Source organism: Rhamphochromis longiceps, linkage group LG7 (genome assembly GCF_057381845.1).
Source record: "Rhamphochromis longiceps isolate RC_006_pf linkage group LG7, R_longiceps_female_GT1.1, whole genome shotgun sequence".
In the NCBI taxonomy this organism is placed as follows: Eukaryota; Metazoa; Chordata; class Actinopteri; order Cichliformes; family Cichlidae; genus Rhamphochromis; species Rhamphochromis longiceps.
Window position 1 is genome coordinate 66,395,139 of NC_140563.1, and position 144,179 is coordinate 66,539,317.

Below are 144,179 nucleotides of genomic sequence, written 5' to 3' on the forward strand. Positions count from 1 at the left end.
TAGTGTGAGCATGTAGGTTGTTGCTTGTGGTTTCCATCCCTTTAGATAGGTGAATTTGTGTTGTAGGCTTTTTTTTTGTTTATTGACATAGCAGGGTTGCCGTGTCTTTGTAATTTGATAAGAATAAAGTTAATAACTGAACTAATTCTGCATTTTTTTTGCTTTGACACACAGTATTGTAATATCTATATAAAGCCCTTTTAAAGAGGCTGCTTTAGATATGTGATGTTTGTCTCTATAAATAAAGATGCTTGACTTGTTGTTCTAATGACAAAAGTGTCACTTTAAGATGGCTTAAGTTTTTTTCTGGCAACATGACATGTTAACATATCAAAAAAAGAAAAATGTCAAAGCATTTAGAAAGCACACTTATCTCAGTGCTTCTGACTATAAAAAGTTCAGCGGTTAGTGAATATTTTTTTAACTTCTGCTTTTTGGTGAACCCAGAGAATTCTTAAAAGAAGTGGCTAACTGCTACTGCAAAACAATGGGAATGATGAAAGGTCATATGGAGGCAGTAAACACCAGTGACAAATTAACACACTGTATGGGGTTATGTTAAAATGCCACATTAGCACTCACTGGAGTCATGCTTCCAACCAGCTACTGTGAAATTCTGGCACAAAAACCACCCAGTAAACCACCGCTAAGTTGCTTTTTTTTTTTTTTTTTTTTTGCAGAGCAGCAAGTGTAAAGTGTATCAAAAAAAGAGGCGAAATAATGTTTTTTAAAAATAGCTCTGTAGAACTCAGCAATAAAAGGCCCTGCAGAGGTGGATGATAATCTGTTTGCTACTATGAAAAACTTCTTTGTTCGTTCACATTTTTCATCTAATCATCAGTATAAAAACAGTGACCAGTGCGATGCTTAAAAGATTGATAGAAGGATTCACATGGAGGCTAGAAAATCTCAGAAAGCATGAATCAGAATTAATAGGAAGATGAGCTGCTCTTTGACATGTTTACAGTCCAGTGCTTTTCTGTTGTATGACTAATCTGACTTTTTAGCGGTTTTTTTTCTACACTTGACAGAGCATTGTATGTAAATTTTAAGTGTTAGACTTCTTCCCCTGTTCATCAAAAGCAGAAGGACTCTTTAAAGGCTTCTTTCACTTCTTTAAACTTTGTCCTTTAAGAGCCAGAGGGCAGTCTCTATCAGAAATGAGCTGAAGCACAAACAACCAATAGCAGCTTTTCACTTACAAAAACTTTGAGGGTAGTTAGCGTTACCGCTTGCCACAAGCTTGTCATGGCACTTTTGGTTGTTATATCCACTAGTTATTTTCACGAACATTACAATTGCAGTTCATTGAATGACCTCAAGTGAATAATGACACAAAGACACGTGTAGAGGGGAAAGTTCCTTTGATTTTTTTCTTTAGAAAAGCAGAGGAAAATAAGCAGTTTTGTTGAAGAAGCTTAGAAAGAGAAAAGCAGTTGATCCCCCGAGCCAAGTTACAGAGACCCAGCCAGACAAACCCATCGATAAGCCCCTCCCCCCCAAAAGACAAGAATCAATAAAAAACATGGAGACACATGATAGAAAAAAAAAACAAATGAGAAAAGGATTGCAAAAGTGAAGCATCACTCCTATGAAGTCTACACGCCTAAAGCAATATTACACTACATGCAGCTACAAAAGGTTAGAGCTCAAATCCCCAACTAACTGCTGAATAACTCTGTCCTGAACTCGACATGGACACAAGGCAGGCAGTGATTTGTGATCAGAAATGTAGCAAAATTATATCAGACATACAGACATCAACTGGCCTGCTGGTTAGCTCCCCTAAGAATACAGACACCAAAAGATGCAGGAAGGAGTAAATTATTTTTCATGTGTTCACCAAAGTACGGTGCACATCTTCATCTTTAGTCTTTATAATGATAACTTTGGTCATCTCCCTGCAGCAGGATAATGGAGGCTAAAGTGTCGGGAGCACTACGTTATCTAGGTGTCTACATTCCTGTCACTTACAAGCCAATCAGCTGACCGTTGTGAGAATCTAATTTTGTCCTAATGTTTGTTTTTAAAGGGCTGAAGTGATGGAAGTGGCCCTGGGTGTCATTACAGTTAAGGTTTGTGTGGCTGTGGTTGAAGCTCCTAACGAGCCTTTGACCAAACAATTCCAGTTGTTTGATTGTCAGGAGCAGCAGTGCAGTGAGGCAGATTTGAAACAATATGTTGTTCTCCTATTTACAACAAAAGGTGCTAGACTGCATAATTATAATTATTCAAGAGAAATAATTTCAGCTCTATAAATGTTCATAGTCTAGATTGCACTGTTTTTAGGTTGTGAGTAGCAACATTCGCAGTCAGCTGGGAGGTGGTGGCATCATTAATGGCAGAGTGTTTTCCTTAATATAGTGCTGACATGGTCAGTACATATTAATCAGAATTAATCAGGAATTAAAAAGCTACAGCCCGATTATTTGTTAAAATGGTTACAATCATCAAAAGGACTCAACTCACCAATGTGTACGTCAACAACAGTGGTGTCCTTTTTGCTTTCCTCCTTAGGTTTAGGGTTTAGAGCTGATAATGACTTAGACTTCAGAGGGCTAAAGCAAATACTTTTTAAAAATTCAAAGTGTTTGGTTTTTATAAACTAGATAATTAATATAGTCTGATAGCACAGCGAAGGCATCGAGGTTTTAAGACCTCCGAGCACTGAATATTGCACAAATACAATATTTATCAGGACTAAAATTCCAAATTTGCAATAATAATTTTTCTCCTCTACAAACATGTAAATAGTCTTTTGGTGAATAAACCAAAACCTTTACTTGAGACAAGTTGATGCATTAAAATTTTAAGACTTTGAATTGATTCTGAATTTTATTTTTTACCTATATGTCCGTCTCAGAACACCGTACCATTTATCCTTTTCATCCAGAGCTAATGAAAAGTAAATGGTCTCAGTTTTAATCTCCTATCAAAGTCAAACCATATTCATCCTTAGTTTAGAATATCTGTCGGTTTATTTTCTGCACATCACTGTTTCATATTAACACTTAACTCTGGGAGACATTAACATTGTTTTTACAGGCTGTTCTAATATCAAATGAAAATAGGCGCATGAAGTGACTTTAGAAAGTACTATACTTGTTCAATTTGGTTTATAAAGGACTTGATCTTTGGTTGTTTCAATTCCCTATTGTAATTATTACTACTCATTTATTTATTTGATGTCTGCTAATTTCCACATTTTTGGAGTTTCGAGATCATGGGTTTTATCTTCCAGTTAAATTTGAAAATGTGTTTTTAATGTTCAGGAAATTTGATCTGGAAGTAGGACGTGGAGTTGGGGGAGAGGAATTTATTGACTTGTAATAATAATTTTGTGTGATGTTAGAAGAACCACTCATACTAGGATCTACTTCTAATCACTACAACAGAGATATTGTCACCAGCATATATCTTCCATCAGTTTTGGAAGATAAAGTGGACATGTGCTATTTGTCCATCTTTATATACAGTCAGCGGTTGCATCTGTAGTCAGTGTGCCTGCCCAGCACCAAACAGCAGACCAGTTTAAGAGCATTAAAGTGGCCCAGAAATTGAATTTAATGCCACTTAAATGGAACTACACTTGAGCATTTTTCTCTTCACCAGCCTAACACACTGCTTAGAAAGAGTTCACAGGAATACACAACAGGATGAGTTCATATTTGCCTCCAACTGCTAAGTTTACGCATGACTGACTGAAAAGTCACCCAACTGCAAACCTAAGGCTTGGTATAAACCCTCAACACCCACACAAACCAACACTCTCCTTTGAACTTTAAATCGGAAATATTAAAAATAACACAGAAGAATTAGCAAAACAAAATGAAATCCAAATATAAAATCAAAAACCTTCACAGTCCAGCTTTAAAATAAGATGTGTCACACTGTTTGTCTGTCCATTCTTACAAATGAACTGTTCGGCAGTATTCAGATTTGATGCAATAAATACAACAGTTGAAAAATAAAGGTTTATAAATAAATGTTTACATTGGCTAACACAGTACTTCTCCAAACCTTTGATTTATTATACCTCATAGCAGATGCTCACCGTGGCACCTTTCCTTTACTCATATAGTGTATTTACATGACTATTTACCAAGTGCTCTTGGGTGTGTGATGTTACCCTAAGCAAAGCAGTGATTATTCTCAAATTCACCTGACTTTGTCTCAGAAAAATCAAATAAAAAAGGAACATGGTGAAGCACAGACTTGGTAAAAACAAGAACGTGTCAGTCATAATAATACCATGAGTAATATAGAGAGTCACATGACAGATGGACTCATACTGTATGCAAAACTGTAAGCTGAACATACATAACAGGATGACTGACAAGTCCTGTGCACACACACGCACACATGCACACACACTCACAACAGCAGGATGTAGACTGCTGATACCATGCCTGTAAACATACTATAGTGCACTGGCCACCCTGGGTTATCATTCAGCACAGTTTTTATTCAGAGAAATGCCAGCTAGCACTTTAACTGGGGGGAAAATACCACATGAAGTTGCCCCAACATATTCATATTTGCACTGATGCTGAAAGTGATGCTTGAAGTGAAACGTTTCCCCTGAAGTGATTACGAGACAGGTAGAAAGGTCACAAAACTGTTGTAAACATTGTTTACCCTGCAGATCATGGTATATAGACAGTATCTGCAAACTTAACTATCACCGTAAAGCATGTTTTATTCAGAGAGAGAGGTGTTACGGCCCATATTGACCGATGGCAGTATGGGTGTAGTTCCTGGATTAAACAGAATGGTAGAAGAGTAATCTGGAGTTTACTGCATTTACTGTTTACAGGTTAGCATGTGTGGTGCTAAACAACAGGTACTGTGGAGAAAATACGAATCTAGCATTTGGATGCAAACTTGACTTGGCTTGATATGACCATTAGCTTGTGATGGCTAATGTTTGCCTGTTTTATATTCAAGGTATTTGCTGTATGAATGACAGTTGTAGTTTTTCCAAGCAGAACTGTTTAATTTGGCAGCATCTCACTTAAGAATACTGATAGTTTAAAAACTGCTTCCTCGTTTCTTAAAGTTCAAGGTAACAAGGTCACTCACCCACAGCACTCTGAGTTCACAGCACCACAGCTGCATGTCTGGGGGTATTTAAGGACAGTTTGAGTAAGCACATGTCTCTAAACACTTCTCAAAGTTCCAGCTCCTGTTTGATACCATGGTCTGTTTGGCTCTGTTACACACAGAGAGTCGGTGTAATGGCTTTATAATGATTTAGTATTTCAAAATTGTCCAGCCAGTTTCTCCACATTGTAACACAGTACAGCAGAAATCTGAAGGTGCATTTAGGCTGAAGGCAAAGCAGTTGGTGGGAATTTGACTGAATTTGCACAAACAGCTAAAATACTTGGGATTTTTTGTTTTTTCATTAAAGAGAAAGAGTCTCACATGTGCTTTCAGTCTGAACACACCTTCAGTTACGTTTTGTTTTTTCACTTCGACACTTCTCCATTTAAAAAGAAAAATGAAATCCAGGTAATTATAGAACATTTACTGGCAAATCATTCCCAGGAATTTGTGCCGCAATAAAAACAAACAAACAACAACAACAAACCAGAACATGTCCTGCTTTTTGAAAATATTGGATACATTGTAAAAAAAAAAAAACAGGATAGTTTCTGTTATTTAAAGGTATTTGTGAAAAAAGTGAAAAAAGAAGCGTTTGATGCAATAAAATCTGAATTCTGTGTCTTCTTGGTCGGTCTGTGCTAATCTTTGGGACTGTTTTGAACTTTATATTGAGTTTACGTGGCATATTGCACAGCCTGTAGGTGTTTAAAATGTTACAGAACAATGAGGTTTTGCAGTTGCGTCGCAATATGGCTGTCAACGTAATAATCCACTGGACAACTTGCTGTGCTAATAACTGGGCTTCATGCTGGAATTTACCAAGTGAACCAAACAGATGTGCTCATAATAAAGTGATGGTTTGCCAACCAGCTACTACGGTTTGTTTGCTAACAAGTTGACAATATCTAGTCTCTCAAAAAGATCGCCATGTTTCGTGTCGGACTCGTGAAGAGGTCCAATTTGGCTGCCAGGGGTTTTTTGTTACATCCACTGAAAGCCCTCCTTATGTCATGTGTATAGCTGTGTGCCTGCATTAGCTAAATCCTCTGTATGTGTGTTATTAGCATTAGCATGCACAAATGCCACACAGACACGCAGGTATGTGTTTGAGAGCCAAAATGCCCCTTGAGGCATTCAGACACGTATAAGTATGTGTCAAGCCTTTATATGAATGTTGTAAACTAACACCATTTCCCATCATGCATCAGCAAAGCTTCACCAATGGTTTCACCAAATATGGCTGAGGAAACATGCTGTAGCGTCGCATCGCATTCAACCGACAACGTTTTGTCTCCAGTTTCATGTCCCTTTAAACAATACCTCTTTATAGAAACATACCATATAATATTAAACAGGCATTTCAACTCCTTATAAAAATTGGTGCGGCCACAATAGAAATTGTACATTGATTTCATCCTTTTAGAAAGACTTGTTTTTTTTTTTTAGAAAAGAAAAGACACTTGTTGAGGTTCCTGGGACTGACTGTGAGAGCAGTAAGGTGAATAACTGACCAAGAGCCTTTCAGCAAGGAACACGACACAAAGACACAGACGGTCAGTGTAAAGGCCAGTCTGTAGCTGTACGCTTCTCTCCAATAATGTGTTTGTCCCTTCTGTCCCTGAAGGTAGAATAATAATAACAATAATTATAATTAAAAAAAGAAATCATACTAACACTACGACTAAAACAGATCTGATAAAAGGAGTGTGTGTATTGGCTACATGAAACCATTCACTGAAAATAAAACCCTTTGGACTCAGTTCCAGAGGGAGCGTTGGAGGAGAGGCCAGGCGATACTCAACAGTCGAGAAGTCGATCTCTTGTGGGTGGTGCTGTATTTAATGTGTGTGACTGAGTGGGTGATTTACCCAGGAAGATGAAAATCTTTCTGGTTTCCTAAACTGAATTCCCCTGCTTATCTCTCCTGCTCAGAGTCTCTCAGAGTCTCTCTCCCCTCAGGTGGTCCTCTTCTCTACCTTCATTAATCCTCCTTCGTTCATTCATCCATCTATTTGCTGCCCCATCAATCTTTCCTTGAGCACCTCCTTATCTATAACATCTTCTTCTCATCCTGGCTGTCTGCTCTTCTCCATGGCAGTATTTAAATAAAAAGCTCAGGTGATGAGTCTAAGGCTCCTCTTCCCCAGTGGAAACAGCCAAGCGCATGGCCACAGACAGGTGGTCGGTGAGGCCGGCCAGCTGGGTGACGAAGCTGAACTCCTCGATTTCCTGCAGGATGAAGAGTAGAAGAGAGCATCGTCAGATCACGAAGGCGTCACAAAGCTCGCAGTTAATTCTGCAGCAACTTTCAACGTTAGGGCGGGTTTGGTTTTTGTTTTCAGAAAGTAAAAGACGTTTCAAATAAAGTCACGTGCATTAATTTTGGCATTGCTGGTTTTCTGTTAAAAACTTTTCAGTTTAGGAGTGATAGTTAGGAGTGTTGGGAATCAGTGTCTTACAGCCTTGTTTTAGATAAGAGGAAGCACCACTGCACATGACATCTTCGGGCAGCCTACAATATTACCAAAACCAACATCCTCCAGTATAAAGCAAGCATTAGTGTAATCACTGAAATGCTGAAATCTTTAGTTAGATGTTAAAAGAGAAATTACTTTAACACAAGCTAATGAGGCAGCTCTCTGCTGCTGCTTTTCAATTTGCTATCGGAACATTTGCTCCCCTCTGAAGCGGTTTATTCATTAACCATAATCTCAATAACTGAGAGTCCAAAATAGCCCACATTTTTATGTATACATTTTACAGAAAGAGGCCATCTAGATTCATCATAGCTGCTTGGTGCTTTTTGAATATGAGGTGCTCCCTCTCCTGAAAAAAAAAATCAGCTTTATGAATGGTGACATTGTCATGTTGGAGCAGGAAGGGCCTTCCTGCCTCATGCTGTCACTAAATGTCACTGGAACTCTGGGGACTTGTCCAAAACCATGATAAACAACCCTGACCAAAAGTATGTGGACTGTAATGTCAATAGAAGGTACTTTCCACAGACAACGACTGCTAACGTAGCTGCAAGTACTACTAAAACCTTTGTCATGACAATCAATGAGAGTTCATTTAATAATGTTGATATGTTTTATCAATAGTGCCGTTTTAAGAGAGATGTGACAATTTATGAATTTTTTTTTAATAGTACTTCGAACAATCTAATTGACAGGAAACTTACATTTCAAAATGAAACATTCTTTTAGTATGGATTTGTATGTTAGTTTACATTTTTATGGCAAAAACCCCAAAACATTTTACAAAATATATCAAATTCTTTTTTCTTTTTTTGGTGTAAGAGATAAACAGAGAGAATTTTGAGGTGGTCCATATTCCTAATATTACTTCTAGTATTTTCCCCAATTAAATAAAAATGCTTGGACTTTTGCAACACATTCCTCTGAAGGCTACTTCTTCAAAATGACCTTTTGATCATGCTCTAAAGGCACATTACTCATATACAATGGAGAAGCTGATTTCTGGAAGATTTTATTAATAACAACACATGAAAGGGGAAAAAAGTATTTTTCTTGGCTGCTGACTATGTTTCCTGATTTAAGAAGTGGTTAAAAATATATATCAACATCTCCACAAATAAACCCTCCCTCTATACAAAATCCATTCACTGAAACTAGTTATAAGCAATATTTAATATGTAAATTGGGTCATACTTTGATATATCGACTCATTTAAAACTTAATTGTCTTCATTAAGGTAATCCACTAATCTCCTTCTGCTAGTTGTGTCTCCACTAAATAATTATTGCAGGACAATTTAAACCTAAGAGCGGAAACATTTTTATCCAAGTATGTTCTTCAAAAAATAACTTAAAGTAACATGAAGAGATAAAGAGAAACAACACAAGATTAAGGTAAACATGTAAATAAATGAGACCCTTCAAGTGACGGGAGGTTAGCGACATGCTTGATCAGCTCCACTTAAGGGAAATGATGCTACAGTAACTGTACTTTGACAGAAGGTGGCGTCAGGCGGCTGCCTTCAGAGAGCCAATAGAAAGAGTCAGACAGAGAGATGGGAAGAAAGGAGAGAGGTGTAAATAGTATGATTTGGTTTTCCAATCCTCTCCAGTCCCTCACACAGACAGTCCTGCCCTCATTCCTTTTCTTCCCTACTTTTTTGTTGTTGTTTTTGCTGTGTTTCATTGTTCACCTCTCCAGATTTTAGTCAAACATTCTCCCGTGGTGTGACATAATTTCAGCCTGCTTCACACGGCTCGGGAAAATGAGGTTTTTAGCTTTGTTGCTAGGAAATTAATCAGAGGAGAATTAAACATATCACCTCCCCGCTGACAAGAAAATGCCACAATTCTGTGCCCCCTGTTAGCAAACTCTTTTGTGTTGGTGTTTTAAGCATGTAATATTTAGAGATGCGTTCACACATCCAACACAGTAGGAACACCGATTTAAAACACGTGCTGCCTTTTTTCATAATAAACCCTTTTGACATGCCAGTGAAACTGAATGAACGCTGCATTACCTAAGGAAGGTTTCGCTTTTGTCCACTTAATGGAAGGGTTGCTCTTAGTGTTATTAATCACACGTCCTTCTCGTGCTGTGATAAATCTGAATGTCTGCTGTGAAAAACGTGCACTGTGTACTGAGTCTGTGTACCGTGTAAGACGTCACATTGTTATTCTCAGCTCCTTGTATAATCAAAACTTTATTGATTCCTGCAGGGAAAAAGTGTTGCTCAAGATTATGGAAGTTGTAAAATTATATTAGAAATACAATACTTTGAGGATACAAAAAGCACCAGGGGTACACAGTCCCTACGATATCTGCATGTTCAAATGGTGATCTGTGAAGGGTACCATTTCTTTTCCCTTTATTTCTTTTCCATGTAACGCTCAATGTGACGACACTGAAATCTGGGAACACCTTTGTAGTTCTGTATTGGTAAATTGAGTAAAAGTGAAAGACTGGCCTGTGTGTGTGTGTGTGTGTGTGTGTGCAGAAAGCTAACATGTTTGCAAGCTAAAGAACACAATCAGAAAGGACTTCCACTGGCGACCTCTCCAGGAGACCCCACCTCTTGTCTCATGACTGCTGCGATACACCCCCACCTCCTGTGACTCCACCTTGGATAAGCGCTTAAGAAAATCGTAGAATGAATGGAATTGGTTTCCCTAGCGCAGCGTTCCCAAACCTTTTCTGCGCCACAGACCAATTTAATGTCAGACAATATTTTCACGGACCAGCATTTAAGGTGTTGCTGATCAATACAACAAACTAAAATGATACGACCAAGACAGAAACTGTGGTGTTTTGTAAATATGATAATAAACGCGAATTCACTGTATAATTGTGTAACTTTATTAGCAGCGTCCTCCTGAAATGCGCCAACAACACTGAGAGTAACATCGTCCTCTCTGTCCCTTAATGCTCTCTGGTCGCTATGGTAATGCGTAAATATTTCTTTCAAAATAAGACACAACTACAACACGGGAAAAGGCCCAGGGAAACCGAGTTAATTATAAAAACCCTGAAAACCATAAATGTCAAACTCAAGCCTCAACTCTGGCAGCCCGGTACCAAACAACTCACGGAGCGGTACCAGTCCATGGCCTGGGGTTGGGGACCGCTGCCCTAGACAGCAGCGTGAAAGGTTTTGGGTAGCTGGTTAACATTAGCATGTAGCTGATTAGCTTAAAACAAAGTATTGGCTACAGTAGGTTAGCACTGCTTAGATAGCTAACATCAGTTAGCTCAAAGCAGTGCTGAATGGTAGAGCACCCAAATGAGCTGTTGGATTTTGAATATAGGAAAGGATGACGTCACTTCATGTCAGTGTTAGCTGCGGGGTTTACGTCTGTGAGCCCGAACTGTCTGAAAGCGCTTGTACACACGTGATTCAAAGGAATTTCTTGTAGTCTTATCCATATGACATAAATAAATGGGCAGTTGTGAGCGCAAAAGTTCACATTTCAGAAACTCACTAATTGACAACACTTTGCGTTGACACCATCGCTGAACAATGATTTGCCGTCTCTAGTCTGCAGTTATGGAAGTCTGGACTTCCATAAAGACTCATAAAACAAATGAAAGGCAGAAAATTAAAATCATATATTTATCTGCTTGTAATATGTTGTTATTACTGTGAATTTGTGGTTGAAGTAATCCCTTCAGAATACAATAAAAATGGCATGTTTTTAATAACGTTTCAATTATGACTTGACCGCTAGCACGACCTCATTTAAATAATGCTTTCAATATAAAATTTAAACTGATTATGGTCAATGGAGCGAATTAGAGGACCTCTTAAAAGCACTTAGATGTCCGGTCAAAAGTTTACACTCATCATGGGAATACACTTCTTAGTATAATATTGGACTTAATTCTATGAACTGTTGTTTTTCTGAGGCTGACTGAGTAAACAGCATATATCTTTAAGATTAAAAATAAAGAAATACTTTGAGGCTTTGTAAATTACTAAGCATATTGCAAGCTAATTAGTTCAAACACAAATAAAAGGACAGGTGATTAAGAGGTGTTGCCAGTTTTCTAAGGTCTAAAAAAGTCTCAAATTGACAATAAAAATATGAGACTGAGTCTTGAGAGCGTCATCCAGCAAGACAACAAAACCGTACCAGTTTCCAGTCCTGTTGGAGGCCCTCGTCGCTGTAAAGGATGTAGTCAATACGGCGTCCGTTGCCCTTCAGCGGGATTTTCCTTCCCTTCTGACTGCTGGCGGGACACTGGCTCTTACTGGGAGGAAACACCAGGTACTCCTTCCTTCCCTCTTCGTTCTCCATAAGTCTGAAAACAACACACAACATACTGAAGTTTAGATGCTGTGTTGTATCCAAATGCATATAGTTAATTGGAATTCTGTCAGGACCACTATAACCAAAAAGATTATTATTTCAGTCTACAGTCATTTATATTTTGGGATATTGGCTCTGTTCTCCAACCTCTATAGACTTCTGTGTGCATACGTGGAAAGTGAAGAGAGTATTAACAAGACTCCAGAGCAGGCACTGAAGATAAATATGTCAGACACTGAATGATAACGAGCAGTTGGGGTGGAGATGGTTTGCAGTGTATCAGCTGAGCAACGGTCAAGTGTGGGTTTGCACTCCCATCATCTAAATTTGCTGAGATTAGGGCTTATCTTGACTTCGTGGCCTGCCTGGTGATGTCATGACGATGCTTCATTGAAAATTTCCAAAGAAATTATAGTAATTACAGCAAATTGCAAACATGAGCACTGGGTCAATGGTAATTTCAGAGCTTTAAATCTCAGATATGTTTTGGTACACATATATTATGGGTACACTCGTAAGATTTGGGAGCAGAAGTTAGACCGCTGTGATTTATGATCGTCATGCGAATAAAAGGAGAGGTAATTTGATTTTTCAGGGGATGAGACTCACTTTTGTAAACTTTCCGGTGAACTGACATCTTCATCATAAAGGCCACTGGGATCCAGCAGAGTACCTGTTTAAAGACACATTACAATGCATTAAAGTGGAGACGTGCACAAGTAAATTCAGCCTGCATTTCTCTCCTTCCCTCCCCCTCGTTCTCCCTCAGCCTTGTAGTATCAGTCCATGGCTCAGTCTTTTAGCTAGCATCATCACATATTTTTATAATGGACTACTTAGCACATCCATTCATTCACACTGATGTGTTTACATTAGCAAATAGGATGCAGAAAATGACTTCTCTTGTAACTGTTTACAATTTGACTATGGGACAGCTGAGCAGTCTGTCCAGTCGTCCAGTTTAGCTGCAGAGTTTTTAAAGAATATAGAATAAAGAATATAAATATTATATAATATAATATAATATAATATTAAAGAATATAGCTCGTGTGGATGAAAATGCTGTGTAAGCGTCCCTTGATGGAGGTGCCTAATAGAGAAAAAAGGTAATTCTCACAGCCAGAATTACAAACATTTTCATGTTTGATTTTTACACACACACACACACACACACACACACACACACACACACACACACACACACACACACACACACACACACACACACACCACTTAGAACAAAAGTCCTCATATGACCGCCAAGAGATTGAATGCTGCTTATTTTTGACTGCGAGGCCTTTCTGTCTTTTTGGTTAGTTTGAGGCATTAAATAATGTGGCTTAGACACGGAGGCTACTTAGATACTTAGATTTAGGGAAAAATAAAATACAAACTTCCACAAGATTAAAACATTTTAAAAGGCAAACATCTAATATCTCCACTATTCTTGGTTTCCATGATAAAGTCCTTGACTACAGTTAACACACCAGCAGAGTGCTTCTGCTTGTGCTTATGGTCCAGGTCAGGTGTTAAATCCTATCAGACTAACCTGGTGAAAACTGTCAGTAAAAGAGTGCCCAGTGCATTGTAATAGAACACCTACATGTCCTGATTAAGCATCATTATGTAAGCAGGGAGTGAGAAAAGGTTCAGGTGGTTCATTTCCATGTTTACTTTAGGCGAGAATGAAAAATGATTTATGCAAAAATATTTTTTTGGAAGGCAGCGCAGAACTTGCACTTTCTACCCTGATACTGAAGGTATGCAGGTATGGAGTGATACAAGTTAGCATGACCCACAGGTACATACACTGATGGAGGTCGGGTTTAGAAGAAAAAAAGAGGAAAAATAGGATTACCTTTTACTTGCTGGCTGAGCTTTTTTTTCCTTCTCTGAATTCATGAAGCGTCTCTTTCATGAAATGTGTCAGCAGGAGATTATCAGTGTGCATGATGCTTTTATAAAGTGCACAATGCTCATATGACTCTGCAGGGTTTGCAGAGTCCAAGTTGGAGGGCAACAAAAGCTCTTAATGGAAGGTTAAAATGACACAATGAATTTAGATGTTTGTCTCAAATCATTAGACTAGAAAAAGTTGTCTATCTCTCAGCGTTTGGAGTGGTACTTAAATACTTTTTTCTACTCTGAGAACTCAAAGTGCTTTCTTACTACATTTTTCTATGACTAAGCAGGTTTAACCTAACAACCACACACTCATACTCTGATGGATGAGTTAAAGCACCAATCTTAAAACGACTAGACAGTCTGCTCTTGCTCCTGAGCTGCAGCCTTTGTTCATCTAATTTACCAATTTCAAATGTTATCAGATAATGGGAACCAGCTCAGAAGGTACCTGATAGGCAATTTGGTGGTTTGACCCCTGACTGCTACAGTCTGCGTGCCTAAATATCCTTGGACAAGATACTGAACCCCAAGTTGCTCTTCTAGATAGAAAAGATCCAGGTTTAGAAAAAAGTACTGGTATGACTGGGTGTGAATAAAGCTGAAGAAAGTGCTTTGAGTGTTTAAGTAAAGAGGAAATGTGCTATCTAAGAACCAGTCCATTTACCATTCACTGAACAAAAGTTATCACTTCTGTATACATCATCAGCTGGCGCCAATTTCATGTTCATAAAATAATATCCTATTGTAGCTTTAGAAGAAGAATAGTCTCCCTTTATAATCATATCTTTGGTGGAGGGCACTGTGGTTTGTCCCAGTCTTAAACTTTTAATGACAATTTTGTACTTTAATACACAGGACCAAAAATGTACGAGCTACAGGAGTGTCCATTAATAGATTTTATATAAATTTATTTTTGTTCACCAAGTCATTAAAACCCATTGGTGATGACCCTAACCCAAGAACAAAATATATTATAGTATATATAGTATATATACTAGTATAGTATATATATTAGTATATATATTATATATAGTTAGGGATGTGTACCGATTACAATGACTGAACAATTTTCAAAACACTTTAATGGCATAAAATTCAGGTGAGGCTCATCGCTCATGATTTGTTAGTGGATTAATGTACTTCTGCTTGTGCTTCTCTTGTGCTTTTCTAGTCTTACTGACCTCTTAAAGGTTTATCTACCTGTGACCAATGAATTGACGTTCATCCACCTGACAGGCGTGTCTCTGGGCACTGGGAGGACATTGGCGCAGCTGAAAATAAACAACCAGACTTCTTGCTGTTTGGTAAATCTCTGTTTTTCATTGTTTTGCCTTTGTAGACTGAAACTTGTGAGCATGAATCGAATTATTTCAATTAGCTTAAATAAAGATGAAAACAGCAAAACACCAGTATCTGATTAAAATCTGGCTCGTGAAAAATATTCATATACAACTGCACCAATGATTCATCTCCACTCTGTGTATTTCATTTGCAGTGACATACTGCAGAAACCATTTCTGCTCACGCTTTATTGATGTAGTTTACACTGCACAGTCCTCCCCCTCACTATGTCAAATAACATCTAGCTTCCAGTATAGCTATTCTAAAGGGTCAGAAACCCTCTCCGCCTTTATAATCCTCAGACTACAATCTACTGTCATAAACCAGTGGAATAAAACAGCAAGAGAGAGAGAAGCACTCAGAGATGCTTTTGAGAATGAGGACTCAAGGCCGTGGGCTGGATAATGCGTTTAAAATGCTCCGCATGACGAGCGCAGCACTCTGAAGTTACTCCAGTCAATTCATGAGTGTTGGGAGCTCTTATGAAGAGTAGGCGTCTGATGCGCGGACAGTGTTTTTCACAATTCTAAGAGCAGGTTTTAGATCAGTGAAAATAAAGATGGCGGGGTGTCCGGTGGGCATACTCCGCTACACTGCTGCCGTTTTTAGCCAACCCATTCTCACTCGGTCAGAACCAGTAGGTGTCGCCCACTGGGTACGCTGTTAGCAGCTCGACAGAGTCGGTGGGAGTCCCTCAAGGTCAGAAATAACTAGAGATGGTACGATACCACTTTTTTATGTCCGATACCGATATCATAAATTTGGATATCTGCCGATACCGATATGAATCCGATATAGTGTTTTTTAATCAACAAAACTGTTTTTTTAAATATCTTGCTGCATTTTGTAGAAGTTCATACTCAAGTTTAAAACAACAACTACACTAAAGCTATTCTGTTATACCTGTATGCAAAAAAAAAATATTTCATAGTTCAGCAATACTGATCAATCTAATAAACTCAAACCTACACCATCCTCCCTATTCTGGTATTTTAAAGAGTACTTAGCGTAAATATTAAGCAACCTAACTAATAGGGTTCCAACTCCCAGCAACAACAAAAATAAAAAAATAAAAAATAGGGAACCACCCCTCACGCTCCACCTCATGATGCTTAATCGATGTAATCAACCTTAATTTGATGCAGTGTGAAAAAAAATGCACAGAAATCAATTATTTTTCAAGAAATATTAAATAGATTCAACATCTTTCTTCAACAAAATTGCAGACTGCACAGATGGTACCTTCCCAAAGGAAAAAGTACTATAGCTTACTAGGGTATATATATTAGACTTAATAGTTACTATATACAGTAATGGACTTCTATTCCTTTTACATCAAATTAAAACTTTGGGTGTAAGATTTGGATAATTATTTATTAAAAGCTAGACATTTTAAAACTATGTCTTTGTGCCCCCTTTTCAATGTTCATGCCCTATCGGCCCCCCTGGCTAAACTTTGCTAGATCCACCCCTGCACAGTTACCAGCGTCAGCTGTAGAAAAAGATCCTCGAGTAGAAAGTAATATTAAATAAATTCTAACAACAGCTGATCAAGCTTAAACGTGCTGCTGTTGTTCAGCCGCTGGTTTCCTCTTTCTGGTGCAAAGTGGGCCAAAAACAAACAAGAGAGACGGACTCGCGACAGAAAAGCCGATCAGCCGATCATTAAGCTGTTTCATGATTGAAGTAGCAGCAAGAGGAGGCAGTCGCTTAACGCAGGAATGCTTTACAAACATTCAGAGATGGACTTACACACTTGCTTTACTTCTCTCGGGATAACTTTGTCGGAGATGAAATGCCGGGTTGCTAGCGAAGCTCCAAATGCTATCCAGACCACCGACAGGTCCCGCATGCCACAGCCGCTCTATCACGTGATGCATACTGCTCCGACGTGCTAACGTTCTGAGGTGAGTTACGGCGTGTTGCAAGTTTTGTGAGGTGCTTTCGTGATATTTAATGGATCGGATTACATTTTTTATTTTTCTCCGATATCCGATCCAGTAATTTAGGTCAGTATCGGACCGATACCGATACGTAATATCGGATTGGTCCATCTCTAGAAATAACCACAGAGAGACTTCAAGAAAAAAAGTGCTGCTGATGTCATCAGTACCATGGGACACCATGGTAACCAAGGATGCTGAGCACGGCCACTGTGTGGAGTCGGGTTGTTCGCCCTGTACTGGTGCAGAATTTGTCCAGGAGCTCCAACTCCCCATAAGAAATGCCAAAGCTAATGCAACCAAACCTGGCCAAGTCAAACAAAACTTCCACATCTTTTGCTAATCAACTTAACTCAGACAGCTGAAGGAAAGACATGAAGGAGAAGTCAGAAAGAGAGGACTGTGGTACTATATATGTATATCTGACAACACTTACACAACGAGGCTGTTGATGTGGATCCTTGAGATAGACAAGAAAACACATCGTATGTACTAAGGCTACTCCGGGCTGTATAAACATTGACTAAAAAATAATTTCACTGCCAAGGCTGGAGTTAAAAACGGGAGGGTGCAGGCAGTCTCAACAGTAAAATGAAACATAATCTTGCTAACCCTTCTGTCAACTCACATTTTCTTTTCCTGCTACAGAGATGATCCGCTTTAACTCTTGCTTTTATTATCATCATTCAAGTCAAATAAATTCATGAGACTATACTATACAGTGGTTTGGCAATACAGTCAACATCAAACTGAGCACATAGCCAATGCAAACAGAGTTAGATTACAGCCTTCGCTTCACTTTGGTTACTTTAATATAGCTCATAGCAGATTTTAACAAAACAGCATGAGATTGTTTGCCTGAGGCATTAAAAAGTCGCTGAAAGTTCAAAACAAATCAGTGTATTAGTGAGTTGTGACATTAGAGGCAAGCAGAACTGATAACTGAACAACTCTAAATCTTAAGACTTTCACTGCGTAGTAAGATTAAGGTTAAGGAAACAAGGAAAGGAGACCTTTCCTGCCTTTCTACTGGGTGTTTGACATAATGAAAGTCTGCATTTAAGCTAACCGTATGGCAACACCAATGGTAAGGTCAAAAACATGAGTTAAATGAATCTGCTTTTGTCTTTTGCGTTAGGCTCACCCCCACCTGGTGACCCAGATAGACTTAGATTTCATGGTATTTTTGACCATTTGGCACATCCAAATGGAAATGCTTCTAAATACTACAGGGCCAAATTCCATGCATGTGGCTAAAACACCAACAAACCTTAACCCTAACCTTAAATTAGTTTCCAGACACCTGTCAAATGTAGGATTTTGTTACTCCTCCTCTTGGAAATCAACAGTAAATGGCACCCCTGAAAGGGAAAAACACACTAATGTGTTAAAATATAAAAGGAAGGAGTTCCTGAGCAGGAGCACGTGTTGGGTTGGGAGTGAGAACGTGTTGCTTCAGCTTGCTTGGGAAAGTACAGATATGCACCAGCTTCCCTGTTTTGAGTGGTTAACATGACCTCAGTTTTCTGGTCTCATAAATCCTGAAACCACCAATAAGCTGTGAAGGGAACAAAATAAATATTCTTTCACACCAGCTCTGGCCACAGCTCCAAAAATACATCGAAGACCACAGTGAGTGTACTTGCTGGCTTTGGCGGTTGTTTAATCTGCCCTCTAACATGAACTAAAACGCATCATGAAAAGAGACGTGACATTTATGAGTGGGGGAGATTTTTCTTTTTTTGCTGAAACTTCAGTCATGTGAACATATTGCCATGGCTTTTTATGCCAAGTTGGTCTCATGCTTTTCCTTCTTTTCCACAAGATTTAAAAGAAGTATGAAATCCCGCCGTTTGCCACCAGAAGAGTCAGGAAATTACTGCACACTCTGTCAGTACAACATCTGACAATATCTGGCAGCTTCAGCTCTCTAGCTGTGATTTTTGGCTCACTATTGTATCCATTCAGGTCTAATCTTCTTTGGATAAGCTTTATGAAATGGGATAATCTTCCTTCCCTTTCTTTCACTGATTCATTGATCAGTTTTTTCTTTCCCCTCCAACCTCCCTATGTCTAATAACAGCGAAACAGGCAGTGCCAATCTGTTTCCCCGGCTTGCAATGGAAAATATGCCTGTCCAAATAAATAAGCCCTTCTCTAAACAAGCCCTTTCACTCGGTCCTGCCCACACTGTCCCTGAAATACCGCTGGCCTAAAAAAACGCTCCATATCCAGACCAAAACCCTCCAGTCTTCTGCGTCACTAATGCCCATGTATCAGCCTGCTGTACTGGGTGCATTCTGACTTAGCCAGCCTGAGCCAGATTAATGCCTGCTGCACTCTGCAGGCACCGCGTGGATCCTTGGTGCACGCAGCAACACCTGCATTTTACAGTCAGACTGTAACCGAAGCCGGTGGTGTACATATTACTACAGTGCGTATGGAGCGACCGTAGAGGAAGATGTGCGTGGGCAGGTGTTGGGTTGTGTGTTGTTACCCAGAGCCCATGGTTTGTCCTCCCCTGGCCCCAGGCGACATGGGTCCTTGTATTGAGTAAAAAGTGCGTGCTGCTGCTCCAGCTTGTCCTCTGGAAAAATACAAGTGTGCACACATACACAGTGGAAGGTTATACACACAGTCAGGAAAGTCAGTTTTACTCCAAACACGGCAGAAAAGTCACACATTACTGATTCTTCTTTAGGAGGTCATAGTTGCTAAGCTGCTAGCATGCTGTGCAGGGCAAAACACGAGTTAAGTATAATAAAATAAATCAGTTTCATTATTATTTATTCATTCATTCATTTCATTTCACTTAAGTCCCCTTTTAACCTCCACAGCTCTACACTTTTCTTTTTCCCTCTTCATTCTCTTTACAGACCTTTTCCCCTCCCTGAGCCTGCTTGTGTGGACTCTTTCAGTTAAAAAGGGAGTTCTTCCTCCCCACCGTTGCCAAGGACTTGACCTTTAGTGCTTTCTATTTCTGATACCAACTGCAGCTGGTTTAATTATCATGGTAAATGGTAAATGGCCTGCATTTGTATAGCGCTTTTACTCAGTCCCTAAAGACCCCAAAGCGCTTTACACTACATTCACTAATTCAGTCATTCACACACACATTCACACACTGGCAATGGCAAGTTACATCATGCTTGTGTTTGTGAGATAGCTCTTTTGTATGAATGCTTTTTATTATTGTCGTCTTGCATTTATCTAATTTAATGCAAAAATTAAATGTGGTGAATAGTTAGTCTTATATAGTTATTAATTAGCTACTAAAAATCTTTTATTTTTCATACCTTTTCTCCCACTCTATCCGTCTTTTTAATCCACTGCGTTGCTTTTTATTGCTAAGTCTGCTTTACAACACAAACACTTTTTCGCACTGGGATTTAAGGGATAAAGAGACAGCAATGCTTCTTTCTGTCTTTTATGTTGGTGCTGTTGATGGTGGTTATATAAATAACACCAGTGCAGAGCTCTGGTTAAAGCTGTGGGTATACAGGAGGCCTTCAGGTACAGTACTGAGCTGCTATTCAGTCTTACTTAGAAGCATTCAGAGCTTAATTCACATTTTAGTTTTGCATGTACAATTGCAGTGTGAAGTACAAAGATCTGTGAGCTGAGCCATGAGCTTTACTGACACACTGTCATAGAGGTTCACTGTTTCAAGGCTGTTTTGATTAATTATAACAAGCATCGTGGTCACATTCAATGCCTCATTATGGAAAGCTTTCAAAGAAGAATTTAACAATATGACTAATAAGAACAATCAACTTATTAAAATGTTCATTGTCTATTTGACAGCAGGAGCCTATCGTGTTAGTACATTAGTCAGTTAAACAATGGTTTTCTTTTGGAATTAAAAATTGCAGCTTTGTTCTTTACACACTATTATTACAAAGCAAAGAACCAAAGCTGCAGTTTTGGGTAATTAGTCGAACCTCAGATTGTTTATAACTGAATCATAAGATCAAATGCATTTTAAAACACAAAGTGAATGATTTTCAGAATTTTCCAAGTGCTAAATGGGAGACTCGATGTTAACAGCAAGTTAGAGAACACGTTGACATTTTGAGAAATGACCTATTTCCAGATCTACATCAGTGCATATCCAAAATTCAACCCCACTGTACAGCTTTTCTCCAGTTCAGCATGCAATCAAATTTTGAGGTGGGTGGAGAACATCCCAACTACCCCTGTGTTGATCCTGGCACTATCAATTTAGACATACCTGAAGAGCAGTTGTCAAAGTTGAGGTCTCCCAGGATGACGTCGAAGGCCACCAGGTCTTCCAGCACCTTCTCTCCTTCCAGTGGTATGGATGATGACTGGCGAAACTCAGCCCCCCACTGAAGCAACCGGTCCAGCTGCTCACACCGTACTGATGCATCACCTGAGATAATGCAGTGAAATGAGTAGCAGATTATTACTGAAAATCACTAAAATATACAGAAATGGGTGTAATCACAGCATAATCTCACAGATTAATTCAGCATTAGTACTGTGGGTTAGAACCTGAATGTGAACATTTGCATCGTGTAGATTACAACGTAATATGACACCAAAGAATGAGCTACAAATTGGTAAGCTAATGAAGTTGTAAAAGGTTATCTTAAACCTATAAGTTAATTTGGGGGCTGGCCCCTCTGGTGATTGCCTTCCACTATTTACATTGCTTCAGCCTGCCTGCAGTTTCTTCTGCCTCTGCAAGCCGCTCTGTAACCCACCGCCACCCCAGCTCTTTCATTTCATGTTGTTTCTGACTTGATCTGTGCTCTGTGAGAAGGTCTTGCTTTTGCCATCTGTCACCCACTGTCTAATACTGTAACTACGGAGCGATTATTACAATCCTGCTTAAAAAAAGGCAGCCTAACCCTTTAAGTAACTTCTGGTGCTGTTTTGCTTTGGCAGCATTTGTGTCTGTCCGCTGCTGCCAGTACATCTGATAAATTGGCGTTAGTTATGGATCGGAGGGAGGAGGTGAATAGAAGGAGGCGGTGGGTGAAAGCATGCGATAGAAATATCAGCTGAATAGTGGAGAGTGCGAGAAACAAAGAGGTGTCAAGATATTGGTGGGTGAGTAGGTGGCTTTGGCTTTGATTACTCTCAGCTCAAGTACATGTGAAATGCTATTTCTTTTCTTTTTGTGTGACTGCATCTCTTAGAGATGGATGGATCTGGGAGGGGGGACGTGGGGGAGCGTTTGCCTGTGTATGTGCATGAAAACGAAATGTTTCTTCAGATCAAAATAATATAATGATTTGTATGCTTTTATCAGAAAAAAAGGAACAATCAGGTAAACAGTCTCACTCTGAATACATACACAGAGAAATTAGCAGGAACTAGTGGATGTCCACCTGCAAACAATCATCAGGTTTAAGGTGATGCAACAAACAAATCCTTTGATGTGTAGACAAAGTTTAACCTTTTAAAATCCACCAGGCGACTCAAAAAGAGTAATGTTTGAGTTTGGCTAATGTTAAGAAATGTGCTTATTTAGCATGCGTCTAAAACCAAACCAAACTTATCCCTCTCATAACAAGATGGGTCAGTGCAGACCTGGTGCATATAGAGATGTTTCACCCAGGTGAGTAATGCAGCCATTTATGCTGGATGCACCACCCTCCTTAGTTTCCAGGCACCGTCAGAGCTTTAAACTGTGGTCTTTGTGAAGTTTACAAGCAGGAAGTAATGATGTTAAATACCAGCGGGGAATCTGGAACTTCAACTGAGCTGTACCTCAGGATAGTTCAGAGTAATTGAATCTCTGTTAATTTGCAAAGAGATTAGTTTTGTTCTGAGTTAGGAAACTAACAACACAACTATATTTGAGCCTCTCAAAGGGGTTTTATCTTAGGCAGGTGGTCCAGGTCTCTGTAGCCACCTCAGTTCCAGCTACTCATTTCATACATTTTTATTGATTCTTTACAGAAATATGGTTGAAATAGATATTTTTGTTTAAAGGTAAAAAATATAAATGTTAGGGGTAAATGAAAAAGATATCATTATTATCAGTTTTACACAATCCATATGCTCTATGTTGCTGTGCACTGTGCAAAGATATATTCTTTGTCCAGTACAATCAGTGTTTTACCAAAAATATTAATGCTGAGATCAAATTACCTTTATCCTTTAAATGGAAACACAGGACTAAAACAGGACAGAGATGTCCAAGTAAAAATTGAGTACATGTATATGCATCTCGACCGCTTGTGACACCGGCTGTGATGCAGCAATATTAGAGCAGACAACAAATCAGTGAATTGAGGTCTCAACAGTTTGGCTGCTGGCTGCAATTCTTCTTTCAACAACAGCCTAAATGAGGCTCTATACAACATTAAATCTTATTTTTTCTGGGTGTGAGTGAAGTAGCAACAGCAATAGAAAACTGGTGCCTTTTGTGGTAGTCACTTTAGTTCATAAAGTTCATAAAGTGATTATATATATGTCCCTCACAGCAAGAAGGTTTGGGTTACTTAGTACTTTGGGTATTCTGGTTTCATCTCATAGTCCAAGCACATGCATGTTGAGGTAACCGTGTTTGTTCGCTCTGTAACAGATTGGTAACGTGTCCATTGGCTTTTGGCCTAGGACCTCCATCCTCACCACGCTGGCAACAAGTCAAAGAGGAACAAAAATAAGAGCACATTGAACTGAACTGCACCGAAATGGAAGAAAGCCAAGAGATGAGGTAGCCACTGCATTACTGAGTTCAGTATATACTGTATATCTATATGCTGATAGTCCCGCTGCATCATGAATTGAGCACTCAGCCTGGAAAGATTTCTCATATAGTTCTCAGAGAATCAGGTCTCTGCACTCCTCCCCTGTTTCTTCCTCTCTGTTCTCCCTGACTTACCCCACCAGCCCAGCCCCCTTAACCTCCAAAGGCTTTGTGTTTGATGTATCTTTAGAAACAGCCCTGCCACTGCTATATTTAGGTCTGAGAGAAGCGTAGGAGAAGCCCAGAATAGCAGGCGAAAAGAGGTGGGGAGGGTATGTCTTTGGTAAAAAATGAGGGTGACATCGACCAGGGGCTTTAAATAGGGCTGTGACGCCTTAAACAGCTTGAGGCAGTCACCATGGGAACAGCAGGAGGAGGCATGCTCGGGTTGTGATGTGCTCATTTATCTAAGTATCTGGACAGAGAAGTGTGCACACACACACACACACACACACACGCACACGCACACACACACACAAAACTGTCTTTGCAGGTCTTCTAGAGAAAGACAATCACATTGGGACCTGACATGTTTTCCATCCTGCTTAAGAAACAACCCTTCAAAAAAGGCATCTTGGGATCCTTACTAATACACTCATGTGTGCATGTGCAGAGACAGAAATGACAAAAGACAGAAGGAGAGAGTTGTAGAACATATAACCCTACCTTCTATGGCGTGGAGATGCGTACATGTGACGTATCCCACCACCCTCTGCTCTTGGTGTGAGGTGCCCACGTGAACCTGTTGGGGAGGGGGAGACAAACATGTCACTCCACCGTGTTCAAACAGGCAGCATCAAAGCCCATTTAACGAGTGTGTTTGTATATGAGAAACAAGCCAGGTAACAACCGCAGCAATTAGATCATACAAGGCAAGGTGCAACTTTATTGATCCCTGTGGGAAAACGGAGTCATTACGCTGTAATTCAATCACTGCACTTAGGGTGTGCAACATGACGGCAGTGGGGCAGAGAGCCCATGAAAACCTAAAGAAGGCATCATTGTGTAATGTCATCATGAAATATTGGTGCATTTCATGGATATAACAGAAATGTGAGATAATAATTCATGATTATAAGATCTGCAAGCCTAATAAAACAGTATGTAACAGTTGCATAATGGAATAATGATGAAAGAACCGCAGTTATGATCATATCTCTCTTATTTGGCATGTAGTGCACCACTGCCGTTTCAATCATTCAGAAAAGAAGAAGAACGACTGCCTCTTGCCAGCGAGGCAGTCACCTAATCTAACGTCAAGGCAATTTTTCAGAAACTATATGATGTGACATTTCTCAAAAAATGTTGGCATTATAATGTTTTTAATACAGCTTCTCCACTTGGATGATTAAAAACAAGAATAAAAATAAACATCTGGTAGCCAGTGACCCACAGAGTTAGGGTTAGAGTTGGGTGATACATAATAACCTCAAGAGTATATATATATATATATACTCCTATATATATGGATCTACTTTTGATACTTTTGAAACACATTTTGTAGTTTCTGAAAATGCATATTTAGCAAACCCAGCCCTAACCTTACTAACCCTAAACACATGTCTGGTTCCCTAGTGGATGTTAAAAGGTTAGCTGATAATCAATGGTGCTAATGATTAGTGCTTGAGCACACCCTTCTGGTTATTCATGGTCATATCAGACAGTTTATAAGAGAAAGACATGACGCTCACATAAACCTCAGCAGAGGTCTATGGACCAGTTCTGTAATGGAAAAGATTGTTGCTGTTCCATCTGGACTCAAAGAGCCAAAGATGCTGTTGCTCTGATATCTGACACAGTTTCCCCTGTGTGGTGTTTGAAGCAAGTAGATGTTATTCATTTTATTTCCAGTTATGTAGGCGATCCATTACATTACATAACCCAAAATGGCTTTTTCATAGTTGTTTTTCAGATGAGCCAGAAGCTGCATTGAGGTTGGCACGCCACACTGAGTCATTAATGAAGCTGTACAAATTGTTACATAAAAGAAACAAATTTGTATGTTCAATAAGAAGCTCTGCAATCATTCATCTGCCTGCTTTGCTGTGTGTTTAGTCTTCTAGTCTGTTCTTTACATCACTTCCTCTTTTCCACGCTGTCAAACTCAATACTGACATCATTACTCAAGTCCAATCATTTTCTTGCCTGTGTTCTGTGAGCCAATCAGCCTCTGCTCAGTATGCTTTAATGTGAGCGCTCTCTTCTCATTCTGCCTTTCAGACTCTAATTCTCTCCCCATCTCTGCCTCATCCTGGTCACTGGAGTCCCATTCAAGCCTCCACCTTCATCATCATCACCAACATCAGCACCTAGACTCGGGGGGTCCTGTCCTTATTCCTCTCACTGCTGGGATAGGAATTAGACTCCATTGTGCTATGATGGTTCTTTAAAGTTTTACCTCCTAACAGCTTATCAGCTGAATTCTGCATCCCAATAAATCATTTTCCAAATTACCTCTCCTTATTCAATAACGAACATCTGTAGTAATATGTAACCAGCAGTTTAACTAATAAGCTAACTTTGCTTTACTTGACAACCATCCCGATGTTTGTAAAAGGATTTCATTTGAAAAAAAATCATCATTCCTTTCATAAAGCTTAGCGAGTAATTTTATTGCCTAAACTTACACAAAGAGTGAATGAAAATTAAATTTAAAAGTGGTCCCACACCTGTGGACTTCATGATGGATGAGCAGAGGATGGAGGATATAACAGTTTAGAGCCAGGACTTGTTGCTTATGAGTGCGAAGAAAATTATACGTATATGTAGCATATAAAAACTCATATTATAATTGTGTACGTGACTAAAAACTAACTGGACTGCAAAGTGAGCCTGTTTTAAAGCGCTCCTCTTTCCGTGCAGAGGTTATGCTCTGATAGCTGATCTAATTGCAGGCTTCTGCAGTTGGAGCTTTACCATGTATTTCTCTGCAGTTGACTGATGTAGCTAAAAAAAAGCTGAGACTCGATGAGCATTGCTTGAAACCTGCCGTCTACTGTGAGTCTTGTTGGCTCGACTACATCCGGATCCACTATTTATCTCTTGTGTTCAGTTTCAGACTTAGAGTGGTGCAAACATGAGTGGGTCGGATAATAAATATACTGTAGGTTCAACTGACGCAGCGTTTTGTCTCAGTATACGTCAGAAAAACCTACGAAAAGAAATATGCTTTTAAGGAACCGTGGAGCCTTACGTCCTAAATTGAATCTAAAGTTTTGATTCATTTAGCAGCCAAACAACATGTGGCATTCGGTCTACAATGGAAATGAATCATTGTTTGGAAAGTTCTTTACAACACTATTGCAGATGCTGCCACAAATGTGTTGCACTTGTTGGATGCTTTGTTTTCACCCTTCTGTTCAGTTCATCTTAGAATACAATTTAAGCCTGAAGACTGTGTGGCTATCTACCATAACCTTCTCCAGTCATTTGCTCCCTTTTTGTTAACGTTTTGATATCCCTATAGACTGCTACATCCCACAGTACAGTGTTTCCTAGTAGTGGACCATAGTTGCAGTTAGTGTAGTTACTGTCTTTAACTTCCATTGCTGCAGGAAGACTGTAAGTTCAACTCTTGCATATTCCCTGAAAAAGGCCTGTTTTCTATTACATCTTAATGTCTTTTCACTTATTGGTGACCTTTGGTTTATAATTGCACTTCCATTTTCTGCAGTAAGTGCACACTCCTGTGGTTTTTCTATCTTCCACAGATATTTTAAGAGGTTTTGCTTAAACACTCCTGTCTAGACGCACTGTTATGATCAACCACTAATACCCAATTCTTCTTGTGCGTGCGGATGAAATACAAGCTCATCATTTGGAGGGTTGGCAATGTTCCACTGTAAGCTTTTCATGTAAGCTTCTAAGACTAATATGAATATGTCTTGAAGTGTGGTGTGGTATAAGATATGGCATGGCATACATGTTACAGATTTAGCATGATAACCATTGGCATCCTTATTTTTGGAGGCAGAAGTGAACATGTCAGAACAAATGGAGTCAGCTAATGTTAGAAATGGCCTGTATTTGTATAGCGCTTTACTAGTCCCTAAGGACCCCAAAGCGCTTTACACATCCAGTCACCCACCCATTCACACACACATTCACACACTGGTGATGGCAAGCTACATTGAAAGAAAAGCTGGATCCATAAAGTGCATGGGTGCACACACTGCTAATCACTGAAGTATATACTTATTTGCCACTCTGTACCACAAAGCTGGCAGATTATTCATTTTAAAATGTTTTACTGACAGGAAAAAGTGTCATGGTCCTGGGCCATGGTGGCCCAGTATTCTTAGTTTTCATGTATTTGTGTATTGTTCCTTATTTAGGCCATGCTTCCTGGGTTTCTCTGTTACGTTGTTCCTTATGTGTTTTCCCCTTGTGACTCTTACCCCCGGGCTGCCCCTCTGTGTATCTGTGAGCCCTCGTCTCTCCTTGTGTTTTATTCCATGTTTTCCCCAGCCTGTTATGTCTGTGTTCTCCCTGTGCTCTCTCTCCTCCTGTCTGAACCTCTGTGTACTTCCTGTTTTACTTTGACAGTCTCCCGTCAGTGTTGCATTTACTCCTGCCGTGTCTTGTTATGATTATCAGTGTCACCTGTGTTCCCCGTGTGTTCCCACTTCCCTCGTTAACCCTCTGTGTATTTATGTCTGCGTCTCCCTCAGTTCGGTGTCGCGTTCTCCCTCATCCATGGCCGTGCGTTTCTCTGTGTGTTACGTTATAGTTTCCGGGTTTAATTTGCATGGTTCTGCTCTCCAGCAATAAAGCTGTGAATTTTGAGTTCATTCCTGCCTCTGTGAGTTTGCGATTGGGTCCTCATCCAGCCTGCACACAGCCGAATCATGACAAAAAGTGGCTCAAATTAGCAAACATACGTTATTGGCTCCACCATTTTATCCAGTAAGTCTTAAAACAATTCTGAGAGGCATTTTAAATTCTGAATGCTCTATAAAACTCAACAACTACAGCAGTTCAGACCCCAACTCTAATTATGATCCTAATGGTAACCTTAGGCAATTAGAAAATGCAACGTCTACCTTTGAGGAACACCTGTTGATCAAAAGAGGAAGGAGAGAACCGAGGCTATAAATACACAACGGCTAATTGAGGGAATGTGGAACAGGTGGGTAAACAAACAGATGCAAGCATTTAAAAGATAACAAGATAAAGGAAGCAAAACTAAATGGAAGGCACTGATAGCTGGAAGGATATAGGGAACACTGCAGGGTCAAATGAAACTTAAGAACTGAGACAACCGGAAAGTAACCGACCCACAATAATTCAACAACAACTCAAAACACCATGAATACAATTGAACTAAAAATAAATGCAAAATTCAAAACCCAGGGCCCCAACAGGAGAATCTGCAAACTCCACCTGGAATGTCCTCAGGCTAGGCTAACCCCTAACCCAGGACCTTCTTGCTGTCAGGCGATAGTAACCTCGGCAACACTGTATCACAAACTTTATCTTGATGCATTATCTAAATATTAGGAAATTAGGAAATAAGCAACAAACTTGGTGCTATTCTATATTTGAAAAGGTTTTTGCCCTCCCCCACCGCAGCAACAGCAGTCCTGACATTGTGCAGTATTATGAATGGTCTGTCATGTCCCAGGAGGGTAAAAGATTTATTATCAGAAGGAAAAACACATCAGCTATTGATCACTGTAAACAAATGAGAAGATGGAGACACCAGACGTCTTCACTTTTACAGAAAATAATATTTTTTGTCACTATTACAAGTTTCCGTACGGTGTTACAGGCACAGAGTCTAACATTTTCCACTTGGGTTGGGGTTACGTTAGAGCATTTTCATCAAAATAATCAAGCACAACTACGAGTGAGCGATATTCTGTTCAAGAGGTAGGCTTATTCGATCAATGTGAAGCCTAAAACAGTGCTGAGGATATTATTTTTTCAGCATGTGCTTCATACATATTTTACTACTTCTTACATCAATTTCTCCATTCCTGAAGCATGAGACAGGGAGCAGAGCAGCAATAACAAAAGCCCACTTGAGATTTAATAAGACACCTTTAACATCAGTGTTGAAGGAGTCCTCCAGCAGCACAGAAACGAGGCACGGAGCGAGGTGGACGCTGGCAGCTCTGAAGAGTTGGTGGGTGGATGCAGACTGATGAGGAGGAGGATGAATAAAGGGTTGCAGAGAAGGAGGATGGTGATTGTGAGGTGGTTAGTTTGAAGTGGGAATGAATATGGGTGGAGTAGATCTATAACAAGGCAAACACCCCTGCTAGAGACCAGATAAGAGGTAGTCCAAGGCTGGAGTGGAACATAAATCGTTCTCCAGCCTCAGAATTATATTTATAGCACTGCTTGTTAGTATACAACTTAGATTAAACAGCCATACACAATGTAGTTATTTTTATTACTATTTATAGATATAAACTAACATGACAGTTGTCACATAACAGTGAATCAGCATGCTGTCAGTTCTGTTAATAACAGCTTCTACTTTGGCCCTTCTAAAAGCTCACTGTCTGGCTCAGTTTTCATTGGAATAATCCAGAGAAATGATACTTTCACCACTCAGTTATTTGTGTACTTATTTCCTTTTGAACTTGGTATCCTGTCACTGCGCCTGCATTGGACGTCTGTTTTGCTTCCAAGCAGTCCAGCAGGGTTTGGGAGTGTGCTGGGTTCCTTCAGGTGACCCAGTCCATGTGACCTTAAATAAGGTTGTATGATCTGGTAAATGCAGGTTATCAAAACTACAAAGAAGTGATGACTGTCAAGCTTCCAGCTTGTTGCTAATGAACCTTTTCTGCCTTTTTGATCACATGTTGTGTTCGTGTATTTTGAGCTATTCTAATGTTGACCCTTCACCTTTTGAGTTCGATGTCGTCGTCGGTGACGACCCCAGCACTAACTGTAATCGGCTGGGCCACAGTTATCAATAGGCTATCAGAAAATGTCATTTCTGCTGTTAGTAAAGTTTCACTGTGTGACTGCAACAATTTTAGCAACTTTCAGTTTTTATACAATGAATGCCTGTCCACAGTATAATCATTAAAACATAAATACAGTGTTTATACATCAGAACTCATCATAAAAGGTTGTACAGATAAAAACAGGAACTATAAAGGAACAAAGTAAGATAAATGTCTCTCTCTAGTATGACTTAAACACCCCGTTAGATGCTTCTGATATTTTTACTCCTGGACTCAAAAACAAAACTGCTACATGACCTTTCCTTCAACTAAGATGTGTGTTGTTTATATGAAATCATCCTGTAATCCGGAAAGAAAAAAAGATTTTCCCCTGTGCCAAATAAACAGCGTTAGAGCACCCAACCAAGGAGCGACAGACTAGAATGGATATGAACAGCCAATAAAGTGATGGCTGTTTTGGCTCGGTATCCGTGCAGAGCCAATAATAAGACATTCTAAAAGCCACAATAAAGCATTAGGCTGATTAGCCCGACTTTAATACCAAACTCAAAGCTCACGTTGTAGGCTGAAATACAGTAAATACACTTCACAGCAAGGGCCATAGATTTCCCTGTGAATATTCGAGGGACTAATTGAATTACTCTTAATGGAATGAGTGTTTTGAGGGAGAGTTAGAGAAACAGAAAAGACTGGTCCAAGTTTACAAAATGCACTATCTGATGGTACATTAACTTTTCTAATAATGTTGCATAAGCTGTGCATCAGTGAACATTTGGGAGGTTGTATTGGTTTTCTAAGGACTACCAGCTGATCCAGGAATGCACCTGAAATCCAATTTGCAAATTTTTCCTCTTTTTGCTAATTTAGTGATCTTCAGTTAAAGGCGATAGTTCAACAGCTTTAGGTTTTTCTTGACATTTAATTTGGATGATTGATATCCCTCATATTAGTCTGCTAACATAACTCGCTTTAGTCCAGCTGAGGTTAATGTAAACTTAACGTACAGTCATGTGACAAATTAAGCAAGCTCCTACTACTTTCATAACAATTAAATCAGTAATTAGCAGCCAGATGCTGCTAATTACTCGCGCAAGTGTGCAAGTATGAGCACCTCAATCAATCAATCAATCTTTATTTGTAAAGCACTTTTCATACAAAAAACAATGTAGCACAAAGTGCTTTACATAGTTAAAAACAGCCCACCCCACCCTCCAACTCACTCCCCACACTCTGTATGAGAGCAGATGTTTTGGCAGTTTGCTGATTGAGTGCGTTCAGGTGTTTGTTAATGCCAAGAAGGAAAGACAGCCACAATCTTAATGAAGACACTGCTAGAAAGGAAAGGTTGCCAGGAGAAAGCCTGTTCTCTCTACAAAGGACATGGCAGTGCGGTTTAGGTTTTCAAAGTTGCGTCTGAACAAATCACAGAACTTCTGGAATAAAGTTTTTCGGACCGATGAAACCAACTGGGTCACATCAGCATATCTACTACAGAATGTGTGAAAAAGAAAAGAATCAAAGTGTTGCAAAGGCCCGCTCAAAGCCAAGATCGCAGTCTGATGACTGAGTATTAAATACTGTGGTAGGACCTTAAGAGAGCTGTGCATAAACCCTTGCACACAAACCTCAATGGAGTGAAGAAATGCTGCAAAGGAGAGTGGGTCCAAATTCCTCCACAACAATGTGAGAAACTGATAGAGTCATACAGGAAGCCATTACTTCAAGTTATTATTGTTAAAAGTGCTTCTACAAGCTACTGATTAATGGGATGGACGGGATATACCACATCCGGGCTTGTAATACACATCTGCCACTGACATTTTACTCAGTGTGCCCTAACAGGTTGCTATAAAAATAACAGTTCTGTTGTTACTAATGTGTTACTAATGCAATTACATGATTAAAAAAAACCTCCTTTTTATTAATTAACACAATTACTTGCTTTGCAGGTTTTACCTATCCTCACATCTGTCAGAAATTCAAAAAAACCTTTTTTTTTAAATAGAAAAAAGATTTAATATCTGATTGCTGATATCTTAATACCACATTATTGCTCTCAAAACTGCCTTAAAAGTAAGTGTGTGTATGTGAGGGGAGGTCTTATTATTGCCCATGAAATCAAGCTTTCATGTCAGTAGAAGCTCATTTGGGATCTTGTTAATTTGTAAAAACTGGGCAGTTTCATTAATGGAACATTTCTCAATTTTCCAAAATAAATTACCTTTAAATTTAGAAAATGAGAAAAGGATTCTAGATACTCAGAAAAATGTTTTAGCAATCACCAAGCCACCAGCGACCTCAGAGTATTCTTCTGCTGAAAGCTTTTTTAGATGCTTCTAAGCAGGAGAACAGTCTATAAACAGGAGGTGTAAATAAACTGAACCCAAAGCACACCCCCATATAAGTCTGCTATGAACCTGAATTATAGCTCCAAAAATCACACAACAGAGCTACAGAGCATCAACTTGTTCTGTATGTAAATTCTCCAAAAGATGAAATTGGAGCAGACGTAATGACCACAGCACATCTGTAATGTTCAACTCAGACAGTAGCTTAAATATGTTAATATGCTATATAATCCTGCCAGCTTTGACATTTTAAACTCAGTTTTTAATGCAGAATATCTCCAAAAAGCAGTCAATGAATTGTGATATTTATTTTAATATTATATTATAACAACCAGTGCAGCAACTGCATGTATATAGTGGTTCTATAAACGAAAGGCAAAAATCCGCAAATGACCACTTCTAAATGGTAAATGGCCTGTATTTGTATAGCGCTTTACTAGTCCCAAAGGACCCCAAAGCGCTTTACACATCCAGTCATCCACACATTCACACACACATTCACACACTGGTGATGGCAAGCTACTTCTAAGGTTCATTAATCATGTTTCTAATCTGCACACATACTTCAAGTTCTTTTAATGGAGCCCATAACTTCTTAAGAAGCACATAAAAGCAGAACTTACTATATTTGCACTTTTTTTTTTTGCCATAGCAGGGTTGTTCACAAATGAGAACTTCATTAGCAACTGAACAACAATATATTTTTAGCAGTTATTTCACATTTTGAATCACTTGAGTTTCCTATTATGACATTATTGCCTTCATTAACAAATGAAAATAAAAGCAATTTAGTGAAAAAAGGACCTGTGATTTTCCATGCAAATAAAAAAAAAGAAATGATCTTGTTCTGCTGTAGCATACATCCACGTCTTACCACAGACCCAAAGGTACCTGCTATAATAAACAAATAAATGTTAATAACTGCAATCTAATCAGCTTAATCCACCGTATTAACATTTGTAAAAGTGAGACTAATTATTTTTGCTACTATTACATTTTTGTTGCTCGAATGAATTTTACCACCGGGATCAATAAACTTTTAATCCAGACAGCTCTTTCTTTCTTTTGTGTCACCTGCCTCACTCTGTCCTCCTTTCTTTTATTTGTGTCTCCTTCTGTCTTCCACTCTGCTCTATCTCAGTGCCACACTGTGTATTAATATTTCAGGGGCTTATGTATGCTTGAATAGGTGTGTGCACACCCTGAAACTGACAGGAGACCTTAGGGGAGTCTAGTGTATGTGTGCACACTCGTGCATATAAGAAAGAGTGGACTTTTAACATGTTTCCACAGACCTCAGATGATGCCAGCACAAACTGGAGTCTCTGCAGAGATGCAGGAAAACCTTGAGTAGAAGCAATTTTTTTTGCCCCCCCCGGTGCGCTGTGTGAATAAAAATAACATGTAATGAAATTAACTGCGTTTCTTTTAAAATTAAAAAACAAATGAGTCAGAACATGCAGGATATGAGATGCTAAAACTTCCCAGGACTTCCCCTCATTACAGAGCATTGAGACGAAACAGAGCGGAAATTGAAACGAGCTGCGAGAGACGATTTCACACTGGGAGCCAACCGAACCAGGCTCGTCTCATTATGAAGGCTCTGAGGCTGCTGTATCTAATTGTCCTAACTTTAAAATCAGATGAGGAGCCCACATTTCATCTTGCATTACTCGCATGAGTTTGATCGCTTCACTCAAAGACAACAACAAAGAAAGCAGAAAGCTGTGGTCTTCTTCCATTTGCCTTACCAGATGAACCAAAACATGCACATTGTTTCATATCAGGGTCTTTTAATTACAAGTCTGGATGCTTGATGCTCTTTTTAGGAAATATTGTGTGTTTTGTTACTGTTTCAATTTGTGCAACATATTAAAACCAATCAGTCATACATAAACCTTGAAATCAAACAATATAAAAAAATATGTGATCCATTTGGACTTTGCTATGTCATGCACTACCTGGGTGTACAACCTTTCCACAATGCAATAATGCCTACAGTGCAGTGTTGCCTTTACTCATGCATGATAGTATCAAGTGACAAGTTGACCGTTAGACACAACAGACCCTTTGATCTGAGGTATTTTATAGCTATAGAAGAATTATAAAAAAAGAAAGTCTAATAACATATAACAACTTTTATAACACAATACTTTTTTTTTCCCTTTAGCTGGTATCTGGGAATTTATAGTCAGTATATTCCTTTGTAGTTAAATGTGCATATGATTAAGAACATCATGCTTCATGCTTGAAGTTCCAGTTAAACTCCCCCACTGTCTCTTGTGTGTTTTCACATGTACCCATTTCTGAATCAAGCAAAAAAGACAAGGTTTTAGGCAGCTGAGATAAGACCAGGTGAAGACTAAAGTCATCCTGAATGTCTTACTCATATCTCAAAGGAGAAGAGTCACAAATCAATTGAGAGTCAAGCTGTGAGTTTATCAATATCAGCTTAAGCTAATTCAGCAGTCAGATTAGTCTTTACAAGTCTACATCACGTCTTGAATTGAGATGTGATGTTGAGGAGTTCAGACAGAGAGAAGTCAGGTAATGATAGCTATCTGGAGTTAAGATCAAACCAATTCTTGATTGAAACTGCTAATCAAGAGACTTGGGTGTGTTATTTCTTAAATGGCTAATAAATAAAACACCCACAGGTAAAGTGATGTCTTGAGACAGTTAAAGTCAAGTCTCAAACATTTAAGTCAAGTTCAAGCCAACTTTCAATTCAGCTATGACAAATAAGAGTCAAACCAGACGTTAAGAGAGTTTAGGTCAAGTTACAAACAAATTTCTATCACATAACGTCTTGTCTGAAGTCAGGTGACTTCACTGTGCTGCTAAGTACAAGGTTTTATTGAATCTGGGCAGGTTTCAGTCCTGCTTCCAGTTAATTGTCATAGTTCCTGTAGACTGGACTGCCATTTATACAAAACACAAAACCCTTTATTACATGCACTTTGTGTGTCTCATATTCATACCTATTCATATTTATTTATCACTGATTAATCAAACATCAAATTTTAGATTGTGGAAGTAAGCTGGAGTACCCAAACAACCTCTCGCAGTCACAGGAAGAACATGGAGACTGCATGTAGAAAGGCCCCAGCTGAGCTAAGATTACAACCAAGCTTCGAGGTGCTAAGACATTAGCACCTGCATAAATCAAGATATACCGACTTCAGTTCTTACAAACTAGAACATTCAGGTCAAGTTTAAAAACACTGAGCGAGTCCATTTCGGGCTCTGAGTTCATCAAAACAGATCCATTCTTGCTCTCATGGAGAAATCTACATTCAGATTCTTGGAAACTGAAATCACGGGTCTTAAAAGTGGAACACTTGCAGCTGAGCACTGCATTTAAATGATCTCCCATCAATTATGTTAATCTCAAAAATCATCAGCAAGTTTGTCAAATTGGCTCAAGTCTAAGGCTGTGCAATCTAACTAATCTGCTAACTATTGGACAAGTCTATCAATTACAAGCCCACCGTTAAAGAAATGTGTGAATAAAATAAATACAAGCTATATTTTGTGAATCTCGGTCAATTAACACAGGGGCATTGATTGAAATACGAATAATACAAATGTCTGGCAAAAATGAGATGAGCTGAGACCTCTGTCACCTTCTGTTTGGCATGTAGAGATGGGATGAAATCCCTTTGACCTGGATAGGAAATCAGTTTATGTCAGTGAATTGGTTGACCTTCATAGTGACGAGGTTTCCTTTTGGTCATTACAGATCAGGGATGGATTTGAGGAATTCTCCCATTGATCTTCATTCTATTCAATCCAGATTTGAGCAGGTTCCTATTTTAAAGCCTAATCCGTAGTAATGCATTCAGACTGCGTATCTGCACACTCACAAACACACACACACTCACAAACACACACGCAGACACATGACTTTTCAACCATGCACTTAGCAGCTTGAAATAATTGTAAGAGGGGATAAATGTTGAGACTGAAAAGCTTTAATTATGGAGCCAGCCCTGGCTCTCTCTTTAGGGAAACATTTTTAATTAATATTCTATCTCTTCCTCTCTTCCTCTCTCCCTGCCTTTCTCTTCCGAGTGCGTCACTTCTCCACAAGGGATAATTCAGATTTATGTTGCTGACCTGCCGCGGTTTTCCAGGTAAGTATCCATTGGGAAATAACGAGAATAAGTGTGTTCTTCGAGGTACATTTGTCTGAGTCTAAATTTATACAAGAAATAATTGATAATTAATAATCGATGTAATTGAAATGAACGCGTCTGGAAACAATAGCAGATGATGGCTGGGGATAGATTACTGATATAATGGCCTCATTTTGTACGGTGCAAAAAACCCCTCATAAATCACGGGCTTGACAGTTTCACCCCAAGTCAATGGAATTGAAATGATAATATGACCCAGTCACTGTAATATGTTGGCAGAAAAATGAGACCAACCTGATTGCCAGACCAAAATGCCAAAACTAATTATGCAAAATCATGAATAATGTTAACTCCGAATTAAAAATTTCCACCTCCTCCACATCTATGAATGTTATGAAAATGCTAGGCTATGGTAGGCATTAGTGGTAATGTCGTCTACCTTTAACATCTCTACACGTTTAAATGTAGGTATGCCTGTTACCTGTTACCTACAACGCGAGTCTCGCCACTGGCGATATGAGCGCCTACAAAGCGGCCTCATGCGGCGCGCGGTGAGAGATGCCAAACGCCGGTACCGGGAACGTGTGGAGTCCCGCTTCCACCAGGGCGACACACGGAGTATGTGGCACGGACTACGCACCATTACGGACTACAAAGCCAGGGACACTGCGCCGATCAACGCCGACTCTGCATTCACCAACGAGCTGAATCGGTTCTACGCCCGTTTCGAGGTTAGCCAGGCGGCTAATGCTATCTACCGCCTGACTACCGAGGACAGTGACGTCATCAGCGAGAGACCAGTGACCAGCATCGTGGAGCATGACGTCCGAGCGGCACTGAGGAGAGTGAACACAAGGAAAGCGGCGGGGCCAGACGGCATCACCGGCCGTCTGCTGCGCTGCTGTGCTGACCAGCTAGCAGGTGTGTTCACTTACATCTTCAACGAGTCCCTGGCGAAGTCTGTGGTCCCCACATCAAAAGATCCACCATCATCCCTGTGCCCAAGAACAGCAAACCCTCATCCCTGAACGATTACCGGCCAGTTGCACTGACCTCGGTAGTAATGAAGGTGTTTGAGAGGCTGCTGAAGAACATCATCTCCTCCTCCATCCCAGACACCACAGATCCGCTGCAGTTCGCCTACAGATCCAACAGATCCACAGAGGATGCCATCGCCCACGTCCTACACACCACTCTCAGCCACGTGGACAAGAAACAGAGTAACTATGTGCGAATGCTGCTTGTTGATTACAGTTCAGCGTTTAACACAATAGTGCCCTGCAGACTGTTCACAAAGCTGAGGGATCTGGGACTTAACAGCCGTCTGTGTGCATGGGTGTTGGACTTCCTCACTGGCAGAACTCAGGTGGTGAGGGTGGGCAGGTGCTTCTCCAACAGCATCACCATCAACACAGGAGCACCTCAGGGATGTGTCCTCTCGCCACTGCTCTACTCCCTCTACACTTCAGACTGTGTGGCCACCCATGGCTCCAACACCATTGTGAAGTTTGCTGACGACACAGTGGTGTTGGGTGCCATCTCCAACAACGATGAGGGGGCCTACATGGATGAAGTGAAGAATCTGGCATCGTGGTGCCAGGACAACCACCTCCAGCTGAACGTCAGCAAGACCAAGGAGCTGGTGGTGGACTTCAGAAGGAGTCAGCACAGAGACTACAAGCCCATTATCATCAATGGAGCTCCAGTGGAGAGGGTGCAGTCCTTCAAGTATCTTGGTGTCCACATCTCCTCAGACCTGACATGGGCTGCCCACATTCAGGTCCAGACCAAAAAGGCTAGGCAGCGCCTGTATCACCTACGACAACTGAGGAAGTTCAGGGTCTCTCCAAAGATCCTCAGGATTTTCTATACAGGCGCTGTGGAGAGCATCCTCACACAGAACATGACATCGTGGTTTGGGAACAGCTGTGTGAAGGACCAAAAAGCTCTCCAGAGAGTGATCCGTACAGCAGAACGCTGCTGCAGGATTGCTCTCCCCCCGCTTCAGGACACCTACACCAGGAGATGCCGGACTAGAGCAGCGCAGATACTGAAGGACCCGTCCCATCCTGGCAACAAACTGTTCCAACTTCTGCAATCTGGTAGAAGGTTCCGCATCTTCCGGGCAAGGACAGAGAGACTCAAGAGGAGCTTCTATCCCCAAGCCATCCGTGCCCTAAACACACACACCCGCCCTCTCACATCATCTATAATTGACTGAGACAGGACTCTCTTCCAGACACTAAACCAAGGCACAATGTACATTTCAATTCCTTTAATTTTAAATATGTTTATATTGTCTATCCTGTAAAATAGTCAGATGTCTATTCATATTAATGTACAGAATTCACCTGCTTGCTGCTACTACTGCACATTCACCCAGTGTATGTATATATATATATATATATATATATATATATATATATATATATATATATATATATATATATATATATATATATATATATATATATATATATATATATATATATATATATAAGGTTCTTCCTCTACACCCCCCCCCCCCCCAATTTTTGCACATGTCGAGGAGCGTGTCAGGCTACATTTCACTGTGTGTTATACTTGTATAACTATGCATGTGACAAATAATAAAGAACCTTGAACCTTGAACCTTAAAATCTAAGTTAAGAGAATTTAGATTTAGTAATTAGTCTGAAGTGTGATGGCATGCTTTGTAAATATATTATTGAATTAAGCTTACTGACGCTGAGAAATTACATTAATTCCACTTTTGATTCTAAAATAATTTGAATAAACTGTTTAATCAGCTACTGCTTTTAAAATTTTTATGCAAAGAGTTGGTGTTTTTACAGTATTTTCACAAACATAGTATGAGAAAGCTCCTGCAAACCAATTATTCGCAATACTTTCTTATTTATCAGCTTTACTAAAAATAAAACCATTAAAAATATTTAAAACATATTATTTAACCTGTAACAACTTGCATGCAGAACAAAAACGATATCAGGTTGCTTAAAAGTCAATGTTTGAAACAATCAAAAGGACTTTAACCTCCTAAGACCCAAACTCTTTCATGCATTTTTAATTTCTCTTTGCTATTTGAGCTGATTGGGACCTGATGAATGTAAAAACAAAGAATTACAATTAAGATTAAGATTAAGATTTTTTTTAATTTTTAATTGATTTGATTTGATACTGTACTTTTGTTTCTGAGAAAAATTAGATCCACATATGAGGACATTTGTTTTAAATTTGGTAGGACAGTGGCAGAATAACATCCCCTTAAGTGGATATCAAGCATTTGTAGAGCAAAATTTAGTATTTTGGTCTAGGCAACCCAAAATGTGATGTCCACATAGGTCCTAGGAGGTTAAAGTAAACACAGTATTTAGCAGCTGAATGTCTTATATTGAGGGTTATTTATATAGTCTTTCTATTGCACTGTCTTGTGTCTGTATCGTTCTGTTCTGTCTGGTGTTGCGTTGTCTTTGTTTTGTTTTGTTGCAGATTTTGCACATTACACTTTCGTTGATAGTCTGTTATGTGTAGCACCATGGTCTTGGAGGAAGATTGTCTCATTTCACTGTGTACTGTACGACTGCACATGGTAGAATAACAATAAAACCATTTGACTTGGCAAGGATGAGCTGACTGGAAGGTTTCACATGTTCAGACATATAGAAGACAGAAAAACTGATGTGCTTATCTGGCAGCCAGTGACATGATGAAAAATAAAGACTGCCCGGCTGCAAGCAAAGTAGCTCTAGGAAATGCAACACCTATAAATGAAAAATAGGGAAACCCGAGCTCTGGATATTAGTGATGGGATTTCCGGCTACTTTTAGAGAACCGGCTCTTTCGGCTCTGAACCGGCTCTTCAGGTTGTTTTGTTGCTTTAATTAATTTATTATTAACAATAATATAAAATTAAGCACAAAAGGAATTACTAATGTAAAAAAAGTGGTTTTATTTATATATGTTTATATATAAATATATGCGGTGGCCCCTAGAGACAAAGCACGTCCAAACTCCAAAACACATCTAGCATGAACTGAACTTCCAAAACAGAGCTACCTAGATCACTTAAATTACACAATTGACAGCATGTGTGTATTGTTTGTGTATTTATACACAATCACTCATATATATTCAAATAATTTACAAAAAACATTCATTTACCTGTTACTACCACACACCAAATCCGGTCGTTGGTGCTTCCTGGCTTGTGTAGCCACTAGGTAACAAAAGCTCAACACTGCGCCTGCATCCTGGAGCACTTCTGTTGTGTTTTGTACGTGTTTTGGAGTTTTTACGTGCTTTGTCTCTAGGGGTCACCGTAAATATACTTTTATTTATTCACTCCACATAAAATGTAATAAATAAATCATATAATACAAACACCAACTATTAACATTTCAACTTTTAACTATTTAAATTTTCAGCTTTTTCCTTTTACAAATTTAAAGTGAAAAGAACACAAAACACTGCAAACCACAACACAATTAAATATAAATTAAAATATGAAAACTAAAAGAAGATGCACATTCTCTGTCATATGGGCCTGCATGAATAAACTTTCTGAATCCTTTATCATCTGCAACTGAAAATAGTTGTGGATGATTACTATACCTTTCTAATGTGGCGTTGTTGTCCCTGGCTCTCTTTCTCTCTCTCTCCCGCTTTGTTCCTGTGCTACTGCGACTGCAACTACCGCCCCTCCCCCCTCTGCCCAGCGCAAAGGACAAGGCTCACGTGCGGAGTGAAGCGGAAAAAAGTGCGAGAGAGAGGGTGAGAGAAGGAAAAAATGGCTCCCAATAAGGATTCGGCTCGCGTCGTTCACGTCAAAGAGCCGGCTCTAAGAGCCGTTTCGTTCGCAACCGACACATCACTACTGGATATTTATGGTAGATGGTGTTACTGCACTGCCCACAATGTTTTGACTGACAGAAAATGTGAGGAAAATAAAGTGTAGAAGCCAAAGAATAACAAGAGTTTAGTATCAAGCCTCACAAAATGCAAAAAGCAGAGATGCTAAGAATCACCTGTTTAAGAAAGACTTCAGACTTAGCATCCTGCTTTTTGTTGGATATGAAAGAAACACGATAATGTGTTTGGAGAAACGCAGTGTGAACATCAGGTAGATCAAATGATGTGCGCCTAATGAGATGCGTCCCAGCTGGCGGCGAAATGAGCTGCAGTGTTGAGTAGTAATGAATGAGAATGGCCAAAGGTTCGTGGAGGGGAAGCGAAGGTTGCCAACAAGATTCTGCCTTGGAAAGCTGCCAAGATGTCTGGAGGAAGGAGAAGCGCGAGGATTAAACAGCAGGCATATCAAAGCCTGCAGCAGCCTGAGAGACAGACAGGCTGCGAGGATGGGAAACAGCAAAATGTGATTTGGTTACCCAAACTGATCGTAATAACAAGTCCTAATTAGTATGTATTCTGATATAGCTGATGATAGGAGAGGTTTTAACTGGCAACATATTCTTTATCTTAATATCTACATTTTACAGTTGGAGAGGAAACAAGAAGCATCTGACTGATGGTGCTAACAACAATTACCAGGTGTAAAAAACATCTGTGAAACAGAAATGAACGAGCCTTTAAAAATGGAAAGCATCAGCAGTCCACAAGGAAGTGAGTGGACGGCCAAAGAAAGATCAAGGCGGGCGTTCACCTGTGACACACCCACTAATTATGACCATGAAATCCAGAAAAAGAAATAGGTGGACTTTGATTTGAGGTTATTCAACCCAGTGTTAGAGAAAAATGTTGATCCACTGCACAAATATGATCGAGTTTCCCAACAGAGGCTCTGAAATGGTGACGGTCAGTTTGTTTTTGTCCTGTTTTTTACTGATTAAAAAAGTATGGAAGAATACGTTTTTTGTTATATTTTAATAATTTTTTCATGCTTTTCATTTCATTCTTTGGTTGCAGTAGTTTAAATAGCCTATGTTTTGGTTTATTTTATAATTCAGTGAAAATGGTTTCCATCCATTACTCATACATCTGGGGACATATGCTTTCTAGATGCAAAAATACTGCATGCATCTATGGTCATGAATTTTAAAAGTCCCACGTGACCTCGTGAAAGTTAGAGCATTCACAACATTTTCAGACACTTGACCTTTGACCTTGAGATCAAGATAACTAAGATTCAAACTCATCTGAGACTTTTAGTAGATGCACCAATTTGAAACTCCTACGTTGCTTCGTTCTCAAGTTCTCACATTTACAAACTTGGATGTTCCCAAACCCCGAGCAAAAAATGAGCAAGAATATTTCTCATAGATTCAACTGTCCAAAGTTAAAGCCTGAATTCACTGGGTAAATAAAACAATAAAAAGGGTTCTCAGGTAAGGGATGTTTCCTGGTGTCTTGGGCCAATTATGAATTCACCAGGTACTCAGCAAATGTCTTTACTTTTATTCTTTTTTATTCAATATAGAAAGAGGTTACTACAAACTGTGATTGCTGTTTAAAAGTCGCATTTTGCTATTGGAGGGTGAAGCAGGGGGTGTATCACAACAATATCCATAAAACTAATCAATAATAATTAAAAAAACAAAATCCAAGGTAATTTCCCTCCATCGATGGGCTGCTTTTAGTGCAGCAGATATTTTTAGATTGTCTATTTTTTGGTACTTCAGACACGGCACAGTTCCTTAAGTGAATCCATGGGATTTACTTAAAGGGAACATTGTTGTTTATTATTGTTTGTTTTTTGTCAGCTGGGAGCGTTAGCAGCTTGCTGCCAGTACAACGCCTGCCAGCTGGCTAACAGCCAGCTTGTCATGAGACCTGGAGTGACCTCCTGTGCACTGAGGTGGTGAGACAGGAATGTGAAGGCAGCTTGTAAGCTGCAGCGACAGTCAGCAGGCAGCAGGACTAACAGGATGCGACTGTCAGTATGCAAGCTGTGACAGCATGTGTCTTTATTAGATCTTGTGGATGTAAGTGCATAGGTGGACATAAACAAATACATCCAGGTAGCATCGGGCCACATAAAGCAGACCCGGGAACTGGATCAGATCCAGATTCCTGATAGTTACAGTATGAGGCTGATTAATGAATTCACATACTCACAACACACATCATCACAAACATGCACACAAAAAATGGCACATATGCACCTGACTGTTGTACTGCATTATCTCTCCCAACATTCTGTGTGTTTGGTTATGATACAGAATAAAAAAAGACTACAGTCCAAGAAAAATTCATAACGCCAAAACAAAGGAAGAAGGACATCAGCAGCTACTATAGCAACCCGATCGCTCATCATGTGCTCGCATTAGTGCATTAGTAACCATGTCATAAACCCATACAACTTCTGCTCTTGCATGCCTACATTAAGAGAACACATAGTCATGTAATGTCTTATTACCTGCTGCCTAATGGACTCTCCAACTTTGCACTTATGGAGTAGATGAAAGGAGTCGACAGAATCATGGGCGCTCTGTTGGGAGGTGAAACAACTCCCCATAAATAATGTGCAATGCAATAAAGTGCACTAGAGAAACAAATATTAGCAAAGGCAATGTCCCACTGCAATACAGCCCATTCAGCGCAGTGCTGACCTGTATCCCGAGCCACCGAGCAGACACCCCAACAGGCAGCTGAGCAAATCAACTGCACTCGTTCTGATCATAAACAGCTGTGCCAGATATGAAGGCATTTTGCAGGCTTCCATTTGCAGCAGTGTGTTTTTTTTCCAGCTTTTTTATAAATGACTTGAGTAAAGATATTAAAGCAAAACTATGCCTTTATGCTGATGATGAAGTCATTCTAACACATACATCCTCTATAGTAATGGAGGGAAAGAACTTTGAATCCTAAATGCTCCGCTGAGTTTAAACCACAGGGCAAGCTACAGAGCTGAAAAATGAATCTTTGCAGAAGTGGCAAAAATCCCATCTGAGGGTGGCTCCAAAAGACCTTCAAGTGAGTACCAAACATGTCCAGATTTACAGCATCAGGAAGCTTGTTTGCAGCCTGGGAAAGATACAAGTTTGGCCTCTCTTGCATAGTTTTGCCCCTCATAAAAACTCTGAGTGGGGTGATTTTTTTTTAAACTGAGTTGGAGATGTGGCAGTTTGATTGACAGGTGTGCCATCACAGGAGTTGATCTCAGTGGAACTTTCTGGTAAAATAAAGTAATGGAATAAATTTCTTTTTGATGTGAGATTATTATTATTATTTTTTTTTTATCACAAGTCATCCTCAAAAACTTGTCCTTGTGTTTTGACATATAGATTTTTCACAGTGGAAAATTAAAACAGCCATTTTCTATGTTATACATTCAAATGCAGGTTAATTGGAAACACATTATGCATGTTAACTGAAAATGAGCATAATAATTGCAGTCCGAACGGAATATATAATTGTAGAGTGTATTGTTGTTCTTTCTCACATTTTGGCAATAAGTAATCTCAGCAGATGAGACTTACAGGCTTTGCTGATAGCAAATCCATTATCAGGTCAAAACTAATGATATCAGCCAATAAAAAAAAAAAAAAAATAGAAGAACAAAGGTTGTATGTTTTCTTTGCTTGCTAGGATGCGGGTTTTAGCATTTGGCCAATTTTCTATTTAGAATTTTTTATATTATCCATATCTGTTTATTACATTTTATAATTGTTTGCAATCAATACATTTTTGCTCTTTATGTTCTTGATTTCCTACTGAGTCAACTGTTTTTGATTTCATATTAAACGCCCCTTAAAAACCTATGTAAAACTATGTAAAACTATGCAAAATCAGAATCTGGAAAGACTCAGTAATTGCAAAATAATTCATACAATTATACAAGTGCAGCCCACAGTGATTGGTAATTGTATTAAATTACCAACACGTGAAAAGTGTGATTTGGCGGTGTTTAAAAAAATCGAGTTACATTTGTAAACAATGCTTTCTCTCGTTAATTACCAAAGCCATATCATTATGCTTATCGTTATCATATCTTCACTGAAAAACAAACATTATGATAATTCTTCAACAAACATTAATAAAAAAGAAAACAAAATCTCGAAAGCATTTTTTTGTCGACACTACAGTGATCGTTGAGGAAAGGCTGTGAGTGATCACTAATTACTGCGGTGCATTCACTCATCACCGTGACAGATGTGTGATGTGTGAATGAGTGTGGGTGTAAGCAAATGCATTTAGCAAGTGCTTTAATTTGTGTTTTCTACCTCAGTGCAGCATTGTTGCAAATTTGTAGAAAACGTGTGTGAGTTGCATCACACATGGGTTATGCAAAGTTTGTTACACCTGGAAGAATAACAGAAGCATTTAAAAAATGTTCCCCATACAATCGCTACGGTTCCACAATACTGAGATCTATAATTAATGTACGCAGCTGACAGGTCATTTTAGATCTGATTCTCTGGCCTTCTTTCACACTCTCTTTCACAAATGTATAATAAGTTAATTTAGTTTAAATGGACTTAATGGGCAGATTCAATTACTGCCATGCCAAAGTCCCAGAGCAGCATCAGTGATGACAGGATTACAGCTGAAGTAGCGCCAAGCAGTTGTCAGAGCGGAGACACGTCTTTGCTGCGAGAAATATTAGGTCCGCAAGTGAATTTCAGTTCAGATGCAAAAGAAATGCTATGTGGGTGGGAAAATGATTCCAGGAAAAGAGGTGGAGAGATTCTAAGACTCCCAATCAGAGAAAAAGAGGATTGCTGCGGCACCGTTCAGGATAAAAATATGTATGAAGTTTATTCTTGGAGGAGTTCAGCAAGCAAAATAGACCCTGATGGAGACTTGGAGTTGATTCACTTTGGCCTATTTTGCTTGCCGAATTGCTCCAAGAATAAACATGTTACATGATTTTATCCTCAGCAATCCTCTTTTTTTTTTAAATATTGAGCTTGTGTTTGCTATACTGATGGTGGATAAGCCAGTTCTGATGAACTCCCAATAATACCTTATTAGAATCAAAGACTAATTTGTAAGATAGTGACAACAAAATGGTCAGCTGGTAGGTTCTGCTTTTATCCTGATGCATTTAGCCAACTAAAAGAACTCTAAAATGCTGCTGATAATAACACCTAAAACCAAATGCTCTGCCTCCTGGAAGGAGTCTAAATGTCCTCAAAGGGAAGTGAAAAGCATTTCAAGAAAGGTCAAATACATGAAATATTAGAGGATCTCTTGAAGAGTAGACCATCCTCTCAGAAACCAAACCAGTGGTCACGACTCTGAAGCTGAAAGTCTGCTACTTCACACAGCTCAGCAGACCGACTAAAGAGAAACCTGTGCCTCATAACAGTAACAACAAAGCAGAAAAAGAGAGAGATAATGAAGTCAAACCTTGGCAAACAGCGCCCCCTTGGCCGCCAGTGCATCTTCCCCTCTGCCATTGGGGTAGCACTCGTATCGTGCATCCAGGATTGGGTAGCGGCTTGCCAGCATGAGCCCACTGTTCAGGAATTTGAACCTGGAGCAGCAGCCTTTCCAGCCATACCGCCCAACATCGCTCAGGATGTAGGGAAAATAGCGATGCAGCTGGCGCCGTAGTCTAGTAGTCGATCCATGGTCAAATACCTCCTGTAGAGCCAGGAAATCCAAGTTGGCAGGGAAAAAGGCAGAGATGTCATGGTCGAATGTTTCATCTCCGTGGCGGCGTTTTCGACCTGGGCGCTTGAATATTGATGTGCGTGGGACATGAGAGAGAGTATTGTTGGAGGATATCCCTATCCCGCCATCACTTCCATGGTAACGAGCAAGGGACTCACGAGAAGCAGTCATGCTGCCCGTGTCTGCCCCTCCGTGCTCTCCAGGCCGGTGGTTCCCTGTCTCCGCCTCCTCTTCCTGGGGGTCCGGCTCTGGAGCACTGATGCTAATTTGAACCCCTGAGGTGTGAAGCGGACAGTCTGTTGCGGGTTTTGGCTGGGTCCCATCCCCATGCATGGGACAGTCATGATGACCAGGAGCACTCTGAGCTACTGTGGAATGCACGGGGCAGTCTGGAGCCTCCCCTGAGGTGTGAATGGGACAGTCTGAGCTGCTTTTAGTCTCCCCTTGGTGGAGAGGGCATTCTGCTGTAGTGTCTGCCCCATCAGGGTGCACAGGGCATTCAGCAGAGCCCTGGTCATTCACAGAAGGGTGAACGGGGCAGTCAGTGGCACCTGAGGGGTGAATCGGGCACTCGGTGGCAGGTTCAGTTTCGGTGTCGGCTGGGCCATTGGTTGTGTGTGTTTGGTCTGGACGTTGGTCCAACGATGAGGTACGGCGGAAACCTGTGGCAAGGCTGCTGAAGGACGCCGCACTGATAAACATAACAGAAATAATATGAACATAGAGGCATTTACTGCAGATAAGTGCAGAGGGAAGTTTGGATTGATCTCTCCATACCTGATAGAAGTGTTGGTAGGTGAGTCAATGTAGATTTTAATCTGAGGTCGGCTGGCACCATTGCGGATCCTCTTCCCTACCTCCCGTGCTCTCCGGTGGGTGTCTGACAGGTTGTTAAACCTTGCTAGGGAGTCAGGCAGAAGGCAAACATTGGCACTGCAGAAACAGAAGCTTCTGCCCTGTGGCCTCCATTCCCCAATTCCAGCACCTGCTTGACCTTGTTCAGCCTGGTGTTTGTCTGGCCTAGACAAGACAGAAAAAAAACAACCTTTAAATGCAAATATAATACCAGAAGAAAAATAGGGCAATAGGAGCAAAAGCATTTTTTTAAAAGAAGCAAGGAAATTTTTCCCAGATTTCTTTTTTTCAAAAGATATACTTAGAGAACCATTTTATTCTACCTTCATCTTGAGCCTACACTCATTGAGAGAAATATCATACTGGTCATCTAACTCTGAGCAATATTAAAGAAATCCAGATACTTCAAACACAGGGTCTTATAGCCATAAGGAAGCTAATCAAATGCAAATACTTTTTAAAGTAGAATCTCTCAAAGCAATTAGCTGCTGAGCAGTTTTGAGATTTCTGCTTATTAACCTTAGTATATCAGTAATGTAGTCTAAAGAAATGGATTACATTTCTGTCACTTAAAGAGATGTGTCTACATAGACATATGCAGTTAGGACCATTTGTATTTGGGTATTAAAACAGTTTTTTAAATTTTGTATCTGTGCACAAGCACAGTGAATTTAATAAATAAATAATAAAATAAATAATTTCAGAACCTGAACCATTTACTTTAGTTTTTTCTTCAGTTACTGTAAAGCTTCTCTGTTGAGTTCTGATCAGTTGGCTGACTTGTCATTCAAGAATATCCAATTTATTTGCCTTGAGAAACTCTTGGGTTTGTTTTGCTGTGAGGCAACATCTGATGAGTTTCGCAGCAGATAGCTGAACCTGCGCAAAGTATAGAGCTGTCTACACTTCAGACTTTGCTAAAATAAACAGTAGTGATTCTGTTCCACTTGTAGGCAGAGGCAAAGCTACAAAAATCGTCTACTGTCTAAAAACCTATGGTGTATGCCACTTAAACACCGCCTGAAGTTTTGAAATCATACACCATCTGAACTGAGCTGTAGTAGTTGACTCCATGATACTAAGTTTTATTCTAACATGATCAACATTTTAAAAGTGATCTATTCAACCCAGACCAGGTAGTTTTGGTGCCTAAAGCACAGCTGGAGTCATTAGTTTGTGAAGACCTGAACACAGATGCTAAAAGCAAACTAACTGAGCTGCAAACACAACTTTTATTAGGTTGATGTGATGTCCAGACATGTAAAGATCCACAAGGAAAGAAACAGCAGGAAAGGAGCAGACAAGAACAGAGAAGCAACAGAGACACTAAGAGAAAGACTGAGTGGAAACAGTAAGGGTAACTGGGAGGGTGGAAACCAAAGGGTAATGAGACACAGCTGAAGGAAGTCTAGACAATGGAACAAAGCGAGACAGTGTACCACACAGAGACAATTAACTGCCAAATTAAAGCAATGAAACTGAAACAAGGACACAAATGAACCTTAACTCTAATCTTGAATGTTCATGTAAGACAAAAGTGCCACAGTGCACATACAGTGGGGCAAAAAAGTATTTAGTCAGCCACCGATTGTGCAAGTTCCCCCACCTAAAATGATGACAGAGGTCAGTAATTTGCACCAGAGGTACACTTCAACTGTGAGAGACAGAATGTGAAAAAAAAATCCATGAATCCACATGGTAGGATTTGTAAAGAATTTATTCGTAAATCAGGGTGGAAAATAAGTATTTGGTCAATAACAAAAATACAACTCAATACTTTGTAACATAACCTTTGTTGGCAATAACAGAGGTCAAACGTTTACTATAGGTCTTTACCAGGTTTGCACACACAGTAGCTGGTATGTTGGCCCATTCCTCCATGCAGATCTTCTCGAGAGCAGTGATGTTTTGGGGCTGTCGCCGAGCAACACAGACTTTCAACTCCCGCCACAGATTTTCTATGGGGTTGAGGTCTGGAGACTGGCTAGGCTACTCCAGGACTTTCAAATGCTTCTTACGGAGCCACTCCTTTGTTGCCCGGGCGGTGTGTTTTGGATCATTGTCATGTTGGAAGACCCAGCCTCGTTTCATCTTCAAAGTTCTCACTGATGGAAGGAGGTTTTGGCTCAAAATCTCACGATACATGGCCCCATTCATTCTGTCCTTAACACGGATCAGTCGTCCTGTCCCCTCGGCAGAAAAACAGCCCCATAGCATGATGTTTCCACCCCCATGCTTCACAGTAGGTATGGTGTTCTTGGGATGCAACTCAGTATTCTTCTTCCTCCAAACACGACGAGTTGAGTTTATACCAAAAAGTTCTACTTTGGTTTCATCTGACCACATGACATTCTCCCAATCCTCTGCTGTATCATCCATGTGCTCTCTGGCAAACTTCAGACGGGCCTGGACATGCACTGGCTTCAGCAGCGGAACACGTCTGGCACTGCGGGATTTGATTCCCTGCCGTTGTAGTGTGTTACTGATGGTGACCTTTGTTACTTTGGTCCCAGCTCTCTGCAGGTCATTCACCAGGTCCCCCCGTGTGGTTCTGGGATCTTTGCTCACCGTTCTCATGATCATTTTGACCCAACGGGATGAGATCTTGCGTGGAGCCCCAGATCGAGGGAGATTATCAGTGGTCTTGTATGTCTTCCATTTTCTGATGATTGCTCCCACAGTTGATTTTTTCACACCAAGCTGCTTGCCTATTGTAGATTCACTCTTCCCAGTCTGGTGCAGGTCTACAATACTTTTCCTGGTGTCCTTCGAGAGCTCTTTGGTCTTGGCCATGGCGGAGTTTGGAGTCTGACTGTTTGAGGCTGTGGACAGGTGTCTTTTATACAGATGATGAGTTCCAACAGGTGCCATTCATACAGGTAACGAGTGGGGGACAGAAAAGCTTCTTACAGAAGACGTTACAGGTCTGTGAGAGCCAGAGATTTTCCTTGTTTGAGGTGACCAAATACTTATTTTCCACCCTGATTTACGAATAAATTCTTTACAAATCCTACCATGTGCATTCATGGATTTTTTTTTCACATTCTGTCTCTCACAGTTGAAGTGTACCTCTGGTGCAAATTACTGACCTCTGTCATCATTTTAAGTGGGGGAACTTGCACAATCGGTGGCTGACTAAATACTTTTTTGCCCCACTGTAAGCTCCATAAACACAATCAGTAACTTAAAATAACAAGAACTGAAGGCTCATAATCAACAATGTTGGCTACGAGTAAAACTAAGAAAACCTAAAACAACCAAACAGACCAGAAACAGATAAAAAAAAATTGGATTCACATCTTCTTCTTAAACGGTCCTTTGTTGTCAGTTTTTCAGCAGGTGTTTGTGGGGGTGTGATGAGTAGAATTATACTCATGTGCTTTTCAGCTTTTAAAAATCTTTTCTATTTGGAATTTATTTTTCCCCAATTCTCCAAAGGTCTCACCAACATCAGAGTGTGAAAGATGTTAACTTAAAATTAACATCTGCCCTTCCTGGGGGGAAAACTCATCAAATAATAGGAAATTAAGACAAAAAGTTTAGTTACTGTACATATTTCCTCACATTGTGCCAAACTGTTTATTTGTTAATTGGTAGAATAAACTTTTAGTATTCTTGATCATATCTAACTCTGTTAAGGTAGAAAAATAGTGCATCTAAGTTGGATTTAAGTAGATTCTTTTTTGTTGTTGTATTTTGAAACCCTTTGCTGGTGAGATGGGGTTATAATAATACTACTACACTACCAGTCCAAAGTTTGGACACATCTGGCCACCCAAACTTGGTGCTGTATACTTTGATGCAATGAAATGTTGAATTGTAGAGCCTTGTCTTTGATGAGTGTTATGAAAATACTGTTGAGACAAACTTGTTTTCATGCAGAAATCTTTCAGGAGTTGTCAGTAGCATGAAATACAAATACATTTATTATGTGAGATGTTTTTGCAGCATATCAAGAATAACAAAGCTATACGTAAATTCAGTAAGTTCTTAGGATGTCGTGTTATCCAATTTTCTTTTTACCATCTTTCAGATAAGAACACAGTTAATTCTGTACTATCACCAAGCAGCTGGGCTGTCCTTGAGACTCTGTGGAGAAAAATAAACTGGATCAAACAGTTATGTCAGTGTACCCCACAAGGTGCAACCGGGCCTTACAACCTTTAGCCCTTCTCATAATAATAGTGCGATTTTAATTATAGAGGGTTTAGGAATAAAAACAGACATGCACACATCATAGCAGCCTGTCTGTTTTTTGTTTTTGTTTTTATCTGTTTTACTCTCAAATGATTATTATGTGATGTACACATACTATGTATTACATTTTCTATTTTCACTCTACCATTTCTACTCTACCCCCTCTTTATGCTTCTGGCCCTGAACTCTACTGCCATCGGTGCTTTTTACCTTTTTAAAGACGTTATCCATGAATATACAATAAACTGTTACTAGGTGACTGTTGAAACAATACTTAAAATACTAGAAACTCACATTTTACATTTGCCATCTCTAAACTGCTAATTATAGGAAGATCGTGCTGCTGTCCCACAGCAAACAGAGCTAAATACTGTATTTCCCATTTTGTGGTTATGGCGGGTTGCCACTTGGGTGGGTGTTTGGATAACGAAACACCCACTGAGAGCTGATGGAGTCTTGCAGCTGGAAAGCAGACCCACGAGCAAACTATTTACACAAGATAATGACTTCATTTTCTCCTTCTTGAAATAGCCAACCCCTGTGAACAACTGGCTCCATAGATGAAAAATGAAGCATGACTCTACAACTGCTCGGCCCATTTTTCACGTTACATTGATCCAGGGCCTCATTTTCATTCACAGTTTAGTTGAAAGCCAGTCTAAAATGTGTAAACCGGTATAAAGTGCGTTCATCCGGTCATCTTTAAACTGAACCACTGCAAGGACAAAGAAAGGCCTACATGGTTGGCTGTAGGTCTGCCCTCCTCACCTGTAGAAACCTTAAGCAGGAAAAGATTGTGTTACCTTAAAACAGTTAGGTCACTCTACATAATACTGTCTAAAGTAAAAGACACTACATCCTTACAAAATCAGATATTATGTACAGTGCTGTGAAAAAGCATTTTTGCAGTTTTGTCACACTTACATGTTTCAGATTAAACAAATAAAATATAAAACAGAAGTAAATAAAAAAGGCGTTTTTTAAATGATGCTATGATTTATTAATGGAAAAAAACTACCCAGCCTACCTGGACCTTGGCAGCGAGAACTAGTATTAAGCATTTGTAATAAGTTCAAACAAGTCTTTCATATCTCTGTGGACCTGTTTAAGGTCATGCCAAAGCATCTCAATTTGGCCAGGCCACTATGAAACCTTCACTCTTGGAGTAGTTTTGCTAGGCCGGCCACTCCGTCACCACTATTCCAATTATTTTTTTTACATAGGGCTAGGTAAGGTTGGATAGCGTTTTTTTAATAAATGAAATCATCTAAAATCTGTACTATGTACTTGTTTGGGTAACTTTGTCTATTAGGATGTGATTAATGATCTGAAACCTTTAAATGTTTAAATCAAGTTTGGTAAAAATACTTTTTCAGAGCCCTGTAAATTCACAGAAACAGCAGCAGTGATAAATAATATAGCCATGTTGGCACTAACCTGCAGTAGGTGTACAGGTAGGGCTGGCGGATTGCCTGCAGGGGAGCCCAGATGATGAAGCCCAGCAGAGCAAAGGGCAAGGAGGCGAGGAGGAGGAGCAGGTAAAGGGGTGCGGAGATCAGCACACATAACGTGAGGAAGGAGCAGGGGTCCTGGGAGCGCTGTCGCTTCTCCAGCGAGGTGGCCACACAGGACGCCAGGAGCCGGTCCAGGAACCAGTAGCAGGGAAACACCAGGCTCCACGACAAGCCATCCAAGAAGTGCAGACAGGCACTGGAATACGGGGTGATGTGGAGGACCATCTCTTTCCTTCTTTCTCTCTCTTTCTGTCTGTCACTTTCTCCTCACCTTGCACGTCCACGCCCACATACACTATAATCAATCACAAAATCTCTTCCACTAATTACATAAGCAGAAATAAATGAAAAAAGATCAGACTCAAATGTAGACCCTCCCCCATTCCTTGGAGAAAGGAACACTACATGGTTTGGATGATTTCTATCTTCACAGGAAAGCTTATCTCAGTCTTGCTGCCCCTCCCTCAGTAATTACACCCTCCACAGGAGGGGTCAAGGAGCGCAGTCTCGAGGTAGGCAGTTGTCATGATGAAAGCTATTCCCTTGATGACGGATCTATGATTGCGAGGACTCAAACCACCTCTGCAGGGGGTATCTACTCAACATCAGCATTTCCTCCAAACCTGAAGAAAGAAGCACATCGACAGAGGAAAGGCGGGAGAGAAGGAAAAAGAAGCAGGGGATCAGTAATTGACTTTATTCCACTGGGAGTGAAACTCATACATGTCAGAATGACTGTAATTGCATAATAACAGCACATCCCCACCGAGGCTTGTAAGCTACAGGCAAAATTATTTACTGTAGTTTGTCTCGTCTTACAAGAAGAAAGAATAATGTATGACAGCGAGTACGACATACTCCTGACAACAACACATTATGGGATGTATTTTTTTAAGCTATTTCAGAAGACAAGCAGTTGATCAGACTGTGGTCATACTACTGGGGTGTGGGTGGGTTGGAGATGAATAGTGGGCAGGCTAAAACAGGTTAAATGGCGGCAGCTGCACGAGATAGTCAGTTGGATGTGCAGAAGGAGCAATCGGCTGATGTGGGTTGGCACTAAAATCAGCTGATTTGCATGGATGGCAGCTAAACTTGACTTTGTAGCCTGCTTACACTTATGTTGCATCTACACTGGAAGTGATTTGTTTATCGGACATCACTTTGAAGCTACCGGCAGGTCGCTTACAGACATTCCAGTAACCTAGAAAACAACTTTATGTATTTACTACCACGCCATGAGCCAATCAATGGCATTTGTCATTCTCACTGGTAGCTGTTTCAGTCACTCGCCTGCAAGTTTAATAAAGTCTGGCCCACTTTCATTGTCAGCAGTGCTGCAGTAACAGGTCCACTTAAAAGTGTTGTGTTTGATTCTGAAAAGATAACACATTTATATTCCTCATGGAAAAGTAAGTATATACAAAAAAAGGAGAAAAGGTGACTTGCATTTGAATATTTCTCAGAACATAAATATTATATAAACTAAAGAGTTGAAAGATACGATGATATTAACGACTACAAAGCTCCTGAAGCTGAAACAAAGAGATTTCTTAGTGCACGAGCACACACAAATCCACTACCACAGAAATTTTTGGCCCGCAGTGTTTAAATAATTTAAAGTCTATGTTTAAATAGGAGAAGGGCTGTGGAAACAGCTCATCGTGGAATCAGTAATTGTTGTTACAAAAGGGTATCACAAAGGAAAGGACATTAACCACGTCGTTCTTCCAGCCCGCAGATGACTTAACCAGAAATTCCAACCCTAAATGCTTTTTAACCAACTTTAATATCAGCATAGGCAACAGAGGGAAGAGAATTGATCCCACCGACATGAATAAGTAATGACTAGATTAATTCATTCATGTCAACAGGCGAGTTTAGGAAGACAAAGAGAGTGCTGACCTTGGCGTAACATCATATGCCCAGCAGAGAAGGGCAGTGGAACAACCCATGCTTTTGAATGAACCTTGTCTCATTTGCTGTGCAACAAGACAACTATAAACTTGCTGTAACCGTGGAGAAATGCTGCGTGCATATTATACTCACAATCCATATTAAAGCAGAAAGTAGGTAAAGCAATTCTGACAAAGCTCACCAAATGAATGAAACTTTTCATTCTGTATTTGGACTGTATAATCACACCTCCACAGGTCCAAAGACAGCACAGGCTGTCACGTATTCATCTTTCTTTTTGTCAAGGGTCTGCTTTTTTAAATCTATTTAGGATAGAAGACTTTCCAGCAAAACATGTCTGTGGGAGCTGTTTGTCACCACTGTCTACTATTTTCTCCCCAAATGAAGCTCTTTTGTCAGACAGGCTCATTCTCTGAATAGGACATCTCTCCCAGAATTACCACCTCTTCCATCCTTGTAATCTTCTTGTGTAGGGTCGAAACCTTTGTATACTGTAATGATTCGTATTATGACAGAGGAGCTGCCTGTGCTACTACTTGCTGACTTCCTGCTGCGATGGTTGACCTGAAAAGATATAAAGAGATGACCTGCTGACTCACCAGTGGGCATAAGGGGCATATGACGGCAGTGTTTTACTGACTGTCTTTAAGTCTAACATGTGGAAGTCCACACTTCAATTCTCACTGGACATATGGAGAAAAGAGGTAGCACTTTTTGGGATTAAACTTTGCAGCACTTTAAAAAAAAAAAACTTTGGTCGGCCTTAAAACTGTGAGCTAACCTGTCCATAGGCTGAATGGCACCGGTGAGGCAGACAGGTGTACTGAGAAAGGCGACTTTAGCCATTATTTGCTAGGCCTCACCAAGTCACTGAACAGGACCCATCTTCCTTGGTTTTGTTTTTGATGAAATTATGTGATAAATAATGTGACCTTCAGTGCTATAGAGCATATTTTTAGTATTTTTGTATTGTGCACTCAAAAACCAGTGGGTGACATCCCTGTGGCATCTTGTATGTCTGGTTAAGTATGGTTTAAAGGGAGTTTATATGATTATATTTTGAAATAACAAGCATAATAAAAAACATTTATTATGCTCCAAATACTATATTTCCATATCTATTTTTAGTTCACTTTCTCAAAAAAGCAAGCAGACAGAAGATAGCACCCTCACCCCTTTTCATCCATCCATCTACCCATTTATTACTTATCCATCTATCATCCACTGACCCATCCTTCATTTATCCATTTTCTAGCCATTGATCCAACCATCCATGGACTGGTAAATGGTAAATGTTTCTTATAATGAGAAATGATTCTTATATAGAGCTTTTCTACTCTCGTGGAGTACTCAAAGCCGCATTCACCCATACACACAAGCACTGTTGTCTATACTTTGCAGTGCTTTCTAACTAACATTCATACACATTTATACTCCGATGGATGCATCAGAGAGCAAGTGGGGGTTAGTATCTTGCCCAAGGATATTTGGCATGCAGACTGGAGAGCCAGGGATTGAACCACCAACCTTCTGATCAGCAGCTGAGCTCCTCTACCTGAGCTACAGCCACCTAATCTCATCCATCATTTATCCATTGATCCATCCATCATGTATCCATCTCCATCCATCCTTTCATCCATCCATCCATCCATCCATCCATCCATCATCATTCATCTATCAGTCATCCACTGATCCATCCATCATGTATCCATCTCCATCCATCATCATCCATCCATTGATCCATCCATCCTTCATTTATCATTCTCTAGCCATTGATCCATTCATCATCCATCCATGTCTCTGTCCATTTATCCATACACCCATTCATCCATCCATCCATCCATCCATGACCTCATCGACTCATTGAAGAGGTATGATTTTAGTCAACCAAACTTTTTAAACCTTGCAGTGTTACAGCACACATTACAACACTGTTTATTGTATTTTTAAGATATACGACAGAAGGTAATTATTTCATTGTTCTCAAATATCGATGAAACTCTGATATGCATTTAGAATAAGCAAAAGCAAGAGCAAGCAGAGAGTGAATAAACAAAAAGGAAGCAAACAGAGAGCTTACCCCCTGCACAAAAACTCTAATCCAGACAAATTCACTCATTGCACTGACTCCATGCCGCCTGGCATTTAAGCCGCAATTTGCAGCCACTGCTCATTAAAATGTGCTATTTCTGGCTGCTCGTTTTAGGTTTCAGGAAGAAAAAAAATACATGGATAATTCAAAACTCACTCATGCAAGAAAATCCTCTCACTACTTTCTGCTAGACTTGCTCGTGTTCAAATTCAGATTCATCAGCCTCTCACTGGCATAAGCAAGTCAATATTAGCAGGTTTAAGTATCATAACTCAACTCCAAACAATTCAATATTAACAGCTGCATAATAAAACTCAAGCAGCACAGCTAGGACGAGAGGTGCAAGTACGACAATCACACAGAGAAAGTTACAGTCTACAGCAGTTTATATGGAGAGATGCTGGTGTGCCAATACAACGAACACAGAAATCATAACATTCAAAAACTCCATCAGTAAATTATGATGATAGTGCTGTGTAATGATGATTAGAACAGGTATTTTCTGGCTTTAAGTTTGTATCATAATTATACCTCACACAGATAAAGACAATGTGATTTTATGTAAAAAATGGTTTTATTATCACCTGTGGGGAGATTAATGCTCTTTCGATTGGATCCAACAGAGCACAGGATCTTAAAAAAAAAGGAAGAGAAAATTAGCAAATGCCAGCTAAAAACGCTCATTCATTTCAAAGAAGGACGTTTTTGTACCGCATGTTTTCATTTGTTTGTTTCTAATTTTCACATTTTCTTTTCCTGCTGCAAATTGACCTTGATGGTTGCTTGATGGTGATTAAAGCTCACAGAGTAGAAAATGATATATTATAGGCACATCTTCTTAGTGTATGCGTGTCTATACGTCTGCATGTACCCTCTCTCCTCAAACACTGTCACACATACAGCGATTATCAACATTTACTTTTTTTCCCCTCAAAAACATTTATTATAAATCTCAGTCATTTTGATTTCCCTTCATATTATACTTATTTCATTCCCTGTAAATGCAATTTTAAATTCTCTGGTTGCAATTTTTTTCCTACGTCACTTAATGAGCACCCAAAATTTGAACCGGCAACACAACTTTATTCAATGAATTATATAATGACTTGAAAAAGCGCTGGAAGTCTGGCAAAAGCTCCCATAAGGTGGGCTTGAGATTGATAAGTAAAGACTTAACTGAACACCATAAGAATTAGTTTTTGTCCATAACTAAAGTATCCACACTGGCCCGATTACATCATCCTATCATCAACCTTTAACTCTGCTGAAGTCTTTACCCATTGTATTCATCTTTTTTGCTGCTTTAAGCGTTAAAATCCTCGATCCCATGGCCTTTAAAAGCTTCCACTTTCCTCAGCTTCTGTGGGGAGTTTACCTTTTGAAAGCTGCATCAACGACCACACCCAGAAAAACAAACCTCAGTCAGAGCTGATAGATCAACGAGCACAAACCGTCACATTTGGCCTTATCAGGGGAAGCTCAGCGGTGCATAATTTATAGCCAAATACGTCGCCTTGCAGGAAGAGACAGAAATACAGCGACGGAAAAAGAACAGTGACAACGTCAGCAGACACACACATGTTGGAAACACACACACGTTAAGGTACAGGCACACAATATTTTTAAAAAAGGTATACAAGTCAGCTTGTACTGCAGATAATTCCTTTGTTAGGGGAGCTGATGTCTGCTAATTAGCACTTCTGTTTGTTTCTAAAATCCTACTGCCGCCGAGATTTCACCAGAGGATCAATGTCGACTAATGAGGACAAATATTATATCTGTATTTTTATCTCTCGCACAGGAAAGCTTGAATTTACACAACCCCCCTTGTGTTTAATGACACTGCTCAACTATCACTTAAATAAAATCTAGAAAATCGTTTTTTGCTCCATAACAGGCTGCAGAGGCAGGTGGCACAGGTCAGGTGGCCAAGCAGCTGAATCATTTTAACTGATCAGCGTTGCACGGATGGTTTAGTGCTGTGGGCCAGAACAACATGAAATAAACCAGGGATCAGTAATAAAGCCTTCAGTTCAGCTTTGTTTTAGAGGTGCTTCAAGTAAGAAGCTGTCTGTGAGGTGCAAACCAGGGAGAGCAGAAAGAGATACAAGCCGGTGATGGCAGATCATTTCCTGTTCCTCTTCAGACTCTGAATTTTAAACTGTGCTTGAAGGAACAGAAACAGCACTCAAATCATAACTTGTGTTTATATTTTCACCATACGGCTGCCTTTCACAGACCTGTACATGAGTTTCATGATACAGGCTCTGAAATTATGAACTTGTGGCTTTTTTCTTCATTAGTAGGTGAACTGGTAAAATTGCATTTTCAACCACTATTTGGTTGGTTTCAGTAACTGTCTGGTACCATTATCTCCACAGATTATTATTTTTGCAACGTTAACTAAGTGGAGATTATTAGCGTCAGCCTGCATTCACTAAAATGCGTTTAAATTAAGATTTCTTGTTTCTCTTTAAGTATTTGGCAGTTTCAATCAGTGAGGCGAAAGTCTAGCATTATAAACTGATGGAGACTGGGAGATGTGGAAAATCTAACATGACAGGGAGTGCAGGAGTTTTCTATAGAAGAGCTGCTTCGTTATCAAATAAAATCTATTTATAAAAAGTACAAAAACCAATAAATACTGTTAAAAGTCGAGCAATCTGCATGTTAATAAACACCACTTTGTTCGTGCTGCTATTTTTTGTGCTTATTCTGTTTGCAGCGTGAGTCAAACTCAGGAATTTGATCCACAGCCAGGTGTAACCAGCAAACAAACAGCTTCTGCACAGTTGTTTTTTTTTTTTTAGACGTTATAATAGACACGTTAACATCAATAAACATGCTGCACTTTAAAAAGCTAATTCCCCATTTGGCTAGGTTACCAAAATATTTTAGTTTGATGATGTTGTTTGTAAAAATCAATCAATCATCAGTTTTGCGCTGTGGAGTTGCTCCGCTATTAAACATGTCACTGTGGCAGCGATTTGCTTTCTGTCATTCACTGTGGGGTTTATATGAGGTACACATACGCTGTTATGATGGCAGCTGAATTTGTGGGTCAGAGAACCAAAACAAGCACTAAAAAAGTCTAACAAACAGATGTTCATTACTGTTGACGTCTTTTGTGTTAAATTAACCTGCGTTTTAATATAAAAATGTGCCTTAATGCACCTTTAAAATCTGCCTGTAAAAAAACAAGGGAAGGTACATCTTGACCCTGACCGCAATATCCAGCTGAAAACTGTCGTAGCAAACACACAACAGTTATGGTTATTTTCATAACCATAACCATTTAAAATGACTTTATTAATTTCTGTGCCAAAGGATAAACTATGTGACCTCCATTATTTTTTTTTAGTAAAGTGGCTTTTTAAACTATTTAGCGCCTCCTGCCATTAATGAATCATCGGCAATGCCCTGTTTTACATTAGAGAGATGAAAACTTGCAGCAAGAGTGCAATTTCAACACAAACGCGCTGAGTGGTGCTTTAATCAGAGAGCAGTGTGGGAGTTTATCCCTTAATGAGACAAAAACAATGACACTTCAAAATTACCTTCACTCGTTTACATACTTAATCATCAGTGCCATTAAAATAAGGCAAAATACCATTTATGACGCAATGTGGGGGATACTTGGAACAGGAAAAGCGACACTGTATAATAATGTAGCTTTGGAGTACAGCTCAAGCTAACAATTTCTCCAGTAACACGCTCAAACAATCACCTAATAGGATGCGCACCTCGCTGTACTGTGAGCTCATTAGGACGCTCTGATTGACAGCCAGGATGTCAGTGATAAATGAATATGTCAGCTTGGGACCTGCAGTTTGCTAAAGTTCACTCAGAGAGCTTCATTTCAGAGAATTCCCCCCTCAGCCCCGATCAATATCGTCTGTCTGGATAAACAGGAGAAAAACTGTGTGCGAGCGCCAGCAGTCTGCGTGGACAATATGGAAGGTCATTAATGTCGTGTTCACTCGTGATTGTTCGAACTCATCAGCAGTATGTGCGCGTGACGTGTCGGTGAGGCACAGAACACATGCATTGTTTGAGTGAATACTGATGTGTCGGATGATTACGAACTGGAGTACTGAATCACAGGTTCGGGGATTCAAGGAAATATGAGCAACCAAACAACCAAAATGAGACCCATAAGAGACACAACTGTTGAAAATCAACAGGAACATTGGCAACAGGGATTCAAATCGCCAAAATAAGCCAGCAGTTCCAACACAGAATAAATAAATAAATAAAGCAAGTAAATATTTGTAAAGGAGGTAAATAACAGATGAAAACGTGTAAAACCCCAATTAAATGACTTAAAAATCTACATGATCACAAGAAAGTGACAATAACAATTATTTGTAGTCATTTCTGCAGTGTTCGGACTGGAATACCAAATATAGTCCCACCTTAGTTTGGAGATTATATCCTTTGAAATTTAGGAACAATTCAAGATTCACTTCCCAATCCACTTTTATATACTGTAGCACCAATTCATTACAAAAGTCTTGTCATTTATCTTTATATTACAAGGTGATGAGAGAAAATCTTCAGCAATAAGATGACCCACAAAGCAACCACATTACCCGCCTTCACAACATTAACCCTGGGTGATGAAAAGTGATGCTTGCATTTCCAGGTGACCCTCAGTGATGAGTTGAGAGTAAAATGCACCTCGCTTTATCCTGTGCATGCCGGAGACATGACCAACCTTGATAGAACCTTGTCAGCATTTGACATCCAGGGTGAAGAAGATGCCACTTACTGCTATGGACAGTATAGATGAATGGGGCTGCTGTTTAGACTAAAGACTTTGATCCCAGGTTGTAAGACCAGTCTACCCTGTAGCTATAATTCTCCCTTGTGAAACATAGTATGACCAAGATTTAAATGAAACTTAGTATGAACCAAAATGAGTGACTGAGACCACTAGCTCAGCAGCAAAGTGTTTACATATTTAAAGTCAGAGAGCCACTTTCTCAAACTTCTATAGGAAATCATTTTGGAACCATAGCTGTTGCCCTTGGTGGCCATTAAATTGGATTAATTAGGTTTAACAGACTTTTCAGACCCAGAAACTACGTGCAACTTTTATTCTATCTATGATTACTGCAAAGACACAAAAAGGAGACACAAAATATTGACAAATGGGTACAATATGACCTATATTTTACCCAAAGTGACCTAAATTGACACATGAAGCATCAAAAACAGATGTAAAACACACAATCTGAACAATATGGAACGTGAGCAGCAAAAAGAAAGAAGACAAATGATAACAAACGAATAAAATGAGAAAAAAATGTGATGAAAAGATGTAAAACAGTCCAAAGTTTTGTCCTCAAACCCACTGTAATGACCTAAAATATTAAATCAAACCAAAATCTGAACGAACTGAAGCAAAACCTCTGAAAAACAAACCGTTTATGACACACACAGGTACAAACAGACATCATTGGTCTGTGTGCTGTGCTGGTCTTACAATCAGGACTGTTGTTTTACACGTCTGTGCTCATTTGAGACGGTTATTTTCTAATCCACCCGTGATTGTTGGGCAGCACGGTGTGGTGCAGCAGCTGAATGGAGCCTATCAGTGATAAATGCCCTTTTGATATTTAGGAGAAAGAACAGAGCTCTGAGTGACACACAAGGACAACACACACACACACACACACACACACACATCCACTACACAAACAGCTCAGGGGCCTGTGGTGAAGAAATAGTGATAGGAGCAATAAAGCCATCTGGCAGAAACTAAAATAGTGTTGGAGTGCACATCAGAGCGATTACACCCTTCGTGCATCTACGCATCTTTTAATTTTCCTCGCTGTCACTCGTTTGTCTCATCTTTGTCTTCTGTGCTCATTTCCTGCTTCTGGTTCTCACACACAGCAGCTTGTGCAGGACCAGCTCTCGATCCAGCGAGTGCCACACGAACGCAGACACACAGGAGCATGCAAAGGCCAGTGACGTCGCTCTGCTCACAGCATGCTCCAGGGAGTGCTGTTGTCATGGTGACCTAGTCACATGCACTTAGTAACTGTACTACTGTGGCTGCCTGTCACTGTACAGGGAGCACAGATATGACACAGCTTCCACTCTCACATACATGCTGAAGCCTCTTATATAATGCAGGGGGGTTGGTGTGTCAGTTTATTTGCTCATGTTTCATGGCCCATCAGGCGCTATAATAGATGCAAGTAATACCCAAGTCACACGTTTTGCCCTGGATGATTGTTTTCCAATCAATTAAGAACTGCGTCTTCATGTTTCCATCAACAGCAAAGCAATCTAGGCTGAAATCGGGCCTTTGGGAAGAGTTGGGCAGAACAACAACTCCCACGAGCGCCCTGACTTTTCTTCTGGACTCGATAAACCGTCAAATTATTTATAATCAGTGGGAGGAGAGCCTGCAGCTGATAACCTCAATAATTCAGAGTATAGCTGATCTCAGGAACTTCACATGTGTGCCTTTGTGTGACACATATATGTACAGAACAGTGAGAAAAGCTTTTACTTCTTGAAGTTAAGTGTTTTCAAAATAAGGGTGTGAATATAAGATTGCAATACTATGAATGTGGGACTGGTGTTGGACTTATGTTTGGACATAGTTTGGGGAAGGATTTTACAGTACTTTAAAGCTAACTTTTACCTTCTTTCTGGCAAATTTAGAACCATTTTAAAGTAGTTTGGGGTGATTTACACTGTTTTTGCCAAGTTTGGTTTTTTAAATTTGCACAGTTTGGGATTTTGCTTTCAGACAGGCTTTCAGAATGGACTTAAGTGGTTTCCAGAGTGTAGAATCAATTGGCAAAATTTCAGAATGCTTTCAGGCTGATTTTGAACGGGTGTTAATGTGGTTTGGGACTTGATTTCAGACTGGATTTCAACTGTTTTGATTGGGTTTCGGACTTGATTTGCAAAACTTTTAGGCCGGATTTGGTTTCAGAATGGATTTAATTGATTGTCCCATCACTATTAGACTGGCTTTGGACATAAAATGTGGGCATTTCAGAAAGTTTGACTTGTTTAAGAATTACTGCACTTGATTTTGGAGAACATTTTGCACTTTTAGACTTTAGATAAAATTAAAACTGATATTAGATCAGTGGATTGATCTGAGACCTGTATTGAACCTGAACTTGCAGACTTGCCACAGTATTTTCATGGCTTTTGACTTCCTTGTTGTTTAATGTAAATCTCAGCCTGATTTCATGATCTTCAGATCAGGTCACTGTGGGAACCAGACCACCCTTGTTCGCTAGTGGCTGATGACAGTTTTTAATGACTGTGGTTTGGACCACTGGATTTTTCGCTACCCCAGAATGAAGTCAGACGTCTCGTTGGTACTGCATGATTATGCAGTTTCATTTAAACAGCGTCCCATCACTGTTTTTCATAGTTTCACTCTTTTTCTAAAAATGTTTTCAACAATGCTTTGAGACACAGAAAAGGTGAAAAGAAAAGATCAAAGAGAGAAAGAAAAAGAACAAGAAAAGGAACCAAAAATCTGTGAAGACAAAATGCCAAGATTCCTCAGTTTATCTTGTAGCCTAACTGCCAGGTGCTATCACTATCACTATCAATAACTTAATGAATAAATAAAACAGAGGCATTCTGGTCCATCTGTGTCAGTTCCATGCCATCCATTTCACATCAGAAAATTCACAGTGACACTAAAGCTCGCGTCCACCCACTGATGCTGCGTAAGGATCACATGTACGTCTGGTCCAGTATTGCACTTTGTCCCTTGACTGCCTGTTACACAGATATTAGTGATGAGAGTTAAAGGTTTCATTTTCCCACTTTCTGTCTTGTCAAATTGAAAACAAATCCTGCACTTCAGAAATCTATGATTATCTTAAGCTATCAAGAGATCACTCCCTCCTCTTCTCATTCCGTTGTTGCGTCTCTTTTTTCAGTGCGATTGTGCTGCTGTAACATGGTTAGTTGGAGACATATAATACCATCACTGTGAGGTACACTAGAATCAGCAGGGTAATTTGATCAGGGCCCGCTGCCACCTGCTCTTGAGCAACATTTCAGCTCTCATGATAGCAAATGAACTGGGCAAGGCTGGCTCAGATCAGGAGGTTTGTTTTTTGATTTGTAATTTTGAACATTCAGCTTCTGGCATTGGAAACGCTGCAAACATGAGATATGAGGAGGACAGAAACTGTTCAGATTCATACAAAAGCTTCTGAAAGCACCACTGCAGGCAGCCAACGGTCCACGCTTTCAACAACAGCTTGGACCAAAAATGAAAGCAAACAGAATATTCATTGTGATGGATGACAATTGCATAAAAAAGTCTGCTTTTGGAAACACTCAGCAGTAACATAAACATATATCATTTGGAGTAAATGGGTTGGAACATCACCACGATGGTCCTTCAGCAGAGTGACACTATAGCTTTTATTTTAACCCGTGACCTTTTGTTTCATGTCGCCCTCTCCTTCATGTCTGGCTCTCCCACATTTACCGTCTCTCTTTGCAGTAGATGATCTCATAAATCGCTGTGCAGAGCAGCGCACACTCACCTCTGGACTTTTACATAACACAAAGCCGGCTGCTATTAGAGCCTCTCTGCCATTAACCTGCTTTTGATTTAGGGCCCACGTCAGTGTGTCATCAACTGTGTATGATGGCAACTGTGATTTGTAAGCACAGCATAGTACTATGCAGTGAAGTGCAGTGATATTTTTACTTGCTACAAACTGCATCCACATTGTAAAATTTGTTTTCAATGCTAAAGTTTAAAAATGCATTTTTATGAGGATTATAGAAATGGCAAAAATGTTTAATGTTAATCCCATGTTAACATTTTATGACTGTCACACTCATCGAAACTCTTTTAATGTCTTAAGCGCTGCCAAAACGAATGAGCAAACAACAAAAATGTACAGAAGGATGAAAGTTTGTAGAGCGATCATTATTCTGACTGACATCTAACACATACAGTGTAGGTAAGGTCAAATCCAGTCAGCCACAACAATGATTAACACAAACGTTTTGCTATAACTTCACTGATCAGTTTCTGTGGTTTTGCAGGAATTTCCATTCCTCACAGCTCGTGTACTGACAGAGTTGTTGGTCTGCCCTTTATTGAGGCATTCAGAGAATTATTGGCCCACTTTTTAATGTCCCAGTTGCCAGTGTCCATCTCTGTGCATGGCGAAAAGTTTATTTTCATTTCAGCCTCTTTTAAATTAGTTCTACTACGTCATACGCTTGACCTGATCAGGCTGCAGGGTTCCTGAACTGCAGCATCATAAACTAGCAGGTTTATTATATAAAGGTGTGCTCACATGTCATGCATTTCCATTCACACCTTTTGTATGTGGGCTTTGTTATGTAGATCACAAATCTGACTGGGGTTTGTCTTTGTTTCACCAGCTAAATGTAAAACAGGGCTGCTATCCACCAAAAAGCAGGTAAAGTGCACCTGAAACAGTTTTAACTGACATTACCAAGAACAGGAGAATCATATAGTTATAAAATCGCAATTAAATACATACAATAAATAAAATACTGACTACAATTTACTCTTCTGAACCATAATCAATTTGCCAATGATGTAATGTGCTGAAAAAATATAACCAAGTAGTCATTGGTGTCTGGCTAACTGCCGCTATCTCAGGCCTTAGCTTAAGCTAGTTTCTCTGCATATTTCCAGATTTATTATCTTTAAAGTTTTCATGACTGAAAAACTAGAAACAACTTTGTTGACGTTTTGTAAACAAATAAAAGGAGAATTAATTTGCATGAGAGATAAAAAATAGTGCTAAAAGATCGCTAGCTAAGCTTAGCAGCAAATCTTCTGGAAATATATGTGTTCATCCTTATTTAAGTTAAAATCCTTAACCCTCATAATGTCCTCCCGATTTCCATACACCTGTTGTCCTCAGGGGTCAAAAATGACCCGAGGACAATACAAGGATTAATTTAAATTGATTAAAACAATTATTTACACTGATACTTGACACGTTACCTTTAATAAATATTAATAATATAAGTTAAAAAGAAACTAATATATATTTGTTATATATGTTATATATATATATATATACGAGGTCAAATACTGTAGACAATGTTCTTGGGAGCTATTTTGAACAGTTCATTTTAAAGCATCTTTTAGATGCTCCTGAAATGTAATAATCATGCATGCATGTAAATATAAACACACGGTGTTTGACCAGTTTGCAGCAAGTGAAGTAAGCTAATGTTTCCTTCGGCGAAAGGAAGAAATATGCTAGTACTATCAGCCTTCTTTCCTTGCAGGTTAACATCCACTTGCCTGTGCACAATGTATTGTTTAAATGCCAGACACAGTCAATATACAGTCATTCACTTTCTAAATCAGTTTTAAGAAGCACTGCATCATCTATTTCTACCTAGCTTTTTATGTCTTCCGTCAGAGAGAGAAGGTGCGGTGGAGCGCCACCGTCTGCATAACTAGCTGGTATTTCTGGTGATGACCAATGTTCCCTCTAATTTTTCATGTGTCTGCGCGAACACACAAACTCCCTGAGCGGACACTTGGACCACTGTGAGCAACATCAGACGTGTGCACTGTGGTCACGCCAGCATCGAATCCATCCAAGTTACATGGTTAATTAAAATAAGCAAATTACAGCATTTACATTTGTGTTAGACTACTTTTAATTAAGTGCTTTAGCCCACTTACAATGAAAATTTTAAAAAGTCTTGTTCATGACCTGTGTAGTACGTTAACACTATTGGAAGTAATTGAACTCCAATTTTGAAAACACAGCTTTCTTTATATATATGTGTGTATATATATATATGTGTATATATATATATATATATATATATATATATATATATATATATATATATATATATATATATATATATATATATATATATATATATGTGTGTGTGTATATATAAAGAAAGCTGTGACCAATGTTGGGCAATTAATTATATAGTTACTTCTTCAAAAAAGTAACTGAGTTATGCAAACAACAAAATTTTTTGCAGCTGTTTACCTAAAAATACAGCAAAGGCGTTTTTTAAAATAAACATTTCAAACTATTTACAGAACAATCAGCTGTTCTGCATCAAATTTGATGCCACACAAATTATTTGTGCCACTCCAAAAAGTAATTACAAACTACACAAGACAACACACTAACTTTAGACTCCAAACACGCTAAACGTCGCATCTCAAAACACCGGCGTCACTACTAAAACCTCCCCCCTATTCTAAACAACTAAATGGCATGTTGCCATATCATTGGTCGACATGGTACATTTTTCCACCAATAGGAAAGGGTTTTTTGGTTTTGTCTTTTCTCACAGGCGGAGAGTGCTTTCCTTATAAAATGCCATGTTTACCGTTTCTTCCCGCAGTAAATATAAACAACGATAGTATTCAGGAAGAAAACGAACAAACATATATTTTTATCATAACTCTGGTTTTACGTGGTCTATCAACGCAATTTAAAAACTGGTATAAAGTCCCCACTTTTTCCGTCAATTGTTCCGTCTGTCCTGCTCACATCTCCAATGGTTGTACGCGTTGTCATTAACGTGGCTTCACTCCACATGAGCCACGCCGCTTTGCTAGCTAAAACACCGGTGTCGGCACATAAGGACCCTGTCATAGCCTGTCAACGACGTTGATTAGCTCGGTATATACGAAAGTGAATCGCATCCTTGGCTGGAGCAGCCAGTCACCGGTCACTTACTGACTCACACTGTAAAACAGAATCGATTGTTAACGTATTTATTTTAATTTCAATTCACGTTAGATTTTATTTTTGTGCGCAACGCAGATTTTCTGTGCGCAGAGAGCATGCCAGCAGTGCGCGATTGAGCACGCAAGCAGCTTAGAGGGAACATTGGTGCTGACTACAGAGGGCAGCAATGTTAATGTGTTTAGTAGTTATGTACATCCCCAAATATAACCTTAACACATGAATGAATAAATCAAAAGCTTTATGGTCCTCACACGCTGCTCACTCATTATAAAACAGAATTTTGCACTTCAGACTTCAGTTCATGTGAGATCTTAGATACAATCCATGTAAAAGAGGCTCCAGTTCTCACACAGATAATTTTCATGCGCTTTTTTGTTTTTATTTCCCCCAACTGTATCTTTTAGGGTGTGCTCGCTCTCTAATCCAGGGCAGCCAGTTTGTAGTGGATCAATACCTCAGTCTGATGGAGGTCAGTGTAGCAGTCTACTCAGTATAACAGGAGATAAGGCAGCAATCCACACTGCAAAAACTCCCTTACTAAAAACATCCGAAAATACTATGTTAATAATATGTATATGTGTTACCTTCAAATAAAAAAACAAACAAAACAATGCTATGCTAGTAAATAAAAAACCATCCATAATCACAGCTGAACCAGGGCCAAAAACTGCAGTTCCTCTAATGGCCAATTGAGGCTGGTTCCACAAGCGTGTCATTCCCCATAGACTCCATGGTAAAATAAGTTTTGTAGCATTAAAAAGCATGTTTGATGCCTGCTGCAAAAAAAAATCTTTACAGGTAATTTTTAAATTCAGAACTATCATACAGTGATAGAGCCAGAGCCATCACCTCTGCTAAATGAAGTCACTGAAATGGACCTCTCGACTATGTTTGCTTTATTGTTGCTTTTTAGAGCATTTTAAAACCAAGGAACTGATCGTGGACTTCAGGAAGACCAGGAAACACTTGACCCCTGTTTCAATCCAGGGGGTCAGTGTTGACATTGTGGAGGACTATAAATACCTTGGAGTACACATTGACAATAAACTGGACTGGGCTAAAAACACCACAGCACTTTACAGGAAGGGCCAGAGTCGTCTCTATTTTTTGAGGCGACTGAGGTCCTTCAACATCTGCCAGAAAATGCTGAGGATTTTCTATGAGTCTGTTGTGGCCAGTGCGATCCTCTATGCTGTTGCATGCTGGGGGAGCAGGCTGAGGGTCGCAGATGCCAACAGACTTAATAAACTGATCCGTAAGGCCAGCAATGTTGTGGGGATGGAGCTGGACTCCCTCAAGGGGGTGTCGGAGAGGCGGATGCTGTCCAAGATAAAGACAATGTTGGATAACACCTCCCACCCACTCCATGACATGTTGGTCAGTCACAGGAGCTCGTTCAGTGAGAGACTGAGATTACCGAAAAGCACCACTGAACGACACAGGAAATCATTCCTGCCTGTGGCCATCTCCCTGTACAACGCATCCACTTAACACACTGTTTGCTGCTACAACTACACATGTTTCTTTTCCAAATATTTATTTATAAGTGACTTATGTATGTATGTATGTATATATATGTATATATTGTACTATTCTTAGTTAGCGTATTGTCTGTCTTGTCTTAATGTTGGTTTAAAATGGAGCACTGTAACAAAAAATAATTTCCCCCAGGGATCAATAAAGTATTCTGATTCTGATTCTGATTTAATGGAATTATGTGACAAACAGGCGAGCGGTTCATGCTTTACTTCTGAACCAGTGACTTGCTTATATTTTATAAGCAGGTCTGTTTTTGATGCAGATTCTTAGCCAGGCTTTCTAGTATTAGCTAATTACTCTCATCCCACAATCTCATCCTAACAAAGTAATTTTTACCTCAAAAAAACTAACCAAAATACTCACACTGAAGTCCACTGAGCCCAGAAACCAATGGGTGATGTCACCATCTTTCAGGAAAAAGAAAAAATATGTATAGAAATGAATGATACCAGCAGACGAACAGCTCCAGCCACACTCATATTTTTTAAATCTTACTCACCCTTTCTCTGCATTCACTCATCTCCTCCCTTCTCTGTTTCCTTCCACCCACATCACAGCAAACAGCATAGACTCTTTCACATAATGCTATCGCAGACATGGAGGCAGACACACAAGAGCTTTCATGTTCGGTACATTAAGTCATCAATACTTAACCGGGACACTGAGAAGCATATTAAACACTCACATGTGCATCCAATACAAACACACACTGTGCTTTCCCCTTTGGCCCTGCTGCAGATAAAGCAGCACAGCTTACTCAGCTGTGTGCTGATCCACCATCAACACACAATCATGTAAAAAGAGTTTCACTCCCTTTAAACCACCAAAGTACATCTAATGTTAGGACTGCTGCACTCTCTCCCGAACACGTTGTGGTGTTTCTGATGATCTAAGACTTTAATTATGTTTGGGTTCCTGCCCAAAGCAGCCTGTGGTCATCTCCCCACCTCGCTCCCAGTAGCAAGGTCATATTTTCTGATTCCTCTCAAAAACCCAGTAGAGAAGATCAGCTTTGCCACGCTTTAGAAACACTGTGGGAAACTCACACAGAAAAGCACGGTCCTAACTTCTACGACAGGTTGCTGAAAACATTCACACGGACACTCAAAGCTGAAAATAAGTTTCAGCCTGGCCTTGGCTGCGCTTTGAGGGGAAATGTATGTTTGCTTAAGCCGAGCAGCTAGAAAAATGACTGTCTTTGAACTCAAATTAGAACGGCAGACAGCTTCGAATGGAACAAAAAGAGAAGAAGGGGAAATGTGCTAGCAGCCCAAAGGAGCTGATGTGTATTAGCAGGAATTCACAGTCAGTTTCCACAAGCAGATCAGATTACTGGCTCCGAAAACAGTTTAGTGTCTGTGCTTTAGTCAGTCGGTCAGTCACACTACATCCATTGTAATTTGGCGGACTCTCCTCCTAATGGACATGTGTGAAGGACATGCAAGCAAGCCAGTCACTTATAACGAGTGAAAATGAAACTGTGTGCTCTCGCACACACTGAACGCACAACATTTTTAGCGAGACAAAACCTGCCAGAAGACAAAGGGTGTGTGTACACAGACACGTTTTTTTCCCCCAGCTGAAAACACTGGACGCTCTTTTGTAAATGCCCAGCTGGGAGTGTTTGAGAGCGCTTCGAAAGCACAGCATTTTTTTTTTTCTTCAGCTGTGATGCTTTGGTTGCTATGATACAGAATATTCATGGGAAAAATGTATTGCAAGCTCAGTGGTTTTCAAACTGTGGGGTGCGCTCTACTGGTGGGACACAGACAACCAGTGGAAAAGTATGACGTGAAATCAGTGGGAATGATTGTGATTTTTAACATTAGTTGTTATTCTTAACTTAACTGGTACATCAACAGTAAACAAAATGTTTTTTCAAGCAATAAATTTCATATCGGTTTTGGTTGTTTGGGCGATTTCATTTGGTAAAGACACAAATGCTTGGATAGCAGCCGAATTAAACTCAGCTCTGTTGTTTTTCAGCACTTGGTTGGTCTTCCATTTGGTATCCTCTTACACTGTAATTGGATGGCTGGGTAAACAGCAGCCACACTGTTGGCATTCGTGGTAAAATTGTGGCGCTGCTACTGAAAATGACTAAAAAAATAACAGCGATGCTTTGGTCTACAAACCCACAACCTCTTTTGAAGGTGCCGGCTATACATGAGGCTAACATGCAATGGTGTGCCTGCAGTGATATACCACCAAAACCCTGGTTGGTGTGGGGTTTTTATACATGTGAACATCTGCTTACAGAATAATAGATGATCTATTTTTGCAAAAGAGAAATAAAACAAAAGTTAAGCTGTCTTTTTGTAACCGCAGGGCCACATGTGCATACACAGTAAAGGCAACGACATTGGTCGTCTTCCGATTCTCATCTATATATGTTCTCCCAGCTCTGCAAGCTGTTCTCGTTTACGTGCCCCTCCCTCCCCTTTCTAATTCTTTAACTTCTTCACTTCTATTTAGTACATGGGGATCCGCCAGGCCGGGAACCGCCACCAGTCCCCTTCGAGGCCTTCCCCAAACCGCAGCTCAATTCATGTCCCAGCTATTCACCTATCTACTAAAATGCTGTCAAACATAAAATGAGGACGTGGGCCCAGCGAGTAAACAGTCTATTAAACCCTCTTCGCCACTAAGAAACAAAAGAGCGCAGAGCAAGATTTAGACAAATCTGAAGAAAAGTAACATGAAAATTATTGGTTTGCTGAGATAAAAAGCAAGTAGCATGAATTCTGATTGAAATGAAACCATTAGAGAGAAGATAAGAAAGGAATCAGAATAATAAAAACTCTGTTAAAAAAGCCTCAGCAGACATTTAAGTAACAGCAGCATATAATGACCTTTTTTCCATTTTACTTTGTTGCTTTTTTTACTTTTATTGATATGCCAACTTTTCTATCTGGATACAAAGGCTGCTCTTCGTTACTTCTCATTTGTGTTAATTATGTTTCTCTTTTCAAGCCATCCCACGCCTTTGTGGTTTTTCTGAATCTCCATGTGTGGCCTTTTCCTGACAGTCTGTGATCTTCTGCAGTTACTTGACTCGATTCACTTTTCAACAAAAGCACAGTTAGCACAGCTGCCTCAGAAAATGGGTTTGAATTCCCTCCAGGCGTATGGGGGATGTGCGGTGTGAGGTTCTCTGCATGTCTTTGTGGGTTTTATTCATATCCCAAAAAACATGCATGTATTAAGAAATATTCCTGCCTTTGCCACTGAGCTAGAACTTGAGGACGGGAACCATGTTGTAGCCTCCCTGCATGCTGATACTGCCTGTACTGGGCTTGTGCATAACTTCTGCCCAAGTCATGTTACATCATATTCTGTTTTTGTGTTTGCATCCTCGTGGAGAGCAGTGCAAAGGCATCGGCTGCAACTCTGGGTCTGAATAATCTCCCTGGTGATTTTTTCTTCTTCTCCTCAACTTTCAGGGTGAGCTTGGTGAGAACCACTAACCCGTTACAAATAAACCTGAGGTGGGTAGATGCTCTCATCCAGTCTAACTGTATAGACGCTCAGGGGGAGGACGTTGGAAAGGAAGAAGAGGCGGCGAATGCTGAAAAATGACACAAGGAAATGACCGCAGCTGGCTGTCACCATCATTAAGTGCGATGAATGTTGCTATGGAAACAGCCCAAAGTTCAGGCCCGGGCAAACACAGGTGAGCGTCTGTGTGAGGGAGAAAGAGTAAGTGACTCCAAATGAGATGACCTTTTGAATTTTCATCTTGTGCTGAACATTTGAAGAAGCTTTTTTCTTAATGAACAAAAACTGAGACTCCAATACTTTTTCTTTGAAAGCCGAGTAGATGCACTATGCTAATAACATGAAGGGTGGATCCTGTGGTGGCACGCTTATGAAGAAGGCAACCCAAATTAAGGTTAAACATGATTTTTTTTATTCACTTGGGTTTTTTTGTCAAGTATTACAATTTGTTTCAAGATCTCAAACGTGACAAATATGCAAAAAAAAACCAAACAAAAAAAAAACAACTAGGAAATCTGGAAGGTGATGAATATTTGTTCACAGCACTAAACATAAAGTACTTTGAATACATGATAAGCATAATAGAAAGATGACATTCATTGCACTTTGTGTTCCACTGGCATTGTTTTTACCATGCACCGTGGTTTTATGTTCAGTATTCTGTCAGCTTTATTTACACAGCACACATTCATAACAATTGTAATCTCAATGTACTTTCTAATGCACTTTAAGGGACTATATGATAGACAGAAACTTAGCAATCCAATAATCCGGTTCCCTGTGCTTGCATGGATGCTCTGGCTTCCTCCCACAGTCCAAAGGCAAGCATGTGAGGTTAAGAGGTGCTTCTAAATTAGCTGTAGGTGTGAATGTGTCATGGTCTACGGTGGGTGGCTGGAGTTTCCATTAGGCTCCTGAACTGACCTGGGATCCGCCCCTGGGCAGGGCCAACTCCAGCTCCTGCACACCTGGAGCCTATTGCAGGCTATCAAGCCAGAGGGATTTAAACCACACATCGATGTTCACTCACTGCCAGTTCGTCATCAACCCATGTTGGTAACAGGTCTTGTGTTTCAAGTTCTCGCTGTGATTCATCTTACTAACTAAGACTCTTTTGTGCTACAGTCGCTGTACCCACCCTGGCTCACTCCACCTCCGGACTCGGAATACCTAGTGATCATTTTGGAAATCCCTCTGTGCCTCACCTGCCTGCCCTCCTGCCATCACACTCCATCTGGAGCCCCGGATCTCAGGTCAGCCTTTCCACGCCACTCAGCCTCCCCTGGATCTTCATCATCCCCCTCTCAAACACTCCAGGTCCCTAACTGCAAAGTAAGAATTGCTGCTCTTATACTGGCCACTTCTGAGCTGCCTTCACTACCTGCCTAACTTCTATATCCTCTCCCCTCAGTGTGACTGTTCCCCACTCAGCTCCGTTCCACTTCTCAGGCCTCGTTCCCTCGCCCTAGCCACGTTCCCCTGGGCACGCCACACCAAGGCTCCACGTCTCGTCATTTTCTGTCTTTGCCACGTTTCCCTTTTTTTTTGTTCCCCTTGCACTTAACCGTAATAAACTATTAAATCATCTACCGTCTCCGCTCTGGGTTCCTGCACCTGGGTCCTATTCAGTACCGGCCATCCGTCGCCGTGACAGAATGTGAGTGTAAACGTTTCCCTGTCTCTACGTGTTAACGCTGTGATGGACCTGTGACCTGGATAAGTACATACTACACAAAGAAAGCACAGTTCTTTTACAAATGTTAAAATAAGTTACTCTTCTAACACAGACACAGTAAAAAATGCAGTTTTGATTTCGAGTGTGTGACTCCACACTGTACCAATGCTGCTCAGGCACTAAAGCTGTTTAATTTTTTGTGCTTACTTTATTTCCAATACAAATTTCCCTGTTGCTCTCATAAAGTGATCTTAAGTTATGAATCTTGTGGTGCTTTGTGGTGCTTGCCTTCAAAGGAAATGTTAAAGGGGACCTATTGCCGATATTTTCTGTCATGTATGTGTGGCAGCACTGTGAGCACCGGTCAGTATTCTGTGTTTCACAGCTGGAACTCTGGGTGAGAGTTTCTTAGTAATTCAAAGCTTTATTGCTTTATTTATTTGTAGAGGTGATATCAGATGTAGGCTATGAGAGCACTGCACCATGGGAATAATCTGTGAGTCAGTTTTTAACAGAAAGCTGTGATTCATTAAATCATCAGTACATTTAAAATTCATCGTATCCTAAAGCACACACGTAGTACTATTACTTGTTCTGCCTGGGTCATTGTATAATGATTGAAAGCTTGATTTAATTATGAGTGACAGATTACTATTTGGCTTCAGGTCAGGATGGAGCTCTCACTATTAATCACTGGAGGCTTTGCAATATGATCCTCTTTATGTTCGGAGGCGAAGGTAGAAAATGTAAAATGTCAACTAGAGAAAATAAAATCATTTAAATATCGTGTGTTTCTGTGTGAGTGTATGAAATGACCATTTTTGAGATCCCAGCACTTAACAGCATTTAGTTTTTGAACTGTGGCTCTTTCAGGCTTGTGCTTTAGAGAAGATGGATGTGTTACTGTGGCCTAACATGTGTTTTGGTTTTGCTGACTTGAGTTCAATGGTTTGGATAGAAGGCTGAAATTGTCAGAGTTTATGTAACATATAATCCTCTTGGTTCTGCTGGTGATTTACTGGTAGGTGCCCTGTATTTTTCCTGGTCCCGCATGATTGTTTACATATGTGTGATATTAGGTACTGTCTTAGAGCAAGGCTGGGAGATGGAGCTCAGTAGCTCTAGCAGCTTCTGCTGGTTTGTAACATAAATATTTTGAGTTTTCATGGTCTTCTGCCCCAAATTTGCCCTTGACTATTTAACCAGTAAAACCAATCCAGCAGCTATATTTTTATTTTAAATCCTAGTGAGGTTCAGTATTGGCCTGATGTTTTATAGCACCACAATGTTGGACAAATATAGTTTAATTTGGAAGCAATTAATCAGTGGAAAAAGCTATTTAAGGGACACATTCAGTTCATTTCTAGTTCATTATTTTTATTTTATACCCTGCTAGAGTAGCTTTGCATGATATATAGTTAAACAAAATGATATATTTCTCTTGCTGAAGCTTGTTGCAGCCCCTCAGTTCATAAACAGTTTGAAGCAAGCTCCCTTCCCTCTCCCTTTAAGAAAGCTGTTTCTCCATTGGAAGCCCGTCGTAAACAAACCAACCGTTTGAAGCTTGAGCTTATGACTCATAACCCTGTACTTACACAAAGAACTTCTGGTTACATTCAGCCCTTATTATCTGCCAACTCCAGACAAAATAATTGGGAATTTAATTTGATTCCACTGTTTGTTGATGACAATAACCTCTATCTTTCAGCAGACAACATAAACCTCTCCTTTCTTACAAACCGTTTAAAAAAGTGACCGTCTGCTAATTTGCACCCAGTCCTCCTTTGGTCCTTTGTCATGCTATTCAACACTAACCTTTCTTTTGAGAAATATACAAACAATGCTGCACACTCCCGCTACAACCATGTAAGGATATTTGAAAGGACATCATCAATGTTGAGTTTCAGCAACATTCAGACAATCGATCATGGTTTAATTTCCTCTTGGTTATATTATTGAAAAGTCTTTTAAACAGGTATCAGTTAGTCAACTAATATACTTTGGATGATTAAAAATCCAACAGAAAGGCTTTTTATGGGACTAGTATAATAACGTTTTTTTTTAAGGCTGGAGCTGCTAACGCCAGACGGTGTGCTGGGACAGCCCCAACAACCTGCAGCTTCTTTGTCAACATCTTCACCCCCATCTAACATAAATAAATATTTAAAAGTAGCTTTAAAAGACTTATTTACCCTTACAGAGCTTATTTTTCTTATAACTTTCTTATAATTATTATTATGAAATGCTAAAACTCCCATCCAAGTTTTACAACCATCTGGCATGAACTTTCTATTGAACCCTGGTTCCTTTAAGTTCTTAATGCCTGAGGAAAGTGTAAAGTTTAAGTTCACAGCGACCTCTCCAGCATCAGCCACTTGCAGGTTGAGGACAGCAGGTCTAGCTCCCGTCCGTCTCTGCTCCTTCCGCTACAGAATCTGCTTGCAGCAACTAAATTGGTGCTGCCAGATGCACTGGATGGTCTTTAATGCTGCATTTAGAATCTACTCAGCCAAACTAACTCTTAGAATTTACCACATGGAAGGCTGAAAATAGAAGGAGAATTAGGAGGAAGTTGAAAATCAGGTTACCATGCAGCACAGAGCCACAGCCCACCCAACCTCAGTGTCATCTTTAACCTCAGGTCCTTGCTAATTACCGTACATGGCTGCCTCTCTTCCTCTCCCCACCCCACCCCTTCTGACATCACACTCACACACACACTCATCGAGGTCAGAATGTGGCCTGTAGTCCCTGCAGGTAATGAGAGGCTGTTGTGCGTAGCTGCCTCACATGCACTTGTTTGTTTGAGCTGGTTCCCTCTGTTATCAGCATGTGGTCGCTTTTTCATGAATCGCTAAAGCCACATGCTTTGACTCCACCCAAAGCACCTCTTTCCAACCTCACACAAGAAGTAGATTAAGGCCTTTAGGCACAGTGGGGCACCTCTTGGGCAGACAGAGCGGCAGCACAGCCACAGCTGCAGCTAACATGATTGCTTGTGTTTAAGAATACATAAAGCACTATCAACACAGCTAAACGTCTGAATGATGTGGGTGTGATTTTATCAGTTAACCGCTTGGATGACTGACAGCACACACTCACGTGGTTTCCAAATATAAACCTCAGACTAAAAGATTAACTGAACCAAACCCAAATCCGGCTCTGTGCTACCTCTCAGCAGAGGTAACCAGCGGTGGAAACATAATCTCTCCGTGTTCACCCAGTCTGTTCACAGTGACCTGCCAACAGCAGCAGGCAGGCAACCAACCCCCTCCTCAGCGCAAAACACACACTCACTAGTCACTGCACAGCTGTCCACTCTAAATGTTGCTTTAGAGAGATGCAAATATTCCAACCAAATGAGTGTAATCCAGAGTAAATGCTGTCCAGCCAATCTCATTCAGATGGATTACAAAGAGGAACCATTCCCTTTCCTCAATCTTTCACCTAAAAAACTCCGCTTGACCACGCTGATGCTATTTATAACCTTTTGGGAAGTTCAGTTCAGAGTGCCAAATGTCACTTACCAAAGCCTGGGTAAAGGCTGACTATAATTAAACATAAAAATTAATATAATGCAAGAAGCTCTTTATAACCATCTGTGTGACTTTCAAATAATAGTTCTGTTTTTTTGTTTCCCTGCTGAGTCAACAGACACGCAGGCTTTTCTGCATTAGCTTTGAGTTTTTGTTGTTATGATGCTCAGCACTTTCAGATTGTGATCTGCATTCATACAGAAAACATCCACATCACATGTTTCTGGACCTGGACCTGCAAACCACGACCTCCTCCTGACCCAAAAGTACCCTCACATGGTCTCTGGTGTCAGCGTAAAAGGTTTATGCATTTGTATTTGTAGCCCAGTTCCCTAAATACTGGCTCATTGGTACAGATCTCTGTGTGGAAGAACAGGTGGTAGCTGTCAGAGGCAGGCAGCATGCATATTTAAACATTTTAAAACAGATAAAGGAAACAGTATGAGTTGGCAACCCGGTGGCAACCTCTGGTCACTATAGGGAAAAGTATGCTACTAGAGTTGTTGGCTGCTGCTCAGAGAATTCAGGTGCAAATAGGATACTGCAACAAACCCTCAATGCTGCAGCACTGAATAATAGTTCAGAATCAACTGCCAGCAACCACCAGGTAAGGGTCCCTGTAGCTCAGGAAGTAGAGCAAGCCATCTACTAATTGGACAGTTGGGGGTTTGCTCCCTGGCTGCTCAAGTCTGCAGGCAAGTTACTGAGCCCCAACTTGCTCTCTGATGCATCCATCAACATGTAAATGTTAGATAGAAAGCACTTAGGTAGAAAAAGCATAGCATCGGTGATCGAGGCATGTTGCATAAAGCTTTGTGTGCTAAGTTGGAATAGAAAAGTGCAATATAAGAACCAGCTCATTTACTTATCAACTATTGGTGAAATACCCTTTTTCCCTGGTGAACGATGGTTACTCTGGGGTCACTCAACACCCTACATGAACTTGTGACCTGGGGCTTAATAAAATAGCTCAACCACTCTAGGGTTAAAGTATGGACAAATATCAGGACTGGTCCCTGATTGGTCATTTTTTATTTGTAATATATGTTGTATTCAGCTTAATTTTTTTAAATAGCATTGTCTTGTAAGCCTGTTCACAACAACAAGATAATTTCAAATCTATCTCGTTTGAAACTGATGTGTCCCCGGAGGACATCTGGACTAAGTAGCAGACAATAGATGAATGTTTCCATTCATGTAAATAGGAAACTATAGTAATTTATAGGGACCGATGTTCAACAAAAAGTAATCCATGCACATCCTCCTCATGTTGTGAGGAAGGTGCAGAGCTGAAAACCATGGGAGATGCCCAGATTCCAGATTCCCATCCTGATGTGACACCAAAGAAGAGTTATGTCTGTGGGTGAAATTGAACCAATGTCTATTTCAAATTCAAATTTTATTTGTCACACACACAACCATACACAGTATGACACAAGGTGAAATGCTTGTAGCTGTCCAATGTCCAACCATTAAATGTCAGTGTTTTTACAGTATTTACAATTTACAGGTTATTACAAAATTGACAGATTTAACTTAGAAATTTACAGTAAAAATGTGCAAATAGCAGAAAGAGATTATAAATTATAGGAAGTGTGCATGAAGAAAAACCAGAGTGCGTGTGGTGATGTGATGTGTGTGGGAGAGTCCAGTCCTACACCTGGTTCAGGGCCCAAATAGCCTGGGGGAAGAAGCTCCTCCTCATTCTCTCTGTTTTGGCCTTAAGGGAGCGGAAGCGCTTCCCAGACCTCAACAGTGAGAAGAGTCGATTGTTGGGATGGGAGAGGTCCATCATAATCTTCCTAGCTTTGGTCTTGCACCGCTTGGTGTAGATGGACAGCAGGTCAGGGAGCTCTGATTGAATGATGCGTTCTCCTGAGCGCACCACTCTTTGCAGATCTCGTCTGTCCTGCTTGGTGCTGTTCCCAAACCAGGTGCAGATGTTTTATGTATTTGCATGCTAAACAAATGTGTGAACCACTACACTACTACATTACATCTTTTAATTTGTCAATAAAGACAAATCAAATCCCCTTCTTTAAGTAATACGTGAATAAAATATGAAATATAAATGGTAACACGACGAGTAATAATGTTTTTACAGTCCCTAAAATGTGCAACAACCTGTGAGACACTCAGTCACTGCTGTGGTGGATTTTACTTCTGTACAGTCAGCCCCACTGATCTGTCTTGTATTTTAATCCTGCCTCTGTTTTTTTATCAGCAAATGTTGGAAATCTTTCATAACCAGTGAACGAGAATGACGGTTGATTTACGGCTCAAACATTTTCTGTGACAATATGATCAAACCTTTTGGATATCTTCCAAAGAGCTTTCCATTCTCAGCAATCCATCAAAGAGTCGTCATGTTTCAATCAAAACATTCAGAGAAGTGTGGTGTAAAATAATGCTGAAGATACACAGGAGCAACAGGAAGAAAATTAAAAGGTAACAAGGTAACAAGGAAGGAGGGATGTTACTACAACCAGTAGTTGTAGTAACATCCCTCCTTTCCTCTCTGCTCCTCAATTACATTTCAGCTTAGGACAACAGAACGATTTATAATACAGGCTGAGGAGAAGCGAGAGCAGTGTGTGTGTGTGTGTGTGTGTGTTTGTGTGTTACTATTTATGACGCACAAGATGATTTATATAATCTCCTTTGTGTGTCACAGAGCACAAGTGAGGTTAATGTGTATCTGAGCTCCGAGTGTGTGCTAAGTCATCGTCCCTGCAGCCCATCTTGGGTCTGTTCTTTCTCTTTCGCTCTTCTGCGACCCTTCATGTTACCCCAAATTCTCACTGACAGTATTTCCACCTGACCTCCAAATCTGCTGTGATGATGGCCTTTTAAAATGCTTGGTAGTGTAATGCAAGTAATGCGAATATTCACATGACCTGTTTAGTGTGATGAGCTGTGTTGCAGCTACCGCCCACCGTCAAGCTGGACGTCTGTTGACCTCTGTCATGTTTATTTTCTCAAACAAGAGGGAAAGATAAGAGAGCCACAAACCAGTGATGACCTGAGCGAGATGATTCGGGTATGATGGTTCTGTGCCAGCAGCTTGAGTCACTGAAAGTATGATTTTTATACTGCAGCATGCGAAGCACCCACCGGTGATATGCATTCTAGAGTAATCAGAGCTTTTCAGTGGATATTTAAAAAATCTAGTATGTCTTTGATTTTGGGATGCTTAAAAATATTTGATTTGTCTTGGCCTGCCTGATGTACTTTAGAGTGGCTAAATCCCAGAAAACACCACAAAATGAATGTTTCTAAAAAATCTGGTTGGTGTTAAAGCTTGGAGTCTCTTTCCAGTCATTTTAATGTCTTAACCTTCTGAGGTCTAAGTAAAGGTCATCAAAATTTAACTCTTTTGGGGAAAAAAAGGTAAGTTTGGGGTTGTTGCCTGTGATGACTCAGTCAGGCCTGAGGCAAACCATGAAGGAGCAAGGTTAGGGTTCAATTTTGATTTGGCCTCATGCTAAATAGCCAAGCTTTAAAAAGCTAACGATGTTACATTTTATATGCAGTCCCATCATTTTGTCAGTAAGGGTTTTCTAAACATGTTAACCACACACGTTACATGATCACCAATGGTGTGGTGTTTCTTTAAGAGGCTAAATCCCTGCAATTGCAAGAAGTGAGGGGAGTCTCCTGATTCTCCACGATCTGCCACCATCCTGAATTCCATCCATCCATGCATCCATCCATCCATCCGTCCATCCATCCATCTTCTTCTGCTTGTCCAATACAGAGATGTCACTAGGTAAGAGGCAGGGTGCAACCTGGTCAGGATGCCAGTCTTGATAGGCAATCATTCATATTCACATTCACACATAAGGTCAATTTAGAATCACCAGTTAACCTAACATGCATGTATTTGGACTGTTGGAGGATGCTAGAGTGCCTGGAGTGAACCCACGCAGGCACACAGAACCTGCAAATTCTGCACAAAAAGGCACAGCCGGCTGATGCACTGACACCCAGGACCTTCCTGCAGTCAGGCAACACTGCTGTTCGCCACGCTCTGTGCCACTCAACATCTGTATAGATCACAGTGTTTTTAAAAAACAACACTGAGCAATTACAGAAGATGAAAGTAGCAAAGGAGTGTGCTGAACAAGTGCCACCTGACAGACTCAATTCGTTTTTCTTGAATCTCCAAGCTCTCTAACAGTGACATTTTAATTTCTTAACCGCCCACTATCCAGATGGATATTGTAAAGCCAAAGCTTATTATCATATATTATTGCATAAACAGTAGATCCTGAAATAAAGTAACTTGCTGAGTGGGGATTTTCTACGAAGAGAATGTCGTGTCTTTGTAATAGAGATGCTTTCCTGTTTCAGATTCCTGCTACAATGGACTGAAGGCTTTGCTTCAAAGCTTGCATGCGACCATGAATTTTCTGAGACACCAAATTTAAACTATCACGAGAACAGGGCTTCAAGCCGGGTTCCTTTTAGCATTATCCTTTTCCTTTTTGGACAGTGCATAACCAAAAGCAGTAGAGTTTAGCAGACATCCCACCCGTGCTGGCATGCTGGCATACAAACCTGCCAGCATGGATGTAGGGAAGGAGATAGACAGATGGAGGATACAGAGAAGACGGGAGGATGGCAGACATACAAGAGGCCACATGAAGGCAGGATGAAAACATGGAGCCCGATCAGTCTGGGCAGAAATGAAAGAGAAGAGAGTTGAGAGGGTGGAGGAAAGATTGGTGAGTGAACGTTCATACATGGTCTGGCCTCTAATCAGCTTTGCAGGGTCTAATTACTGCAGTAATCATACAGTTTACCTATACTATAAAATAGTGCCTGTTAAACATAGCCTACATCTTCTGGTTCAGGCTCCCTGACCCTCAAATCTATCTAAGTAAAGCCTTAAGGTTTAGGCTGAATTTTGAAGCTTTCACCTGAAAAAAAAAAAACCCACAAACTGTAACAAATATTTGGTAGAACTTTGAAATACCGCAAACCTCCTCGTTGCATTCAACAGGTCAGAGTGAGTTTTGACAAACTCCAGCAAAAGTTGTATTTTTCTTCTGTATAAGGATTAAAGAGTAAATATTTGCCTCATAAAGCTTTGGAACAGTTTAAATAACACTGACTAACATCACCAAATATAGCTTTACAAAATTGGATACAAGAAATATGAAGCACAACAAATTCCCACATCAATTTTAATTATAGTACCATGGGTCAGGGGCACATGTTTTTTGATCCATTACAATACAAAGATAAGACATAATCCAGTATCACTAATGCATTTTCCAGTGTTTCCCATCCATTTAGATTTAGATCACTGGCTGCTGCAGATTCTGCTTGGAGTCACTAAAACAGCGAATCTGCAGAGCAGGAGACAGAGTACCATCGCTAGCTGCAGTCCTGGACCATCAGGTATGGATGTGTCCAACTGTGGACGAGGCTGAGGAAGCAGCTAATTGATATGGAGGACCACTACAACAGCAACCCGGCCTGCAAGCCAGCTGGTAGGGAAAATAGGAGAGGGACATAAGCAACTGAACTTTCACAAGAAGAGCGAGAAGATTGTCACTAATAAATAAATGTCAGAGGGTGTCGTTCTAACACATGAAGAAGAAGGTGCCGCAGATAAATACAAATAAGATGATTCGACCAAGACAAAAATATGAATTCACTGTGTAATTGTGTAACTTTATTAGCAGCGTCCAAATGAAATGCGCCAACAATATTGAGAGTAACATCCTCCTCCCTGCCCCTTAATGCCCTCTTGTCGCTATGGTAACGGAGAAATATTTCTTTCAAAATAAGACATAAAACTACAACACGGGAAAAGACCCAGGGAAACCAAGTTAACGATAAAAACCCTGAAAATCCTGAAATAAGACATCATTGTTGGGGGAATATCATTGTGAAAACCCTTCAGAGAAGTTTAATATGCCAAGACTTGAACTCAGTATTCTGAATTGTTCACTCAGTTGCACAGTAACAAAGGTCGGTGCCAATCTCTTCATCTAACTTTCAGACAGAAAACAAAAAGGGGAAAACGTTCCTCAAGCTTGACACAGTTTCGCAATCACATTTACCCAGCAGACTTACTATTTATGTCCTGCTATGAATAATGAATTATTTTAACTGCATTATCTGGATGTTGTGCAGGTTCAAAAAGATTCAAGTAAAATTCAGCTGCTTTGTTGTTGTGAGAAAAAAACAGGCCATAGGACTAACGGAAGTAAACAGTGGCTGTAGAGTAGCTTTGTTTGGAACTTGTCCTGACCACATAGACCTCATGTTATATAGGTTAAACAGCTTTTTTAGCACTCCTGCATAGCATCACACTGACCAGATGTGGTCTTTAAGTAGGCCAAGCTAACAAAACATTAGAGGATCAGGGTGACAATCCTGTGAAATAGCTAATCCCACAGGCTTTCAATGAGGGGCTTCCCGTCTGATCTGCTGCAGCGCACAGGCACCACATCACCAATCCATGTGTGCGGTATATTGGCAGGCGGTGAAAAATGGTCCTCTGAGATTCTGCAACCTGAAAACCTGGCAGGGGTTTTTTAATCGTGCTCACCATAAGGTGCAAGTCTGCTGAAAAATATGTGGTACCCAGTCACACCTGCCTTCAGACACTCACACACTCGAAACTTCTGCGCCTATATATAAATAAGAGGCTCTCAGCTTGGATGTTCAAGCTAAAAGACTGCCAGTAAAACATATCTCCATTCTCCTCTGTCCCGTTCAGAAATAAAAGCGCTCGCAGTCCTTTTGTCAGAGTCATGTGTGTCTTTGTGCATCTGTGTGTGTGTTCGATTGCTGTGCTAAAGGCGCAACAATAGATAATGCTTTTAGCGCAACCTAGAATACCATAGGTTAGCTGAACAGAGCAGTGGAAAAGCTACAACGAAAGTGGCAAAAATATGTTGATTCTAAACTTATTCCAAAAAACAAAAATACCCTGAATCCTAATTAAGAATGTCTTTCTTAATTATGTGCTGCAGCCCACTCAGGCACAGGGAGAGCATGCAAGCACCACACATAAAGGCCCAGTGGATCTGAACCCAGCCACTTCCTACTGTGCAGCAACGCTAACCACTGCATCCAAAACGCTCTCTCTTATTTAGACAAATTATGATTCATTGCTGTGTTTAATAAACACACAAAAGCTAAATGAAGAAACCTGCTATACTGCAAAAACAGCAGTCTCCAATGGAGCTGCTAATGTAAAGACGTTGATCCTCTCACCTTATTTTTGCACCTTATGATCAAATCATCAACATATATTGTATTTTAAAATACAATATACTGTGCTACCAGTGCCAGTAAGGTCTGCTGTAATAAAGAGTGAGCCATGGCAGCCACGTTTCACACCACGATTCCATCCTCATGGTTTGAAATTAAGAGCATAAGCCCACAGGTATCACACGTCCTACAAGGATCTCAGTGGCTAATTCAAAAGACAGCAGGCCTCCACTTGACTGTCAACAACAAGCCTCTAATCTCTGCTGCAGACCACTCACTGCTGCACACGGACAGATAAAGATTCCAGTTTTAAAATGAGATTTGGAAAGCGAAGGAAAGTGTACAAGCTACAGTCGAGGCTTCCTTTGTGTGTTTACTTTGGCTGCTTGCTGGATCTGCCACCAGTGGCTGTGGGGATACGCTGTATTCAGGCTCATATGAGAGTAGCAGGTAGAGGCAGGGGAACCGACAGACGTATGAGAACTGTGAAGTCTCAGCCCAACACATTAAAAACAAAAAGGAAGGACGTCTAAAAATCACGTTTACATCTCAATTTTGATTATAATTGTGCAGGGCGCATTCAGCTCATGGAGACGTAATGTGCAGCATCTTTTGACCTGGCAAGATGAAAAAATTGGACTTGCGTGGAAAAAAAAGCAATTGCATCATCGCTAAAAATAAAGCAGCAAATCTGGCAGCCCAAAATGACCTGAATGAAAAACTCTAAAGCAAAAGCTAGTCGGGATAAATCTAGTATGGGAACAGATTAATGAGCAATGGAAGGAGGATGGAGATGTTCGACTTTTACCTCTTGTGCCACTGCAAGGTTTAATTTTAGTACATTTTTACTCTGAGCAAGAGAGAAACACTTGGCAGCACTTTATAAAATGTTGCACGTTTTAAATAAATAGAATTTCAATGTGTTCTATTTGAAATTACAATGTAATTATTTTTACATTAAAAATAGTTAAAGGTAGATAAAGTAGAATAAGGAGGTAACAAGTCAGGTTATTACAGTACGTACAATGTGTACTTGTGTAGTGTTTAAATTCTGAAAGGTTGCTGCTTCAAAACTTTTTGCACGTTTGGGCTCAAGTGAAGCTTTCGAACGTGTAACAAGCTGCTGCTGGTTCAGAGATACACTCACAAGGCATCTCTTCTTGATTCCCCCATAAAGATGACATTTGATACCCTTAATGATGAGTTTATATATTAATAAAAACGTGGTTTGGCGAGCACTAGAGCAGTTTCTGGATCGGCAGAGACCCCCTCTCTAACTTCTGATGCAAAGCCAGTGATTTTGCTCTATAAGCAGACCTGAAGCCATCCAGTTTAGAAAAGAGCTTCATGGGTTACTTCACAGAGTAAAGAGTGAACAGAGCCTTGACAACCAGCTGCAGCAGATGATCAGCTCAAGTCTTAGCTTCTGTAATGACAAACATCCATCTTAGTCATGTTTTTCACCAAGATGACCTCTGACCTCCTTGAGGCAATTTAGAGCAGGTGGATTGTTCCATTCACTGTGAGAACCAAATATTATGCCACCATCTATTAACGAGTATTTATGATCTCTCTGTACCTGCCTGCAGGGAGAGAAACTGGATCCTGCACTATCAGGTATCTCTGAACTCCCATGACAGACCCCCGCACCTCCCTCTGCTATTGACCAGCCGGGTCCGCTCAATCACCTGCTTTGCCTGTCAGGAACAGATAGCCCAGACTGATGGACACCCAGGGCCATGACTAGTTGAACTACTTCCCTTCACATTTTCTGCCAGTAACAGAAAGGCCACTGGAAGAGGGGGGAGTCCTAGTTAGCTTTTTCGGGGGATTTTTGAACACGCAGCAAATTGGGCCATCAAACTGAGCGCAGATCACGCCTCCGGCCTCGTTCTGAGATGTTAATCATCAAAGCTCTCAGCATCCACTGAATTTAATAAAGACATCAGGACATTTGTTTGAAAGATTACACATCTAAAACCACAATTAGAAAAGAATAACAATAACAATAACAGGCACTCACCAAAGAGGGTTATGACTCACAGTTTTCATTTCTAAATATCAAACAGAAGGTGATGATTTAAGCAATCAAACTGGCAAACGTGGAGATGTTGTGCAAGCCAGACTGAAGATGTTAGTCTCGAGATTGTGTTTAAAGATGCAGGCATATTGTGAAGACTTCTGCTGCGCTGGCAACCACGGGCCCCATTAAATGTGTGACAGAACTGAAAGCAGACATGGTGTTTTGACTAAAGGCACAGGATTACTCTAATTCTGAGATAACCGGGGAACTACAAAAAGAGGCGGGCTATGAGAACAGATCTAAATGCAAAGAGATGCAAAGAGAGGGCTTAAACTGCTTTCTGTGTACCTATATTTACATCCACATGAATGCAGAAGCATACATTATACAGCACTCTCATATTGTCAGAAAATTCAAAGAACATTTTCCAGACTTACCTGGCTATGTAGGTCATTTCCCCCCTAACCCTAATAACTGCAGCAAGAACTGTAATCAAGTGTTTGCAATAATTGGAAATGAATCTTTCATGTGCTGTGGAGGATTTTTGTCCTAGTCTTCTTTGCACGAAAAGCCACATTGGAGAGTTTTCTACCATGGATGGTGCCTTTAAGGTCATGCCAAAGCATCTCAATCTGATTTGAGTCCAGACTTTGACTTGGCCACTCCAAATGTAAAACATATACTTAAAAAAATGACAAAAAAAGGGCAAAAAAAAGCAGGAAGGCGGAAAAAATGCTTTTTCACAGCACTGCATGTAGAACCTCAAACATGTGCAGGTCTACAGGAAGAAGAGCAAAAACAACAATCTGTACAGTTAGAAGAAACTGTACAGATTAAACACAGAGTGCGCAATATAAAGCATCACTGCTGGAGTCAGTGTAGAAATGTGTATGTGTGTGTGCATCTAGCTATAGCACAACATCATGCTGAGTCAATGTTTGAATGTGACTTCCGGCAAAGTACTTTTGAGTAAGACTAAAAAAACGAATCCTAAAGTCTGGACGCAAAGAGAAAAGGCATCTGTTTCAGTTAACAGACCTATAAGTATCACCACGCCATCATCACGATACAGGAGGATCTAACCACATCCATCCTTAACGTAGACCTCGACAGGTCTCCACTTAAAATCAGCAGTTTACCTGAACATGCCACAGCCAGCCAGGACATTCATACCTGGGATCTGCTCCCTGTCAGCACAGCTAGCTGTTAAGAAGCTTTACTTGTTGCATTGATATAAAGTTAACAAATGCAACATTTAGGCGCCCTGTTTTACGACTATATATTCCTATTTTAAGCCTTTAAGAACAATGAAGAGGCTTTAAAATTGCCTGAGGCCAACAAATGTTAGAAAAGAACAAGAAATAAAATTGTTCCTAAGAATCTATACTTCTTGTGGGTATTCCTAAAGGAAAGACAAGGCTGTAGATGTCTGAGAGGGATCGTTGAAGATCATTGATGCTTTTTTTCCCAGGAAATTGATTGCTTCTTTTTTTCTGAAGCAGGTTAGGTCTGCAGCATAAGTTACCATGGTGATGTGCCCTGGTAAGAAGTGAACAACATTTGTAAGCATGAAAACCCAGGGTTAAACCTGCCTCATAGCACAGGCAGTACAGTAGAGTGACAGAAAAACAGATGGATGAATAAACAGCTACTGTAACCAAATGATTTTCTCACACAGCATCTGTTTCTTTACATTTCATTTTTCCAGCAGCTGCAAAGCACAAGTCCTGATACCCAGCAGTCATAAAGATTTGGGACACAGCACATCCTCACATCTGTGATGCAAGCAGTGTTTAAAATACATTTTAATGGGCTATATTTCTGTAAACATGAGGTCTTGGTGATTCCTGTGACACCACATGTGTTTATTGAAAGGGAGTGATGCAGTGTGGCAAGTCCTTAAAGGGATCTTTCCAAATTTGGATAAAAAGATGATGTCACAGTGGCGTGATCAGGGTCATTATCTTGATTTAGGAAGTAAAAATAAGCACCCCTCAGCTTCTGAACTTTCAAATTGGGCCCTTTTTAAAAATGATCTTAAAGCTTTAATGAGGAGATACAGAAAACGGGCAAATTAGATGGAAAATGAGTCCTAATGGGGAAAAAAAGGTTTCAGACTTTGATGTCTTCTACAGGGCTGCTGTCACATTGGATGGTGTTTATGCTGCAAGGAGAGCAAAATCAAAAAGACAGTAGAGCTGACTGCCGGTTGCTTTACTTTGGATGTGCATATGTGTGGAGGCTCCACTCCCTTTCACCACATCAGCAATGCCAATAAAAAACTGAGAGGAGAGGAGAAGAGTGGAAAGACCAAGCTATAGAAAAAAGATGCGAGAGACGAGGATGAAAGGAAATATGATGAGATAAGGCAAGACTAGAATAAATGTCGAGCGGGAGAAAAAGAGAAGAGGTGGCAAGAAAAGTTGCAGGACAGCAAAGGAAGAGAAGAAATGGAGAGAAAAAGAAACAATGTGGGGGTAAGCTAAGAAAAGAGGAGAAGGAAAGAAGGGCAGGGAGGAAAGTAAAATAACAGGAGAGAACCAAAAGGGGGAGATTAGAGCCAAATGGGGGTACAAGAGGGCATGATATTGATTTAACAAAAAGAAGGAAACAAAAGATAAAAGTAGGCGATAAAGCAATACTGCAGAGGAAGTGAAAGATTAAGAAAAAAGAAGGAAGGTGGGAAAGAGAAGAGGAAAGGAAACAACATGAGATAAATGAAAGAAACACATGTGAGACAAAAAAAGGAGAGGAGAAAGTGAAGGAAGGAAAGGAGAGAACAAAAAGGGTGTAGGCAAGGACAAGTAAGGCAAAAGAAGTAAATGAAGGAGGAAACAAAAGACACTAAGAGATGATAAAACAGTGAGAGATGAAAGGAAGAAATGAATAGGAAAGGATGTAGTGGAAAAGAGTGGGAAGAAAAAAGAAAGACCAGATTACAAGAAAGAGGGAGAAGGGGAGGCGCAAAAAGGGGAGGACAGAGGACGTACAAGAAAAGGATAAGATGGATGAGGAAGGAGGAAAGGAGAGGTAAAAAAGAAATAAAAAGAAGATAAGAGAGACCTGATGAGGAAGAGGAAATTAAATGTCTGACAACTTAAGACATCACAGATGGAAAAGACAAGACGAAGAAATATTAAAAGAGGGAGGGAAAAAATCCATGATGAGAAGAGTGTTGGAGAAAAGAAGAGGAAAGGAGGACGAAACAAAAGACTGAAGATAAAACAAGCTATCAGACTGATGAGGGCATAAAGAGGAAAAAAGAAAGAAGGAGAAGGAAGAAGCAGGGGCAGGAAACTGAGGGAAGGAGGTGAAAAAGAAGAACCCATAAAAGGAAATGAGGAGAGGAGAGGAGACCGGTCAGGCCACACCTAAACATATACTCTGGAATGAAAAGACACACACACACACACACACACACACACACACACACACACACACACACACACACACACACACACACACACACACACACACACCTCACTAACAGAGAGTCTGGTGCACTTTCTGCCACACTGTGATGCTGTATCAGCTATCAGAAGACACAGCAGCAGGCCTGCCCACTAAAATACCAGTCCTCCCAGTAAGATGCCTGCTGGTGTAAACCACTCAAACCACAAAGCCACTGCATCAGGCGGCAGCTTTATGAAAAAGCACAGTCAGCCAGTGAAGTGAACACCACGTTTAAGTCCAGCTGAAAACATCAGAGTTACTGTTCCTGTCGTGTAGCTCACTGAAACAGCGAGTACGAGGGGGAGACTTTCCATTCACTTGCACCCCATCTCATCCCAGACATCCAGGCAAGGAAAACAATGTGCATGTGTGAGAGAGCCACACATGCACACACACACACGCACAAACGCACACGGAGAGAGTGAGACAGAGAACGAGAGCATGTCTGACCATTGGTTCATGCAAATGTGAGTCAAATGTTTTACCCCGGGCAGGCACACAGACTAAGATTTAGGCGCGGCTGGAACACACACACACACACACACACACACACACACACACACACACACACACACACACACACACACACACACACACACACGTGCTGCTGTTACAAAAGGATCACTCGCGATTTACCAACATCTCTACCCCGGTATAAAAGTATTAGTCCCTGCTACTACTGCTGCTGCTGCTGAGGAAAGAGCCGACTTACTTGTTGGAAATCGCTCCCACATGGGCTTCTCCTCCTTCTCTGTCTTCCTGCACTGAGCGCTAATGAACGCTCTTCAAGGCGGTGAAATCCAGCGTCCCCGGACCAGCTGCTGGCCGCGGAACAACCGACCTAGAGCCGAGCGAGCGAACGAGCGAGCGGGCGGGCGTCTGGCTGCCTGACTGAGCGGCCGGGAGAGTTGTCTTTTCAGCACCACACCACTTTGAACAGCTCCCGCTGACGTCACTGCCTGGTTACGACGCCACGCCCACTTCCCTAGCGACTGAAAGACAGAGAGAGAGAGAGAGAGAGAGAGAGAGAGAGAGAGAGTGGGTATAGGTGTTTGATTTATTGATCAATTAACATCTATTAAAGTACAGTGAAGTTGGGTTTTGGGTTACTCCAAAAAATGTATTTTTAAAATAGAGACTTTACCTTATAAAGTAAGGTAAAGTTGTTTTATTGTTTGTTTTATTACAGGAGCAAATCACAGTCAAGGTGACGTTGGACAGTTTCTGAAGTAAAATCTATGTGAGAATTCTGCAATAGCAAAGATGGGGTACAACCGCAATATTCAGATATGTTTATATCATATTTTGGCATAAAGTCAGCAATTTTTGAAAGATTTCATTTGTTGAATTTATGCATGTGTATTTTTGCATATGTAGTCTGCACTGGTAAAAGGACTTTGTGCCTCAAACCTGATTACTGCCAGACATGCTGAGTACAAGAAATCACTTAAATACAACCTGTCGACTAAGTGAAGCAAAAAAAATCTCAAAAAGCAACAGCTCATGCCACGATCTAAGGAAATACCTGAAAAGTCAATGACATCTATCTGGAAAGGGGTACAACACTATTTCTAAGGCTTTAGGAGTTCAAAAGCCTTAAATAGGAGCCGTTATCCACAAATGGAGAAAGCTTGGAACAGTGGTGAATCTTTCCAGTCTACCAACATTCCTCAAAAAGCACACAGACGACTAATCCAGGAGGTCTCAAAAGAAGCCAGTGTCATATTTAGGAATGTAACAAAAATGAGAACCCAAATGCAGAACAACACTGGAGAGCAGACGGGCTTAAAAACTGTATGACACAACAAGGAGCACAAAGGTAAACTAAGGCCACTTATACACACAATAATGAGTGAGTGAGAAGGACAACTAAAAGAAAGAATGCATCACTAAACAGAAACTAGGTGGCAAAACTAATAAACTCAAATACAGGATTACTAAAAATAATAACCCCAAGATAAAAATAAACCCTGGAAACTTTGAGTTCATGATTCAACAATTAGTCAGAGACGGGGCTAAAATAGCATTAATGGGAGAGTTCAGGGAGAAAACCATTGCTGACAAAAATAACTCCGTGTCTCGTCTCACGTTTTCACAAAACATCTTCGTAATCCACAACTCTTTTGAGAAGATATTTTTTTTGGATGTCAAGACAAAGGTTGCACTTTTTGGAAGGTCTGATTCCTTCCACCGTAAAACTAACACAACATTTCATTACGAGAACATCAGACCAGCAGTCAAATATGATGGTGGTAGTGTGATGGTCTGGGGCTGCGTTGCTGCTTCAGGACTGGGATGATTGGCCTCAATTGGTGGAACCATTAATTTTGTTTAGGAGAATGTATGGACATCAGCTCAAGCCCTGGTGCTTAAACACACTTGGGTTATGCATCAAGAAAATGACCAGAGACACACCAGTAAGTCCATCTCTGAGTCTAAACCGATTGTCGTTCTTGCAAGTAGAGTATAGCTCGACCAGTTATTAGGATCAGGGAGCGCACAGGTAGGTGTGGATAATTTTTTTCCCCTAATAAATGAAATATCAATTTGAAATGCATTATTGTATCTTTGTGTAATATTAAAAGACTGTTACTCTGAGTAAAGATGCCTTTCTTAGCATGAAATCATGGCTGGAGGCAGTACATGCACGTCTACAGCTCTGGATTGGTTGTATCCAAAGCACAAACCTGTGCTTCAGAGACATGATTTGGACATGCAGCCTTAAAATTATATATTTATAACACAAGTCAAAAAGACTGCTTGACATCTCTCACATTTATGCATTTGGCCCTCTGTAAGTACACCGCATAGACACTTTGCATCGCCACAGGGTTTCAACTTCACTGGCACTTTAAAACATCAAGAAAGTTTGTGGAAAAGACAAAAATTGATCCAAAATCTGATGCAAATACATGCTCGAGCAAGCTGAAAACACACTTTTCCACAGTTTTTGGAAAACACTGGCATTTGTGCAAGAAATGCAGAGCTGAACATTCCCAAATTTTTGGTCTTCTAACGCAGCACACCACAGGCTTCATACACCTGCAGTAATTTATTATCACTCTAAGTCTATCAGCACTGACAGTTGGCACATTAAAGTTTCTCCAGATGTTCCAGATGAGGTTCAAATGTAGCCGACCGAGTGAACACCAGTGAGCAACACAACTGTTTGCATTTGGTCACAGGAAACCTTCATCCCAGTCTCAAGACAGTCTTTGTTCACTGACCTCTGTATTCTTCCTTTCTTTGGTTTTACTAAAAACCAAGCAATTACTTTTAAACACAGACATAAATTTTTTATTCTTGATTAACAGGGTCATATATACAGGGAGTGCAGAATTATTAGGCAAGTTGTATTTTTGAGGAATAATTTTATTATTGAACAACAACCATGTTCTCAATGAACCCAAAAAACTCATTAATATCAAAGCTGAATGTTCTTGGAAGTAGTTTTTAGTTTGTTTTTAGTTTTAGCTATTTTAGGGGGATATCTGTGTGTGCAGGTGACTATTACTGTGCATAATTATTAGGCAACTTAACAAAAAACAAATATATACCCATTTCAATCATTTATTTTTACCAGTGAAACCAATATAACATCTCCACATTCACAAATATACATTTCTGACATTCAAAAACAAAACAAAAACAAATCAGCGACCAATATAGCCACCTTTCTTTGCAAGGACACTCAAAAGCCTGCCATCCATGGATTCTGTCAGTGTTTTGATCTGTTCACCATCAACATTGCGTGCAGCAGCAACCACAGCCTCCCAGACACTGTTCAGAGAGGTGTACTGTTTTCCCTCCTTGTAAATCTCACATTTGATGATGGACCACAGGTTCTCAATGGGGTTCAGATCAGGTGAACAAGGAGGCCATGTCATTAGTTTTTCTTCTTTTATACCCTTTCTTGCCAGCCACGCTGTGGAGTACTTGGACGCGTGTGATGGAGCATTGTCCTGCATGGAAATCATGTTTTTCTTGAAGGATGCAGACTTCTTCCTGTACCACTGCTTGAAGAAGGTGTCTTGCAGAAACTGGCAGTAGGACTGGGAGTTGAGCTTGACTCCATCCTCAACCCGAAAAGGCCCCACAAGCTCATCTTTGATGATACCAGCCCAAACCAGTACTCCACCTCCACCTTGCTGGCGTCTGAGTGGGACTGGAGCTCTCTGCCCTTTACCAATCCAGCCACGGGCCCATCCATCTGGCCCATCAAGACTCACTCTCATTTCATCAGTCCATAAAACCTTAGAAAAATCAGTCTTGAGATATTTCTTGGCCCAGTCTTGACGTTTCAGCTTGTGTGTCTTGTTCAGTGGTGGTCGTCTTTCAGCCTTTCTTACCTTGGCCATGTCTCTGAGTATTGCACACCTTGTGCTTTTGGGCACTCCAGTGATGTTGCAGCTCTGAAATATGGCCAAACTGGTGGCAAGTGGCATCTTGGCAGCTGCACGCTTGACTTTTCTCAGTTCATGGGCAGTTATTTTGTGCCTTGGTTTTTCCACACGCTTCTTGCGACCCTGTTGACTATTTTGAATGAAACGCTTGATTGGTCGATGATCACGCTTCAGAAGCTTTGCAATTTTGAGACTGCTGCATCCCTCTGCAAGATATCTCACTATTTTTGACTTTTCTGAGCCTGTCAAGTCCTTCTTTTGACCCATTTTGCCAAAGGAAAGGACGTTGCCTAATAATTATGCACACCTGATATAGGGTGTTGATGTCATTAGACCACACCCCTTCTCATTACAGAGATGCACATCACCTAATATGCTTAATTGGTAGTAGGCTTTCGAGCCTATACAGCTTGGAGTGAGACAACATGCATGAAGAGGATGATGTGGACAAAATACTCATTTGCCTAATAATTCTGCACTCCCTGTATGTGAGTAGTGTTACCACATTTATACTTCATTAATGACAAATTCACTGTTTATAAATACACTATTTCACCAAGAACAAGCAAGTTATTTAGGAACTGTTCATCATCATCATCCAAGAGCTACTTACAGAAGCATATTACATGAGATATTTCACATCAAAATGCAAAACTTTATCAAATATTCTGGGTTTTTTTTTTTTATATTAAATGGTATTTTCCTATTTTAGTCAGATACATGTACAGAAACAAAATCCTCACCATGAGCTTATACATTAAATAAAAACACAGATATCAAAAATGGAGAAGCATTTCTCAGACAGAATCGTGCACTTCTGTAAAAATATCTTTGTGGAGATAGTTCACGTTTATCTGTTAGAAAAACAGCAGCAATGAGAACTGACTAATCAAAAAAAAAAAAAACACTCAAAACTTTCATAGAAAGTGCCTGATGGTGGGGTTTTTGTACTACAACATCAATTATGTGTTGTCTTTCATTTTGTTGTTGTTCTTCTTTGATTCACTGAACTGAATTCTGTTTTTCTCATCTCGTTCATTTTATGCCAAAAAAAGAAACCTACGAAACAAGCTGTGAGATGCAGGTGAGGATAACAGGGAAGGAGGGAAAAGCCCAAAAACAGATCTTTGTGTTGTGTTGTTTTCCACTCCAGTGGCTGTAGGAATGAGTGTGTGAGCCTCCTACACACTGTCAGGTTTATCCCCAAATGAGATGCAGTTGCCGCCGGTAAAATCACTGGCCATCAGACAGCGTTAGATACTCCCACAGGTGCCTTCATTTCCCCTTACTGAAAGTTGTCACATGTTTAAAATGTCATGAATGACATTTTTTAAGGACAGAAAGACAGCATCAGGGGAAAACAAAACAAAACAAAGACATTAGTTGTTTAAAACCCTCTAGATTTCTGGACTTCCTTTTCTCAAGGCCAGACTAACTGCTATAGATAACAAATGTTAGCTTCCAGGTTTAACACATAAAAATACAACAAAAAAAATTCAGCAGTTTTATTGTGTGCCAGGGAAAGGCTGAGTGTAGAGTCGCTGCTACTCCAATAAAAAGAGCCAGCTGAGGTGGTTCGGCATTTATTAAGGAAGCGTCCTGCAAGCTACTGAGGTAATGTGTTTCTGGTACGTCCACCTCAGAGCAGACATCCTTAGAGAGATTGAGGCTCTTGGCTGCCTTCAGCATTCCCACAGAAGAGCTGGGGAGAAGGAGGTATAGTAACGGTTGGACTGATACCTCACAGCCTTTGCTCAGATGAGGAGCCGGGGTGGATGGATAAATGGAATTTTATTGTGCTGATATGTTTTATATGAATCTTAAAAAAACAGTTTGACCCCTCTTTGTGGAAAAGTGCATTATGAATAAAGATTTGAACAAAGAGCTGACCCAAATTCTTTTGACACATTTGTTGACACCATGATCAGGACAGATCAGTTTTGAAAGAAGGCCACTGACTCCTTTCATTCACTTTGATTTTATATACTGTAGCTTACCACTTACTGTACTGGAAACATGATAAAAAATGACCATATCTACTTTGTTTTCATGCTTACATCATTGCAAATTGGCACTGGAGCCAGTGACTGGTGAAGTCACTGAGTCATTTAACCTGGGAATGAACAATGACTGTACCCTTTCCCACTACTGAGGCAAAAGCCTAGCGATGTTAGCATGTGCTGGTGGCCTTTTTTTGTTGAGTATCAAAGGGGCTTAAGAGACCCTCCACAACAGCAAGCGTACCTGCACAGGGAGTAAAGCGGCGTATAGGCCATATTGGAATTGGGCCTGAGTGTGTTGTGGTACTCGGCTCTTTGAGTGTCCTCAGTCCACCACCAGGCTCATCTTATTTGCACATTCATATATAACCAGGATCCACCACAAGCATGCTAACTAGATTAGCATGCACTTGTGGGTCATGAGTGGTGTGCTTAATTTAGGTTACTCAACGTGCTCATTGTGATGAGAGGATGACACCTTTTTTTCAATTAGTACTTTAGTAATGCTCAACATAACTACTGGCGCCATGCCATCCTTTCTTTTTGGTCCTTTGTACTGAACACAGACTTTGCAGGGCTGTTTGTGGGGAGTCTCCTCTCTGCCAATAATGTTACTGAAAATATCGAAGTAAGTTTAATAATAATAATCTTTCATACATTATATATAATCATTCTGTCACTGTCAGTGTTAAAAGCTTTATTATAATTATTTTAAAGGCTACATTCTCTTATTAATGTATCACAATTGCCTGTGGTTACAAGTTATGTGGTAACAAAGTAATTAAACTGAAATTCTTGACTTAAATTTTTTATTTAATGCACCAAATCTGTGCATCGGTTCATGGTTGGGAGGTCAGAGGTCACATCTTGTAACTGGAAGGTTGCCGGTTCGATCCCCAGCTCTATCTGTTGTCCTGGTTGTTGTGTCCTTGGGCAAGACGCTTCACCTACCGCCTACTGGTGTTGGCCAGAGGGGCCGATGGCGCGATATGGCAGCCTCGCTTCTGTCAGTCTGCCCCAGGGCAGCTGTGGCTACAACTGTAGCTGCCTCCACCAGTGTGTGAATGTGAGAGTGAATGAATAGTGGCATTGTAAAAAGCCCTTTGGGTTCCTTGAAAAGCGCCACATAAATGCAATCCAATATTATTATTATTAATGCTAGAAAGGAAAAAAGAAAAAAAGAGCTTACTTTTTTTGTGCTTCACATAAAATACTCTTTTTGTATGATTCACAATTTATCAACTTTGATAACATGCATATTTAAAATGCACAGTTAGTCATTGTTTATAATAATACATTCAATAATCCTGATGTGGTTTTCTTTATGCTTCAGATCCAATAGATGAAAAAAGGATAGTTAATCATGAATAAGTGTTTGATAACATGGATTTCTTAAACTCAATAAGAAATTGTGCTTGTTTTAGTGTATCTGCATCTGCAAAAGTATAACAAACTGTTAACTTGCCTACAGTTGAATCCTAATAGTAGTTAAAAGTGAAAGTATTAATAGATTTATTAACTTTAGTGAAGCATAATTAACTGTTGATAAATGAATAGATGGCTTCTAATAAAGTGTTCACCTCAATAAAGAAACAACAGAAATCTCAGTGAAGGTTTAACAACTTTAAATGTGCCACTTCTTACTTCTTATAATGGCTCACTTGCTGAATCTGCATTTCTATCAGATGAAGCACAGATGTTATTGCTCAGCTTTTTCAAGTAAGGCTCATTAATGTGAGTTCACCGTTAATGTGTAGTCAATGATATATTTAAAACTCTTTTCAGTGAATCTAATGTGGCATGAATGGGACATAATTACTTCCCCATGCGATCTGGCAATGAAAATGAACACATGTTAATCAAAATGTTCTGACTGGTTGGCTTTGCTGTACATCTCACATTTATTTCAAACCCAAACGATCTGTCTTAACTCGGGATGAAGCGTGTTCGCTTGAGAGGTTAGACGGGCCCGGCTCTGACGTCTGAATGAAGTGAGGATTTATTGGTTACATACAGAGAGGAGAAGACAGAAGCCTTAAGACTTTGTTGCTACGTGATATTTGAGCTGTGAGCTCAGAGCGTGACCTCTCGAGTCCTCAGCAGGCCTGCAGAGACAGAAGCAAGGGAGATTAGAGAAGGCTGAGGAAGAGAGCTGTAACAATGAATTTGGGACATGGGGGATTGTGGGAGCTTACATCAGGGTGGTTGGGCGATCTGTGAGTCAGATAGCATCTAAAGTGATTTGCCATGCGGTATGCGAGCCGCACCTGGCTTCAGTCAATGGCGGAGGGCACAATAATCCTTTGCAACAGAATTCATTTTGCTAGTGAAAATCATTTTGATAGAAATTACTGAGCAAGGAAAAGATGTTACACATGATCAAACATTCAATTTTTAGGACACCACAGTATTTTATTTCTTGACAGAGGGAAGCACATGAAAATCATTTACATTTGTTCCAACGAAGAATTACGTTTATTTTCCTCCAAAACACGAGGTTACCATTACTTCTTGTTTGAGTACTGGTCAAAACTCTTTAAGAATAGTGTTGAGGGGTCACCAGAATGTTTTGGCCTCTAAGTGGATATAACTTGATCATTAGTCAGGATTATTAGTCAGTTTTTGGTTATATATAGGTTCCTGAACAGGAATAATAAAATATGACATTTTTAAGAGTGATTCTGAAATTTCTTAGTCTCTATCTTCATGATAGAGAGGAGACAGATTTGGTTTAATGACACACGCAGTGGAACAGGTGCAGTTATCACTTTTTAGTGTCACGTGGCTGTGTGCAGGCAGGCAGTATGGAGGACCCAAAGTTGCAGACACTCTGAGGCAAAATGTGAACTCAAAAGTAAAACTGAAAATCCAAAATCAATTTAGGCAGGCAGGCAGGCAGCCAGGCAGGCAGGCAGAACACACAGCGTAAGATGAGGGAGATCACAACACAGACCGAAGAAAACCCAGGGCTTAAATGCACAGAGGGAGTGATCGGGGAATGGGAGACAGGAGGGAAACACAGCTGGAACAAATCAGGGCTAACAAGACGAGGGAAGCAAAACCAGATACATTAACAAGAGACAGAGACTTTCAAAGTAAAAAAAGAAACATAACACAGGCATGCGGACTTGACAAGGGGATACAGCTGACAGGGGAGACAGAGCAACCATGGAACACAGAGACAAAATCAACGTTCAATAATAATGTAAAACTGAAAACTATGGGTCGACGACCCAGGCACCCTAACATTTAGATTAGCATCTGCGAGAAATCATGTCTGCAAAGTTCAAACAGCTGTTCTGACAGGTATTGTTTTAAAACGTCTCCCACCACTCTCTGTTTCCATTTAACAGTAAATAAAAAGAAGAAGCCAAACGATAATACAGTACAAAGAAGAAGAACCAGATATTTTTCTTGATCCTGCCTATTGTTTTAAAAAGTCCTGGACCCGAGTCGCTAACATGCTGCATTTCACAAATGCATTAAAACTAAATAGATTCTTTCAGTCTGTCACAGTTTCAACCAAACAGATTACTTTCTCCGATATCAGATACTTACATACTTTTGCAGAATCAATCGTGTCAATGAGTCTAATCAGAATCTTTTTTTCAGGCTAACAGTGTAACAGCATCTTCATCGCTCTGTGTCAGCCTGCTGCTGTCTTTGGCATGAGACACAACCTGCTGTGCGCAGCTTTCTGTACAGGAACATTTGCAGCAGCCAGAGATTAAAGTCTGAAAATAAACCCACTGCTAAAACAAGAAACACTATTAGATGTGACGACAAAACAAAGCTGGGGAGTCACCTGAGTGACCTGACAATGATGCATGCTGGGTACTTCATTCAGCATACGTAGTGCAAAGTTCAAAATTATTTGTGGGGGCGGGAGGATTTGTAAATGTCAGACTATGTGCAACATGATGATGACTGGGAGCTCTTTTCTTTTATGTGTTGGGAGGTTACAGTTCAACATCAGTCACCTGCCCACTCCTGCACAGCTCTGGCCAGTGAGAGTGTAGGTATTGTCTGATGGGAAGCTCTTTACTGTTTAAAGCATCCATCTGGCTCAGAATCAAACTGACACTTCCAGTTAATTTACAAATCCTCCACCCAGCATGACGTCTAGCTCAAAACAGTATTTTGCAGCTGTGTTCATGTGGCGTTCCAACTGGGGGAGCACCACAGAGTGCTTTTAGATGACTTTATCATTGTTTTTTAAATGCAAATACTCTTTGAAGAGACCGGACAGAGGCGCAGGTGCGAGCTGAATGATGATGAACTCCAGTTACAGGCGTTCAGATGAATTACGTAAAGTAGTCCAAAAGCAGCCTCTTGTCCCGTGAGCCCATTATCCATGACAGTAATTCCTACTCCTGCCAAGACCAGCTCCTTGGTGTGTCTGAGTGGGGATAAAGTTGGCAAGCCCATATTTGCGGAGTAGCTCATATTCAGGACACCAAAAGGAGGCCTGTTACTCTCTGATTGATGATCAGAAGAAGAGCAGCGCAGAATCAAAATGAGGGATTTAAATTTAACTGCTTGGAGACTCTGCTTTGTTTTGTACGTGTGCGCGTGCACAGTCTTGTATAGCTGGCATTGTAAGAACCAGCTTGACTTTTAAAGAATGAGGAGTGCAGCTTGTCAGACTATCAACAAGGGCAAAATGGTAGAATTAGAAGTGAGGTGCTGCAGAGGCAGAAATAAAACTGGACATCAACACTGGCTGCAGCAGATGCTGTACAGAGAAGTACTGTGAATCACTCTAAATCACAGGGTTGAGCCAATGCCTCAAGTACAGCACATTTTTTACTACACCTCCAAACCACAAGAACTTTAGATACTCTTTTTAATCTATTGTTGATAGATAATAACTTTTTTGTCCAACAAAATCATCAGAGCATGTAAATGTACTCCAATGCTTACTTTTGCAGCAAGCAATGCTTGACAAGGTTTGAAAGGTTTCTGATTTGAAACAAACAAATGGATCATTTGGAAAAGACAAACCACTCGTTGCTGCAACAACTGTCATTTTTTGCAATAGAATCAGATGTTAATGTATTCAGATGAAAGGGCAGAGTGTTAAGTTACTTTCTAACGTTAGCAAACTCGGTTGTCAAACTGCAGCCGTTAAACTGTACAGGTGCAGTGCACATATACAATTACAGTGCTTCACAAATTTATTTACCATGATCCAAGGCAAGTTTTATTCCAAAGCTGCCCTAAATTAAAAGTAATAAAATTACTGGTAATGATGAAAATAACAGTTTCATGTTTCTGGTTAATCCACCAGCATGTACAAGGTCATTAACTGAAATTACAGGGAGTGCAGAATTATTAGGCAAGTTGTATTTTTGAGGAATAATTTTATTATTGAACATCAACCATGTTCTCAGTGAACCCAAAAAACTCATTAATATCAAAGCTGAATGTTTTTGGAAGTAGTTTTTAGTTTGTTTTTAGTTTTAGCTATTTTAGGGGGATATCTGTGTGTGCAGGTGACTATTACTGTGCATAATTATTAGGCAACTTAACAAAAAACAAATATATACCCATTTCAATTATTTCTTTTTACCAGTGAAACCAATATAACATCTCCACATTCACAAATATACATTTCTGACATTCAAAAACAAAACAAAAACAAATCAGCAACCAATATAGCCACCTTTCTTTGCAAGGACACTCAAAAGCCTGCCATCCATGGATTCTGTCAGTGTTTTGATCTGTTCACCATCAACATTGCGTGCAGCAGCAACCACAGCCTCCCAGACACTGTTCAGAGAGGTGTACTGTTTTCCCTCCTTGTAAATCTCACATTTGATGATGGACCACAGGTTCTCAATGGGGTTCAGATCAGGTGAACAAGGAGGCCATGTCATTAGTTTTTCTTCTTTTATACCCTTTCTTGCCAGCCACGCTGTGGAGTACTTGGACACGTGTGATGGAGCATTGTCCTGCATGAAAATCATGTTTTTCTTGAAGGATGCAGACTTCTTCCTGTACCACTGCTTGAAGAAGGTGTCTTGCAGAAACTGGCAGTAGGACTGGGAGTTGAGCTTGACTCCATCCTCAACCCGAAAAGGCCCCACAAGCTCATCTTTGATGATACCAGCCCAAACCAGTACTCCACCTCCACCTTGCTGGCGTCTGAGTCGGACTGGAGCTCTCTGCCCTTTACCAATCCAGCCACGGGCCCATCCATCTGGCCCATCAAGACTCACTCTCATTTCATCAGTCCATAAAACCTTAGAAAAACCAGTCTTGAGATATTTCTTGGCCCAGTCTTGACGTTTCAGCTTGTGTGTCTTGTTCAGTGGTGGTCGTCTTTCAGCCTTTCTTACCTTGGCCATGTCTCTGAGTATTGCACACCTTGTGCTTTTGGGCACTCCAGTGATGTTGCAGCTCTGAAATATGGCCAAACTGGTGGCAAGTGGCATCTTGGCAGCTGCACGCTTGACTTTTCTCAGTTCATGGGCAGTTATTTTGCGCCTTGGTTTTTCCACACGCTTCTTGCGACCCTGTTGACTATTTTGAATGAAACGCTTGATTGTTCGATGATCACGCTTCAGAAGCTTTGCAATTTTGAGTCTGCTGCATCCCTCTGCAAGATATCTCACTATTTTTGACTTTTCTGAGCCTGTCAAGTCCTTCTTTTGACCCATTTTGCCAAAGGAAAGGACGTTGCCTAATAATTATGCACACCTGATATAGGGTGTTGATGTCATTAGACCACACCCCTTCTCATTACAGAGATGCACATCACCTAATATGCTTAATTGGTAGTAGGCTTTCGAGCCTATACAGCTTGGAGTAAGACAACATGCATGAAGAGGATGATGTGGACAAAATACTCATTTGCCTAATAATTCTGCACTCCCTGTATATGTTTAATGCAAAAATATAATTATTGTTGTTATCCACGAATTTCCAAATGTATGGTTTTTCAAATAAGGTACATAAATATAATAAAGCACATTATAATGTTTTAAGATGACAAATTATAATTATTTACTTTTTCTGCTTATTTTCTCATTTGAATGGTATGCTTTATTAATTTGTGATTAGTCAAGGAACGGCAGTGTGCCGATCAAATACATATGAATTACTTATGAAAATGTGAATTATTTCAAACAAGTTTTTTTGTTTTTAACAGATTTTTAAAACAAGAAAAGGATCAAAACTGTGTTACTATCTTTTTTTTAAAAGACAGGAGATTTAATAAATTTAATATGCAGTGTATATGGTAACCAGATATGAACATATTCAGATGAGAGAGCAAAGTGCTAAGTTATTTACTACTGTTAGCAGCTTGGTAGTCAAGCTGCAGCCATATTGAGATGCAGTGCAAAGATACAAATATCTGTTATATAAAGGTAAATAAGAGGAATTTTACTCATTAAAATGTTTTGTACTGCCATGTTCATATTCATCAAGACATATATGAGCTGTTACATAATTCTGTAAAAATGTTTCAAAGGTTACCAAACATAAAGGTTCGGTTCAGCTGCTTAGCAGGAGGTTCAATATAATGAACTAAAATAGCAGGTGAAATGTTTGGCTAAGAAATGGATAGCTACAATTAAAAGGCTCCTTATACAACAGCTATACCAGCCAGATAATTTGATTATATAACAGTGTTCCAGGAGTGCTTGTATTGGGTATGACCTAATTTTGCCTTCCAAATGTGCAGGTATTAATCTGCCTAACGTGTTTTCCCCAGTTGGTTGAGGAATACTCATTGTATCAACTCCAGCATTTTGTGTCTTGATGCATGCTCAATCATCCAGGTGAGAAAATCTGAAAAAGTTGAATGTTTGGGATTTCGGAAAAGTGTGCATGACATCACATGAGAAATCTCAATAAAGTATTTATTTACTAAAAGAGAAACAATGAATGACGTTAGTGGTTCTTCATAACTTTGATGTTCTCCTAAGAACATGACATGAGTCTGCGATACATGGTGATCGGTAGATGGTTCATCCAATCACCAGCCAGGTGTACTTCTTTTGAAATTTCTTGCCTTTTTCCAAACAGTTTCCAGGGCGATTTACACATGGTTCTTATGACAAACCATCTGTCATGGTAATAACCATCAGGTTATGACTAATGAGCTCTTTCACTTGGTCTTAGACTGTCATTAGTCCTTCATTGTTCATTAGTGCTATGACTTTCCTGAGAGATGCAAACATGAAGACATGCTTGTGAAGAACAGATACACACAAGCTTGCACAAACAGTATCACCTTGTCTTGTCTCATGTGCTATGTGAGCTGACTGGAGCCAAAACTACACTTACTGTATTGTCTATCTCACGTCACTTCTCATTACTGGCAATAGCAGTGCCTCTGGTTTCCTTTGTCTGTATCTATTTCTCTTCTTCCCCTAAACACTCAGCTTTACTTTGCTTCACTCCATCATTTGTTCTGCACTTCTTTCCATTTCCCCTTCTTCTATTGAGAAAGTTTGTCCTAACTCTTTGGGAGCTTTCATATTCTCCTCCAGTTAAGACCTAAAGCAGAAACCATGAGTCCTCACTAGCTCCTGTTCAAATGCCTTCTGTAAGCCAATGTAATATTTCATCATCTCAAGATCTCTTTCATTACAAGTATTCAAATGTTTTAGAGTGTTTAGAAACCTGCAGTCGAAATACAGTTTGATGGCAAGACCGATAATAAACTCCGATGTCACGTTTTCCCACCGTTACAATGCTTCAGCTTAAGCTAAAAGTCAATTGGGCTGGCATGAAATTCTGACTCTGTGTCGAGAGTAAGAGGATTTGATGGATGATTTCAGAATTTTTGAGCAACAGGTCAATAAAAATGTGATGCTCCTTTGCACCTCTCAGCATACTAAGCTCCAACTCAGCAGGAATGAAAGGCAGTTATCCCCTCAGCACCATTTCAGCAGTTCAGACTTACATCAGCTCTCAGCTGTTAAGAACAGAAGTGTGTTTGTCGGCAGAAAAGACTGAGCTGCAGTTACGCAGGAGTTTGTCTCTGTGAAGTCTGTCTACCTGATGTGCTCTTATCTCTCCAGGCAGTCATTTGGTCCACAAAGCTGCTGTCAGTGCCCGGCTGCTGGCTGCTCTCCTTAATGAGGCCCGTTGATCCTCTTATACACAAACTTGACTACACATACAAGCAGCTGTTTTTCCTTCACTTCAGAGGACACTACAAAGGTTTACATACATACATACAGAGACGTTTAAAATTTGAGGTGCTCAAACACACACTTTCATTAGGAAATTTTATATTTAGGCTGTGGCCTGCACTACAAAGCAAGTTCAACATACTCAGGTAATCGTTTCCAGATCTGGCTTCTCTGAACCTAACATCAGCAATCAGACTGAGCGATCGCACAAAGGTGGTTATCAACTCAGTAAGTCAACAAAGACTTTCCCAATGGCCAGTTCACATGAAAGCGGCAGAGTCTGCGGCATAAAAACAATCCACAAGCACGTCTGCTAGCAGAAAAGTGGTATAATTTATATCAGATTAAACTATATTATTAGAAAAATATGAAAAGATTTACACGTAACAAGGTTCAGTAATACAGGTTTTTCATTCCTTGCACCAGGGAGGAGACGGGTGAATGAAGCTACTGTAATGTTTTTTAAATGATGCATAAAAGTGAACTTTATGCACTTTGACTGGACATGCATTGTATTTATTTACATAGTGCTTTTCTAGTCTTAATGATCAGTCAAAGGACTTCAATGACTTGTGATATTTTAACTGCACATTCATGCACCACTGCAATCTAAACAGTGCAAAGTGCTACACTAAGCTGTGCAAGATAATAGAGTTGTCAGTTCTATGAGGACAGTTCGTGAGTACTCAGTCCAATTAACTTACATGTGTTCATGGTGTGTAAGACAGTTTCAGCCACTTTGTTTTAGGTCCAGTCCTGTTGGTTCTCTTTCGGTCTGAGATTAAGAGAGACAATAATATATAAAATAAGATATATAGTGTTTCAGACCAGTAAATAGGCATACTGGCAAATGTCATAAAAAGTCAACAAACACAAGGCTTTGGTTTAACTTTAAAAGTTTTTAAGTTGCTCAAACCCATAATGGAGAAAAAAAAAGGAAGAAGTACAATTGTTGGGTTTCTCTAAAAACTACAGGAATGCTTTAACCAGAAACTAAGTAAGTGGTGGTTTTGTTAATACCTTATCTAGAACATCACCTGCTCTGGAACAGGTTACTTCTGTAGTACAGGTTACCATGGTGATGTATTTAGTTAAGAATCGAACCACCTTTGTAATTGTGAAAACCCACAGGCTGACCTGAAGTTACTTCTCTCAGTAGCTCTAATCTTTACACATTGCCCAGCCCTACACCATTGCGCTTCCTGCTTACTTTAATTCAATCAGGTCTTCACTTCACATATTGTCTTATCATATGTATAAACTGGGGGTTCAAACAGTTAGAAAAGTGCAGTTAAAGACTGCAAAAGCTTGTCTAAGATTATGTAATTTGAGAATGAATGGAATAAAAAACTAAAATTGAATTGATTTAAAGATTTAGTGCTACACATAGGAAAACAAAAGAAAGTGGCATGTGCTCTTCATCCATAATAATACTGTTGCTATTACCATGAATAATAATAATAATAATAATAATAATAATAATAATAATGAACATACAGTCTGTCTCACTCAGACTAAATCTGTGAATGAACAATGGGTCTGTGGTAATCATCTTCACCGATTACCACAGACTAGCTATTGGCTGATAGATGTCCTCATCAATGAGAGCAATGATATGCTGCAGACTTCTAATAGGACCAAATGGTGACTGTAATTTGATTGGATAGGATTGGATTGTGTTTAACTGTTTTCTTATTAGAAAGCAGAGCCGGGGATTGACGGTCATGAGACACGACAGAAACAAGAGAAACATGTTCTCTGCGTTAGTCGCCTAAATGGTTTAATTAAGTCCAACACAATTCATTTTTGATGAGGAATCCAGCTGGAGGTTGTTGGCTGATATTTGGCTTTTTCTGTCAGCCTAGCGCATCATTTTGTGTAAAGTGCACATGTGTGATCACTGCTGTCAACTAACTGTCGATGCATGTTGGAGTGATTGTAATAGGCAGAAAGGAGCAGGGGCAGCGTGGCGTTTTCCTCTAGGGCTAAAACCAGCTAACAAGAGCTACTCTATTAAAGATTATAAGATTAAAGAGGCTTTGAGCTGATCCACTCCCTAAGTGCTTTCACTCTTCTGCCTGCTTTAGCTTATCATGCATAACTGACCCTCGCTGGTTTGAAAAGCCTTTGGCAATGGATGCTGACAGTATTTTGAATGCTGATTATACTGCATATTTACTACATTGTTAATGGTTTCTCATCTGCCTAATTATCTATGCTTTATACACTGCTTTTTGCATCACACAGTGCTATCAAACTGTCTGTCAGCCATTCCCAGTTTTGGAAATGGTGTGACCTTTAAATGCCCACTTCCAGCCCACCAGACAACCACAAATTACTGCAATATGGTTTTGTTATAATAAGATACTAAATGATTACATACCATGACATAATACTGTATATTACTGTATATTATCTAATACCAATAATATGGTGATTAATATGTTTCCTGGAGCCACTCTTCCAGCTTCAGGGTTTTAGCTCCTCTGTTGTTTACCACTGTGGACTTTACATTCTGCTCCAGTTGTCCTTCAGCCTCTGGTATGTCTCGATTGTCTTGTGCTTCTGATGTTTCTTTTTTCTGGGATTGCTACATCTATAAAACTGCCCTCTTCTGCATTTTGTCAACCACCAAAAAGCTTGTGTGGTTTCTTCAGCAGGTGCTTGTCTGTTTTAACCTTGGAGTGCTGCAGGAACTTAGCCTGTAGCCTTTGTTGGTGTCTCCCATCAGGACTTGGGGACTTCTAGTCTGTGTGTGGCAGAGATGTTCCTGTACACTGTGCCAGGCACTTGGATGAGCTTTTCAGTATACAGTATGTGGTCCCAACTTTATTCTTATATCCTGTTACTATGTGCTGGACTTCTTTCACCTTTACACAGATTTACTGATCTGGTCTTGTGATCTTATGCTGCCATGATCAGCTCCTCCAGCTGGCCTTTTCTAGCCACTGGTCGGATTCAGTATTTGATATCTTACATTAATTCATATAAACACTCACGCTCCAATGGATACATTGGGGGCAGCTGGTTTGGTATCTTTCCCAAGCATACAGGGACAGGAGATCAGTCCACTGACCTGCTGATGAGTAACACATGATACAGCCCATGCAGGGGCTTGGTCCTCCATGACAGTTCCTCCTTCTTTCTCCTGCTGGAGCGCCGCAGTTAATGAGTCAGCAGAGCGTTCACAACTCTTGTGCACTGTGTGCCTCAGCACCTCGGTCTGTAACTTTGCGTGGCCTGCCACTTAGTGTTTGAATGGCTGTGGTTTCTAAACATTTTCATTTTGAAATATCACTACTTACATATGATCATGGAATATTTCACAAACTAACATTGTACCAGTGACATCCTATTACCAAACTCGACTTCAGTGAGCTCTCTATAATGATCTATTCTTTCACAATTTTTTGTAAAAGCAGACTGAATGGAGAGGAGCTTAAGTTTATATATAACTGTCACAGTGGGACTGAAAATACCTGAATACAACGATTAAGAGGATTTTAATTACTAGCACAGGTGCTACATGTATTACCCTCAAGCAGTCTGTGCCAGGAACTCTAATAACATTAATAATAATACTTAATTTTGATATCTCAAAATTAGATATCAAAAGGCTGGTGTAGGCTTTTCTAGGTATCAAAATAACTGCCCAAATAATCACCCAGCATGGCTGGTCTCCTCGCGGGCTATTTGGATTCGCTAGTGCTAGGAATGTTACTAGCTAGCTAACCACTTTGAGTTAATCATCACAAGGAACAGTCTCAGGGACATCTGTGAAATAGTTCCCAACTTTTCTCTGCTCATTCATGTTCCTGGTCCTTTTTATTTATTTATTTTTTGAACGACCTGGGTGATCCAAACAAATCACAAGACATCTGGAAGAATGTAAAACTGGACAGACAAGAACGATCCATAGCACCACATTTACAGAGTGTAGAGAACCTTCGGTGAAGCAAAATCAGAAGTACCTTAAACTCACCAAATATGGTCACATCTGGTTAAAACAAACAGATGTCAAAGCGATGCCACTGTTGGTTTAATCAAAAGTCTGTGAACAGTATTCTAGCTTTGATTCATTTAAACCTTACTTAAGAGTTTAATAATTTGTATTTTAGTTGCCTTTTGTATAAGACATCTTTATAAATGATGATCATCCTGAATTCCTGAATAACGCGTGTAGATTTCTGTTACTTTTTAAACCTCGAACAGCTGAAATAGCTATTCATGCTGCAGAAATCCTCTGGAGTAGGAGAAGGCCACTAGCAATGATGCAAATGGTAAATGACCTGTACTTGTATAGCGCTTTACTCAGTCCCTATGGACCCCAAAGCGTTTTACACTACATTCAGTCATCCACACATTCACACACTGGTTATGGCAAGCTATATTGTAGCCACAGCTGCCCTGGCGCACTGACAGAGGCGAGGCTGCCGGACACTGGCGCCACCGGGCCCTCTGACCACCACCAGTAGGCAACGGGTGAAGTGTCTTTCCCAAGGACACAACGACCAAGACTGTTGGAACCGGGGCTCGAACCGGCAACCTTCCGATTACAAGATGAACTGTCAACTCTTGAGCCACGATCGTCCCCTCACTGTAATTGGTAGAAATTGTGTCATTGTGGATAACAAATGTCAAAACTACAAATGTTAAAACTACAAATAGAAATGCTAATGTGAATCTGCTAAATGTCATCATTGCAGTACGATGCTTACCTTCAGCATCACTGAGACAGTTTCAAGATAACGTAAGTCTGAAGTCTAGAGGAAAATCAAGAGAAGCAGACCGAAAGCAGGGGTGAATGTGACCATACAAAATGAACAGAAATATTTGTGCCAACAGGCAAATAGTTTCTGGTAAAGAGTGAAAAAGACTGCACATTTATGAATCTGCAAAATTCAAGAATATAAACACAAAAAAAGATGTTTGCTGAAGGAAGTTCTGTCACACCAAGGTAAATAAATAAATAAATAAATGGGAAGTCTTGTGACTCAGTAAAACGGCTCCTCTGTCTAAATGTGGTGTATGTTATTTTACTAATTTACTGCGAGCCCTGCCCAGTCTTGTGTCAACATAAGACCAACATCAGGGGCCAACATTTGGTCAGCAGAAATGCTGGCTTTGACTTATGGGCTAAACTCAGTGTTTGAGACTACTGTAGCTCCTTACAAGACATGTAAGACAACACATTCTGAACATAAATCAAGTGCAATTATACAGTATGGGATCGTGTGTGTGTTTAATGGGTGTTCAACATGAGAAACATCTGTGACACAGTAGTACAATGTGGAGCAAAGAACAAGTTCAACAGTAAAACTGTCCACCGAGTGTGTGAATTAACTGGCTCTGAAACACACAAACACACACTCCCACTCACACTCCCTTTCCATCCACCCTGTCATTTCAGGACAGGGTGGTGGACTGAACAGCTCTTTAAGAAACGTATTTATATCTTCAAACTCTCGGATGCCTTGTCATTAGACCGCTTTATATAGCTGCGAGGATGGTTCCACCCATCGCAGCTCTACTCCCACACCACTTTTTTATATCTCCATTTCTCATCAAGGCCGGCACCTTTGTGGTTTTAGTTTAACAGGACGAGCACAAAAGTCTCAGAACATTTTTAGCAGGAGCAAACATCTGGCTGTGCCACTGTAAGATAATAGGTGGCCAACTTTTCCACTGAGTTCCTGCTTTCTCCTTTTTGATTCCCCTCAGGGAGTCTTAGCTTCTGAACATGCACCATGTAACTGGTTAACCGGTTTAAGATTAGGGTTGTTTGTTGTTTTTTCACAATAGTCTAAATTTAAGCTTCGAAGTAATGTCAAAATTGACATAAGCGATATAATAACGTGATTTAAAACAACAACAACAACAAAAAACACCCTAAACTTGGAGTTTGAGTCTTTATATTTAATATTTCTTTATATTTAATTTTGCTATCTCAAAGCCTAGATATCTAGGCTTTTCTAGGTACCAAAATAACAAATAATCGCCCAGCATGGTTGGTCTCTTTGTGGGCTATTTTGATTCACTAGTGCTAGGAATGTTACTAGCTGGCTACCCACTTTGAGGTAATCATTAGAAAGAACTCAGTATTACAAGAAGCAGTCTCAGGAACATTTGAATGGTAAATGGTCTGCATTTGTATAGCGCTTTACTCAGTCCCTAAGGACCCCAAAGTGCTTTACACTACATTCAGTCATTCACCCATTCACACACACATTCACACACTGGTGATGGCAAGCTACATTGTAGCCACAGCTGCCCTGGGGCACACTGACAGAGGCGAGGCTGCCGGACACTGGCCACCACCAGTAGGCAAACATGGGGTTAGTATCTTGCCCAAGGACATGAACCACCAACCTTCTGATTAGTGGCTGACCTGCTCTGCCACCTGAGCTACAGCCACAGTGAAATAGTCACAAAATTTTCTCCACTCATTCATGTTCCTGGTCTTGTTTTTGTTTGACCACCCGGGTGATCTGAACATATCACAAGACTTCTGGAACAATGCCAAATTGGACCAACAAGACCGATGCATAGCACCACATGTAGTGAAAGCTAAACATAACATATCAGTTCATACGCTTCATGCTAACTGTCAGCAGGCTAATATAGACCTACTGGTTTGGTCCTGTTTTGCAGCCACAGGACCTGGGCAGCTTGCAGTCAGTGACGCGACCATGAATTCCTCTATATCCGGAAGTATTCAAGAATCAAATGTGAGGCCATTTGTACAACAGCTAAAGAATCAAGGTGTTGAAATTTCAGAGCCGTAGTCCAGATTTCCACCATACTGAAGTGCTGTGGTTGAAAGCTATTCATAAACAATGCCCACAAATCTCAATGAACTGAAGCAATGTTGTAAGGAATAGTGGGACACAATTCCCCCACAATGATGTGAAGAACTGAAAAAGTCAAACAGAAAACATTTACTTCAGGTTATTGCTGCTAAAGGTGCTAGCATGCACTTAGGTTTTCACAGGACTGTACAGGGTCCTGTGAAAACTTTATTTTCACATGACTGTATCTATCTTTGATATACAGGAAGGTACAGTGTGGGTAAGGAGGCAATATGGGAAGGATAGGGATGGGTTGGGGTGAAGGGAAGAAGGCAGAAGAGGGAGGCTGGGAGGAGTTGAATGCATTGAGGGAGGAGGTAGAGGTAAAATTGGTGTGTAATTACTCTCCTACCCTCTGAAATTAGAGGGGAGGACATTTCTACTGACCTTCTACTGGTGCCTGATGTCTGCACTGGCGCTGCTTCTCCGCTTCTTTCATTTTTATTCCTCAGTTCCACCCATCTGGAGAATCAGAAGGAGTTTGCTCTCAGCATATCATATTACTATGGGAATGAATCCATAAACTGCCAGTCATTATGCACAAACGGGTTATGTACTCAAGTGATTCACAACTGTATCTCAAAGAAAATAAAGTCTCTGATACCAACAGGATGAGGGAATAAAGTGGAATTGATTTTTATGAATGTATTTTATTAGTAAACTTTCGGGCAGAGATTTAAAATTTAAATTTCTTTACAGGTTCACAAACTCCTACATGACAAAACACTGGGCTAAACTCAGGGGTTATAATGGAATTTGGCGAAACCTCAAGAACTGGGTTGTTCTAGTGCAGCAGATTGTAATTATTATTTTATAAATGGAGCGACAAAATTTGGGGTAATGCAGTAAGATATAAACATTATTTTGATGTATTTATCACCTAACCTGGCAGCTATGGGTGCCCAATGGCCAGTGTTGGGGAGTAACGGAATACATGTACCGCCGTTACATATTTAAAATACAAAATATGAGTAACTGTATTCCGTTACAGTTACCGTTTAAAAAGGTGGTATTCAGAATACAGTTACTTTGTTGAAATAAATGGATTACACTGCGGTACTTTCCTGTTTCATTTTGTCGCGGGTCCTGGGTGAGAGAGCGCCTTTTCGTTGTTGTTGTTGTTGTTGTGCTAAGCTAACAGGCAGAATGCTACAAGCATAGCTCTAAAGAATGTAGCATCATGGGTAGTGTAGTCCGTGCTGCAGGGAGAATGGACTGCCATACGCGTTATGGGTCTGTGAGCGCGAGGAGGGAGAAAAAGGGGAGTGGAAAGGTACGAGTTGTCATCGAGCTGGAAGCATGTAAATATAATAATAACCACTTCAGCCAAGAAGAGTGCCTGACGAGCCCAGTTGTAAGTAAGCTATTAGGACTCGACTGTACACCGTGTTCGTGTTTTCCTCCGAAAACAATAAGTTCCGTTGGAGCAGTCTTTCAACGCCTCTCTCTGTCTCCCGCAAGAAAAGTTAACCCACACAACAAAGTAAAGCTATTTTTCGGCTATGAGCCGACAGGGACCCCGCCGTATTAGTCAGAGGTCCCTTTACTACAGCTCGGAGTCGCGGACCTTCAGTAATAGTAATAAATCACACAGCAATAGTACATTCACGTTGTTGTAAAAAGCATGATAATATATTAAGTAATCCAAAGTATTCAGTATACGTTACTGTCATTGAGTAACGTAACGGAATACATTACAGAATACATTTTGGGGCATGTATTCTGTATTCTGTAATGGAATACATTTTAAAAGTAACCTTCCCAACACTGCCAATGGCAGCTGTGATAGCCTCCAGCCCCCTGAATTGGATAAGCAGAAGAAAATGGATGGATGACCTTATGCACAAGCAAAAACAAATGTGGAACAGCATTTTCTTGTGTTTTTGGCTAACAATTTAAATCAAGACCAGTTCACTGTTTTGAGCTCCGCTTTGGTTCTTAACAGCTTTAGATAAATCTACCTGCTCTGTCACCTTTAATCTTTTAGCTATTCGTGTTATTCACTACCATTCTAAGTTATGGACTACTAAGTTTTTCTTTCTGGGATTCAAGTCCAAAGGACCAAGTCTAAAGCAAAAAAAAGTAAAAGGGGCTGTTAGTGGTCACATGCACCACCAACAGCCCCTTTTACACATCACATCATTATCTTATTAATATAATATATAATATGGAGCAATGCAGCTCTAGATGCTTCCATCATTGGTGTTGGAACAAACCAGTGTTACTCTGTCTGCAAATAAGCTTGACAAATAGTGCAGAACAGCACAAATCTGAAGTGATTCATTGTGATTTGTCCAACACATGGAAGCAATACATTTCTCTTTCCTCCCTCATGTATTGTCCACTGCTTCTTCACACATCACGCACTCCTCACGTTGGAGTGTCTAGTGTTTCTCACATTTCAATCACATCCACAGTTATTACTACAGATGACTGCCTCCACGTTATATAGTATATGTAAGCATATAAAAGCTTGCAAAGCTAACATCTAGTCTTGGTCAGTTTGTTTCTTGCGGGGAAATTTGTTAAGATTACACATTTCTTTCAGAATATTTTACTGTGCAAACACAGCAACAATGGCAAAGGCAGGATGTTGAGCTAGTGAAGAGGAAAACTCATTTTCGTGATCCTCTTTTGGTACAGTGTGTGCAGCTCTGTTTTCACTCCCCAGCTTCTGGCAGACTGGATATTTTTGCTTCACAAATAATACTTGAAGGCAGAGTCTCTTTTGAGGCAGAAGAAATATCTTTTTGGTTAATTAAAGTTTCACACAGCAGAAGGGCCCCATCTTACATTTGGCTGACAAAACCACTGGATGGGAAGAAACTGTCACTGATGAAATATGTGTATTTGAAGAACTACTAGATAAGATTTTGCACTATAAAGTTTGCTATCAGTGCAACCTGAACAAGTCAGAGCAGAGCTCAGATTTAAGTTGGGTTTGTTTGTTTTTTTACTGGTATTGGAGAAGCAACAAACTGCTTTGCTGTGAGTAGCCATTAAAATGATCAAACAAATGATGCCTTCACAACTAGATTGGACTGCTTGATACTGAAGTTTGCTATTCATGCTTGTTTGTCCATTAAGAGCAAATTTGCTTATAAGGGGGGGAAGTAGCTATATAGTGCACATCCTCTCAGATCACAAAATATTGTGATTCTGAAAACCGTCTTTTGTACCAGGCTCAAAAAAATACTTGAAGTTGAACATTTGGAACTTCCCTTTTCCTTTACCATCAACCACTTGTAGCAGATGGCCTCCCCTCCCTGAGCTTCCTTCTCCTGCGCGTCTCTCCCTGTTAAAAAAAACAGTTCTTCCTTCCTACCATTGCCAAGTGTTAAAGGTATGATAAAGGATCCTCTGCTCTTTGGGGTTCTGTCTCTAATATTGCAGTCTTTATCATACAAAAGGCCCTGTTGTTGTCGTTGTTGTTGTGAATTGAACTGGAATGCACTCACAGTTGTGGGCATACACACTACAGCAGTCTTCATTCACACAATAATCCAGTGCAGTGCTACCATAATCTGATTAACTTCTCATAGTCTTACTGTACTCCACCTGTCTATTCTGAAGCTCCATACTCTTCATTAATAACATTTCACCGTTGTTACTTATTCAACTTTTTAAAGTTTAGTATTAGGACTAGAGTATCATCTAGTCCTACTACAGTCCCTATTAACAACAATAATGGAGACAGCGTTTGCTGATCACAGGATGGAAGCAGAACCTTGGTACTAATGCTGATGGGGGGGGGGGGGTGCTGGAGGGATTAATACTCCTGAGACATCATGTATGTGCTGTAATACAGACCTGCCTGTGGAAAACTCTGCTCAGCATTCTTTCAAAAGCTACTCCATAAGTGATGGCATTTCCTTACACTTAAGCTAAGACATGGAAACTTCCAGGGACAGGAACGGTCAGATTTTATGCCAAGTGTTTGCATTTCTAAACCTTGTAAGATAAAAAAAAATGTAATAATTAGTGAAAAATATTACTACTTTTTAATTTATGTGAACAATGCATGTTGTTTCATAAATCATAAAGTGCTTCGCACAATGTAGAAAATATTTATATATTTGTCATTCTTTGTAATATCAGTAGTAGTAGCAGCAGTAGATAAGAGGCCATAAATTTGTTAAAATTCAAATACGTATTACGCTCAAGTCTTTGCTTTACAATATAAAGCACCTTGGGGAAACTGGTTTTGTGTTTTGGTGTCATATAAATTAATTAACTAATGACAAGACAAAAAAATAACATAACTGGCCCAAAAAAATTAAAAGTCAAACAGTTCAAGGGTGAAAACAGGAGCCATAAATTCACAGCAAACACACCGAAAGGGCAATAACTCTTTGGCACTTATTTCATTGTCCTGTTGAAAGACCAATTTGGGCTTTGGTTGTCAGACAGATGGCTTCACATTTGACTCTAGAATTTACTGGTATACAAAAGATTTCATGGTCAACTCGGTAACTGAAAGACAGCTGGGTCGTGTGGCTGCAAAAGAAACTCAATTCATCAGCCCTCCACTGCCATGCTGTCAGTTAGTAAGTTAGTAGGCTGTTTTTGTGTTTTTTGCTGATATGCTGTGTTTGGGTTTCTCTAAATGCGGGGCCATTGATTATAGTCAAACATCTCCACTTTGGTCTCGTCTGTCAAAAAAAGCATTGTTCCAGTAGTGTTGTGGTTTGTCCAGATGCAACTTTGCAAAACTAAGCCATGTTCCTTTTAGAGAGAAGTTTTTTTGATTGTTGTTTTATATTCTGGCAATCCTTCCAGACAAGCCACACTTGTTCAGTCATTTTCTAATTATGAACTTTAGCATTTAACATGTTAACTGAGGTCTGAGAGTCCGAGGATTGGCAACACGTCTGACCCTGGGATGAATTTTCAGGAACAAGCAAACTGCACAATGTCTGCTTTTATATGTCTGCTGACGATCACTAAATCAGATGCATTGGATTAACAGTACCTTAGTGGCTCTTACCTTCATATTTCCTATGTAAGTAGTAAACACGTTCTCAGTTTTTAATACAACTTTTTAATGCAGTTTGTAACACAGATGTTTCTAATTAATCTCCATTATGTGCTTATGTGACCTATGCATGATCACAAAAGGGCTCTCTAGGGTTTGCAAATTTATCAGCAATTTGCAAGTAAAAACAATCACTTGTGAAACGTGATACTGGCACCACAGTGCCTTTGTGGCCAGTGTTTGTTTGAAACAGAAACTGTTGAGTCGTGTCTACACACTTTTGAAAAGCTTTGTTGTGGCAGACTCAAGTAACAAAAGGTTAACATATTTCAAACCCAGTACCTCAAAGTTCTCCCAGACTCTGCCAGCAAACAGGACACAGCTCATGTTCACTAACCCAGTCTGTCTGCAAAGGAAGTCCAAAGGAAACCAAAAGGTGAAAAAGCAGCCATGCGTGGGCTGTATTTTGTACCAGCCTGTGATTTAAGCTGAAAACATTGCCTGGTGGTGCTGTAAGGAAGATCATCCGGTAGCTCAGGATCAGCCAATGTCAGTGTTTGCTGGTAATCATCTGTACTTGATACCGGTAGCAAGTTATAATGGCTGTGCACATCAGATGGACTCTTTAATGCAACATTACATATTTATGAGTAATAATGCGATGATGACTTAAGGTGAAACTGACAGGCAATCATCGTGCCTTGTGGACACAATGAGAACTTCCTGGCATATAGATGAGCACGCTCTGTAAGTGATCAATTAAGCCTCAGCCCAAAACAATTAGTGACAATGTAATGAAACCAGGATTCAAGAACTTCAGCTTCACTTCCTGCTTCCACAAGATCTTCACCTTATTTGCTGGAATCGATTGAGTCAGTGTTTGCCTTTCTACAGGAAAAGCTGTGGTATGAATAGCCAAGCTGAAGGTAGTGACATTGGTGTATTCATGCAATCTGCAATGCTCATGCGACTGTTTCTCCAATTGGATTCTGCAGCTCTAAAGCCATGCCTGTTGCTCTGTGTTCAGAGGATTATAAGCGCCAATGTAAATGGTAACACGCTCATGTTTAGCATGGTAATTCGCAAAACTGAATCAAAAAGCTGTGAAAAAGGAGCAATGATTCATGACAGTTTGCTGTCTTTCAAATAAGAGACTGAGAGTAAAACTTTTAGCTTTATTTTAAGGTTGGTTTGGCTAAAGGTGTCTTAAAATATGCCTGTAAATTCTTATTAATACAATATCTGAAAGATGCTGTGTTATAGCTTTCGAATCTCTCTACTTCAGTTATCATTTTATAACAAGATCATTAAAGTAATATAACAAGAGAGGATTGTTTTTTACTGATTCATAAGCAGTGTTGGGTAAGTTACTTTAAAATAGTAACTTAGTTACATTACTAGTTACTTCTCTCAAAAGTAACTCAGTTACTTCAAGTTACTCGTTACTTTCAAAGTAACTAGTTACTAGGGAAAGTAACTTTGGTTTTACTCAGAATTCTCTTGTTAATGTGTTTCTTCCATAACTTTGCCAGTCTTCTAGCTTGCTTACTTGCCACAAGTGCACTGTGCCACCTACCAATAGAAAGGATATGATAACGTGCATATTTCCACGAGAGAAATCCCACGCCTGGACCGTCATTGACTGCTGCCATGATTCTAGCCTACGTCACAGAGTCATGTGCGCCTTTTACATCCAACACAAAAACTGCAGTCGTAGTGCTTTCGATTGTACTCAGAACTCAGAAATTCTGCCTTCTGAATAGGAAGATGTAGGTAACACCAGACTGCAGATGAGCTGCATACAGGGCTGGACTGGGACAGAAAATTGGCCCGGGCATTTTGACTAGAAACTGGCCCACCATTATAGGAAAAATCATAAAGCCTTTGAATGAAAACAAACACTGTTGTGACAGTGATGTTCACTGTTTTGATGGTATATATGCATCAATCTATCAATCGTTTGTTGTAAGATTCAGATAATTATTTTTTAAAAGTGAGACATTTTAAATGAGAATAAGAAAGTAAAGTATTTCTTTGTGCCCCCCATTCCCTGTTAATGCCCTACATGCCCCCTTGGCCACACTTTGCTAGATCCGCACCTGCACAGTTACCAGCTGTCAGCTACCTAAAAAAGGATCGTGGGGTTATTTGTCTCTCAGAAACAGTTCATAACTTCAACTCATTCATGTCATCTAAAAGGTAAACCTGTTTCTCCATCACCTGCTCAGCTCTGATGATCCAGTAAGGACATCTCCTGGTTTCATCTTCATGTTTCCCTCTCACCAGATAACCAAACCATATCATGACCAGCAGCTTTTTTTTTACAGCTGTGGCTCCAGCAAACATCAGCTGATACTAGAAATTAATATTAAATAAATTCTAACAACAGCTGATCAAGCTTAAACGTGCTGCTGTTGTTTAGCGCGACATCCGCTGGTTTCCTCTTTCGGCGCAAAGTGGGCGATAAACAAACAAGAGAGAAAAGCCGATCAGCTGATCATTGATCAGTTTTCATGATTGAAGTAGAAACGGGAGAGGGAGGGGGGAGAACGAGAGAAGAAGAGGCAGCTGTGCAGCGTAAAGACACAGAGTAACTCCAGCTTTGTGCCTTTTTCATTGTAGCTGAATTACGGGACAAACTGTTCCTTTTCACCTCAATAAGAAATAAGTAATATTTTCTCTGAATACCAGACGGGACGGCTGGCAACTCTAATAACTTATGAACAAAATAAGGTTCAACATCATTAACTTCATAGCACCACCCAGCTGTGTAGAAACTCCGTCATGCTAGCTAGCACGCAGTACGGAAAAAGTCAGAATAACGAAAATAAACTCCACCTAAGCTTGGTTTATATCTGACCCAGAGAGACTGCAGGTCATAACTTCTTACCTGAAGTTCAGTTCACACTTGGACCGGCGGCCGCCTCGGGTCTCTTTTCCTTCTGCGTCCCTTTTCCTTCATCCACCTGCTGGCCTCCACCACTTGCTAATGTTACTGAATCTGTGGAAACTCCGCGATGCCACCACACGAAGTAACGAGTAACGACCCTATCTAAATCCCAGTAACGAGTAACGCGTTCCTGATTTTGGCATAATAACTAGTTACCGTGCTCGTTACCACAATAATAACGTAGTTACTGTAACGCGTTACTTAATAACGCGTTAGTCCCAACACTGTTCATAAGTAACACTTACACTTTGCCTTAACAATAAAGTTAGTTTTAATTGTGACAGGTGAGACCTGGAGATTTGGGACCGCCCCTGGTGGGCGGAGCTGGTCTTCGCTCCTTTCATAAGCGCAGGTGTGGGCAATTGGGTATTCCTTTGCAAACCTGAAGCTGCGAGTGCTTGGTCCGAGTTGGGCAAGTTGGTGTTTCTTAACTATGAAAGTCTGATACGCGTCCTTCCCCTAAACTTCTGTTAGAACGGTGGGAAACATTGCTCCCGTGAGAACGGTATAGTGGACTTCATCGCCACTGACCCACATTTATTAGGGTGTGACACGAACTTGTGGACAGAGTACCGAGCTGCTGCTTTGCCAGGTGGATTTCTGGCTGCGGGCAAAGGACCCGACACATCAGTGTGTTTTAATTTGTTTTAAACTGGTGTAAGCCGACAGACTGACTGCTGCGGCTGTCGATGGTTTTGGTTTTTGGGTTTTATTTTTTCTGTATCAGTAGGCACCACAGATATTGATCCTTTTAGTATTTTAACCCCTTTATTTATATATATATATATTGTCGCAGACGGTGAAGGCGCTGCAGGGAAAACAAATCCTTTTTTTGTCTCCCCGCTTTTGCATGCACAGCGGTGGGCCCGAGTGAAGACGGCACTGAAGATTTGACTTTTTTTCTATAGTGTTTTACCCATTTGGGGTCATGTGTGAGTTGCCGTCCATGTTTAACCTGTGTGCTATGTCGATTTGTTTTTAAACGGTTCCCCGCAGCGCTTGTCCCGTCTCACGGGCAATCGCACAGTTTTATCGTCTCTAATAAGGTAACGTTTTTAATTGGTTTGAGGTGCCGCTGTTACACTGTTTCTTTTATTTTGTATTAAAAAATTAAACTCTTTTAAACTGACTGTGCGCCTACGGCTCTGTCCTATTTTAAATAGGTACCTACCACGGGTCACAAACTGGCGTTGTCGGACAGGACGAGCCTCTAGGTGTGCACAGCGATTAGTCAGTTGGTTTGTGTAAAATTTTTATTTTTATGGGTGTGTGTTTTAAACTGTTTTATATTTGTATTTATTTTTTTAGGCAAAGCAGCAGCTGGTAAATCCTGGTGGTAACAAAGTGTAATCTGCATTTAAACACAGTAGGCACTTACTGTTGAGGGTTTTTATTTTTTATTATGGAGTCCCAATCAGGCATTTCTAGCCCCTGTAGACCTCATGACTCTACCCCTATGGAGGGCTCTCTCCAAGAGAGGCTGGTTTATATCCCTAGAGAGAGGTCGTGCCCCCTGTTTAGTGGAACTGGGGAAATTAGTGTCCAAAGTTGGGTGGAGGAAATAAAATCTGTGATGCGCACTCGTAGACTTGCCCCTGTTGATAGAGCCCATTATATCTATGATCATTTGACTGGTGATGCTCGTGAGGAAATAAAATATAGGTCCCAGCAAGTAAGAGAAGATCCAGACCGCATTTTTGGTATTCTCCTTAGCCAGTATGGTTGCCCCATGTCCTTTATTGCTGTTAAGGAAGCTTTTTATGCAAGAAGGCAGCAAGAAGGAGAGTCACTGAGGGAATTCTCACATGCATTGTTTTCTCTCATGGACAAAATGATCCAAAGTTGTCCAGAGAGGCGAATTCCTGAGGCTGCTAGACTGCTTTCTGATCAGTTTGTAGAGGGTGTCTGGGATGGAAATTTGAGCCGCGAGCTTAAAAGGATTGTTCGCGAACATCCAGATTATGACCTCCATACTTTAAGAGATGAAGGCCTCAGGTGGGAGCGGGAAGGCAGAGTAGGAGTAGAACCCGGCCGGTTCAGGACTTATTCTGTCCCAGCAGTCTACAGCATTCAGCATACAGGACAAACAAAGGGGCCAAGGGATACTATTGGGTCAGAATTAGCAGAGGTTAAGGAAATGTTAAAACGGCAGCAGGCCCAGATTGATCAGCTTACACATGAGTTGAGAGTTGCCCATACATCAAGTAAGTCTAGGTTCACGCAGAGAGGAAGGCAGGTTATTTGCAGACGGTGTCAGAAGCCTGGCCATTTTGCTAAAGACTGTGATAATGAGAGGGTAGTAGCCTTTGAATCTACAGCCCCTAGCAGGAGCTCATCTGGGCAGGGTACGTTTTCCATGCAGGCGGAAAACTAGCACCCTCTGTTATGCTGAGCCACATATCAGATGGGGACATAACTGGCTCCAACAGTTGTAATGCTCAAATGTCTGGTCCCCCACCCAAGTTGGTAGGCTCCTGTCCAAAGGTTACCATTAATATGGGAGGGGTAGATGTCTCCTGTTTATTAGACACTGGATCCATGGTCACTACCATCACGGAGAGTTTTTTTGCCAAACATTTTAAGAACTGGGGTCCAGAGAAACTGAAAGCATGCCATTGGCTGCGGTTACGGGCAGCTAATGGGCTAGATATTCCCTATGTTGGCTACCTGAAGCTTGATTGCCAAGTGTTAGGGAGGCAAATACCGAAACGTGGTGTGTTAGTTGTTAGAGATCCTTTGGAGCCCAGCCCCAACTCAGAAATATGTGGAGTACTCGGCATGAATGTGATCCGTGAGTGTTATAGGGAGCTGTTTTTGGAACATGGCTCTGCTCTTTTTGACCTTCCTTTAGTGCAGGAGGATCCTTGGCAGCAGGCTTTGCAGCGTTGCCATACAGCGCAGCTACAGCCTGAAGCACAAGTTAGTGGCCCAGTGAGAGTTAAGGGTAGGAGAAAAATTTGCATCCCCGCAGGCACAATGAAGTTTGTACCAACTACATGTCGGAAAGTCCCTTCAGCACACACTGGAATAGCGCTTTTCGAACCATTAGATGCCGGTTTGCCTCATGGTCTCCTTTCTTCTCCAGCTTTGGTCCAGGTGGTCAGTGGCACTGCATTTATCCCAGTTACCAATGTGGGACTAACTGAGGCCATTTTGCCACCTCGCAGTCAGCTTGGCACCTTGTGCCAAGTTGAAATTGTCAGCCAATCGGATGGCTCGACCAGGCTCTTGGAAGATTTGGGAGAGGAAAAACGTGTTACCATGGCAACCCAGAGTGTGGAATCCAACCCTCTGAAAACTGCAATTAATGCAATTGATCTCTCAGCCCTCACTGTACAGGATCAGGACAGGGTAAGGGCCCTTTTGCGTGACTACCAATCTGTTTTTTCTTCACATGATGGTGACTTAGGGTGTACCAATTTAATGACTCATGAGATCCCACTTTTAGATGAGACTCCGGTCCGCCAGCGGTATCGACGGATTCCACCTTCAGAGTATGAGAGCGTTAAGGCCCATATTCAACACCTGTTGGAGAGTCAGGTGATCAGAGAAAGTTGTAGCCCTTTTGCATCCCCAATCGTGGTAGTACGAAAGGAGGACTCCAGTATTAGGCTTTGTGTGGATTACCGTCTGCTGAACTCAAGGACTAGGAAGGATGCTTTTCCCTTGCCCCGAATTGAGGAGTCCTTGGATGTGTTGTCAGGTGCATGTTGGTTCTCTACCTTGGACTTGGCTAGTGGCTACAATCAGGTCCCTGTTGCTGAGCCAGACAAAAAGAAAACTGCTTTCTGTACTCCTTTTGGGTTATTTGAGTTCAACCGCATGCCGTTTGGCCTCTGTAATGCACCAAGCACCTTTCAGAGATTGATGGAGCGAATGTTTGGTTCCCAGAATCACCAGTCTTTGTTGTTGTACTTGGATGATGTGATTGTCTTCTCTACCACAGTAGATGAGCATATTCAGCGCCTAGGAGCAGTACTGGAGACCTTGCGGGTACAAAACTTGAAGGCCAAGTTGGAAAAATGCTGTTTTCTGCAGACAGAGGTAAAGTACCTTGGGCATGTGATCTCCAAGGACGGGGTAGCCACGGACCCAGACAAAATATCTGCGGTGTCTAATTGGCAAACTCCTAGCTCTGTTGCTGAATTGAGATCATTCTTAGGGTTTGCTAGTTACTATCGCCGCTTTGTTCCAGGTTTTGCATCCCTAGCTGCTCCGCTCCACCAGCTGGTGGCCGAACTGGCTGGGACTAAGCACAAACGCCCCTCCAAGCGTGCATTGCAGGAAGTCTGGACCGAGCAGTGTGAAAATAGCTTTCAAGAGTTGAAAGCTCGGTTGGTGCATTCCCCCGTATTGGCTTATGCTAATTTTTCACAACCTTTTATCTTGGAGGTTGATGCCAGCCACTGGGGTCTGGGGGCAGTGCTTTCACAACAGCAAGCTGATGGCAAGGTGCGTCCTATAGCTTATGCTAGTCGAGGGCTAAAGCCCACGGAACGTAACATGTCCAATTACAGCTCCATGAAACTTGAATTCCTAGCCTTGAAATGGGCTATGACTGAAAAATTCAGAGAATATTTGCTGGGTAACAGGTGTGTTGTCTATACAGACAACAACCCCTTGAGCCATCTGACTACAGCAAAGCTTGGAGCTTTGGAACAGCGCTGGGCGGCTCAGCTCTCTTCTTTTGATTTTTCAATTAAGTATCGTCCGGGTCGTACAAATGGCAATGCAGATGCTTTGTCTCGACAGTGTCAGCCATCCGATCAAACTGTGTCTTTAGAAACACTGCTTCCTGGTACTTCCCTTCCAGACTCTTTAGTGCAAACAGTTTTACCACCCCAGCAAGTAATCCAATCTATGATTTCGGTTTTACCCTCTCATTCACTTGCAGACCTTGCTACTTTGCAGAGGGAGGACCCCACGATTAGTGGTTTTTTGAAGTTTTGGCGCAGAGGAACTGGCCCTACTCGCCAGGAGAGAAGAGATTTGCCAGCAGCAGTGCTGGAAATGTTGCGCCAGTGGAGGAAACTGGTAGAAAAGGAGGGCGTCCTTTATCGGCAGATCTTTCAGCCAGATGGGGGGGAACCAGTGTGCCAATTAGTGGTCCCTCAGAGTCTCAAGAATGAGGTTTTACATGGCTTGCATAATGACCATGGTCATCAGGGAACTGACAGGACTGCAGACTTGATACGCAAGAGGTGTTATTGGCCAGGTATGTCTAAGGAGGTTCAGGATTACTGTCAGCAATGTGAACGTTGCGCGCAGGCTAAAGCAGTTTATCCCAAACCTAAAACAACCATGGGTCACCTCATGGCTGCGAGGCCCAATCAGATTCTGGCAATTGATTTCACATGCCTTGAACCCTCCGTTGATGGCCGTGAAAATGTATTGATTCTTACTGATGTGTTTTCCAAGTTCACTCAGGCCATTTCTACTAAGGATCAAAAGGCAACTACTGTGGCCAGTGTTTTGGTTTATGAGTGGTTTTATCGCTTTGGTGTTCCCTCTAGGATCCACTCCGATCAGGGGAGGAGTTTTGAAGGAGCATTAGTTCAGCAGCTATGCCAGTTATATGGTGTGGAAAAGACTCGCACCACTCCTTACCACCCACAAGGTAATGGCCAGTGTGAGCGTTTTAATCGGACTCTGCATGATCTGTTGAGAACCCTGCCCCCTGAGCAAAAGCGTCATTGGCCCATGTATTTACAGCAGCTCACCTTTTCTTACAATACCACAATCCATCAAACTACGGGTGAGTCACCCTATTTTCTTATGTTTGGCCAAGAGCCCCAGCTCCCAGTTGACTTCCTGTTAGGCAGAGTGGAGGAACCCACCCACGGCCCGGTACACACTTGGGTCCAAGAGCATCAGAAACGTCTAGATGTAGCTTATAAAGGTGTGAGTAACCGCACCAAGGCAGCAGCGACGCTGCGTGCAGATCGTCAACCTGCCCCAGCTTCTGACCCCTTGCCATTGCATCAGTTAGTGTATTTGAGAGATCATAGCATTCGGGGACGGAATAAAATCCAAGATTTTTGGGGCGTTACACCGTATTGTATTGTCCGTGCCCCTGCTGATGCTGGTCCTGTGTATACAGTGGCCCCACTCAATGATCCAGAACAGAAAAGACAGGTTAATAGACAATTTATCAAGCCGATCCCTGCTGATATCTGTGAGAAAATAAGGGCAGAGCTCCAGCAAACTGCTAACCCTAGAAGTTCACCTGACCGGTTACCCCCGTCTGAGAATGAGGGAGACTTTTATGTGTGGCAACGAAGGGAGTCCCCAAGAGGTGACCCCCAAAGTGTACAAACTGATTCTGCACCTTGTCCCCAACAACTCCCAGAGGACCTGGCTATAGTAATGAGGCCGCAGTCCAGAAGGACTAATCCTGGTACCCTGACTCCACAGTGTAGTGTCCCCACTCCATTAGCTGAAAGTGGTACAGTTAGAAGAACGACACGCTCAACAGCTGGCCACCATTCCAATCCACACCATCTACCCCAATCAGCTGAAGCCAGGCCACCTAGTGTACATTCAGTTACAGCTTTTTATAGACCGTGGCTTTAAGGTTTCATTGTCGGGTCGCCAATGCAAAAACCAGGGGGGAGAATGTGACAGGTGAGACCTGGAGATTTGGGACCGCCCCTGGTGGGCGGAGCTGGTCTTCGCTCCTTTCATAAGCGCAGGTGTGGGCAATTGGGTATTCCTTTGCAAACCTGAAGCTGCGAGTGCTTGGTCCGAGTTGGGCAAGTTGGTGTTTCTTAACTATGAAAGTCTGATACGCGTCCTTCCCCTAAACTTCTGTTAGAACGGTGGGAAACATTGCTCCCGTGAGAACGGTATAGTGGACTTCATCGCCACTGACCCACATTTATTAGGGTGTGACACGAACTTGTGGACAGAGTACCGAGCTGCTGCTTTGCCAGGTGGATTTCTGGCTGCGGGCAAAGGACCCGACACATCAGTGTGTTTTAATTTGTTTTAAACTGGTGTAAGCCGACAGACTGACTGCTGCGGCTGTCGATGGTTTTGGTTTTTGGGTTTTATTTTTTCTGTATCAGTAGGCACCACAGATATTGATCCTTTTAGTATTTTAACCCCTTTATTTATATATATATATATATTGTCGCAGACGGTGAAGGCGCTGCAGGGAAAACAAATCCTTTTTTTGTCTCCCCGCTTTTGCATGCACAGCGGTGGGCCCGAGTGAAGACGGCACTGAAGATTTGACTTTTTTTCTATAGTGTTTTACCCATTTGGGGTCATGTGTGAGTTGCCGTCCATGTTTAACCTGTGTGCTATGTCGATTTGTTTTTAAACGGTTCCCCGCAGCGCTTGTCCCGTCTCACGGGCAATCGCACAGTTTTATCGTCTCTAATAAGGTAACGTTTTTAATTGGTTTGAGGTGCCGCTGTTACACTGTTTCTTTTATTTTGTATTAAAAAATTAAACTCTTTTAAACTGACTGTGCGCCTACGGCTCTGTCCTATTTTAAATAGGTACCTACCACGGGTCACAAACGAAAACGTGGTCACCTGATTCTGGCAACAAATGGAAAACAAAATAATTTCATTTATATTTAAAACAACAACAAAAACAACCGCAACGGCAAAAAACACAGGCGTTAAAAAGCATAAAAATATACCAGCTTTAATGCCCACAGAAACTCAGAGGGCATCAAATAGCAAATTAAACAGTTGTGCCTGGACGCTTGGCTCCTGCATTCATTTGTAATTTTGAAAAATTATGCTTCACCACCTCAATTTCATTTTGATATTAATTATTATTAAGCACACTACTAGAACAAGGTAGTGTGAAATTGCTGTGCACTCCTACGCAAAATTGTAATTTTTATCTGATACAGCGATTTTCCACAGATATACAAAAAAGGGAAAATTGTTGAAAGGGTTGGAGGCCTCCACTGTGATATATAGATATTAGCATTATGTGTGCAATTAGATCGTTTTTAGTCATTTATTATTTCCCATATGTGTGTGACAGTGTTAGTAGACCAACAATGAAAGGGTGGATTTCAGAAAGAAACACAAACTTAATCTGTAAAGGTTACCAAAATGTTCAGGATCCAGCATGTCATTACAGAACATGTAGATTCTGCCCAGCCTATTTTAACTGCACAGAAACATGAGCTCGGTCCCACCGCATACATGGTAAAAAGCAGACCGCAGAGTTTCGTCTTGAGCCAGCAGGCTGCTGTTTGGCTTCTGTCATTATGGGAGCAGAGCTTTGGGTGTGTCTAAGAGGCAGCCAGCCAGAAACTGGAAACCGTGGCTCAGCAGTGGAAACATCTGTCCTCATCCACTCCAGAGTGGGATCACACTGCCACCTACTGTAGACACCTGGTACAACTGCAATTTGTTCCCTTACTATGAGCCAATTTTTTTAAAATGATACATTTTCTTAGTTTAAGCTGTTGATTTGTTTTCTATGTTGTATTGGCAATCAAACCTGGGTTTATTTACATTTTACATAGTAACAGCACTCTAAGGGAATTTTTAAGATTTGGAAATGTTAACATGTCTTTTTGTCACCTGCTAAACATTAATACATTAACTAGCTGGTCACAGTCAACAAGAAAAATGTGCGTGTCTGTCTCTGTGTGTGTGTCTATGTGTGTGTTTTTTTGTGTGTTTTAAAAAAATACTAGTAAAGAGAGCAAAAAAGGGCATAAAGAGTTTTCATCTCATTGTTACTTAACTCTTTATTATGGTTGTTCTTTTGTACATCATACATGATTTATCTTCAGCATTTGCAAGACCGAATAAAATTGCTGCTGCACAAAACAGCCATTGCCTTTTTTGTTTTGTTTTGCTTGGTCATGTGACAATAACTAGCTACAAAGCTTCAGATCAGAAGTAAACCTGGTAGGCCAGCAAGTATCCATCGTTGTACATGTAGATCTGCTTGTTGGTGGGATTGTAGCTCAGACTAGCCACTGCTTTAGCTACCTTCTCCAGTGGTATTGCTAGTGAGTTGTCTTCTTTGCCTGTGGCTGTGTCGAAGGCGTAGAACACCTCCTCCCGGTACTCATTAACGTAACGAGTCGCGTACATCACACCGCACACCATGAAGGCGTTACTTACTGCCTTCTTGAACAGCCTCGTTTCCCACGTCTGTGTCACGTTGAGACTCTTCACCTCGCTGTCCCAAACTAAGCGGCTGATCACGAGGTTACCATGGTTACCTAGAGTGGCATAGAGAGCCCACAGTCCTGTTTCATCTGCCTCTACATCAACATCACTATTGAGCTGGCAATCGTAGTAACAATAGGGGAACTTGTTGTTGAAACCCACACCGGTGCCTGGAAGAGTCACCCGTTTGACCTCGTTGGTCTCCAGGTCGTACCGGCAAACGTCTGCAGAGCGGTAGCAGTTATAGTACAGAGCCTTACCGTACAGCACAGCACTGGGACCCTCAATGGCATTGGGATGGCTGTACGATGAGGCAAATGTAAAGTCCCTGTGGTTTGTTGAGGCCATGAGGTCTTCATAGGTTAGGTAAAGGCGCGCAGTGTTGCCCCAGATGTAGCTGCTGAGCAGAGGTTGAACCCAGTAACTGTTCTTCTGCCCATCGCTCTCTTTCTGGGCTTGTTTTCCCCACGAACCAGAGACACAGCTCTTACCAAAAGGGCTGACTTTAGCTGTGATAGGGTCACTGATGTTGGTGATCAGACCTTTGAGACAGTGCCTGTCCTGACCTGGAAAGACAGAAAGATCAGAAGATTTCTGAAGCATATTATAAGATACAGTCAGTCATTTATCAACATCAGCTGTTAATCATCCCCTGAGGGTGTGTGTTTGCTTTGAAAAGGGGAAGGAGCTCAAATCTGATTTCAGTCACGATCAGTGAAAATAAGCTTTTATTTCTAGAGTGGCATGGCTCTGTATTGGGTTCTCTCCACCCCTCCATGCGTAGTTAGAGCCAAAAATCCAAATCTGAATTCTGTGAGGATCGGTGAAAACATATTATTTATTCCACATGTTGAAAACCCAAGGCAGGTTCAGCAGAACAACATCAAGGCTCAGCACAGAACAGAACAGGAATAACTCATGACAGATATGACAATGATTAAACTCCTAGGACCTGGTGTCCACATATGTGGACATCACATTTTGGCTTGTCTAGACCACAATACAAAATTTTACACACATACAGTAGGTGTAAACATGTTTGAAGTAGCAGTTTGGGAGAGAAATGTTTTGTTTTTCATTCAGTGCTCAGAAATCTTTTACTTTTTTTGCTTTGTTACAGAAATTTTGCTAAAAGGGGCACAATTGTTGTTTCTCATTTTGTTTTTGTACTGAGGAAAAATACTGCTGTGTTCAGACACCAAATAAAGAGTTCGGGTCTTAGGAGGTTAAATCAGATAAGGTGGAGTTGCCATGGACGTATGTGGCAAAGGGTCTTGTAGATGCTATTCATGTTAAGGTACTTTGAAAAGTACCCCATTTATTTAACAACTGGGAGCATAAAAGGACATCAGTTGACTTATCAACTTAAGTTGGCTGGTACTGCCGTCATGGGAATGCAACTCAATTTGACTGAAAAACATTATGCTTCTTTTGGAATGTGGATATAACCTGACCATCAGCTCTTAATTGTTTTCTTTTCTGCCACAGAATTTTCTAAACTCCGTTTTTCTAACTGATGAATGCACACATAAATCTTAAAAACAAAAATTGTGTTTCTCATTAGTTTCAGTTTGTTAGAGCCAAAATACAAATACACTCCTGCCATCTCATTTAAGAATCACTGTCACAAGGGATCATTGATTGCAACATATTAACTGATAACTGATTTATTCCCTTGTCTCTCTTCTTTGTCACACACACACACACACACACACACACACACACACACACACACACACACACACACACACACACACACACACACACACACACACACACATACCTCTGAAGTCTTTGGGGATTGACTTGCAGGTCTCCAACTTATTCTTTAGGTAGCGCAGTTTCTCCTTCACAGTCTTCATGTTAACCGTGTCTATTGTTTGCATCTTGTTTACATGTTTATGTAGTTTCTCAGCCTTTCAAAGACAGATATAATATTATTCTATTTATAATTCTGTTACATCACAACAGTTCACTTGTGACCTGACATAGTATAACATCAACTTATTTCTTTCTGTTGTATTTCGCTGCCATTTGCTATTTTAGCTCTACCTCTTTGGAGAGTTTCTGTGTCTCGGAGTTGTTAAGCTGGCTGTGGACCACATCGATGTCCACCTGTAACTGGCTGAGCACCTGGCCCAGCTGGTGCAGGGACAGTTCTGTATACAGGCCCTGGGAGTGCAGGTAGTTGTAGGGCTCCAGCCGGACTGTAAATTTGGTAAACTGATCCTGGATCAGAGGAAGACGTTGGCTGGAGAACGTCAGCTGCAAGAAATGCAGACAAAAAAAATCTTTGTTCAAAGACATGGCTTTTTTTCCATAGGAACAATGTAAAAATAAACCCAAATTTTAAAAAGTTATTGTTTCGAGGGGAAAGAAAAAGTGGTTGGAGAAATGATATAAAAAATAAAGTAACTTTGATAAACTGTTCATCTTTAAATATTGAAACATTGATTGATTGATTCATCATCATCATCATTTATTTATTTAAAAACACACCTGGTAGACCAAAGTGCTGTACAATACTAATATGCACATAGTAATAAAACTAGACATAGCAATAAAATAAAAAAAAAACAAATTGATTAATTGATTATACCCATACTCAGTATTCATTATGGTAATAATAATTAATGAATTATTAAATAATGTTTTATTGATTATTGATTGATTGCTTTTTAATTGTATTACAGTTTTTTTTATAATACAATGTTAGTTCCTGAGAGCTTACTTCAGTACAATAAAGCATATAGATGAGTTCTTACCTCTTCTTGTAGGTTATTCAGAGATTCTTCACAGGTGTGAACTTCCTCCAACACGTACTTAAACTTCTGAGCAGGGAACAGCCACATAGTGGAGTTTAGCTGGCACACACATGCATTTGCCTTCTTGTAGCCCGACACTTGCTGACTCTGGCTGTCAGCCTGATTTTGCAAATAGGAGCACAAATTCTTAAGACTTATATACATGGTAAACAAACAATAACAGAACAATACTACATATAATACTGTGTGACTTACTGTGGATGACAGCAGGAGCAATAGAAGCAGCTGCAGCATTTTTAGAGAAACTGAGATGGACCAACACTGACACACGGTCTTCTTCTGTTTTCTTTAGAAAAACTCACTCACAACAAACACAGAATTTGCCGGTTTGCTTCCTGTCACTGATGAGTTGCTCCACAGCCTTAAAACCACTTGGACAAATGACACAACTAAGAACATCAAACTGGTGGTTTGTAAGACCCCGCCCACTTTCTTTATGCATTGTTAGTTTATTGGCTCTCATTTTCACTTTTTTGTTCTAGAGGAGTATTGCATTTTTTTAAAATGTTGTTGTTTATTTCTCATTTATTTATCTATTTTTAACTATGTAAAGCAAGTCTAATGAACTGCTCACTGATTTTAAAGCTAAATTCACATGAAAAAAAAAACTATATCCAATAGCAATTGAGTTTTTATCATATGTTAGTATGAAAATCAGATTCCTGAAAAAGCTGCTTGCAGAAGAAAATGATTCAAACAATTTACCTTGTAGTGTTGACGTTTGTAGTCATTAGCTGTTTTATGGTCAACATTTTTTTATGATTAATAAATAAAGTTAAGCTTTAAAAAATGGGCATCTGCAGAGAGGTATTACTTTGTATTGGTAGATGTTAAAGCTTATGTTTGTAAATAAAGTGATATATATATATGTATATATATATGTATACATACACATACACACACACATCTCACAATACAGAGCTTAGAATGCACAGTAAGGATGTAGTATTATTGCATTATCCAGCTCTGAAACATCACCAGCAGATTGTAGATGGCTGTAGCTTGTAATTACAACAGGTTTAGACTGCTATCGATAAACAAAATATAATAAAGAAACATCTAAGACATGTATTTATCAACATAATTAAAAAAAAAACTTTTGAAATAGACGGTACCAATTATTTTGAGTCACCTTTTTCACTAACTATGTATTTATACACCTCTCTGTATTTAATTATTAGTTATTATTGATATCTGGCTCTCCACAGCGTTTCTTCGTCCTGTCTTCCTCCCCTAACCCAAGCCGGTCACGGCAGAGGCCTCCCCTCCCCACCATGAGAATGGTTCTGCTGGAGGTTTCTTCCTGTTAAAAGGGAGTTTTTGTTCCCATCGTTGCCAAAGCTGGACTGTGTGCACTAGGCAGGAATGGAGGACCCAATGTGCAGACACCAGGAGGTAAAAAGTGCACTCAAAACAGTTTTATTGCTCAACACGAACGTAACTAAACTGAAAAGAAAGGGAGATCATGACACAGACCAAGGAAAACATAAGGCTTCAATACACAGAGGGATAACGAAGGAATGACACACAAGAGGAGAGCACAGCTGGGAGTCATCAGACATAACGAGACCGAGGGGGAGCAAACCTGAAAACATTAACATGGGACACAGACTGTCAACGTAAAACAGGAAATATAACGCAGTAATGTGGACATGACACTGAGACAGACATGACAAAAGCATAACACTGAACACAGGGAAGGCATATAAACAAAACCTAAGACTGGAAATAAGGAGACACTAAAGAACTTGGGGAGCAAGAAATAAACAGAATATAACAGAATATAGATGAACAAAATCAAAACCACTGGATCACCAGACCCAGGTACCCTAACAAAAGCACTTTGCTCGTGGGGGTCCTATGATTGTAGGGTTTTCTCTATTATCTTTTCAATGTTGTAGGATCTTTACCTTACAATATTTAGTGCAAAAGTGATTTATAAATGAATGTGCTGTATAAATAAAATTGAATTGAAGTGAATGTAGTCTTGGTTAATATCACACATTATCCAATATTACCATTAGTATGTACTGTAAACTTAACATTTTTTAAAGTCATGAAGCTGTTTTTGAAGTGGTAGCAGAAAATGATTGGACTGCTTTTGTTGGAGAACAAAGAATCAACAGTTTTGTTTTAGTAACTGAAATTTGGCCTATGGTTAGTTTGTGATTTTTTTCATTTAATTTATTTTTCAACTGTCTAATTATTTGTTTGTCACTCAGGTGACAAACAAATAATTCTTTGGAAACATCTAAAAACTTTTTACATTTTTTCCTATAAGGTCTTTTTTTGCTTATCAGAGCCAGGGTTTGGGTTGATGACGACTCAGGCCTCACAAGGTTAACTGCTTACTAATTCATGTTCAGTAGGAGGCTGGAGTTAAGCTAAGAGATGAGGTACTACTAGAGAAATAGACCCACATGCATATTTTTGGACTGTGGGAGGATGCTGGGTGTCCAGACAAAACCCACTCAGCATCTGCAGCATGTAAACCCAACAGAGAAAGACCCCAGCTGGGTGGCAGATTTCATATATACAATCATGTAATATATGTGTATTTAAACCAGAAAAAAATGCCTGTCAGTCTAGTTGAAGAAATTTTAGATGTAACTGTACAGAGCGATAGCAATATCGGAAAGAAGGAACACAGTTCCTCTTCTGTTTTCCCTCCTGTTGGGTTTCGTAGTTGTTGATTTCTAGTTGTTTTTCTCGGCTTCTCTGTATTTCTTAATTTTTGCCAATAATTAAGAAAGAGAATATGATAAAGGATATCCAATTTAGTACAGTTAATCAATCAATAAAAAAGTACAAATAAATTAAATAGCTTGAACCTTTTGGGGAACATATCAGTTTGTGTGGACAAGTAGATGTGAAGACTGCATTATTTTAACAAATCTTTACACATTATGAAAGTCACAAAGCTTACCATGCACAAAAATGTGGTAGTAGCTAACACACTACACAGGTAGAAAACCCCAGAAATTAAAATCTATTTCAAATGGTTCAGTTGTACCACGTGGCTATTTTACACTCTCAGTGCAGAATGTTCACTTTCTGTTCCCAAAACCTGCATCGATTACTCTTAGAGTGATGAAAAACAATCAAATAAACATGTTTTTTTTCTTCTGGTGAAGATGTGGGTATTACTTTTTCTTTTTATTGCACAAGAAAACAAGAGCATGATGGGAAAGTGCAAACGGTGTCCAGGAAAGAAACAAAACTCTATTAACTAAGTTCCTTGTTCCTTTTCAAGCATCTGCACAAAGTTGTTTGTGTTGGCTGACCCGATCCAAGCTGTCGGAGCCTGATCTTCGACATGTAACCAAAGACATTCAGTATTGTAGTCTTGTAGTTCGATCTTGTAGTGGGATTTCTACCTGGACCAGGAATTTTTCTTCAACAAAAGAATTCCCGTAGCAAGTGGTTTAAAATGTCTTTCGGCTGGTTTACAGCTCTTTTTTTGTCTTATTGTCTTCATATACAAACACAAACACTAAAAGATAGGTCACACAGTGGTGGCCACACCCTGGACCTGATATTATCACTGGGTCTGGATATCGGCCCAGTTCATTGCAGAGACATTTTTATTAGTGATCATAAATACCTTTTATTTGATCTCTCTTTTACTTATGACACTCTACCCTCTGTTTATGAGAAGCGTTCACGATTAATTAACGACTCAGCGGTAGAAGAATTTATGGAATTGTTTGATAACAATTTATCTGAAACAGACGATATAGATCAGCAGATGGCCTCCTTCAATTCACAATGTCAAAAAATTCTAGATAAAGTGGCTCCTCTTAAAATCAGGAAAGGCAGTACTGTTAAATGCCCGCCCTGGTTTACAGAAGCTATCCGCAGCTTTAGGCGAATATGCCGTAAAACCGAGCGCCTGTGGAAAATCACAAAACTCGAGGTTCACAAGCTCCACTTAAAAGAACTATTATCTACCTTTAATGACATGGTGTCAGACTCAAGAGCCACTTACTTCTCTCAACTACTTGCAGTAGGAAAAAGAAATCCGAAAGTTGTCTTTGATACAGTGAGTAGCATTGTCTCCCCCCCAACGCCATGTACACCCGTCTCTTCAGATAAGGACTGCAGTGAATTTTTAAAATTTTTTCAAGATAAGATTAGTTGCCTAAGACATAACATAACTCCCTCAGGAAACCCCACCAACCATGATCGTCCACACCCCATAATTATGGAATCTTTCCTCCCAGTTTCTTTAGAGGATTTATTGGAAACACTGACTCAATTGAATCCTTCAACGAGTTTAGCCGATGTCTTACCTACTTGTTTATTCTGTAAAGTTTTTGAGACCATCGGGCCCTCTGTGGTCACGCTGATAAACCATTCATTGCTATCTGGCTCTGTCCCCAGGTGCTTTAAACAGGGGGTTATTCAACCTCTGCTGAAAAAGCCTAACCTGGATCCAACACTTCAGTCAAGCTACAGGCCCATCTCAAAACTTCCTTTTATCTCTAAAATCCTAGAAAAAGTTGTTTGGCTACAAGTAAAGAAAGCGCTGGAGAAGCATAACATTCTTGATAAATTTCAATCGGGTTTCAGAAAGTTACACTCTACAGAAACAGCTCTGCTGAAAGTCACAAATGACCTCTTGATGGCTGCAGACAGGGGTGATTGCTCAGTCCTGGTTCTTCTGGACCTTAGCTCAGCCTTTGATACCGTTGACCATCAGATCTTAATCCATCGCTTAAACTGCACGGTAGGGATATCAGGATCTGTTCTAAAGTGGTTCACCTCATTTCTGGAAGATAGGACGCTTTTAGTTTCAGTGGGAAACTTCCAATCAGACGTGGCTAAGCTTCTATGTGGAGTTCCACAAGGTTCGGTTTTAAGCCCCCTGTTATTTTCACTATATATTCTTCCCTTAGGCCGGATCATTAGCGGTTTCAAAAATATTTCCTATCATTTATATGCGGACGACATCCAATTATACATTTCTTTTAAATCTTGGGAATTAGACAAGCTATCCACTCTTATGGACTGTCTTAAGGAAATTAATCTTTGGATGACAAACAATTTCCTGCAGCTGAACGCAGACAAGACCGAGTGCTTAATCCTAGCCCCAGAGAATATCAAGCCCCAGATTAGTCAACATCTGGGTGCTTTTTCATCGTCGATAAAAGCCACTGCTCGGAATCTTGGGATAATTTTCGACCAATCTTTGTCCTTTGACGTTCATATTAAATCCGTGACCCGCTCCTGCTTTTTTCACTTAAGAAATATTGCCAAACTCAGGACTATTGTCTCCACAACCGAACTGGAGATGCTTGTCCACGCCTTTATTTCCTCCCGGCTGGATTATTGTAATGCACTTTTCTCCTGCGTATCTAAGGCCTCACTAAATCGGCTCCAAGCGGTTCAAAATGCTGCAGCAAGGCTTTTAACCCACAGCAATAAATTTTCCCATATCACTCCTATACTAAAATCCCTGCATTGGCTTCCGGTTGAGTATAGATATACGTTTAAAATCCTCACCTTTACGTTTATGTCTCTACAAGGTGAGGCCCCCATCTATATCTCGGAGCTTCTCCAGCCCTATTCTCCAAAGCGGACTCTTAGATCCACTGATAGCGGTTGTCTATCTATTCCACGGACTCGTCTGAAAACAAAGGGGGATCATGCTTTTCAAACCCTGGCTCCAATACTGTGGAACGGTTTACCCTCCTCACTACGCACCATCGACACGGTGGCCTCTTTTAAAAAACAGCTTAAAACTCATCTGTTTAGACAGGCATTTGGGTAATGTTAATGCGTAATATGTTGTTTTATTTTATATTTATATTGTACTATTGCTTGTTTGATATGCTTTTATACTTCCTTTATGTTGCTATATTGTTTGTTTGACATGTCTTCTTGTGAAGCACTTTGTAACAGCGTTTTTGTCTTAAAAAGTGCTATATAAATAAATTTTACTTTTACTTACTTACTTATCTATGTTCTCATTAGAACAAGAACTGTGTGAGTGTGTGGGACTGTCTGAGACAAAGATAAAGTCTGCACTGGACTATACATCTACATGTGATATGGTCAAAGAGCATGGTGTGTACCAAAATGTGATAACAAAAGCCAGATTTAAATATAAAATTCAAATGGTGCAATTGGTCACACTGTGGCTGTTTTGTGGCAATTCGTTGCATTCAGTGTACAAGAGTCACTTTTTGTTCCTGAAGGAATTTCATGATTTTTTTTAAATGAAAAAAGTAGATGTATTAGTCACTGTTCCCAGCTTTTGGATTGGTTTTGCATCTTCCGGTCACCACACACAGACCGTGGGTTTCACAGCCTAAAAAGCAACATTATGACATTATATCACATAGCATAAACTTTACAACATGTAGGATGTAATATCTTATATAAAGTGTATTCTTTTGTTGTCATCCAAATAGGCGGCACCATATGCAGCGTGTGGACACAGCACCTGGTCCATGAGGCGCTGGAAAGTATCAGGGGCTCAGAACAAGCCAAACGAAAGTGTGACAATTATTTTATAGTCAATTATTTTGAACAATTTGCCTCTTATGCTCAGGTAACCCCTAGGGCCGTCAATGCGCCATCACGCCAGGCCGCATATCAAAATGGTGCTCACCAGAGAAGTGGTTTCTGTCATGATCCAAGTGAGTGGTGGGTGTATCTTTGGGGCTTCCAGTGTTTTTTCCTGGGTCACCCTGGGTCTCCCAGCGGACATGTCCCAGTCACTCGCACCTCCAACATGCCTGCACTGGCGCTCGTGCGGGTCTCGGCTAGTAAGGCACAATGTCTGCAGTCGCCGAGACCTGTGGAGAAATGCAAATGGAAATGGGTTAATGTCTGCTCATGCCCTGGAGTCTCCCTCTCGTAGCTGGAACGGGCCAGCCCCCGAGCCTTGGCAAGCTGGCTGGAAGGTGCACTGGACCCACACTTGGGTCTGTGGGAAGCCACGCGATGATCTGCTCCAACCAACAACAGAAGAGAATTGTCTTCTGCAAACATAATAGGGAGTACATTTTTACAGACATTTTTTAAAGTCATTAATTTAAATTAAAAATAAGAGAGGGTCCAAAATGGAACCTTGGGGAACCCCACATACAAGTTTAAGTCTATTGGAATTCTGGTTATTAATAGAGACATATTGTTCTCTTTTAAAAAGGTAACTATGAAACCATTCAAGAACAATATTCCAATGTTATTAAATTTTATTAAGAGAATTTAAAAATTAACTGTGTCAAACGCCTTTGGCACATCTAGGAATATACCCAGAAAATATTTTTCGTCATCTAAATCTGTTGTAATTTTAACTACTGTAGACCTGTAGAAGAGCCATAGGCATTTTTTTCTCTGAATCCATACTGGTGATTATACAATATATTACTATCAGACAGATGTTTTGAAATTCTTGTGTGAACTAATTTTTCAAGTACTTTGAAGAGAACAGGTAACACAGAAATAGGCCGATAGTTACTAAAGAAACTAGTATATTCCAAGTTTGAATAAAGGAATTACTTTAACTACTTTTAAATCCCTTGGTACAATACCTATTTTTAAGAACAAAGAAAGAACGTGTGTAAAGGGTTCAACAATAAGAGGATCTACTTTCTTAATAAGACTAGCTCTTATCTTGATGTGGCCTGGAGCAACGTCTTTCATTTTAGTATTATTTGCAAAATCTTTTTAGGAGTTGGACGGTCAAACACACCTAAACAAGAATAGGTGTCATTGTCATGTGTCTGCAACCCAGTGTTTTGTGTTTCTAGTTTGAGTTTCATTCTGGGAATTGTGGTTTTCTGTCTTGTATTTCCTGTTTTACTTTGGAGAGTCCCACGTTCAGCTGTGTCTCCCTCCTGTGTGCCATTTTCTTCTTACCTTGTGTGTCTATTTAGTGCGTTGTTTCCTCTGTTCTTCGTCGGAGTGTCTGTGTATAATTCTGTGTATCATGCCTGTCTGTCATCCCCAGTGTTTCATGTGCCACATTCCCGGTTGTAAGGTTCTGTTTTCTATGTTCCCCATGTTGTTATACTTAGCTTTACCCAGTTCAGGTTTAGTTTGCTTCCTTCAGTTTTCCTCTGCTTTTGTTTCTGTAGTGTTTCATCAGGCAAAGTAAAGGCTTGTTTTCCGTTTGAGACACTCTCTCCTGCATCATTGTCTGCGCTTGGGTCCACACCTCTCATCTCCAAACCTTTACAATAATTGTGCTAAACTTTTTTGTAAATGGCATTGCGTGATATTACAATGTTTTTAGCTAATGAAGGGTCAACATTACCAAAAAAGTATCAAGCAAAATACTGAAATTCTTAATGCCATTGGATAGTTGAGATGGAATACTTCCAGAGTGTTCTTTATTTAGCATTTCATTAATGACATTCCATGTGTTTTGAACATTTTTACATGATTCCCCTGACTTTTCAGAACAAAAATTTTCTTGGCTAGTTTTAATCTTTTAGTAAACTGATTTTTATATTTTTTATAATATGAAATACTAAAGGAAGACATTTTAGAGTAAGGTGAATAGTAACATCCTTATTATCAACAAAATCAACGTTGTTATGAATAGAAATAGAAACACCTTCCACATTTTGTTTTCTCTACATAGATGTACATTATATTGAAGTAATGAGAAAAACTGTGCAATGTCATCTTTAAGCCAAGTTTCATTCAGTTAAACTTTGCATAAAGTTATTCACTTTCTGTTCCTAAAATCTGCACCTTCCATTACTCCTAGAGTGATGCAAAACAAACAAAAAAACAAACAAACAAACAAAAATGTTTTTTTCTTCTTGCACATCAGCTGATTTCAGTTTGTATGCTGAGAGGAA

General features: G+C 40.3%; 2 protein-coding genes and 1 long non-coding RNA gene across 4 annotated transcripts; 1 reads left to right on the plus strand and 2 right to left on the minus strand.

Moving 5' to 3' along the window:
- Positions 1 to 1,383: 1,383 nt before the first annotated feature.
- smpd3 (sphingomyelin phosphodiesterase 3) lies at positions 1,384 to 93,928 on the minus strand. Its single transcript, XM_085414883.1, has 10 exons — positions 93,768 to 93,928; positions 54,278 to 54,977; positions 48,566 to 48,808; positions 47,522 to 48,479; positions 24,473 to 24,548; positions 21,314 to 21,475; positions 19,580 to 19,669; positions 12,503 to 12,566; positions 11,717 to 11,885; positions 1,384 to 7,338 (listed from the first exon to the last, which is right to left on the minus strand). Exons 2-10 carry the CDS (start codon positions 54,577 to 54,579, stop codon positions 7,237 to 7,239), a joined length of 2,166 nt encoding a protein of 721 aa, XP_085271009.1. The 5' UTR covers positions 54,580 to 54,977; positions 93,768 to 93,928; the 3' UTR covers positions 1,384 to 7,236.
- LOC146666750 (uncharacterized) lies at positions 76,015 to 76,680 on the plus strand. 2 transcript variants are annotated; one of them, XR_014912460.1, is made up of 3 exons: positions 76,015 to 76,187; positions 76,261 to 76,467; positions 76,547 to 76,680. It is a non-coding gene; the product is annotated as an uncharacterized LOC146666750 (long non-coding RNA). The 2 variants fall into 2 exon arrangements; XR_014912461.1 differs by having other exon boundaries at positions 76,015 to 76,170.
- Positions 93,929 to 132,095: 38,167 nt separating the features above from the next.
- On the minus strand, positions 132,096 to 135,714 carry LOC146666751 (olfactomedin-like). The gene is made up of 5 exons (XM_085411418.1): positions 135,556 to 135,714; positions 135,301 to 135,459; positions 134,588 to 134,800; positions 134,319 to 134,451; positions 132,096 to 133,101 (listed from the first exon to the last, which is right to left on the minus strand). Exons 1-5 carry the CDS (start codon positions 135,592 to 135,594, stop codon positions 132,254 to 132,256), a joined length of 1,392 nt encoding a protein of 463 aa, XP_085267544.1. The 5' UTR covers positions 135,595 to 135,714; the 3' UTR covers positions 132,096 to 132,253.
- Positions 135,715 to 144,179: the final 8,465 nt, after the last annotated feature.

What these genes read in the sequence shown, in the direction of transcription:
- smpd3 (XM_085414883.1), bottom strand. Translation starts at nt 54,579, where the DNA reads ATGGTCCTCCACATCACCCCGTATTCCAGTGCCTGTCTGCACTTCTTG. An exon ending in GCATCTCCACGCCATAGAAG is followed by an intron (nt 21,476 to 24,472) that starts GTAGGGTTATAT and finishes GCATTATCTCAG; the next exon opens with GTGATGCATCAGTACGGTGT. An exon ending in GGACAAACCATGGGCTCTGG is followed by an intron (nt 12,567 to 19,579) that starts GTAACAACACAC and finishes GTCTTTAAACAG; the next exon opens with GTACTCTGCTGGATCCCAGT.
- LOC146666751 (XM_085411418.1), bottom strand. Translation starts at nt 135,594, where the DNA reads ATGCTGCAGCTGCTTCTATTGCTCCTGCTGTCATCCACA. An exon ending in TGCTCCTGCTGTCATCCACA is followed by an intron (nt 135,460 to 135,555) that starts GTAAGTCACACA and finishes TTGCAAAATCAG; the next exon opens with GCTGACAGCCAGAGTCAGCA. An exon ending in CACAGAAACTCTCCAAAGAG is followed by an intron (nt 134,452 to 134,587) that starts GTAGAGCTAAAA and finishes TGTCTTTGAAAG; the next exon opens with GCTGAGAAACTACATAAACA.